We start from the raw sequence: 144,179 nt of genomic DNA, 5'->3' as shown, positions 1-144,179 counted from the left end.
CAGACACTGATACAGACACTGATACAGACACAGACACACTGATGCAGACACTGATACAGACACTGATACAGACACTGATACACACACTGATACACACACTGATACAGACACTGATACAGACACTGATACAGACACTGATACACACACTGATACAGACACTGATACAGACACAGACACACTGATACAGACACTGATACAGACACTGATACAGACACTGATACACACACTGATACAGACACTGTACAGACACTGATACAGACACTGATACAGACAAGGACACACTGATACAGACACTGATACACACACTGATACAGACACTGATACACTGATACAGACACTGATACAGACACTGATACAGACACTGATACAGACACTGATACAGACACAGACACACTGATACAGACACTGATACAGACACAGACACACTGATACAGACACACTGATACAGACACACTGATACAGACACTGATACAGACACTGATACAGACACAGACACACTGATACAGACACACTGATACAGACACTGATACAGACACTGATACAGACACACACACTGATACAGGCACACACACTGATACAGGCACACACACTGATACAGACACACACACTGATACAGACACTGATACAGACACACTGATACAGACACACTGATACAGACACTGATACAGACACTGATACAGACACTGATACAGACACAGACACACTGATACAGACACACTGATACAGACACACACACTGATACTGATACAGACACTGATACAGACACACTGATACAGACACACTGATACAGACACACACACTGATACTGATACAGACACTGATACAGACACACTGATACAGACACACTGATACAGACACACTGATACAGACACACTGATACAGACACACTGATACAGACACACTGATACAGACACACACACTGATACTGATACAGACACTGATACAGACACACTGATACAGACACACACACTGATACTGATACAGACACTGATACAGACACACTGATACAGACACACACACTGATACTGATACAGACACTGATACAGACACACTGATACAGACACACTGATACAGACACACTGATACAGACACACTGATACAGACACACTGATACAGACACACTGATACAGACACACTGATTTTTTTTTTTTTTTTTTTTTTTTTTTTTTTTCACCTTTATTTAACCAGGCAAGTCAGTTAAGAACAAATTCTTATTTTCAATGACGGCCTGGGAACAGTGGGTTAACTGCCTGTTCAGGGGCAGAACGACAGATTTGTACCTTGTCAGCTCGGGGGTTTGAACTCGCAACCTTCCGGTTACTAGTCCAACGCTCTAACCACTAGGCTACCCTGCCGCCCCAAATACAATGCTGATACAGACATACTGATACAGACACACTGATACAGACACACTGATACAGACACACTGATACAGACACACTGATACAGACACACTGATACAGACACACTGATACAGACTGAGTATTCTATAAGAGAAAGAAGCTGTCTCATAATACAAAAATATGACATATTCGCATACATAAGCCTATAAACACACACATGCTCATTCACCCATGTAAGAATATTTTGAAGATAAATACACAACGCAGAGGACGAGAGGTCAATAGAGGAGTAACGATCAATGGAAATAGTGTTTTTTCTGTCATATCAATGGGTCAGAGACATGGGAGGAATTTCAGTCCGGGACTCAAAGCCACATGGCAAGTTCTCATTGGTCCAAATGTATTATACATTGAATCTGAAATAGGATACTTGTTATTTGGCCATTGGCCCAGTTTTATTACAAGGAATTCTAATAGGTCAACCACAGACTAGGGCTGGGTTATAAAACTACATCCTGTCTCTTTGTTCTGTGGAGAGAATCACAGGAGAGAATCACTGGAGAGAATCACAGGAGAGAATCACAGGAGAGAATCACAGGAGAGAATCACTGGAGAGAATCACAGGAGAGAATCACAGGAGAGAATCACAGGAGAGAATCACTGGAGAGAATCACAGGAGAGAATCACAGGAGAGAATCACAGGAGAGAATCACAGGAGAGAATCACAGGAGAGAATCACAGGAGAGAATCACAGGAGAGAATCACAGGACAGAATCACAGGAGAGAATCACTGGAGAAAATCACAGGAGAGAATCACAGGAGAGAATCACTGAGGACAGAGCAGAAGTGACCACCTACCATCTACTTCTCAGCATGATTTGTCCTCTTTGAATAAACCTATTTTCCTCCCCCTGATTTTCTTTGGGGTCTCTGTGTTATTATACATGTAGGCCAGTGGGGGCTGCTGAGGGGAGGACGGCTCAATGTCTGGAAAGGAGTGAATGGAATGGCATCAAATACATGGTTTCCATGTATTTGATACAAATTCCAATAATTCTGCTCCAGCCATTACCATTAGCCCATCCTCCTCAATTAAGGCACCACCAACCTCCTGTGATGTAGGCATACACATGCATAAATAAATCAAAAATCAATAAAAACTCTTGCACACAGAAGCCGACATATACGGTATACATACTACTGTTTGGTGTTCCTTGGTTTTCTAATGGTCGTGGACCGGTAGCCCATCTCAACATTTTAGCACACCTAATCCTAATCTAACTATAGCCTAGTGACTATTGCCTCCCTACCTCACTCCCTCCCCTTTTCTCCCTCTCTCCTCCATTCCAAAACCAGGACTGTAGGCAATGTCCATGGTCTCCAATAGGATCTCAGACCAGTGACTTGTTTCAGGGTCTATTTTTAACTAGAATGCCATCATACACCAACATAAGGGTTCTGCTTGAATAAACTCTATTGTTCTGATGGGATTTGCATGAGGACAAAACAAGCCTGAAACATTTGATCTGGGTGGATGGTAAAATAAATGCTCAATCATAAAAAGATATGCAAGAACATGAATGCACACGAACACACACACACACACAATCACTTCGTAAATGCTGAAAGTTCATTTATTTCCTATGTAAGTGAATATGGGACATTGGGTTTATGCACAGTGCATTGTGTGGGTGCATCTGAACTGGACTGAAGTGAGTGTCTCTGTGTATTTGTCACCATTCTGTTACCAGGGCTAGTTGAAACAGGCTGAGGTGTTAACCTCTGGGGTATTTCCAAGACTGTGTCCCAAACAAAAGTAGCGCACTATGTAGGGAACACACACACAGACACACAAAGACACATGGACACACTCACACACACACGGACACAAGCATACACACCAACAGACACACACACAGACACACACACAGACATACACACACACAGACACACAAAGACACATGGACATGCTCACACACACATGGACACACACACACACACACACACACACACGGACACACACAGACACACAAAGACACATGGACACACTCACACACACACGAACACACACACACACACACACACACACAGAGATACACACACACACACGAATACCGACCTATAACAGTGGGTGGCAAAGGTCATTGCTACCACTGCTAGCCAATGACTGTAGGGTACGGTGACTGTGGGAAGAGAGAATGTAGCAAGACAGTGACAGGCCCCTGAATACACTGTCCTTAATACACAGGGGATCAGTTAGAAGAAGCAGGATGAAATACTACCTAACATACATGCCAGGGATGGAGACAGGGACAGGAAACAGAGGGAGAGAAAGACAAAAAGAGGGTTGGTGAAGGATGGAAGAGAGAGTGAGAGGGAGAGAGGAAGGGGGAGAACGAGAGAGTGAGAGGGAGAGAGAGGGAGAGAGCGAGAGAGAGAGAGATGGGGGGACAGGGACGTTCTAGGTTGGCATTTTACTAGGGCGGGCTGTTGCGGTGACCGTATTACCGCCACACCGGCGGTCACGAGTCACGAAGCCAGTCAAATTCCACATGACTGTTCAGTCACGATAATTAGGCTTCTCCAAGCTATGCTGCTGCTGGTCATTAGTAACCTACCAAACTTGCTAACTGCCTGGCACTCACCACTCTATTCTCCTTCTAATCACTCTGACATCAATGCAAATGTATTCGAAAATCTAATCAAACACTTCATGAGAGGCCATGAGCTCATGTTATGCTACATTTCTATAGGCTATGCAATTGCGGGAGAGAACAGAGTGATGGCCTCTATTAAAAAGAGGAGGATCCCATCAGCTTTAGGACTACTATATTTATTTCTCAACTTTCCTAATATTAGGCACATTGCTTATATTTACAACAGGAGTAGAGCCTACCTGGCTGGAATGAAAACAAACCATGAGGAAAAGTGTCCTCCATTTGCTATTTAAGCACATAGATTACTTTTATTTCACCGCTAACAATTTCGATACAGGTGCAGTGGTATAAAGTACTTAAGTAAAAATACTTTCAAGTACTACTTAAGTATTTGTTTTGGTATCTGTACTTTACAATTTACATTTTCTTTTACTTTTACTTCACTACATTCCTGTAGACAATAATGTACTTTTTACTCCGTACATTTCCCCTGACACCCAAAAGTACTTGTTACATTTTGAATGCTTAGCAGGACAGGAAAATGGTCCAATTCACGCACTTATCAAGAGAACATCCCTGGTCCCTATTACCTGATCTGTCAGATTCACTAAACCCAAACACTTTGTTTGTAAATTATGTCTGAGTGTTGAAGTGTGCCCCTGGCTATCCGTAAATCATTTTAAAAAACAAGAAAATGGTGCCGTCTGGTTTGCTTAATATAAGGAATTTGAAATTATTTATACTTGTATTTTTGACACTTAAGTACCTTTTATCAATTACATTTAATTTTGTGCGCATTGCTGCGCTTATAATGTGAATAAATAGCCTAATAGTTTATCAACATTTTAAGTTAAATGTTCTGATCTGTTGTGTCAGCCACATTGGGAAAAAACGTTTTTTTGATGCTAGTGGTTGTATTAATTTGAGTTCTATCGCATCCCACAACTGTCTCAGACTATGTTTGGAATAAAATTTCTCGAACAGAATAGGTGGACTTTTGTACTATGGGGGACAGTAGATTGACATAGGCTAGTGCTTTTGCTGTTCATTAGGCCTACTCATCTTGTAGGCTGACGAAAAGTAAATGTGGACAGTTCTTCCAATATCTTCAAGATGCGCCTCGGAATTGGATAAGGACGAGCGCAGTTGCGTCCCTGATGTGTCTGTCTTCACTTGTAGCCTGTGAGAAAGACCTGATCAGGTGATGGAGAGCTGTGTCAGTGAGAGACTCCTCGGATTTAGCAGCACGCTCAGGGAGAAGGGCACAATGCAGCGCTCCAGACCGCAAAAGACATGTATTTTTAAGGTGCATTGCGGCCATAAAGGGGATGCCGCCGTGAAATTCGAGGCATTATAGGCTTGTCAAATTGTGAATGAGATACTATTTATAGTGTGTACAGCCTGCGCAAAAAACAAAGCAGAGCTCATGTCTTTCAAGTGACAATCAACATTAGTCTCATCATGCAGCCTTACAATGTATTAAACATCTAAACATATAGCCCAACGTTTGTAGAACAACTATAGTTACATTAATAACTTTAAATTCAGAATATAGTACTACCTATTTCTTTGTTAACCGATCAAACAAATCGTTTTGAGAAAATATAGATATTTTATTCAGCTTTGTTCAATTGTATTCTTCATACTGTAATAATGCCATGGAATTCTAACCAAATCTTGTCTGCAACCGCACACGGTTCATTTCACGATGAAACTCACGGTCGCTAACTAACAACTACTAACTCACTGTATGTGACAGACGAGTAGAAGTTTAAGGGGAACCTGTGTGTGTGTGTGTGTGTGTGTGTGTGTGTGTGTGTGTGTGTGTGTGTGTGTGTGTGTGTGTGTGTGTGTGTGTGTGTGTGTGCGGCCTGACTTGCCTGTGGTCTCGTAGTGAGGAGTGAGGAGTGAAGACCAACCATAGCATTTAACCCCAAAACCGCAGGGCCTATGTTCGACCCGTCACCACACATCCACCCCAAATACAGACTGACAGGTCTGGGTTTCATTTAACAAACACAGACCCAGACACACAGACTCACACAGCAGACCACCCCGGGTGCCTAACCCACCTACCCACTTTAGAGACCCCCTTCCAAAAACCTTCAATACACACACACACACCCACACCCCACCCGCCGACACAGACACACACACACACACACCCCTCGCCCTCTCCCTAAACCATGCAGCTTTCTCCTCTAGCCTCGCTCCCCACAGAAACTCTTACCACAGGTTCCAATAAAATGAGGCCACACTGTAACAACCCCAAAGAGCTCGTCATCCTTTAAACAACAAGCTCCATTCAGATTGAATTAAAGTCCCCTGCCTGCCTGGGAATATTGCCACCAATTGAAACCCATCAAATGAGGAGGGATTGAGGAAGGCAGTAAAGGCACCAGGTGGCCATAAAGTGGATCAGTTGGATGGTTAAGTAATGTTGGGATTTATTTTCCAATAGGAAGTGGTATGGAACAGATGAGGCCCTGCAAAGGGAAGGAAAGTCCATGTTACATTAAAGTAACTTTAAAGATGCACTATGCATACATTGATCTGCCATTTCCTAGTTGCTAAAATATGAATAGTTCGCATAATTTCAGTTTATGTGACAAAAGAAGCAATGTATAGTGTAGAGAATCATTGTACCATCTAAACCGCTGTGACATATCTTTCCTGTCTGTCTGTCTGTCTGTCTGTCTGTCTGTCTGTCTGTCTGTCTGTCTCTGTCTGTCTGTCTGTCTGTCTGTCTGTCTGTCTGTCTGTCTGTCTCTGTCTGTCTGTCTGTCTGTCTGTCTGTCTGTCTCGTTCACTGTCTCTCTCTCTCTCTCTCTCTCTCTCTCTCTCTCTCTCTCTCACTGTCACTCCCTCTCGCTCTCACTGTCTCTCTGTCTGTCTCTCTCACTGCCTCTCTCTCTCCCTCTCACTGTCTCTCTCTCACTGTCTCACTCTCACTGTCTCTCTCTCTCTGTCTCTCTCTTACTGTCTATCTTTCCCTCTCTCTCTGGTCATCAGGCCTCTTATCCATGACAACAGTGAAAGCTTGGTGACGTAACATCAACAGCTCTCAGCTGCTCCTCTCATTCTGTCATGAGCAACAAACTCCACCGCAAAACACCCACAGTGAATTAACAGTCTGCTAGTATGCGGTCAATTTCCTGCTACCGCTAACAAGCGTCCGTTCCGCTGTGCACACATACTATAGAGCTCAGCTCAACATACCATACTGTTCATGCATGCTTGGGCATTACAGGCAATAGCTCTGTGCATATCTATGACAGTTTGCGTGACGTAATATAGTGACGTTATAAAGTGATTGTCACACCCTGACCTTAGTATTCTTTGTTTTCTTTGTTATTTTGGTTAGGTCAGGGTGTGACATGGGTGATGTATGTGTTTTTGTCTTGTCTACAGGTTTTGTATGTTTATGGGGGTGTTTCCTGTCTAGGTGTTTATGTAAGTCTATGGGTGCCTAGATTGGTACTCAATTAGAGGCAGCTGTCTATCGTTGTCTCTGATTGGGAACCATATTTAGGCAGCCATGTTCTTTGGGTATTTTGTGGGTGATTGTTCCTGTTACCAGTGTTCCTATGTGTTAGTGTTCACGTTACGGGACTGTTTCGTCTTCGTTCCTTTCTGTCGGTTTATTGTTTTGTTCATTGTTTAAGTATCCCATTAAAATATGGATTATCATCACGCTGCATTTTGGTCCTCCTCTCTTTCACCCGAAGACAGTTGTGACAGTGATGTTATAAAGTGATGTTATAGAGTGATGTTATAGAGAGATGTTATAGAGTGATGTTATAGAGAGATGTTATAGAGAGATGTTATAGAGTGATGTTATAGAGAGATGTTATAGAGAGATGTTATAGAGTGATGTTATAGAGAGATGTTATAGAGAGATGTTATAGAGTGATGTTATAGAGAGATGTTATAGAGAGATGTTATAGAGAGATGTTATAGAGATGTTATAGAGAGATGTTATAGAGAGATGATATAGAGAGATGTTATAGAGAGATGTTATAGAGTGATGTTATAGAGTGACGTTATAGAGAGATGTTATAGAGTGATGTTATAGAGAGATGTTATAGAGTGATGTTATAGAGAGATGTTATAGAGTGATAGATGGATAGAAAGTGGAAGGGAGTGTCACACCCTGACCATAGTTTACTTTGTATATTTCTATGTTTTGGTTGGTCAGGGTGTGAGCTGAGTGGGCATTCTATGTTTCATTGTCTAGTTTGTCTATTTCTATGTCTGGCCTGATATGGTTCTCAATCAGAGGCAGGTGTTAGTCATTGTCTCTGATTGGGAACCATATTTAGGTAGCCTGGGTTTCACTGTGTGTTTGTGGGTGATTGTTCCTGTCTCTGTGTTCTCACCAGATAGGGCTGTTTCGGTTTTCGTTACGTTCTTTGTTTTGTAGTGTTTGTATCGATTCGTGTTTTACGTTTGTTTATTAAACATGGATCGCAATCTACACGCCGCATTTTGGTCCGACTCTCCTTCACATACAGAAAACCCTGACAGGGAGAGGGGAGGGAGATGGATAGAAAGTGGAAGGGAGAGGGGAGGGAGATGGATTATCATCACGCTGCATTTTGGTCCTCCTCTCTTTCACCCGAAGACAGTTGTGACAGTGATGTTATAAAGTGATGTTATAGAGAGAGATGTTATAGAGAGATGTTATAGAGAGATGTTATAGAGTGATGTTGTAGAGAGATGTTATAGAGAGATGTTATAGAGTGATGTTATAGAGTGATGTTATAGAGTGATGTTATAGAGAGATGTTATAGAGTGATGTTATAGAGAGATGTTATAGAGTGATAGATGGATAGAAAGTGGAAGGGAGAGGGGAGGGAGATGGATAGAAAGTGGAAGGGAGAGGGGAGGGAGATGGATAGAAAGTGGAAGAGAGAGGGGAGGGAGATGGATAGAAAGTGGAAGGGAGAGGGGAGGGAGATGGATAGAAAGTGGAAGGGAGAGGGGAGGGAGATGGATAGAAAGTGGAAGAGAGAGGGGAGGGAGATGGATAGAAAATGGAAGGGAGAGGGGAGGGAGATGGATAGAAAGTGGAAGAGAGAGGGGAGGGAGATGGATAGAAAGTGGAAGGGAGAGGGGAGGGAGATGGATAGAAAGTGGAAGGGAGAGGGGAGGGAGATGGATAGAAAGTGGAAGGGAGAGGGGATGGAGATGGATAGAAAGTGGAAGGGAGAGGGAAGGGAGAGGGGAGGGAGATGGATAGAAACTGGAAGGGAGAGGGGAGGGAGATGGATAGAAAGTGGAAGGGAGAGGGGAGGGAGATGGATAGAAAGTGGAAGGGAGAGGGGAGGGAGATGGATAGAAAGTGGAAGGGAGAGGGGATGGAGATGGATAGAAAGTGGAAGGGAGAGGGGAGGGAGATGGATAGAAACTGGAAGGGAGAGGGGAGGGAGATGGATAGAAAGTGGAAGGGAGAGGGGAGGGAGATGGATAGAAAGTGGAAGAGAGAGGGGAGGGAGATGGATAGAAAGTGGAAGGGAGAGGGGAGGGAGATGGATAGAAAGTGGAAGGGAGAGGGGAGGGAGATGGATAGAAAGTGGAAGGGAGAGGGGAGGGAGATGGATAGAAAGTGGAAGGGAGAGGGGAGGGAGATGGACACGATCAACGACACAGACAGACAGATGAGTGACCGCCTGGCCACGCCCGCCTGCCTCTCTTGGACATGCTCTCTCAACTCCATGGTCTCCAGACTAACCTGTCTCTCAGCCTGACAGGGCTTCAAATCCTCCCCTCTATCACAGTCAGAATAAATAAGCCCCCCAGGGACGTGGCGTAACAGGTGATCCCACTTCCTCTGATGTGGGGGGAGCTGGTACAATGAGTAGTTGGCTATTCAAAAGCTTTTACGATCAGAAGAGGCGATGTCAGTCAGCACTCAGCAGGGGTGTAACACAATCCAAAAAGCTTCACGAGGGCTCTGTTGCTAGGCAGTAGGGGGTCTGGTTGCTATGCAGACAGCGGAGTCGTGTGGTTGGATGGTTGGGTGGTTCGATGCTAATTTGCTAATGTGTGGCGGAGAGAGGAGGGTTAAAATAACTTAAGACCCGTGTAGACCTGCCTCTGTAGACACCCAGTCTGTCCATAAAGAGCGAGAGAGAGGAATTGTAGGAAAAATTCCCAGCAACAGGCCATGCCTTAAATAGCATAGATCATTAGATATAATGTGACACAAGAAACCATAGTTGCTTGGGGCATCCTGTTATTCCATGCATAAAAGCTGACTACACAATGGCTTAAGGATAAGGGTACCAAAGCATCTCACTAATACAGGAGATCTCTGTTGTTGAGAGCAGGGTTACGTCATGACCATGAACCAACCAAGTCAGCAGTGGGCGGAATGAATATAGACCTAGGCTGTTGTACCCGTGTCCTGTTGGAATACTTAGCCTGTAAAATGCTTCCTTCCTCACTGCTGTGAGATAATCACTGATCTAAGCGGATTGCATGGGTCTAATCAAGTACTCAACCATTCAGTTTTCACCCATCCAGTCGTTACCGATCAGTAAAGTAAGTAACACAGGGAGGACTCTAAAATGATTCTAAGGCAATGTGTTGGATTAACGTAGTTTTTGGTCACTGGCTGACATGCCGTGCCTACGGAAGATGTCCAAATGTGTGTGGGTTTCTTCTCTTTACTCATCTTATTCAACTGTTACTGTGCACCTGCAACAAAGGCAGTTCAGATGTGTGACGGCCTTTTAAACATCTTAACAAAATGTATACAGTCTTCGATCAAGTGGTTGAACAGTTCCTACTCTACTTTTGGACAAAACTCTGGTTGTTGACAGCTGATCGCAGACAGACTGAGCCTCAGCCACCATAAGAATGGGAGGGCTGTGCTGCTGCTGTACTTATCATGTGACTGGTCTCGTTTGGATAATCTGTTTACGGCCCCTTCTATTCTCCGGGGTGAAACCTGATAGCCCGGCTCAGCCAGCTTTAGCCACACGCTAATTAATCGACACCACCAAAGCCTATTAATAACGCCCAAGTGCCACAAACAAACTCAGATACCACCGTAATCTGTCTGGACAACATTTCAGAGGGGACATTAGAGAGAGTGGGTGTAGGTTTGGGTCGTCTGGTGTTTTGTAGCGTAGTGGCTTTGAAGGAGAACAGGAGTATTATTTATGTGTATGATATTGACGGTGCTATTGCCCGCAGCCAGCTGGTGTTCCTTCTGCCGATTTGAGGGGTTTTGTTATCCTAATCCTGTCTGGCACACCATGCATCCTGCTTGAACAGAGCATGTGGCCCTCTCTCTCTCTCACCCATATCCCCTCTCTTTTAGCATCTCTCTCTCTCTCTCTCTCTCTCTCTCTCTCTCTCTCTCAATTCAATTTAAGGGCTTTATTGGCATGGGAAACATATGCTAAAATTGCCTAAGTCGATAATAAACAAAAGTGAAATAAACAATACAAATATACAGTAAACATGACACTCACAAAAGTTTCAAAAGAGTAAAGACATTTAAAATGTCATATTATGTGCAAATAGTTAAAGTACAAAATAAATAAAAAATAAACATAAATATGGGTTGTATTTACAATGGTGTATGTTCTTCACTGGTTGCCCTTTTCTTGTGGCAACAGGTCACAAATCTTACTGCTGTGATCAGGGAAAGGGGATACCTAGTCAGTTGTATAGGGAAAGGGGATACCTAGTCAGTTGTATAGGGAAAGGGGGATACCTAGTCATTTGTATAGGGAAAGGGGGATACCTAGTCAGTTGTATAGGGAAAGGGGGATACCTAGTCATTTGTATAGGGAAAGGGGGGATACCTAGTCAGTTGTATAGGGAAAGGGGGATACCTAGTCAGTTGTATAGGGAAAGGGGATACCTAGTCAGTTATATAAGGAAGGGGGGAGGGGATACCTAGTCAGTTGTATAGGGAAAGGGGGATACCTAGTCAGTTGTATAGGGAAAGGGGGATACCTAGTCAGTTGTATAGGGAAAGGGGGATACCTAGTCATTTGTATAGGGAAAGGGGGATACCTAGTCAGTTGTATAGGGAAAGGGGGATACCTAGTCAGTTGTATAGGGAAAGGGGATACCTAGTCAGTTATATAAGGAAGGGGGGAGGGGATACCTAGTCAGTTGTATAGGGAAAGGGGGATACCTAGTCAGTTGTATAGGGAAAGGGGGAGGGGATACCTAGTCAGTTGTATAGGGAAAGGGGGGATACCTAGTCAGTTGTATAGGGAAAGGGGGATACCTAGTCAGTTGTATAGGGAAAGGGGGATACCTAGTCAGTTGTATAGAGAAAGGGGGATACCTAGTTAGTTGTATAGGGAAAGGGGGAGGGGATACCTAGTCAGTTGTATAGGGAAAGGGGGATACCTAGTCAGTTGTATAGGGAAAGGGGATACCTAGTCAGTTGTATAGGGAAAGGGGGATACCTAGTCAGTTGTATAGGGAAAGGGGGATACCTAGTCAGTTGTATAGGGAAAGGGGATACCTAGTCAGTTGTATAGGGAAAGGGGATACCTAGTCAGTTGTACAGGGAAAGGGGGATACCTAGTCAGTTGTACAGGGAAAGGGGGATACCTAGTCAGTTGTATAGGGAAAGGGGGATACCTAGTCAGTTGTATAGGGAAAGGGGATACCTAGTCAGTTGTATAGGGAAAGGGGGATACCTAGTCAGTTGTATAGGGAAAGGGGGAGGGGATACCTAGTCAGTTTTATAGGAAAGGGGGAGGGGATACCTAGTCAGTTGTATAAGGAAAGGGGAGGCGATACCTAGTCAGTTGAATATGGAAAGGGGGATACCTAGTCATTTGTATAGGGAAAGGGGGATACCTAGTCAGTTGTATAGGGAAAGGGGGATACCTAGTAATTTGTATAGGGAAAGGGGGATACCTAGTCAGTTGTATAGGGAAAGGGGGATACCTAGTCAGTTGAATATGGAAAGGGGGATACCTAGTCAGTTGCACAACTGAATGCATTCAACAAAAATGTGTCTTCCGCATTTAACCCAACCCCTCTGAATCAGAGAAATGCGTTGCCTTAATCAACGTCATCGGCACAGTTGTTGTTAGGGGTTAACCTCCTTGCTCAAGAGAAGAACAGACGATTTTTCCACCTTGCCGGCTCAGCGATTCAAACCAGCGACCTTTCGGTTACTGGCCCAACGCTGTTAACCGCTAAGCTACCTTATCTCAGGGAGAACAGCAGAGTCTTTGTGTTACAGTCAAAACGGCAGTAAAGAGGGCTTTATTTTTTAGCAAGATGCCAGGGAGAAAGAGAGGAGTAAGAGCAGAGAGAGAGAGAGTGTATGAATGAAAGGGTTAGGGAGAGAGAGAGAGAGAGAGAGAGAGAGAGAGAGAGAGAGAGAGTGTGTATGAATGAAAGGGTTAGGGAGAGAGAGAGAGAGAGAGAGAGAGGGAGAGAGAGTATGAATGAAAGGGATATGGAGAGAGATAGTGAGAGAGAGAGAGAGAGAGAGAGAGAGAGAGAGAGAGAGAGAGAGAGAGAGAGAGAGAGAGAATGAAAGGGATAGGGAGTGAGAGAGAGAGATTGTATGAATGAAAGGGATAGGGAGAGATAGTGAGAGAGAGAGAGAGAGAGAGAGAGAGAGAGAGAGAGAGAGAGAGAGAACAGCACGTTAGAAATCAGCTCAATGTAATTGAAGAATACATAGACTCTAACCACTTCTGTGAAAATTGGAAAACACTAAACAAACAACAACACGAAGAATTATCTATCCAAAATGGAGAGGTATGGGTAGACCACTTCTCCAATCTTTTTGGCTCTATAACAAAGAATAAAGAGCAAAAACATATACATGATCAAATACAAATCTTAGAATCAACTATTAAAGACTACCAGAACCCACTGGATTCTCCAATTACCTTGAATGAGTTACAGGACAAAATAAAAACCCTCCAACCCAAAAAGGCCTGTGGTGTTGATGGTATCCTTAATGAAATGATCAAATATACAGACAACAAATTCCAATTGGCTATACTAAAACTCTTTAACATCATCCTTAGCTCTGGCATCTTCCCCAATATTTGGAACCAAGGACTGATCACCCCAATCCACAAAAGTGGAGACAAATTTGCCGTGGAATATGCATCAACAGTAAACATGGGAAAATCCTCTGCATTATCAGTAACAGCAGACTCGTACATTTCCTCAATGAAAACAATGTACTGAGCAAATGTCAAATTGGCTTTTTACCAAATTACCGTACAACAGACCATGTATTGACCCTGCACACCCTAATTGACAACCAAACAAAACAAAACAAAGGCAAAGTCTTCTCATGCTTTGTTGATTTCAAAAAAAGCCTTCGACTCAATTTGGCAAGAGGGTCTGCTATACAAATTGATGGGAAGTGGTGTTGGGGGTAAAACATACAACATTATAAAATCCATGTACACAAACAACAAGTGTGTGGTTAAAATTGGCAAAAAAACACACACAATTCTTCACACAGGGTCGTGGGGTGAGACAGGGATGCAGCTTAAGCCCCACCCTCTTCAACATATATATCAACGAATTGGCACGGGCACTAGAAAAGTCTGCAGCACCCGGCCTCACCCTACTAGAATCCGAAGTCAAATGTCTACTGTTTGCTGATGATCTGGTGCTTCGCCTTTACTTTCAGTGCAGCAAACTCTCTCCAGAAGTTCAGTGAGGATCTCTGAATGATCCAATGTTGACCTAAATGACTAATGATGATAAATACAATCCACCTGTGTGTAATCAAGTCTCCGTATAAATGCACCTGCACTGTGATAGTCTCAGAGGTCCGTTAAAAGCGCAGAGAGCATCATGAAGAACAAGGAAAACACCAGGCAGGTCCGAGATACTGTTGTGAAGAAGTTTAATGCCGGATTTGGATACAAAAAGATTTCCCAAGCTTTAAACATCCCAAGGAGCACTGTGCAAGCGATAATATTGAAATGGAAGGAGTATCAGACCACTGCAAATCTACCAAGACCTGGCCGTCCCTCTAAACTTTCAGCTCATACAAGGAGAAGAGTGATCAGAGATGCAGCCAAGAGGCCCATGATCACTCTGGATGAACTGCAGAGATCTACAGCTGAGGTGGGAGACTCTGTCCATAGGACAACAATCAGTCGTATATTGCACAAATCTGGCCTTTATGGAAGAGTGGCAAGAAGAAAGCCATTTCTTAAAGATATCCATAAAAAGTGTTGTTTAAAGTTTGCCACAAGCCACCTGGGAGACACACCAAACATGTGGAAGAAGGTGCTCTGGTCAGATGAAACCAAAATTGAACTTTTTGGCAACAATGCAAAACGCTATGTTTGGCGTAAAAGCAACACAGCTCATCACCCTGAACACACCATCCTCACTGTCAAACATGGTGGTGGCAGTATCATGGTTTGGGCCTGCTTTTCTTCAGCAGGGACAGGGAAGATGGTTAAAATTGATGGGAAGATGGATGGAGCCAAATACAGGACCATTCTTGAAGAAAACCTGATGGAGTCTGCAAAAGACCTGAGACTGGGACGGAGATTTGTCTTCCAACAAGACAATGATCCAAAACATAAAGCAAAATCTACAATGGAATGGTTCAAAAATAAACATATCCAGGTGTTAGAATGGCCAAGTCAAAGTCCAGACCTGAATCCAATCGAGAATCTGTGGAAAGAACTGAAAACTGCTGTTCACAAATGCTCTCCATCCAACCTCACTGAGCTCGAGCTGTTTTGCAAGGAGGAATGGGAAAAAAATTCAGTCTCTCGATGTGCAAAACTGATAGAGACATACCCCAAGCGACTTACAGCTGTAATCGCAGCAAAAGGTGGCGCTACAAAGTAATAACTTAAGGGGGCTGAATAATTTTGCACGCCCAATCTTTCAGTTTTTGATTTGTTAAAAAGGTTTGAAATATCCAATAAATGTTGTTCCACTTCATGATTGTGTCCCACTTGTTGTTGATTCTTCACAAAAAAATACAGTTTTATATCTTTATGTTTGAAGCCTGAAATGTGGCAAAAGGTCGCAAAGTTCAAGGGGGCCGAATACTTTCGCAAGGCACTGTATATATATAATATGACATTTGTAATGTCTTTATTGTTTTAAAACTTCTGTATGTGTAATGTTTACTGTGAAATTTGATTGTTTATTTCACTTTTTGTATATTATCTACCTCACTTGCTTTGGCAATGTTAACTCGTTTCCCATGCCAATAAAGCCCCTTGAATTTAATTGAGAGGGAGAGGGAGAGGGAGAGAGAGAGAGAGAGAGAGAGAGAGAGAGAGAGAGAGAGAGAATGAAAGGGATAGAGAGAGAGAGACAGAGACAGAGAGAGAGAGAGAGAGAGAGAGAGAGAGAAAATGAAAGGGATAGAGAGAGAGAGAGAGACAGAGAGAGAGGGAGAGAGAGAGAGAGAGAGAGAATGAATGAAAGGGATAGGGAGAGAAACAGAGGGAATGAGAGATGGGTGTAGTATAATGTAGATCCAAACTAAGCACAGCTACACAACCTCTATGGCAGGGCTTCCCAACTGGCGGCTCGCGGGCAGAAACTTGGCCCCCCAAGTTTTCTGAGCAAAACAAAATGTAATTATTGGTTATAAAAACTGTCAAAACACCAGGAAATCTGTTCCCAAGTATTCACCAGCATTATAGAGAGATGTTTGATTGTACACAAATAATACAAATGTATAATAATTGATTAGCTTCAATGCCATACAACTCTCCTTCCGTGGCCTCCAATTGCTCTTAAATACAAGTAAAACTAAATGCATGCTCTTCAACCGATCGCTACCTGCACCTACCCGCCTGTCCAACATCACTACTCTGGACGGCTCTGACTTAGAATACGTGGACAACTACAAATACTTAGGTGTCTGGTTAGACTGTAAACTCTCCTTCCAGACCCATATCAAACATCTCCAATCCAAAGTTAAATCTAGAATTGGCTTCCTATTTCGCAACTGTCACGTTCTGACCTCTATTTCCTTTGTTTTGTATGTAGTTAGTATGGTCAGGGCGTGAGTTGGGTGGGCAGTCTATGTTTGTTTTTCTATGATTTGGGTATTTCTATGTTTCGGCCTAGTATGGTTCTCAATCAGAGGCAGGTGTCATTAGTTGTCTCTGATTGAGAATCATACTTAGGTAGCCTGGGTGTCACTGTGTGTTTGTGGGTGATTGTTCCTGTCACTGTGTTTGTTGTCACAGGATAGGACTGTTTTGCGTTTTCACAGTTCTTGTTTTTGTTAGTTTGTTCATGTGAAGTTATTTATTAAAACATGAATCAAAACAACCACGCTGCGCTTTGGTCCGCCTCTCGTACAGACGAACGTCATTACAGAATCACCCACCCCAACAGGACCAAGCGGCGTGGTAACGGGCAACGGCAAGAGGAGCAGCAGGAGAAGCAACAGAGGCAGCAGCAACAGGAGCAGCAGCAGCAGCAGTGGGAGAGGCTGCACTATTTGGAGAAATGGACATGGGAGGAAGATTTGGATGGTAAAGGACCCTGGGCTCAGCCAGGAGAATATCGCCGCCCCAAGGAAGAACGGGAGGCGGCGAAAGCGGAGAGGCGCCGGTATGAGGAGGCAGCGCGGCGTCGTGGATGGAAGCCTGAGAGTCAGCCCCAAAAAATTCTTGGGGGGGGGCTAACAGGGAGTATGGCTACGCCAGGTAGGAGACCTGAGCCAACTTCCTGTGGTTACCGGGGGGCTAGAGAGACCGGGCAGGCACCGTGTTATGCTGTGGAGCGCACGGTGTCCCCAGTGCGGGTGCACAGCCCGGTGCGGTACATTCCAGCTCCGCGTATCGGCCGGGCTAGAGTGGGCATCGAGCCAAGTGCCATGGAGCCGGCTCTACGCATCTGGTCTCCAGTGCGTCTCCTTGGGCCGGCTTACATGGCACCAGCCTTGCGCACGGTGTCCCCGGTTCGCCTGCATAGCCCAGTGCGGGCTATTCCACCTCGCCGCACTGGCAGGGCTACCGGGACCATTCAACCGGGTAAGGTTGGGCAGGCTCGGTGCTCAAGAGCTCCAGTGCGCCTGCACGGCCCGGTCTATCCGTCACCACCTCCACGCACCACAGCCCCCCGTACCAGGCTGTCTCTCCGGCCCATCCTTACAGGGGCTCCCTCCTCTCCAGCGCTGCCGGAGTCTCCCGCCTCTCCGGCGCTACCAGAGCCTTCCTCCTGTCCAGCGCTGCCGGAGTCTCCCGCCTGTTCGGCGCTACGAGAGCTACTCAGTCCGGCGCTTCCAGAGCCTTCCTCCTCTCCAGCGCCGCCAGTGCCGCCCGTCTGCCCAGCGCCGCCAGTGCCGCCCGTCTGCCCAGCGCCGCCAGTGCCGCCCGTCTGCCCAGCGCCGCCAGTGCCGCCCGTCTGCCCAGCGCCGCCAGTGCCGCCCGTCTGCCCAGCGCCGCCAGTGCCGCCCGTCTGCCCAGCGCTGCCCGTCTGCCCAGCGCCGCCAGTGCCGCCCGTCTGCCCAGCGCCGCCAGCGCCGCCCGTCTGCCCAGCGCCGCCCGTCTGCCCAGCGCCGCCAGCGCCGCCCGTATGCCCGGACCCGCCAGCGCCGCCCGTCAGCCAGGGGCCGCCAGCGCCGCCCGTCAGCCAGGGGCCACCAGCGCCGCCCGTCAGCCAGGTGCCGCCCGTCAGCCAGGGGCCGCCAGTGCCGCCAGTCAGCCAGGGGCCGCCAGTGCCGCCAGTCAGCCAGGGGCCGCCAGTGCCGCCAGTCAGCAAGGTGCCGCCAGTAAGCCAGGGGCCGCCAGTCAGCCAGGGGCCGCCAGTGCCGCCAGTCAGCCAGGGGCCGCCAGTAATCCAGGGGCCGCCAGTGCCGCCAGTCAGCCAGGGGCCGCCAGTAAGCCAGGGGCCGCCAGTGCCGCCAGTCAGCCAGGGGCCGCCCGAGCAGCTGCCCCTCTGTCCCGAGCAGCTGCCGCCCCTCTGTCCCGAGCAGCTGCCGCCCCTCTGTCCCGAGCAGCTGCCGCCCCTCTGTCCCGAGCAGCTGCCGCCCCTCTGTCCCGAGCAGCTGCCGCCCCTCTGTCCCGAGCAGCTATCGCCCCTCTGTCCCAAGCTGCTGCCGCCCCTCTGTCCCGAGCAGCTGCTCCTCTGTCCCGAGCAGTTGTCCCTCTGTCCCGAGCAGCTGCTTCACCTCTATCCCGAGCTGCCCCTCTGTCCCAAGCAGCCCCTCTGTCCAGTGGGGTCATTGAGAAGGGTGGCCATGGTGAGAAAGCCACGGAGGCGGACAATAAGGCGGACTAAGACAATGGTGAAGTGGGGTCCGCGTCCCGCGCCAGAGCCGCCACCGCGGACAGACGCCCACCCAGACCCTCCCCTATAGGTCAAGGTTTTGCGGCCGGAGTCCGCACCTTTGGGGGGGGGTACTGTCACGTTCTGACCTCTATTTCCTTTGTTTTGTATGTAGTTAGTATGGTCAGGGCGTGAGTTGGGTGGGCAGTCTATGTTTGTTTTTCTATGATTTGGGTATTTCTATGTTTCGGCCTAGTATGGTTCTCAATCAGAGGCAGGTGTCATTAGTTGTCTCTGATTGAGAATCATACTTAGGTAGCCTGGGTGTCACTGTGTGTTTGTGGGTGATTGTTCCTGTCTCTGTGTTTGTTGTCACAGGATAGGACTGTTTTGCGTTTTCACATTTCTTGTTTTTGTTAGTTTGTTCATGTGAAGTTATTTATTAAAACATGAATCAAAACAACCACGCTGCGCTTTGGTCCGCCTCTCGTACAGACGAACGTCATTACAGCAACAAAGCATCCTTCACTCATGCTGCCAAACATACCCTTGTAAAACTGACCATCCTACCAATCCTCGACTTTGGCGATGTAATTTACAAAATAGCCTCCAATACCCTACTCAACAAATTGGATGCAGTCTATCACAGTGCAATCCGTTTTGTCACCAAAGCCCCATATACTACCCACCATTGCGACCTGTACGCTCTCGTTGGCTGGCCCTCGCTTCATACTCGTCGCCAAACCCACTGGCTCCATGTCATCTACAAGACCCTGCTAGGTAAAGTCCCCCCTTATCTCAGCTCGCTGGTCACCATAGCATCTCCCACCTGTAGCACACGCTCCAGCAGGTATATCTCTCTAGTCACCCCCAAAACCAATTATTTCTTTGGCCGCCTCTCTTTCCAGTTCTCTGCTGCCAATGACTGGAACGAACTACAAAAATCTCTGAAACTGGAAACACTTATCTCCCTCACTAGCTTTAAGCACCAACTGTCAGAGCAGCTCACAGATTACTGCACCTGTACATAGCCCACCTATAATTTAGCCCTATCAACTACCTCTTTCCCAACTGTATTTAATTTATTTATTTATTTTGCTCCTTTGCACCCCATTATTTTTATTTCTACTTTGCACATTCTTCCATTGCAAATCTACCATTCCAGTGTTTTACTTGCTATATTGTATTTACCTTGCCACCAAGGCCTTTTTTGCCTTTACCTCCCTTCTCACCTCATTTGCTCACATTGTATATAGACTTGTTTATACTTTATTATTGACTGTATGTTTGTTTTACTCCATGTGTAACTCTGTGTTGTTGTATCTGTCGAACTGCTTTGCTTTATCTTGGCCAGGTCGCAATTGTAAATGAGAACTTGTTCTCAACTTGCCTACCTGGTTAAATAAATGTAAAATAAATAAAAATTAGATTTATTTAGCACTTTTCTACCAACTGACTCACTCAAAGCTCTTTAGGGGGAAACTCAGCTGATCCACCACCAATGAGCTGCACCCATCTCAGTGATGCACAGAGACCATTTCTGTGCCAGAACACTCACCACACATCAGCTATCAGGTGGAGAGGTGCAGAGTGATATATGCCCATTAGGAATGAGGGGGGATGATTAGATGGCCATGATGGAATGTGGCCAGATTGGGAATTTAGCCAGCACCCCCGGGGTGAACACCCCGACTCCTACAATAAGCGCCATGGCATTTTGAATGACCACAGAGACAGGACACACCGAAAGACGGCACCCTACGCAGGACAATATTCCCAAATGTAATCAAGGTTTGAAATTATTATGTTTTAGTCAAATATTATATCTGTTTAGGCTTCTTGTGGTCAATTGGCAGTCAAAAAAAATATTTTTTCATTATGTTCTGGCCCCCCGACCATCTGCTCAATAAAACATTTACCCACGGCTGAATCTAGTTGATGATCCCTGCTCTAAGGCCAAGCAAGGAGAAGCAAGGAGCAAGGAGAAGAAGAACAGAAAACACTGTTCAATGTCAGATCGATTAGGACAAAAACGGACTACATCAAAGAAAAACGTCAATATCTACAAGCTCATTTTTTGGAGAATAGAGAACAATGAGCAGATTTCAATGTAATGTTCCAGAGGCTAAGAGAAAACAGAGAGATTGGTCTCTATCCTGTCTACAGCCCTGGTCTCAGAATTACTCAACTATCCCACATTAAGAAACCTATTAAAAAGTTTAAGAGGACAAGACAGCTGAAAGTGGAGCACTAGGCAAAACACGCCGATGCTGATTCTGACCTAAATAAGGCAGAGAGAGAGAGAGAGCGAGACAGAGAGAGAGAGAGAGAGAGAGAGAGGGTGAGAGAGAGGGAAAGAGAGGGAAAGAGAGGGGATAGAGAGTGAGAGAGATGGGGAGAAAAAGAGAGAGAGAGGGGGAGAGAGAGGGGGGGGTGGAGGAAAGAGAGAGTGAGAGAGAGCGGGAGGGGGGAGAGAGAGAGAGAGAGAGAGAGAGAGAGAGAGAGAGCAAGAGCCAGAGCGAGAGAGAGAGACAGTCTTGAAAGGTTGTTTCAGAAATAACTTGCTACTTAGCCTTGAGGAGGACAGCTAGTAACCTCAATGCAAACTGGCTTCACTTTAACCACATCGTCGATCGCATCTGTACTACAACCTCATCCCTCATCCATCCACATACAGTAACCTTGTCAACCATAATGTAAAACCTCATCTGTTCACATAACCTCATTCCTCATCCATCCACATAGTAACCTTGTCATCCATAATGTAAAACCTCATCTGTTCACATAACCTCGTCCACATTATCTACATGCCATGATCTGAAATCTCATCCACGTTGAGAAAGTAGTGAGTAGCACACCTGCAGGTCTGCTTACTTCAACACTCATTACATGTTTACTACAGTGGGATGAAACAGCTCACTGAGCTACAAGCCCTGTCTGAGTAATGCCACACGGCCACAATACCATTTCTAGTATAAACATGACAGAACTATGTTAGAGCCACGTAGTTCAAAACACAGAGAACAGAGGCCAAGACAACAATATGTGTACACAACTATCATCCATATCTCACACAAGTAAACACTGTAGTAGATGCTGAATACAAGTGTGTGTGTGTGTGTGTGTGTGTGTGTGTGTGTGTGTGTGTGTGTGTGTGTGTGTGTGTGTGTGTGTGTGTGTGTGTGTGTGTGTGTGTGTGTGTGTGTGTGTGTGTGTGTGTGTGTGTGTGTGTGTGTGAGATCCAGACTCACCCTCAGGGCTTCTATGACCAGGTCCCGGGCCTCCAGCTCCCCCTCCATGATGCTGAGCAGGGTCAGGAGCTCCGGCTTGCTCAGATTATCCATGTTAAACTCACATTTCTACAACACACACACACACACACACAAATAAATACATCTTACTTATCACATATTAACAGTGAGAGATGTATTAAAAAGTTTATTATTATACTCTCTTCTTAGAAAACAGTCATAAATATGCATGTTTGTAATCAAATCCAAGGGAAATGACAAATGTTTTGGCAAAGAGGGACATGAAATTTCAGAGCACCAACTTAGTGAAAACTGTATCAACAGCAACAAAACAGTAGAGTTAGAAATGTGCATGATGACTAACAACACTCCTCAGATGGGTCTCATTAAGGTTTGTTATAATGAAGCTGAATGTCTGGCTGTACATTGAGGCCATTAAGGTCGAACTACATTTAGCCACATCATTAAAAGCTGATTTGGCCATTTGGACCCACAGGGACAACGGACAGATGGATTGGGATGGAGGATAGCGGTAATTGTGAGTGACCAGACCACTTTCTGCTTTTTAATTAAAAGCTTTTCCAACCTCTCTGAGAAATGGCTGGCTATACATTCCTGGGTTTACCGGTAGAGTTTTTGGCGAGGAGAGAGAACATTGGAACGGTGGCTGCTTCTGGTTCGTCTACATTCCATGATAGAGACGACACTATCAAACTGACTGACAGATGACAGACTGACAACTCGTTGTTCTGATTGAATAAGACTAACTTGTCTGTCATCCTCCTTCCACAACTTAAGATGATATTGGGAACTTAACTAAATTCATATAGGTGTACAATGAAAATGATGCAACCTCACAGGCTGAGAGGTGCACTGAGATAAGATTGGAGGTGATAAAGTTACTTGGCAAGAACATCTGCAGAGAAACCCTCTCTTATAGCACTAGATACATGGGTGGGCAACTCCAGTCCTCTGATTGGTGTCACAGTTTTGCCCCAGCTAACACACCTGACTCCAATAATCACCTAATCATGGGCATCAGTTTAGAATGCAATTTGATTAATCAGCTGTGTTTGTTAGGGGATGGAGATAGAAGAAAATCCAATTCCATTTTTCATTCTAATTTCTTTCAGCTGAGCTTTTGTTTTTGCACAGCTGTTTGTTCAACAAACCAATAAACAAAAATAAAATCTAGAGAGGGAGGGAGAGACGAGCTCCTAGCCTCTAGTCACAAGCGCTCTATTTTATCTCCTGCTAAGGCAGATGCGTTTGTACCTGTTCAATTTGGTGACATTCATTCACCCTGCCACAGATACGTGATTGTCTATCATAATTCTGAATCCCTGCCAATGTTTCTCCATGTTCATCATCGATCCAGCAGCCTCCTTCATAAAGATCCATTAAATCACAGACAGAATATATAACCTATGAAACAAGCCTGGTCTTTCAGCAGGCTGCTGGAGTTCAAAGTGTTCCTAAATAGTAGGCGTTCCAATAATGTCTCTGGATGACAAGACATCGTAAGACTCTAATGGCTTGAGATTAGAGGTCGACCGATTAATCGGAATGGCCGATTAATTAGGGCCGATTTCAAGTTTTCATAACAATCGGTAATCTGTATTTTTGGACACCGATTTGCCCCTTTTTTTTAAATTATTTTTTAAATGTTATATTGTTTTTTGTTTTTTTACACCTTTATTTAACTAGGCAAGTCAGTTAAGAACACATTCTTATTTTCAATGACGGCCTAGGAACAGTGGGTTAACTGCCTTGTTCAGGGGCAGAACGACAGATTTTTACCTTGTCAGCTTGGGGATTCATTTTTGCAACCTGGTTACTAGTCCAACGCTCTAACCACTTGCCTTACATTGCACTCCACGAGGAGACTGCCTGGCAGGCTGACTACCTGTTACGCGAGGGCAGCAACAAGCCAAGGTAAGTTGCTAGCTAGCATTAAACTTATCTTATAAAAAACAATCAATCTTAACATAATCACTAGTTAACTACACATGGTTGATGATATTACTAGTTTATCTAGCGTGTCCTGCGTTGCATATAATCGATGCGGTGCCTGTTAATTTCTCATTGAATCACAGCTAATTTGACAAACAGTTGATGATTTAACAAGCGCATTTGCGAAAAAAGCACTGTCGTTGCACCAATGTACCTAACCATAAACATCAATGCCTTTCTTTAAAATCAATACACAAGTATATATTTTTAAACCTGCATATTTAGTTAATATTGCCTGCTAACATGAATTTCTTATAACTAGGGCAATTGTGTCACTTCTCTTGCGTTCCGTGCAAGCAGTCAGGGTATATGCAGCAGCTCATTGCGAACTGTGTGAAGTCCATTTATTCCTAACAAAGGCCGTAATGAATATGCCAGAATTGTACATAGTTATGACATAACATTGAAGGTTGTACAATGTAACAGCAATATTTAGTCTTAGGGATGCCATCCGTTAGATAAAATACGTAACGGTTCAGTATTTCACTGAAAGAATAAACGTTTTGTTTTCGAGATGATGGTTTCCGGAATCGACCATTTTAATGATCAAAGGCTCATATTTCTGTGTGTTATTATGTTATAATTAAGTCTATGATTTGACAAAGCAGTCTGACTGAGCGGTGGTATGCACCAGCAGGCTCGTAAGCATTCATTCAAACAGCACTTTCGTGCGTTTTGCCAGCAGCTCTTCGCTCTGCTTCAACCATTGCGCTGTTTATGACTTCAAGCCTATCAACTCCCGAGATTAGGCTGGTGTAACCGATGTGAAATGGCTAGCTAGTTAGCGGGGTGCACGCTAATAGCGTTTCAATCGTCACTCGCTCTGAGACTTGGAGTAGTTGTTCCCATTGCTCTGCATGGGTAACGCTGCTTCGAGGGTGGCTGTTGTCGATGTGTTCCTGGTTCGAGCCCAGGTAGGAGCGAGGGGAGGAAGCTATACTGTTACAATGGCAATACTAAAGTGCCTATAAGAAAATCCAATAGTCAAAGGTATATGAAATACAAATCGTATAGAGATAAATAGTCCTATAATTCCTATAATAACTACAACCTAAAACTTCTTACCTGGGAATATTGAAGACTCATGTTAAAAGGAACCACCAGCTTTCATATGTTCTCATGTTCTGAGCAAGGAACTTAAATGTTATCTTTCTTACATGGCACATATTGCACTTTTACTTTCTTCTCCAACACTTTGTTTTTGCATTATTTAAACCAAATTGAACATGTTTCATTATTTATTTGAGGCTAAATTGATTTTATTGATGCATTATATTAAGTTAAAATTAGTGTTCATTCAGTATTGTTGTAATTGTCATTATTACAAATACATTTAAAAAACCGGCCGATTAATCGGTGTCGGACTTTTTTGGTCCTCCAATAATCGGTATCTACTTGAGATACCGTAAAATCATTTTAGTCATGCAAGCAAGTAAACCAAGTTGCAGTAAGATTGAAGCCCTTAGAAAGTATGGCAATCTATTTCCTTCAGAACAGCCCCAACCAAGCTAGGATGGGGTTAAAAGTGAAGAATCCAGTGATTGATTCACTCTGTTTCAAGCTTTCAAATGAATTCCCAACCCCTACGCAGCATTCTCCCCATGCTGTGCTGCTGCCAGTGAGCCATTTGGAGAATTGGAAGTCTTCGAAGGCTTGCATGACACTATCCCAACCAAAGCCTGTACGTGATGCTGTCATGTGGGCCCCCGGTCTTCGTCAATGTACTCGGTTGGCATTTCTCCCTCCTGCATTTCTGCACAGTGAGCAGGTGAGGGAAGCTAAGGCTAATTTGTTCCAAGAGCCGTGAGTTAAGTTCCTAATGGTAGCCTATTCCCTATATAGTGCACTACTTTTGTCCAGAGCCCTAGTAGTTCACTACATAAGGAATAGGGGGTCATTTGGGAAGCAGACGTGGTGTGCTGTGCTGCCTGCAAAGGGCAGGAGCCTGGCTAGTATTCAGCTAACTCCTCACTGTACTGGAGTTAATCAGGACTATGTCACTTCCCATTGGGACACACAGAAGAGGACAAGACTGAAGACCAGCTTCAAGCTTTAAGGCCTCGTGTTTTTGTTACATTGGAAAATGTTACTGCATATGCTTAGAAACTAGGGTTGTGATGATACCAGTATCACTGACCAGTGTGGCCCTACCACCATCATTCATCAACCTCTGACCCCTCTCTAAACCAAGTGAACCGGTCCTCAAGGGCCCTTCAGAAAAGAAACTCCCTGACTGAGGGCCAACAAAAGAGGGTGTTGCAGGCAGGACTCTATAATGCGACTAAATATTTTGCTGTGCAACCAGGAGTTGTACTTTGGGAGTACAATGAGCCTAGAAAAAATTATTCCAGATAATAATTGTTGTAATCATAAGGCTTCGGTGTACCATTGTTTCCGAGTCCCTAGAGAAAAACAAGAGTGCATATTCGTTAGCATCATGGTTGCACCATTACTACAGAGAAAACGGCTTGCTTCTAGCCCAAACAGGTCAAATGATCTGACCCATATTACTGGAGAGGACGGATGGTTGGTTGATGTGCTGTCCTCGAGGCACCTGTTCAGCTGAACGCTAAGTGTAAACTAGCCTCTGGGCCATAAAAGCAAGGGAAGGAGTGCAATGTGCACTGAACACGCTCAGTAGAGCTGGGCTGGCGGGCTGGCTTGGCTGACACTGACACGGTACTCTGAGCTATGCCAGCTGAATCACTGAAATTAAGACCAATTTAGAAACGTCTCCGGTGTACATACCCCCTCCCCCTCTCCTTCTCTCACTCTGCTCTATCTCTGGCCTCCTTCCTTCCATCTCTCTCTTGCTTTCTTTCTGCCCCCTTCCATTACTTTCTTACTTTCTCTTGCTTGTCTTGCCTTCTGAGTCATTTCATGTCATTTCAGCAAGCCATGACACCCACGATCTCAGATGGTTCTGAAATCGTTTCTGTAGTTGGAAACAGGTAAGATTGGCATTCCTGAAACATCATTTTGTTTAAATTTAAGCTAATTAATTACACACAAATTGACCATTTTAATTTATAGGATTCAGATCCTATTCAATAAATATATTACCCAACATCAGATGTGTACCAAACATCTTTCTACCAAAGAGGAAGACATTTTTTGCCAAAAACCACCAACGGACCCTCCACACCGCACGCCAATCCCACCCCAACAACCAGTATACAGTATCAGCTCTCTATGTTTGACAAGTATAAAATAAAGCTGTGACTTGGAGTATTGCTTCTTCATACTATGTAATATATTCCCTGTGAATCTGGTGATGTTTTTTTTGTCCTGTTCAGAGGAATTTGTCATTGAAGTTACCATAAAGAAGTGTGGAAGTACCCGATTTTGACCACTGGATGCCTCTGTTCCTGCTATACCACCACATTCTATTATCAATTTTAGTGTGCTACTTTTTTTTTTTTTTTTTTGATTTTTACCCCCTTTTTCTCCCCAATTTCGTAGTATCCAATTGTTGTAGTAGCTACTATCTTGTCTCATCGCTACAACTCCCGTACGGGCTCGGGAGAGACGAAGGTTGAAAGTCATGCGTCCTCCGATACACAACCAACCAAGCCGCTGCTTCTTTAACACAGCGCACATCCAACCCGGAAGCCAGCCGCACCAATGCGCCGGAGGAAACACCGTGCACCTGGCCACCTTGGCTAGCGTACACTGCGCCCAGCCCGCCACAGGAGTCGCTGGTGCGCGATGAGACAAGGACACCCCTACCGACCAAGCCCTCCCTAACCCGGGCCACGCTAGGCCAATTGTGCGTCGCCCCACGGACCTCCCGGTCGCGGCCGTTAGTGTGCTACTTTGGGTAGAAAACCAATAGATTTTGCTCATGATGAAAATAAACTATGTGGTCATCCTCACAAGTCAAGTCAGTCCTCCATGAAAGCAATTCAGTTTGTCCGTCTCTTAGCAACCTAATACTTCAACCCAACTCCTGTTGAATGGTCCAACAGTGGCAGCTCACTGAGAGGGCTATCACTTTGACTTTTCCTACAAGCCCAAAACTTTGATGGAGAAATGGGCTAGGGACTACCCTAACAAAACAATACATTGCATGGCAGTATTGTGTTTTTCAACAAAAATAAATATCATGAATCAGCTATATCAGCTATACAGTATATGTTATGATATTTACCATTAAACCCAACCCACTACCATTACCATTGTAAAACAATATACAGTGTGTGTTGGGACTTTTACCATTGAAGACCATCACATGGAAACCATTAACTCTTGTAGCCCAATGGTTTGCTTGTCCACCAGGAATAGTCTAACAGTAACTAATCCAGACCTTTTTTGATGGGAAAAAAACATACATAAAGGGGACGTTTCTTGGACACAGATTAAAGGAAACTGTCAAATATTTTTCAACTTCATATTCATTATCTCCAACGCAACGCCAACGTCAACATCAACATAAACAACATAAACATTTTTAAAAAGTTCTCTGAAGTAATTTGGATTTTTATGAATTATCTTCGAAAGACAGGGTCCTGAAAAAGGGAGTTTATGTGAAAATTGCACTTTTCTGTGTTAGATAGAGTACGTATTTCTAATGAAATCATCGGTGTACATCATGTGATTTAAACTAATTATGAGTAGGCAATGCCTACTAATTGCATACTAATTGTCTATTAATTTGAATTGTGAAGACTTGAATTGTGAGGGCGATCACACAATTTACTTTCAATCATGTGCCAAATGTATTGGTTTTCGACCCAAAGCTGCAAAATAAATGTTGCACTCTTGAGTGCTAATGTTTGGAGGATATATTGGCATGCGTGTTGTTAAGCCCAAGATGAATTTGAGGGCTGGCAAACTGTGCCAATATATCCTCTAAACACCGGCTTTGAGGGCATTATCACGTTTATACAATGGGTTACCAACATATTCAAATAATGATTGACATATTTTCATTAAATGGACGTATCAATGGACGCGACCAAGTCGTTCAGTCTTTTTGTTCTGTATCTATGGACGCGACCAAGTCGTTCAGTCTTTTTGTTCTGTATCTATGGACGCGACCAAGTCGTTCAGTCTTTTTGTTCTGTATCTATGGACGCGACCAAGTCGTTCAGTCTTTTTGTTCTGTATCTATGGACGCGACCAAGTCGTTCAGTCTTTTTGTTCTGTATCTATGGACGCGACCAAGTCGTTCAGTCTTTTTGTTCTGTATCTATGGAAGCGACCAAGTCGTTCAGTCTTTTTGTTCTGTATCTATGGACGCGACCAAGTCGTTCAGTATTTTTGTTCTGTATCTATGGACGCGACCAAGTCGTTCAGTCTTTTTGTTCTGTATCTATGGAAGCGACCAAGTCGTTCAGTCTTTTTGTTCTGTATCTATGGACGCGACCAAGTCGTTCAGTCTTTTTGTTCTGTATCTATGGAAGCGACCAAGTCGTTCAGTCTTTTTGTTCTGTATCTATGGACGCGACCAAGTCGTTCAGTCTTTTTGTTCTGTATCTATGGAAGCGACCAAGTCGTTCAGTCTTTTTGTTCTGTATCTATGGAAGCGACCAAGTCGTTCAGTCTTTTTGTTCTGTATCTATGGACGCGACCAAGTCGTTCAGTCTTTTTGTTCTGTATCTATGGAAGCGACCAAGTCGTTCAGTCTTTTTGTTCTGTATCTATGGACGCGACCAAGTCGTTCAGTCTTTTTGTTCTGTATCTATGGACGCGACCAAGTCGTTCAGCCTTTTTGTTCTGTATCTATGGACGCGACCAAGTCGTTCAGTCTTTTTGTTCTGTATCTATGGAAGCGACCAAGTCGTTCAGTCTTTTTGTTCTGTATCTATGGACGCGACCAAGTCGTTCAGTCTTTTTGTTCTGTATCTATGGACGCGACCAAGTCGTTCAGTCTTTTTGTTCTGTATCTATGGACGCGACCAAGTCGTTCAGCCTTTTTGTTCTGTATCTATGGACGTGACCAAGTCGTTCAGTCTTTTTGTTCTGTATCTATGGACGCGACCAAGTCGTTCAGTCTTTTTGTTCTGTATCTATGGAAGCGACCAAGTCGTTCAGTCTTTTTGTTCTGTATCTATGGACGTGACCAAGTCGTTCAGTCTTTTTGTTCTGTATCTATGGAAGCGACCAAGTCGTTCAGTCTTTTTGTTCTGTATCTATGGACGCGACCAAGTCGTTCAGTCTTTTTGTTCTGTATCTATGGAAGCGACCAAGTTGTTCAGCCTTTTTTTTCTGTATCTATGGACGCGACCAAGTCGTTCAGTCTTTTTGTTCTGTATCTATGGACGCGACCAAGTCGTTCAGTCTTTTTGTTCTGTATCTATGGACGTGATCCAGTCGTTAGCTCTAAATGTTCCATTGCCATGCTGCCTGGCAACGTTCTTATCCCTTGCTTGCTAGCCAACTATGCCTAACTTACAGTCACGTCAAAAAGTGCAGCCAGAATAACAGCAAAGTAGCTGCATTTGCATTTGTTAAAGCTTTTTTCTAGAGACATTTATTTGGATACATCCATAACAATGAGCTAATGAGGTGCAATTTTGCCTGGCATAGAAAATGTGCTCACTTGTCAGGACACTGTTGTTCAGAGGAGCTAGCCAACAACACAGCTACAGTAACAAAATCACTTCAAACTCAAATCAAATCTTATTAGTCACATGCGCCTATTACAACAGTGAAATGCTTACTTACGAGCCCCCAACCAACAATGAAGTTTTAAAAAATACGGACAAGAATAAGAGATAAAAGTAACAAGTAATTAAAGCGCAGCAGTAAAACAACAATAGCGAGACTATAGACAGGGGGAGGGTTACCGGTACAGAGTCAATGTGCAGGGGTACCGGTACAGAGTCAATGTGCAGGGGTACCGGTACAGAGTCAATGTGCAGGGGCACCGGTACAAAGTCAATGTGCAGGGGTACCGGTACAGAGTCAATGTGCAGGGGCACCGGTACAGAGTCAATGTGCAGGGGTACCGGTACAGAGTCAATGTGCGTGGGCACCGGTGAGTTGAGGTAATATGTACATGTACAGTGCCTTGCGAAAGTATTCGGCCCCCTTGAACTTTGCGACCTTTTGCCACATTTCAGGCTTCAAACATAAAGATATAAAACTGTATTTTTTTGTGAAGAATCAACAACAAGTGGGACACAATCATGAAGTGGAACGACATTTATTGGATATTTCAAACTTTTTTAACAAATCAAAAACTGAAAAATTGGGCGTGCAAAATTATTCAGCCCCCTTAAGTTAATACTTTGTAGCGCCACCTTTTGCTGCGATTACAGCTGTAAGTCGCTTGGGGTATGTCTCTATCAGTTTTGCACATCGAGAGACTGAATTTTTTTCCCATTCCTCCTTGCAAAACAGCTCGAGCTCAGTGAGGTTGGATGGAGAGCATTTGTGAACAGCAGTTTTCAGTTCTTTCCACAGATTCTCGATTGGATTCAGGTCTGGACTTTGACTTGGCCATTCTAACACCTGGATATGTTTATTTTTGAACCATTCCATTGTAGATTTTGCTTTATGTTTTGGATCATTGTCTTGTTGGAAGACAAATCTCCGTCCCAGTCTCAGGTCTTTTGCAGACTCCATCAGGTTTTCTTCCAGAATGGTCCTGTATTTGGCTCCATCCATCTTCCCATCAATTTTAACCATCTTCCCTGTCCCTGCTGAAGAAAAGCAGGCCCAAACCATGATGCTGCCACCACCATGTTTGACAGTGGGGATGGTGTGTTCAGGGTGATGAGCTGTGTTGCTTTTACGCCAAACATAACGTTTTGCATTGTTGCCAAAAAGTTCAATTTTGGTTTCATCTGACCAGAGCACCTTCTTCCATATGTTTGGTGTGTCTCCCAGGTGGCCTGTGGCAAACTTTAAACAACACTTTTTATGGATATCTTTAAGAAATGCCTTTCTTCTTGCCACTCTTCCATAAAGGCCAGATTTGTGCAATATACGACTGATTGTTGTCCTATGGACAGAGTCTCCCACCTCAGCTGTAGATCTCTGCAGTTCATCCAGAGTGATCATGGGCATCTTGGCTGCATCTCTGATCAGTCTTCTCCTTGTATGAGCTGAAAGTTTAGAGGGACGGCCAGGTCTTGGTAGATTTGCAGTGGTCTGATACTCCTTCCATTTCAATATTATCGCTTGCACAGTGCTCCTTGGGATGTTTAAAGCTTGGGAAATATTTTTGTATCCAAATCCGGCTTTAAACTTCTTCACAACAGTATCTCGGACCTGCCTGGTGTGTTCCTTGTTCTTCATGATGCTCTCTGCGCTTTTAACGGACCTCTGAGACTATCACAGTGCAGGTGCATTTATACGGAGACTTGATTACTATGGAGACTTGATTACTATGTCTTTATCATCATTAGTCATTTAGGTCAACATTGGATCATTCAGAGATCCTCACTGAACTTCTGGAGAGAGTTTGCTGCACTGAAAGTAAAGGGGCTGAATAATTTTGCACGCCCAATTTTTCAGTTTTTGATTTGTTAAAAAAGTTTGAAATATCCAATAAATGTCCTTCCACTTCATTATTGTGTCCCACTTGTTGTTGATTCTTCACAAAAAAATACAGTTTTATATCTTTATGTTTGAAGCCTGAAATGTGGCAAAAGGTCGCAAAGTTCAAGGGGGCCGAATACTTTCGCAAGGCACTGTAGGTAGAGTTATTAAAGTGACTATGCATAGATGACAACAACAGAGAGTAGCAGCGGTGTAAAGAGGGGGGCGGGGGGGGGGGCAATGCAAATAGGCTGGGAAGCCATTTGATTAGATGTTCTGGATTCTTATAGCTTGAGGGTAGAATCTGTTTAAAAGCGTCTCGGACCAAGACTTGGCGCTCCGGTCCCGCTTCCCGTGTGGTAGCAGAACTGAAAAGCTGGACATTTCCTGGAAAAACTGCAAATTAGCTGCATTTCGTTTTACCTTCTTTCAATAAATATTTTTTTGTATATATCCATTCAAATTATGACAGCTGATTCATGATTTCGACTGGCTGAGAAACGCTGCCTGTCTGTCTCATCCTGACTCCCGACACGTTCATTACTATGGGACAGCAGGAGATTGAATTTGAATATTGAAACAATGTTGTAAATGTCGGAGAGACAGACAGCAAGGTTTATACAAATCTCCACTGTTGAAAACTAGATGTTAGTCTAAAAGAAATGTGAGATAATGTCAAGATGCTTTTTATAGTGGAGATCGAGTTTATAAAGTACCTGGCTGGGTTGATGAGACAGAGGATTGCGCAGTCAGATAGAACAGAGTAAATAGGCATTTTAACATCATAGATTTAGCCGGTGGCAATTTGTGGAATAGACACCGTCTGGAATAACCAATCAGTATTCAGGATTAGACCCATCCGTTGTATAATATGTAATAAACACAAGAGACCAGCAAAATGGATAAAATGGTGAGGCGGTATAGCAGGAACAACAAATCAAATCTAATTTATTTGTGACATGCTTTGTAAACAACAGGTGTAGACTAACAGTGAAATGCTTACTTGCGGGCCCTTCCCAACAATGCAGAAAAAAAGAGAAATAATATAAAAATAATAACACAAGGAATACACAATGAGAAACGATAACTTGGCTATATACACGGGGTACCAGTACAGAGTTGATTTGTGCAGGAGTACAATTACATTACATAGTACAGAGAAGCAATACTCCAAACCACATCTTCATACTACTTGTGAAACATACAGAACTGATACTGAATACTGGTTGTTAGGGTGGGAATGGCTACCCAGACTAACCCCCCCCCCCCCCCCCCACGCTGCTGCTACTCTCTGTTATAATCTTTGCATAGCCACTTTAATAACTCTTACCCACATGTAAATAATTACCTAAATTACCTCGACTCCGGTGCCCCCACACATTGACACATTGACTCTGTACCAGTGCCACCTGAATATAGCCCAGCTATTGTTATTTACTCCTGCTCTTTAATTATTTGTTATTCTTATCTCTTACTTTTTAAGGTATTTTCTTAAAACGGCATTGTTGGTTAAGGGCTTGTAAGCATTTCACTGTAAGGTCTACACCAGTTGTATTCGGCGCATGTGACAAATAACATTTGATGTGAGTTTGATTGGTGTGGGGTGGCCGTAGCTGGGTTTAATGTTTTTGTCTTACTGATTGGTAGGAAGAAGTTTGGTCCAAATCGGATGTTGGGTACTATATTTATTGAATATTATCTAAATCCTATACATTAAAATGTACAATTTGGGTGCAATCAACACAAAAAAAAGACTAACAACACAACCGATTTCAGAACATTCTGAGATGGTAGGTGTGGAAACTCCTCTTTCTTGTGCTCTTTGAGGTGGAACGACCCTTGTTCTTCTACCACCACCCACATCTCTTCTCTTCTTCCCATTTCAACAGCTACCTGCCTGTCTCGTTCCCCCCACCCCAAGGGGATCTTCCAGTCAATCATTTCAATAGCCTTTGAACCTCAAACCCAGAACAGTTATTGTATTTCCTGTGCCCTATAAGAATATGCAAATGCTTAAGAAATGCTCAATTACATATAAACATATATAGAATAGGCGTAGTTCATGGTAAAGTCAAGTGGCTAATGGGAGACTGGCCAGCCAAGTGCCTATTCTGCATGAATTGACTGACTGGTCGATAGACAGCAATGGTCTGACTGAACAGAGCACATGGAACCATCCAAGCATACCACAACCAGGGAAAGGTACCACGGACCCCTCCCGCGGGGCAAAATATTGATTAATTTGCACAGAGGGGTAGCAAGCTGCTGCCCTGGCACATATGTATGTTGTAACCTGCCTGTCTGCAAGACGAGGGGCCAGTGTGAGAAGTCCCAGATAGATGAGCGTAAACAAGTGCAACTCAGCCTGATTAGTCAGGAGACTGCAGACAAACAAACACTTTCACTAAGATTCAACATGTCTAATACTGTTCTATTGGTCACAGGTCAAATCTAAAGTATTAGTAGGCCTACAGAATACGAGTGCAAATAGCCAAAAATGCTTTATGTTCAGACAAGTGCTGCTGAATTTTGGATTGTAGTGGTTTGGTTTGGGGGTCCTCATAGGATAGCCTATATAGGCCTTTCTTTTCTAACCATAAAGGCAATATTTTTCAAACGCAAATTTGCATGTAGGCTACATCAGATAACAATATATTCACATTAAAGCCACAATGACACAAAGCACATTAACATATCAACTTAGAGCTTTTGATATAGAGAAGAATTACAGCATTGTGCATTGAACAGCCATCTCAAAAGCAGCGCCCTATCTCGTAGCCTATTCAGAAGACGAGCCAGCGCAAACCTATAGCCTATATTGTGTTTCAAATGTAAGTTGCCTACACATTGAAACCACCGTTTTAACCACACTGTAACAACTGTATTACAACACCGCAAATCAGTGCTTTATAGCCAACTACGCTTCCCCATATCGGCCGTGCCAACAGACTGAGCCTTTTGAGGTGTGGGAATATATTAACCCAATTCCTTTGATTTTAATTCTCATAACAGACTTGGATCATATGTATATAGTCTATTTGGAAAAAAATCTGAGAACCTTTGTTTTGCTGTTCGCTACATTGTCACAAGAATAACATCTTGCTGTTGCTTCAAGATGAACACTCAGGTTCATAGAGAAATGCACCGTCTTTCTGTATTCATTATTCCTGTGCCCGGTGCCTTTATTCCAAAACGAATCATGCAAATATAGAATATAGACCTGGCTATAATATGAAAAGGTCTTACCGCTTCGACACTTCCAAGCACTGTTGTTGCCAGTGTTTGTATCGGAGGACGCTGTTCCCCGCTCGCTCCCTCCGACGCCATCTTCCTACTGTAGCGGTCTGCTGGAGTGCGGGCAACACACAGAACATAAAACAACGCATTCAGTACCACTTTAACTGCTACGCTGCTGAATGCAAATTTCACATACGACTGTAGCCTCAAATTGTAAAAACACTCGAGAGAAAAATGTGTCTCCGCGGATGAGACAGTCTAGACTAGACCAGACCATGGCATTTCGGGGAGCGCAGGTTGGTTAAGGGCAGTAGGCGTGGACCCTAGGCGTATTCCAGATGAGAATGCGTTCTCAATTTGAAAGGAGGTGCGTTGCGCGGTGGCTAAAGAGTGACAAAAAAAATGTGGTGGGGACAAGTGTAGCCAAGGCTGTGTCCTATTTCTGCCTAAACCCACCATGCCAAGGCTTACAACCTGGGCTACCTCTTATCCTTCCTATGACTGTGTGGAATCGGTGGATGTGTGAATAACATAGCCTGATGAAGGATGGTCTTCATGTTGTGTTGTCATGAGTTATATTAACATGCCGACAGTCAGAGTAAAGGTTTCGGCCTATTGGGATAACGTATGCCTAAGAATGCACCATAGATATAGTAGCCTATATCATTCACTGTTTTGTATAATTATATCAAATATTCAAAGTGCATAATGTCAGCTAAAATATCCAGGAGATACACCTTTTTTACAGGTTATATTTTCCTGCAATTATTACCTCATAGCCTAAACGTTTTTATTAAATGTAGGCCCAAAGACCTATAGGCTTGTAATCTAGATCTGCGGCCTGAGATATGCCTTTGGATCGATAGATCATGTATAATTTCTGGCACCATTTATTTCAATGCTGTCAATAATGGCTCTGCAGTCTCGACAGACGATAGACCATTGATATGAATGAGTTATACTGGGGTTTCCAGATGTACCATTTAGGATTACACAGTTGATTCCTGCTGCCTGATTATTTATTGCCTTGATACACTATTTGGGTCAAATAGCATTGTGATGATGTACAGTAGGCCTGCGATAATTACTGACGGGCGCTTGTGTTTGGACTGTTTTATAGCTGGTGCCATTGCTGCTTTGAAATTACACGCACAGTGGAATACCTTGGTGATGTCACTTCCACAGTGTGTCCCATTTCTCTGTTCCACAGACTCTCTTAGCTTCATACTGTATGTCATAGTTAGAATTAAGTGTGTATAGTACAGTACTGGGTTGTCTCAATTACCACACCTGCAGGTGCAATCAAAGTGGACAGCTGCCAGTCAGTCTGTGCGCTGTTCATTTAAGATGTGGTCCAGGCCCTTGGCTCGCAGACATAGCCTATTATTGTCCTGGCTCCTGTCATGCGTCAAATCCAAAACTCATGTCTAAATCAGATGCAGATCGCTGGACATTGCTGGAGATGTCATGCAGAGATAATATTTTCCATCCATCCCCTTTCTCAATCATCATGCTGAAGGGAAACGTGTCATTAGTTGGAGATTATGGGGACTGTTTGGATGAAAGGGGCTCACTGCCTTCAGAAAGTATTTACACCCCTGGACTTTTCCACATTTTTGTGTTAAAGCCTGAATTCAAAATGTATTATGTTTAACAATACCCCACAATACCTTATAATGTCAAAGTGGAATGATGTTTTTCAAAACGTTTACAAATTAATTATAAATGAAAGCTGAAATGTATTGAAAAAATAAATATTCAACCCCTTTTGTTATGGCAAGTCTAAATACATTCAAGAGTAAATCTGTGCTTAATAAGTCACATAATAAGTTGCATGGACTCACTCCGTGTGCAATAATAGTGTTTAGCATGATTTTTCATGCACATTGAACACATTGAATATCCCTTTGAGCATGGTGAAGTTATTTACACTTTGGAGGGTGTATCAGTACACCCCAGTCATTACAAAGATACAGGCATTTGCCGGAGAAGGGTGACTTTAAAACAGTTACAGAGTTTAATGGCTGTGGTAGGAGAAAACTGAGGATAGAGCAACAATATTGTAGTTACTCCACAACACTAACCTACAGTAAATGACAAAGAGAAAAGAACCAAGCATTTACAGAATACAAATATTCCATAACATGCATCCTGTTTCCAACAAGGTACTAAAGTAATACTGTAAAAAAATGCAGCAAAGAAATTCCATTTTTGCCCTGAATACAAAATGTTATGTTTCTGGCAAATCCAATACAACACATTACTGAGTACCACGCTCCATATTTTCAAGCACAGTGGTGGCTGCATCATATTATGGGTGTGCTTGTAATCGTTAAGGAATGGGGAGTTTTTCAGGACAAAAAAATAATAAAATGGAGCTAAGCACAGGCAAAATCCTAGAGGAAAACCTGATTAAGTCTTCTTTCCACCAGACACTGGGATATTAATTCCCCTTTCAGCAGGACAATAACCTTAAACACAAGGCCAAATGTACACTGGAGCTGCTTGACAGTGAATATCCTTGAGTGGCCGATTTACAGTTATCGTGTCTGGACTATCATTAAATGTCAAGACTTATTTATATCAAATCAGTTCGCCAGGTTTAATTATTACGTGATTAAACTAATCATGTAAACATGAATTAACTAGGAAGTCAGGGCACCACGGAAAATGTTGAGATTTACAGAGTTATAATTTTCTGAATATAACTCTTCAGATATTCAACATCTGATCAATTAGTCATTCTCATTAATGTATTATTATTACCTCATCAGTTCTCATTACTGAACGTCACAAACCCTTGGATATCTGCATGAACCCTAGCCTAAATCATGAATCAGCGACATACAAATTGGCTTAATTATTTATTTACTAACTAAATAAATAAGCACTCAAAATTACATAACAAACAGACAGTAGACGATGATATAAAGAAAAAGTCCCTAGTGGACAAAGCCGGTAGGACGGCTTGGTAGACCAAGGAAAGGGGTGGGGACTGAGAAAGAGCGTGAAATATAATCATTGAAATGTCAGTTGTTGGTATTCTCGTACTAGACTTACGTCATTTCTAGCTGCAGACTAGTAATTATACGTCTAAGATTTGCTCTTATTCTGTAGTGATCGATAGTCTCAGATTTGAACTATTTCCAGCAGTGTATCCAAAACTACAGCTGTATGGTCTCCGTGGTCTATAGAATTGTAGCCATTCCAACATGGGGACTCGCTCGCTGACTTAATGTATATTTTGTAGGAAGTGGGTTTTATACTCTGTGGAAAAATGGGCGGTTCTATGACGCCTAATGTGATGTCTGGGCTCACGGGGGTGTGGCCACTGACTAGTTAATCTTTGTATGAAAATGCATACTCTCATTTAGAAGGTTAACCTCACATTACATCTTTTCACAAGTAGTTTCATGTTTGATCACATACGTTTCACAATATTTAGATGTAAACCTGACAGCTGGGAAATGTACACTTTAAGAGTTATAGTTATGTGTGTTTCCTGTCCTTCATGAGATCACCAAATGAAGCACACAAATCACGACTGTCCCTTAAGTGTCCACGGACCATTCCCACATTCTCAAAAGTAGAAACATTGCTTAGTTCTCTCATTTTGGAGATTAGGAGTTTTGAACAAAGAGAAACTCTTTGTTCTGGTAGACTCTCTCCCTCAGTTCTGCATGGCAGTTTCTACCAGGTATTTATGACCATTGTAAAACCTGACGTGTGAGAGAGAAGGAGAGACAAGGAGGGGGGGAGCCACGATATACACCCAAAAGGCCATGTTGTGACAGTCCCCCTCTGGTGGGTTCAATCTTGTGATTATCCTGCAAGTTGCAAACCAACATAAAAATAATGACCACGTGATGTCCTGGTTGTGGATCATTGTTGCAGTCCCCCTCTGGTGGCCGACCCGGGTAGGATTTCTACAAGCGGAACAGGCCGCCACAAGGATGGGCAGCAGATGTCCGGATTTGGATTGCCGTTCCGGACCCGTCGTCTGGTTGTCCAGACTGGAAGATCTGGGCAATAACTTAGGCAGATGTTAACAACGCACGCACACTCACAAAATATATAATTGCATTTCTTTCCAAATGAGCGGTGTGGTGATGGTGTGGTGTGGTGATGGTGTGGTGTGGTGATGGTTGAATGGTTGCATGATGGTGATGGTTGTATGGGGACTTTGTTTATGGCTCTATTGCTTCCTAAGTGTCAAAGGAACTGAAACATAAAGGAATGAAAGCATAAACAAAAGATATACAAAATATAGTTATCACAACAATCATCTAATTGGACTGTATTCTACATACTTTCAAGATCTTGGCAAAATTACCCTATCATGGCATTGTCTAATGATCAAAGTTGGGGCTGAACATTTGTTCTCATTTGTTACTGACAGTTACCCTCTGTGTGTAACTTACTGTGTGTAAACTGTGGACTCCGGCGCTGCTGTAAGATATACAAAACAGCTATTTTTAAACCGCTGAAGGGGGCTACTATTCCTGTTCACTCGGCCTAATTGAAAACTGACTCGGGGCCAAATCTGGCTAATCATGTTTAGGCTAATTGGCTGTCCAGTGTTCCCAGGGCCAGGCGGCGGCTAGGCTTAGGCGGGGGCAAGGAGGGGGCCAGGGGCATCACAGCATAAAATATTGATATGGGACTGGCCAGGTCTGGATAGTGGGGGTTAGGGAACAGTAGACCTGAGCTGCATCCCAAATGGCTCATTATTCACTTTAGAGTGCACTACCTTTGAAATAGGATGCCATTTGGGAGAAGTAGACCTGCCCTACCTCCCATGGAGGACCCCATGTGAATGGTAATCTAACGAAGCCTTATTTTACATGACGCTCATACAATATGCTCATGCAATGTACTGCAGAACTATTAGTCTTAAGCTGAGGTCAACCACAGCACTTATCTCAAGCTTATAACAATATACAAAGTTGTTATGGGATGCTCATCATTTTTTTGTAGAGCAATATTATGATGGAGATAAATGCATCATAGGAAATGTGTTGTCGTACACCAAAACTGGTCCTTAGGCCCCACAGGCTTTAAGCCTTGTGTAATTGATATCCTACCTAAAAGAGGTGATTAAAAGAAGTCCTCATGCATGCCCCTACATATTGACCCAAGATCATTCGAGGAGGGTAAATCTGATCCTAGATATGTTTCTAACACACAGTATAAGGAGTGTCTTCCCTGGGGGATGTGAGGACACTCAGGACAGCCCACAGAGGAAGTAGCAATCAGAAAGAGAGAGAGAGATAGGGCGAGAGAGAGATAGAGAGGCCTCTGTAACTGGAGATGTGTGGACTGGACTGATAGTGATAGATGAGGCCAGCTATGGGGAACTGACCTGAGGCTAGGCTACATGCCCCTCTTCCTCTCTCCCCCCATCCCTCTTTTGGGACTTGGCTCACAGTGACTCGCTCATTGTCGGGACACACAGTAGGCACAATAGTTTCCTGTTGGCGACGAGGTGGGAAGGAGTGGGAGGAGGGGTACCAGTGTGCTCGTGCGTTTGGGTCATTCGGCAGACAGACCCGACGGCCCAGATGAAATGACTCTGTCCCAGATGAATCTCATGTCCTGGCGAGAGCTTCAAATGGGGAGACACAGAGGGTCCGGATAGTGACTAGTGACCAACAGAAAGAGAGAGAGAGAGAGAGAGAGAGAGAGAGAGAGAGAGAGAGAGAAGGAAGAGGGGAGGGGAGGGAGAAGAGGAGGAGGGGATGGAGAACGGAACTGGGCCACATCTCTTCCTGATTGTCCTGAGTGGATGCCAATGGCTGAAGCAGACCTCTCTGTTGCGTCACCACCGCGGCCCGCGGCTGAACAACAGTCACCACTGTCCTCTCTGCCCAAGCTTTTTCCTCTCTCTCTAAAACTTTGGGCCAACATCTTCTGTTTGAGGAGCAGGAGGAGCAGGCGAAGCAGGAGGAGCAGGTGGATTAGGTCGAACAAGTGGAGCAGGAGTGTGTTTACCCATAATAGGGAATTTTGTAAATAAGAAATTGTATTTGTCATAGCAATTACCCATTGCAAGATCTACATATACTTCTACAGATCAAAACACAAACTGGTTTGAAATGATATGACAAACCACAAAGGAATAGACAATGAAGACAGGTTTCTAGGGAGATAAACGTGTGAGGCATGCAGCAAGACTGTCAGGGAGAGATCCCAGCATTCTGTTTGGAAGGAGGTGTGGAAAACGTTAGGTCTGCACTATGGCAAGCATGGGCTAAAAAAAATAGGCATACTGTCACGTTCACCAGATTCACAGATAGAACAATGAGCCAGATGTTTAATCGGATGTATAAATTTGAAGGATCCGGTTGGCATTTCCACGCACCATCAAATATGGTGATGAGAGGAAGCACAGGGGCCGGCAGTGGGAGAAGATGGAGCGAGATGGATTTTTTCTGACATTCTGCAAATTTTCTCCTTGATGAAACATTTTATCTCAATACAGTTTTCTGTTACCAAAACTAGAATCTGTTATGAACCGACTTGAATATGTTTTGGACACTTTACCCTTTGCAAAAGTTTCAATTTTTATATATATTTTTTTTAGAAGTGCAAGGTTGAATTTCATTATTGTACAAGAGCACTTCACAGAGTAGGCGTTGCCTAACAGAAATATGCAAATACATGCTAGAATGCGCCAATAGGATCTCGCTTGCTTGTGCTTGGCTCTGCCCACCTCCTTGCTTGGTCTGCCCACTATGATTCATTTTCTCTTATTGGAAAAGACAGGCTGTGGTCTATCTTGGGTTAGTTTAAAAAACCTTTGCCGAATAGGTGCAGTGAATTGTGATGTTTTACAGGGTCAACCATAGTAGTAGGCACCCCTGAAGCAAATTAGGTTTAAGTGCCTCACTCAAGGGCACATCAACAGATTTTTCAGTTACTGGGCCACAGCTCTAACTGCTAGGCTACCTGCCGTACATACATGAACTTGAGAGGGTTTCCCGCCCCCTCCCTCGCCCCCCCCCCCCCCCCCAACCACCCACTCAGGCTTTCATATTGACTCCTAGCCTAGGGGTTGTGAATGTGATACTGGCACCAAGCGTCATAGAGAAAGACACCCTTGTTCAAAAACGGTCCCCGACATCAGTTCAAATGGATGTAGAAACTTGATGACTTTAACACCAACATGGCAGTCAACCCTACCAGGAAGTTACATGTTACAGACAAACTCATTCAGGAGTTGGCCCACAAATACTATTGTGTAGATCAATGATCCTGAATAAAGTTATGTGTAACACTAAGCTTATCAGATTTCAACTTTGACTCTATTTAGCATTTCAGAACCAACCTCTTTAATTACAGTCGGTGTCTCTTTCTCAAGTAGATGGAAGAATGGAAGAATTGTGTTTATGAAACATGTCCGTTGGGATCCAAGTCAAAATGCAGACAGCCGTCAAACTCTCATTTGGAATTACAGTAGCCCTATAACCTATACTTTCACAGAAAGTGATAACCTATATTTGGCTTAGGCAGGTAATGAAGATATACTGATCCATCTAGTCAGCTCTTCATCACAACCACACACTTACTGGTTAGTCTCTCTAGACATCCGCCTTCCACAATTTAAAAACGCTCCGACCTAGGGTCTGGTTATCCAGACTACTTACTGGTTAGTCTCTCTAGACATCCGCCTTCCACAATTTAAAAACGCTCCGACCTAGGGTCTGGTTATCCAGACTACTTACTGGTTAGTCTCTCTAGACATCCGCCTTCCACAATTTAAAAACGCTCCGACCTAGAGTCTGGTTATCCAGACTACTTACTGGTGGTGGTGGTATGTGCTTGAAGTGCAAACAACTCTGTGCTTACATTAAGTAATACAGATAGTAGGTTCTCTGCCTTACAAACATTTAAACAGTTTGAGCATTTAAAATCAGGGATGGTGATGTGTTCTGTTGAATATATGTTATTTATTTAACCTTTATTTAACTAGGCAAGTCAGTTATGAACAAATTCTTATTTTACAATGACGGCCTACCCCAGCAAAACCCTCCCCTAACCCGGTCTACGCTGGACCAATTGTGTGCCACCCTATGGAACTCCCGATCAAGGCTGGTTGTGATACAGCCCGGGATCAAACCAGGGTCTGTAGTGACACCTCTAGCACTGAGATGCAGTGCCTTAGACACCTGTCACTCTGGAGCCTGGGAAAATAGTGTCTAAAATGTTCATGCATTAAAACATCATCTGGATTCAAATTAATTATAATGTGGGAGATGGGGAGTCTGATGACACAGTAGTATACTCATCCATGGGATCAATAGTGGACGGCCGGGGTAGGGAATGGGAATGGGGGCGTGCTCGGTCCGCTTTTTCCTGTAGTCCACAATCAAGACAAAGGAGATGATTGTGGACTACAGGAAAAAGAGGACCGAGCACATCCCCATTCTCATCGATGGGGCTGAGGTGGAGCCTACATGTACATATTACCTCAACTAACCGGTACCCCCGCACATTGACTCTGTACCGGTACCCCCTCTGTATATAGTCTCGCTATTGTTATTGTTTACTTGTTACTTTTATTTCTTACTCTTATACGTATTTTTTTTTTAACTATGGGGCTTGTAAACATTTTACTGTAACCTGTTGTATTTGATGCATTTGACGAATACAATTTGATTTGATTTGAATAGACAGTTACTGCCAAAGCTCTGTGGTAATGTGTTGCCCCCTTTTGGTCAGCATTGGGTGTGACTGCAGTTGGGACCTCAGCAGGGCTAGTGATAGAGCAGGGCTAGTGATATAGCAGGGCTAGTGATAGAGCAGGGCTAGTGATAGAGCAGGGCTAGTGATAGAGCAGGGCTAGTGGTAGAGCACGGCTAGTGTCCAACAGTTTGATTGGTGCAAACAGCTGTATCTACCAGTCCTCTGGGTTCAAATACTATTTAAATTGTTTCAAATGCTTTGAGTGTTTTCTCTAGCCTCCCAACTATCCCAGGTGGGCGGGGTTTACAGTTTGGAGACTATTTCCTTGGTTCCATTGGGCCACGCATGTTCAATCAAGCCCAGGTAAAGTAGGCAATTTAATATGATTTCAAATCATATTTTAACCCAGGACTTTAATCCATGCTGTAGAAAAATATATTAAGACTTTAAAATTATGAAACAAAAATACAGTATATTTTTGCCGGTTTATTGAGCTTTACTCTGATATCAACACTGAGTCATTGACACAACCTTGTGAGAGGACAGAAACACAAGGTGTCTGTTTAACAGTTGTACAGCCTGTTGAGACGGGTGATGTCGCTCTGGCTCATCTGGGAGGCGTTGCCAATCTCCACGTTCTGGTTGGGGATGGGAACCATGGTGGGCTGGTTGTTCTTGGAGAAGGCGTACCTACAATCACATCACACCATCATGAACACTTGGGATGAGTGGGGGTAGGCTTACCATATTATTATATTTTTGGGCATGGTTTTACGCTTATCTAGACAGGTTAGAAGTAGAATCGGTCAGATAGATGAAAGGGACACAGTAGGAAGGGTGGATCCAAGAATCGGATTGAACATAAAGTTAAATTCCACATAAATAACATGTGCTAGGAGCCAGGTGTCTTCCTGTTAAACCACAGGCTCTGTACAGAATTAGAATTCTATGAGGCTGGTTAGGCAATTATTCAACTGACTAAGCATCTACTGGTGTGAAAGTGGTAAAAGAATGGTGACTAACCTGTGGTACTGCATGACGGAGTTGTAGTCATAGGCCGTTCCCTGGTTCAGGGTGGCGATCTTGTTGAAGTTGTGCTCCATGCCTGGAATAGAGAGAATTTGTTAGATTTACCATGCCCTAATAAATAAATGCAACGGTTGGTGACCGATGCAACAGTGTGTGTGTTTGCCCGCATATGTACTGTACATGTTTGTGTGTGCGTGTGGACATTCAAAGAATATAATAGACTGTCTGTGTATGTACATGGTTATATGGGGACATGGGAATGTGAAAGGGATCCTACCGGACTGGACATTCTGGAGGAGAACGCGGATGTGATTGTCACGGTCGCTGCGGGTCTGTTCGTGGTTGAAGCCCAGGGCATGGAGGAGCTCGTGCTGGGTGGTGCCGTGGTACACACAGCCGGATCGGCTCAGAGACACAACCTGGGCATTGCCAGAACGACCAACATAGGACCAGCACCTGCCATGAATGGGTTGGACAGAGTTGTAACAGTGCAATTCGTTTTAATTGTCTCTGTCAGACCCACACAAATGCACTTATACACACACACTCTTACCAGAAGTGTGTCATGCCTTATAATGCAGTTTCGTGTCTCACACTGAACTGTCCTAACCAATGATGTATATAAACCCTGGATGACTGACACTGGGTGCTGTATTGAAGGCACCACAGCAATCTTGATACTCCTCCTCTATTGTAATTTCTTGGGGGGGATGCAAAATCAATGCATTTATTAAAGATGAAATATGCAGAAATGGCTCCTCCATTTCCTGGTTGCTAAAATTCTAATAGTTCGACTTATTTCAGTTTGTGACAGAACAAGCACCCAGAGTGTAGAGAATCATTGTACCATCTAAACTGCTGTGACATATATTTTGTTTGAAGCTGGTGTACAAAACTGAAAGGGGAAGTATAGAAATAGCGCACGTAGAATAGGTCTACTGCTTCTTAGGTTTGCTTTCAACGAAAATGACAGATCTATAACTCAAATCTCTATGTGAATTTGGTCAGATTTCCCCAAAAGTTGACACATTTATTATTTTACAGACGGCTTGATGCATCATTTTAAATTATATTGTGTGAGCTAAACATACAAATATATAAAAACATTTTCCTGGAAGTAGAGAGTACTAATGTTACTGTCCCCACTACAAAATATATATATATATATATATATATATATATATATATATATATATATATATATAATTGGTCCTAACTCAGCCTGGTTCTGCACGTCATAAAGATCCTCATGTAGAATAGTAGGACCTATGAATTATATGTAATTCCATAGTGCATGTACCCGTTCTGGGACTGGATGTGCAAGTAGTCTCTTTGGTTGGTGCGCTTGATGAAGTTGATGCAGGAGAAGCCTGCAAAGGACTGCAGACCACGCTCAATGACTTCCAGCTCCCTGGTGGCTGGCAGGACACAGATGGAACAAGAAAAACTACTGTTAAAAAACGACTACTGTATCATGAAACTTGCTACACAATACAGTTAATGGCCAGTAACACGGTTGGGGAATAATAGATTACATGTAATCTGTTACATATAAGGGATTACAAAAAACGGTATCTGTAATCCGTTACATTGCCAGCAAAAATAGTATGATTACTTCGCAAAAATGATTACTTCGAGGATTACCCTTAAATTCAGAAAGGATGTTTGCGAAAAAAAATCATTGACACTTCTCTGTTTTCTCAATGACATTCAAATCAGAGTTGAAAAAAGGCACAAGTTTAAATTTGTTCCATCTGAGCAAGTCTGACCACAAATCAGAGACCACTATGATGACACAAAATCTGTTCGATGGATCGCGGGAAAAGAGCAGGAATTGGCTTTGTAGGATAAAGCCCAAGCTATCTTCCAACGACTGCTGTCGGCATCCAAAGATTATTCAATTTGAATAAACGTTTAGAGGTAAGGATGACAGCAGTGGTGCAGTCTACGGCGATACGGATATCCCTTATTATTGATGTCTACATAGGGCATTGATGTGAATCACACTGCTGCTTTCTCATTTAGCTATTTGTGTATGGCTGTTCACAATTCTAAATATGTATTTGAACCCAATAATGGTTGAATTCAATACATTTACGGTGCCTATCAATCATTGTTTTTGAAACCAGTGAAAAATGGGCTTGCAACAGCTGCATAGTGCAGATCGCAGCCTATGGAATAAAGTGGGGCTTTAAGTGCTCAATATAATTCATGTTGATCAAAAAAATCCATAGGCCTAATGGACACAAACTCGCACACTTTTGATAGACTTAAAGGGGTAATCTGTAGTTGCTACATCAATTATTTGAACAAATAAATGATATAAATCCATTAATTATTGAAAGATATAACTTATAAATGCTGTATGAATTTAGTTCAACTCCATGAGATCCCAAAATATAATCTTGTTTTTCTCCGATGTTTGTAAATATTCTAAATGTAAAGAAACACTGTATAGTCTTTTAACATGATTAAAACAATAATGTTTATATCATGGATGGTCAGTTCTTGCATCCATAGCTCTGTCTACTATCTGAGAAGTTACATTTCTCCAGGCCCATCCCTCAGCTTTTTACCAAAACAGAGGCAGGGCAAGTATTTCCAAGTCATTTTCTTGAAGATCAAGGGGTATAACATGTATTATAATGACTGGAATACTGATAGACTTAGTTTTTAATGTAAAGATATCATTTATTCATATTTATTATATGTAGTAGAAAGCGATGGGTTAGAAGAAGCCTACATAACCAACCTATAAAGTAGAATGTAACATCCACACATGGCCAGGTATGTAAACTTTAACATTGATTTATCCTGCAATAGATGTAGTTCAATTGGTAACATACTTTTTTGTCTTCTTCTAATGCCTCTTAAGGGGAAAGTAATCTAAAAGTAACTGAATGTAATCAGATTACGTTACTGAGTTTGGGTAATCCAAAAGTTACATTACTGATTAGAATTTTGGACAGGTAATTAGTAACTAACGGATTACATTTAGAAAGTAACCTACCCAACCCTGGCCAGTAATGATTAGTTGTTACTTATATGGCCTATTTATATAGCTTTATACAGTAGTTTGGGACTCATGTACAGATGTAGGACATTAATATGTAGTGTAAAAGGGCTTCTGAAGTTTATAATTTACACTTTAAAATGTAAGACTTGATTTGAGTCTTTTTTGTTTGATGAAACCCTACATAAAAATTCCATGAATTACAATCCACATTTGCTGTTGCTGCAGGATTATTTTCCTGCTCTAGCAAACTAGCTCAAGTTAATATCCAACATCGTTAAATAAGATATGATCATGACATGGTACTTACAGTACTGATTGGCGATGACGTAGGGCACATAGACTCTGCCGTCGCTGGACTTGGGCCACATGCAGCCGCGAGATGTGCAGGGGTCAGCGTTCCTCTCAGCCTCATTGACGTAGGCGATGTCATCCACAATCAAGGGCTCGTTGCGGGTATGCACTGGAGGAACGGGGACAGGACAGGACGTCAAAGTGTGACACCTTGGATCAGTTTCCCTGATACTGATTAAGCCTAGTCCTGGACTGAAAAGCAATGCGATAATGTATAGTTTTTTTCTAATACATCTTTATTTCATATTTTATATCACTCATAATGTAATCTGAAAGTGTTGGCGGGTATTGTATATCACAATTTAAAAACTGTCTTACCAACATTCCTGTTGGCCTTCTCCAGCAGCTCAGAGACAGAGAGCTCCTATGGCACCATGCAGCAAAGACAGAGAGAAATAATGTATTTGACAAATCAGCAAACATCTTACTATGAATAGTTAGGTTGTTTCACAAAATATGCATACGTCCACACTTACATGGACGACACACACACATGCATGGATGCAGACACAAAACACATACAGTAGAGAGTTTAGTAGAGTTTTTACTCACCTCCTCGGCCCAGGCGGCCACTACAAGCAGGGCCAGAAGGCCCAGAGTGTACTTCAATGCAGACATGTCAACAAACAACCTGCCAGGGTTAGACACTGTCAATAACTCTGAATACCACCACAGAAAGTAATTGACTTACTGTAACTTTCCTGTAGTACAGGTGTAGGATCTTAATTTGATCACATTGTTGTTGCAGGAAATGCAAATATGTAGTACATTCAAGGCTTGTAATGCTTCTAAAGTTTGTAATTTCCACTTAAAATGTCAGACTTGATTTGCTCTAACATAAAATGCATCAACGCCTACATAAATGTCCATTAATTATAACCACCTTTCCTTTTGCCTCAGGATTATTTTCCTGCTGAGAAACTGGTCATATTAAGATCCTACACATGTAGCTTGCATGATATAGCTAGAGAATGCAAAGCACATGAACAACACTCTTACCTTTCGGGAAATGAAGTGAGGTTGGTTTACTGGTCCAGACACTGCACCTTATATAGTGGAATCTACCGGAACATTATCAATTTTTGGACGAGTTTGGCAATGACATTGAAAACACCCCTTTCTGCTGATAAGATGCAGATATGTTGTCTCGATGACATATGGCTAATTCTCAGACTTATCAGAAAAAGTTAGAGAGCCTTTCCTAACTTCTCTATTCCTTGAAAATGCCATTTAATATTTTGCAAATAACCATGGCCTGAGTTCTGTCAGTAAGATAATCACAAAACCAATAATAATCATGAAACCCCTGTGGATTACTTGTTGGCTATTGCTAGCAAAGTATTGAGGACATCTATTTCTGTAAATAGCCTAAAAGAAAGGCTTTGGCTATAATTTATCTGGTTATTCAGCAAGTTTCCTCTATCAGCATCCAGCCCAATATCATTGTGAATAGGCTTAGAAGTTCTGATATAGGTGGCAGTACTCATTTTGGGTGCCGGTACTGTTTATATTTAGGTGCAGGAGCTCCACAATATTTTTTAGCTAATATTCTATAAGAGGCACAGGAGCTAAATCAGTAGAAATTTGAGGTGCCGGTACTCAGCTCCGGTGAGCTCCTGCCCAAGTCAAACACTGCTCCTGAACTTATTTAGGCTTGCCATAACAAAGGGATGGAATACTTATTGACTCCCAATACATTTCAGCTTTTCATTTTTTATTAATTTATAAAAATGTCTAAAATCATAACTCCACTTTGGTTATTGTATGTCGGCTAGTGACAAAAAAAATAGAAATGTAATACATGTTAATTTCAGGCTGTAACACAACAAAATGTGCAAAAAGTCAAGGGGTGTGAACACTTTCTGAAGGCACTCTAAGTAAGTAAGCCTTGTCCGAGCCAGAACTGCACACAGTTTTACTGTACTGCTCAATAAAATGATTGATATGAGGTAAAATGAATGTACATTTAGGTTCATCGACCAATGTCAGCAAAGAGTTGAGCCTAATCTTTTTAATTTAAAACTTTGACATTGTATAGACTTAGTATACTGTATGTATATTCATATGATATGCGTCATTAGCCAAACTATGCATTTTTGTGATAAGCAGTCACAACTGTTCGCCCTTTACTGTGACAGCAACACTATGGAAGTCGGTTAATCTGCGTCTTCAAGTTGTCTTGAATGTTGGCTCATGCTGTATATTTCATATACATAATATTACTTAATTTAAAAAAAAATCTCTGATCAAAAGAATAATATGGCTCAAGGGTGGGTGGGAGGTGTGACCCTTTCTGTCCAATGAGGACATTTCTGTACAATATTAACTATTAAGGGAACCAATTAGACCCTTCTGACACATCCAGAAAATAATTGGATGTTGGTGTAAATGTCAGTGTGAAGCCAAAGGCTCAGAATTACACAACAATAACTTTTCTATTCTATAGAATTGGGACATTTGAGTGTCCTAAATCACTATTATTTGTGAAATGTTTTTATAAATCATAATACTAGCTACACCTAGTATTATTTTTCTTATTTTACTGTAGCTAAATTAATTGGTCTTATGTTTTATAAGAGCCAGAGAGGTTCTCTCTGGACAAGCTAGCTAATACAGTTTTAAAATGAAGAAGAGAAGGCGGTATATTTCCTTGTCAATCCCACAACTCAATGCGGGGAAGATGGCGGCGGTTTTAGAAAGGAGTTTCATAGAAATAAATCGGTTTGAGAAGGAAACCCTACCAACATTCCGGGAAATAACTGTAAACCTAGGTACATCTTCATGGATATTAAAAGAGTGACCCGCTCTTTATTTGCTCATATGAACGGTTTATATGATAAACTGTGTATAGAATATGGTCGTGAGTGACCCACCATGCATGCTAACTATTGACATCATGTAGCTGGCGTGTGGCCAACAATGCTAACTTGACATCATGTAGCTGGCGTGTGGCCAACAAGCTATATTGCTAGTTAGTATGATAACGGTATCCTCTGCAGGTGCATTTGTTACCTCCGAGCGCCAACCTAAACCAAAGTTAGCCAACCGTACTGTACGCCGCTTTAGCTACACCTTATGCCGAAATCATTCTTAAGTATCGGTATCCTGGTGCATGAGTTGTTTGTTAGCAGCTTTCCACAGTCTGCGCGTTTTACAGCGTAGCATGAGTAGCGTTAGCTTCCAGTTCATGAAAGTCAATGCTTGGTTTTTATAGTGACATGCATTCTAACACATCTGTTTTTCCTCGTTTATTGACAGCTGTCTTTTAGTTATCGGGCAAAGAGAGCGTTGTGATGGTGTAAACCTAACAAGTGGTCAACCACCTGTCAGACCTAAACAGTTTGAGACTGTCGTGTGGTTTCTCGACAGGTCTGAATACTCTTCCTGGCAGTGTGATATACCCAGACAGCGCAGGAGGCTTTCACTATGAGGGAAGTGGAAAACTCCTGTCCATCACTAGCAACAGATTCCTACACTGGTGAGTTTTTTTTTCACCTTTATTTAACTAGGCAAGTCAGTTAAGAACAAATTCTTATTTTCACTGACAGCCTAGGAACAGTCTTAACTGCCTAGTTCAGGGGCAGAACGACAGATTTTTACTTTGTCAGCTTGGGGATTCGATCATGCAACCTTTCAGTTACTAGCCCAATACTCTAATCACTAGGCTACCTGCAAGTTGTGCTTGCTATGTATGTTCTTATATACCATTGGTCATGTAGTGTATGTGGACACCTGCACGTTGAACATCTGATTCCAGATTCATGGGCATTAATATGAGGTTGGTCCCCCCCCCCCCCCCCCCTTTGCTGCTATAACAGCCTCCACTCTTCCGGGAAGGCTTTCAACTATATGTGGAACATTGCGGTGGGGACTTGCTTCCATTCAGCTGCGAGGATTAGTGAGGTCGGGCACTGATGTTGGGCGATTCGGCCTGGCTCGCAGTCGGTGTAACCAATTCATCCCAAAGGTGTTCGATGGGGTTGAGGTCAGGGCTCTGCAGGCCAGGCAAATTCTTCCACACCGATCTAGACTATCCATTTCTGTATGGACCTCACTTTGTGCACAGGGAAGGGCATTCCCCAAACCAACAAAGTTGGAAGCACAGAATCGTCTAGAACATTGTTTCCCAAACATTTTATAGTCCCGTACCCCTTCAAACAATCAACCTTCAGCTGCGTACCCCCTCTTGCACCAGGGTCAGCGCGCTCTCAAATTAGTTTTTTTTGTCATTGTAAGCCTGCCACACACTATACGATACATTTATTAAACATAAGAATGAGTGAGTTTTTGTCACAACCTGGCTCATGGGAAGTGACAGAACTCATATAGGACCAGGGCACAAAATATAATCAATCATTTTGCTCTTTATTTAACCATCTTACATATAAAATCTTATTTGTTAATTGAAAATTGTGAATAACTCACCACTGGTTAATGAGAAGGGTGTGCTTGAAAGGATGCACATAACTCTGCAATGTTGGGTTGTATTGGAGAGAGTCTGTCTTAAATCATTTTTCACAGTCTGTGCTTTAGTTTTCATGCTAGTGAGGGCCGAGAATCCACTCTCACATAGGTACATGGTTGCAAGGGCATCAGTGTCTTAACAGCGCGATTTGCCAAGGCAAGATACTCTGAGCATAGCCCAATCCAGAAATCTGGCAGTGGCTTCTGATTTAAATTCAATTTTCACAGACCCACTTGTTGCAATTTTGATGAGGCTCACTTGTTCAGATATCGGTAAGTGGACTGGAGGCAGGGCATGAAAGGGATGACAAATCCAGTTGTTTGTGTCATCTGTTTCGGGAAAGTACCTGTGTAATTGTGCACCCAACTCACGCAGGTGCTTCGCTATATCACGTATGACATTGTCAACTGGCATTCAAGTTAATTTGCACACAAAAAAATCATACAATGGAGACTAGAGGTCGACCGATTATGATTTTAACACCGATAACGATTATTGGAGGACCAAAAAAGGCTGATACTGATTAATCTGACTATTTGTATATATACACACACACACACACACACACACACACACACACACACACACACACACACAGTGGGGAGAACAAGTATTTCATACACTGCCGATTTTGCAGGTTTTCCTACTTACAAAGCATGTAGAGGTCTGTAATGTTTATCATAGGTACACTTCAAATGTGAGAGACGGAATCTAAAACAAAAATCCAGAAAATCACATTGTATGATTTTTAAGTAATTAATTTGCATTTTATTGCATGACATAAGTATTTGATCACCTAACAGCCAGTAAGAATTCCGTCTCTAGTTTGTCTTTAAGAAGCCCTCCTGTTCCCTACTCATTACCTGTATTAACTGCACCTGTTTGAACTCGTTACCTGTATAAAAGACACCTGTCCACACACTCAATCAAACAGACTCCAACCTCTCCACAATGGCCAAGACCAGAGAGCTGTGTAAGGACATCAGGGTTAAATTGTAGACCTGCACAAGGCTGGGATGGGCTACAGGACAATAGGCAAGCAGCTTGGTGGGAAGGCAACAACTGTTGGCGTAATTATTAGTTTGGGAATAATAATCATTGAGTGTAGGAAGCATTCCAAGTAAATTCCATTCAAAAATCAGGTTGTAGGTTTCAATTTGGAGTGAATGTTATGTTTGGGGTAGCATCCTTGTTATGTCCCTCCAGATTTTTTGAAAAATTTGAACAATTTGCTCATGACCTCTGTCTGTCTAAAGTAAACTTTAAGCTCGTCTCTCAATTTAAAAAAGTGTCAATACTTTGCCCCTTGATAACCAGCGCACTTCTGTATGTTGTGAAAGCGTTACATGGTCGCTGCCCATATCATTGCATAGTGCAGAAAACACTTGAGAGTTCAGGGGCCTTGCTTTAACAAAGTTATCAAATCAAATTTTATTTGCCATTAGCCATTTTCACAAAGTGTCTAAAACGTATTTCATGCTGTCAGGCATTCCCTTGGCAGCAAGAGCCTCTCGGTGGATGCTGCAGTGTACCCAAGTGATGTCGGGATCAACTGCTTGCACGCGCGTTTCCACTCCACCTGGACTAGTCTTGAGGGACCACTGCTTCGAAGTAAACTGCTTAGCCATTTCGACGGTATCAAACGTAACATCACTGGGTACTGTTAGGTTCTAATGCTGAGTAAAACACTCAACGGACATTATGAAAGCTTAACCAAGTTTATTTTTCCCAGAGGATCAATACAGCTGCATTAGACAAAACATGTTTCCACCAACACAAGTGTACATACTCCAATATAGGCCCTCCTCTCCAATCTTTACATCAAATATGGTTTGACAGGAAGAGGGTAATAAACCATCATTTCTCCCTTAAGGGGATCTGACCTGACCTCAACCCCTCATTTGCTTAATCCACAGATGTACACCCGTATCCCCTATAGCAATCCTGTGACTTTCTCCCATCCACCCAGCACATCCCAAAGCCATCTGGCTTTGACTTGCTGTCTCATCTACGCCTTCTCTCCAGGTCCACCTCCGGGGACACAGTGCAGCTGGTGGAGCAGTCTCTGGACACCAACCTACTGAACAGTGCTGTTAAACTCAAGATCACACACTGCCCTCTGCTGCCCGGAGGCGTACACATCCAGGAGACCCTCAACAATGTCACCATCCTCATCGTCACCAACCAGGCTGTGCACCGGTTGGTGCTGCCACACCCCACACGCATGTACAGCGGTGTAAGTCCCTCTTCAGGGTGCTTCTAAACCAAAATGCATGAATCGTATGTCCAACGCAGTAGAGTGGGGAGAAATTATTTGTGTGAAACATTGTTTTTAATTGGTTGACGTAATCAATGTTCTTACTTTTCTGACAGACAGCGCAACACAACCTTTTCCCAGCACACTGTGCTGTATACAAATATAATTTTCTCGCTCTCCCACAGGAGCTGGTGACAGAGCTCCAGATGCAGTCCATATTTGCAGACGTGGGGAAAATTAGTCTGCAGGACCCGGCCCACAGCGGAGTCATCCCCAGCCCTGTGGGCCAGACAGTAGGCCCCACCGCCTCAGCAGCCTGGCTCAGCCACCAGGGAGAGGCCCATTACGCCCTTGCATCACCTGCAGGGGGTATCCTGGTCGTCACACTGCCCCCACACAACACACAGGCCAGCTTGACCATTCTGGAGCTGAAGACAAGCTCTGTGATGCAGAGGCTGGCTGCCAACTGCCATCAGGTTAAAGACATGTTTTTTACTTCATTAATAGATTGAGTCTGGGTCCGTGTAATCGCCCCATTGTGTAAACCAACCCTGGTTCTTTTGTTTGTGTGTATGTGTGTTCTGTCCAAAGGTGAGCAGGGCCCTGGGGACCTGGCCCTGAGTCTGGCAGTAAGGGAACTGGAGGACGACACCTTCATCTTGGCTCTGTGTCAGGACCATAAACTATGCATGTGGTCCTATAGGGTCAGTCCCATAGAGAGATTGTTCTATTGAATTCTGTGGTCAGAAGCATGACATTTTGGGGTCTCGAGTGGCACAGCGGTCTAAGGCAATTCATCTTAGTGCTAGAGGCGTCACTGAAGACCCTGGTTCGATTCCAAGCTGTATTACAACCGGCCGTGATAGGGAGTCCCATAGGGTTGTCCGGGTTAAGCTTTGGCCGGGGTAGGCCGTCATTGTAAATAAGGATTTGCCTTAATTGACTTGCCTAGTTAAATGAAGGTTAAATAAAATAAACATCCTGTCAAAGCTGAGATCTGTGAATCAGTGCCACTGGTCTCCCCAAGAAACGTGGAACAAAATAAATGGTAGTACATACATACTCTGCCGTTCTATCCCATGTGCAATGATTGCTGAGGGAATAAGTGTTATTTTTTGTTAAAGTGACGTCTCTGTTGTAATATCGCAAATGGACAGAGCAGTTTCACCCCAACGGATTGCAACTTTGTCCTTTTTCATTTGGATCTAAAAGTAGGCCTATTTGATTAAAATATGAGTAATATTAGCCTGGATATCAACAAAATAAATAATTGGAAAAAAAAATCTAACAAGCTGTTTTTTGCTAACATGGGAAGTCCCTTCTTCCCCCTCCCTCACCCTACAGGACCAGGCATGTCTGATGGAGGCTGACATGTTGGAATACATGCCAGCGTGCCGGGGGTGAAGCGTTCCCCAGGACAGGGCCATCGGCTGCGGCTAACCTTCTCCACGGGGCTGTGTCTGGCCATCTACCTGGCTGTACCTTCCAGGGGACAGTTCACTGTGCTGCAGCTGGTGGCCACAGACAACAACCGCTACAGCCTGGACCACATCTCCTCACTGTTCGCCACACAGGTAACTGAAGGAGAGGTGTGGTGTGTGTGTGTGTGTGTGTGAGAGAGTGAGTAGGGGTTGTCTTTGTGGAAGAGTGTTTGTCGGTTTGGAATGGGTCTGGAATTTTTATATTGTGTGGAAAGTATCATCAGTAATATAATGTTTTGTCAGCCTGACTCCTCTCCTGTGTGTCCAGGTGTGATTAGGAGACACTGGTGGACTTTGCTCTCACTTCTACGGACATCTGGGGCCTGTGGCTGGACGATACCAACCAAACCGTGGTGAAATACATCAACTTTGAACAGTGAGTATGACATGTTTTGATTATCCTTTGGATAGTGTAATGGACTTGTATGCCTATATATCAAGAGATGATCTCTGTAACATTGTGAATTTCGTTTTCTGGGGGGAAATTACTATAATTTGGAGTGCTGTCCATTTCCTACTCTGACGTCACAGTTCCACAGCAGGTCAGTGGAACCAGGTGTTTGTGCAGCCTGGCCCTGAGGAAGAGGTCCCCATCGGAGCAGACCAGGACCCCAGGGTAAGACGACACCACATCATTCATCACTGATATCAAATGGGATTTGAATTAATTAATCTGAATTGTATTTATTAAATTAACTGATTAATCATAACCTGATTTGATGACATCACCCTCTATCCAAACATCATTGCAATTTATCAGTATCCTCTTATTCCATATTGTCACTTTTGTGCCTACCCACATCAGAAAAAAAGATAATTTGTCCTATCTATTGTGTTATGACAGGAGACTTCCTGGACATGCTCTTCTCCCCCCTGAGATTCACTGCCTCTGCTATAGGCAAAGCCCTTCAGATTTACAGGAGAGGCACAGAGTGAATCACTGATCTCCCATGGGAGACCCTCAAGAAAGAGGTGACGGTCGCTGTGGAGAAGGAGGTAAGCTAGACAAGGCTCCCTGCTTTCTGCGTATTCTCTCTCCATCTGACTCACACACCGTCTCCTTCTGACTTTTTTTCTCAGCTTGTTTCTGCTGCGTTTCCTACATGTATGACTCTCTCCCCCTCTAGCTGCAAAGCAGTGTGACAGAGTTTGAGTTCAGCCAGGAGGAGTACAGGCAGCTACAGGTGGAGTTCTGGTCCAAGTTCTGTGCCTGCTGTCTACAGTACCAGGAGGGTCTGGCCACACCACTGGGCCTGCTGCTCAACCCACATACACACATGGTTTGTGTGCTGAAGAAGGTACAGATTGGAAGAGAGACTACATTACACTACATTCTTGCATATGTTTAGTTGATTTGGGACCATGTGACCCAAAAGGGGACAAAGGAAACCTGGTCATTTAAAACATACTTTTTTATGTTTCATATTAAAATAATTTTGCTGGATTGCAGTGAATAAGTGACTGTTTGATCTAGGGCTTTGTGTCATTCCTGGTGCCCTGCTTTGCTGTGGAGCACCTGTATTTTGATGAGTACCTGTTCTCAGAGGAAGAGACACCCGTGGCTGAGGGTAAAGACCTGTCATTCATCTGTGTCTGAGAATGTATAGTAGCCATTTTAGATCCAGAGAGCTCTTTACCTACTGGGTTTTTGTCAAGTGTAGCCATTCACACTTTAAGTGGTTCAATGTGAATTTGTTTCTCCTTGTTGAAAAGGTAGACATTGTTTGCCATTTTGGCTCTGCAGGACTCCCTAACTCATCCCAGTTTCTCCTCGTACCATGTTTCCCCATGTCCAGACCCGGAGGTTGGTCGTGACGTGCTGCAGCTGGTGCAGTGTCACAGCTGGTGCAGTGAGGCTGGTGAGTGACGCGGTGCCGGGGGAAATGGCCTACAAGATGGAGAAAGCCCTGGAACATCTCCAGTCACCTGAGAGGGCTGGAGAACTTACTGGCCAACAACAAGTCAGTACGCACACACCTCAACAGGTTTTGAAAATTACTATGTACTGTCTATGGAGGCCAGTTGAAAGTCAATTAATGATTTGGGGAAAAATTGTCATAGGAAAAATAATTTCAACCAACAAATATTCTTGACCTCCAATGGGTCATTCACATGCAGGCATTGCCGTGCTATGTGGAGTTTCGTGACTGACTGTTGTGCATCTTTCATTCCCATCGTAGTGAGAATGTGATCGAGGACATCCATAACAAACTACAGGACGTCCGTAACCCTTTGGCAGCCATGGCCATGCTGATCAGAGAGATGGACCTGGAGACTGACTCGGAGCCAGGAGGAGAAGGGTCTCTCACCATAGGTAAGACCTATATAATATTATACCATGCTATACCTACCACACTATACCATGGCTAATATACAGTACCAGTCAAAAGTTAACACACCTACTCATTCCATGGTTTTTATTTTGTAAAATGTTCTACATTGTAGAATAATAGTGAAAACATAAACTATGAAATAACACATGGAATCATGTATTAAGTAAAAAAAGTGTTAAACAAATCAAAATATTTTATATTTGAGATTTTTCAAATTATCCACCCTTTACTTTGATGACAGCTTTGCACAGTCTTGGCCCTGGAATGCATTTCAATTAACAGGTGTGCCTTGTTAAAAGTTCATTTGTGGAAATTCTTTCTTTAATGCATTTGGGCCAATCAGTTTTGAACTTAGCCCTATTTGGTAAAAGACCAAGTCCATATGATGGCAAGAACAGCTCAAATAAGCAAAGAGAAATGACAGTCCATCATTACTTTAAGACATGAAGGTCAGTCAATCCGGAACATTTCAAGAGTTTCTTCAAGTACATTTAAAAAAAAACATCAAGCGCTATGATGAAGCTGGCTCTCACGAGGACCGCCACAGGAAAGGAAGACCCAGAGTTACCTCTGCTGCAGAGGATTAGTTCATTGGCGTTACAAGCTTCAGAAATTGCAGCCCAAATAAATGCTTCAGAGTTCAAGTAACAGACACAGCTCAGAGGCATGGTTGAATTTCTGCAAAGAAACCACTACTAAAGGACACCAATAAGAAGAGACTTGCTTGGGCCAAGAAACACAAGCAATGGACATTAGACCGGTGGAAATTTGTCCTTTGGTCTGGAGTCCAAATGTGACATTTTTGGTTCCAACCGCCGTGTCTTTGTGAGACGCAGTGTGGGTGAATGGATGATCTTTGCATGTGTTTTTCCCACCGTAAAGCATGGAGGAGGAGGTGTTATGGTGTGGGGGTGCTTTGCTGGTGACACTGTCAGTGATTTTATTTAGAATTCAAGGCACACTTAACCAGCATGACTACCACCGCATTATGCAACGATACGCCATCCCATCTGGTTTTCACTTTGTCCTGTTGAATGATAGTGGGACTATGAGCCAAAACACACATCCAGGCTGTGTAAGGGCTGTTTGACCAAGATGGAGTGCTGCATCAGATGACCTGACCTCTATAATCCCCCAGCTTCAACCCATTCATGTACATACTACCTCAATTGGGCAGACCAACCAGTGCTTCTGCACATTGGCACATTGTGTCCCGCCATCCACCACCCGCCAACCCCTCTTTTACGCTACTGCTACTCTCTGTTTATCATATATGCATAGTCACTTTAACCATATCTACATGTACATACTACCTCAATCAGCCTGACTAACCGGTGTCTGTATTGTTTTTCACTGTCTTTTTACTATTGTTTTTATTTCTTTACGCCACCTATTCACCAAATACCTTTTTTGCACTATTTCGCTACTTTTATAGCCTCGCTACTGTATATAGCCTGTCTTCTTACTGTTTTATTTCTTCTCTAACCTATTGGTTAGAGTCTAAGTAAGCATTTCACCTGTTGTATTCGGCGCACGTGACATACATTTTTGATTTGTTTGAATTGGGATGACTTGGACCGCACAGTGAAGAGAGAACAGCCAACAAGTGCACAGCATATGTGGGAACTCCTTCAAGACTGTTGGAAAAGCATTACAGGTGAAGCTGGTTGAGAGAATGCCAAGTGTGCAAAACTGTCAAGGGTGTCTTTGAAGATTCTAAAATTCTATTTTGATTGAACTTTGCTTACCTCATGATTCCATATGTTATTCCATAGTTTGTCTTCACTATTATTCTACAATGTAGAAAATGGTCAAAATAAATAAAACCCTTGAATGAGTAGGTGTGTCCAAACTTATGACTCGTACTGTATATCAACACAGATTTGCCCTAGATAATTCTATATGATGTCATTTATTGACCGGTAAGTTGAGTTTTTATTATTTTTTGAGTAGCAAGTTAAACTGAATGTTTGAGCTCAGTCTGTGTGAAAATGGACCTGTTTAAACTGATGTGCCCCCCCAGCAGGCCAGTCCCTGTCGTGGCGGAGCAGTCTGTCCCAGCTGTATGGTAGCAGTGTGGCGGTAGCTGTGGTGTGTCAGGCTGTCTGTCAGATGGCCATGACCAGAGCCCTGTTCTGTAGGGACCTGCTCATACTGCAGCAGCTCTACCTACGTCTAGGAGACAATGTAAGTAGTAGTAGTACACACACTGAGACAGAAATGCAAACGCATCACACTAGGGCTGACCCCAACAAAAACAAATCTTGGTTGACTGAGAGAAGACTGTTCTTTCGACCAAAGTTGTACAACTTTTTGTAGACACAGCCTGTGTGTTTTAATCAAACCAACTATATGCACTGAGCTTGTCTAATTCTAAGCGCACTGTTTGAAATAATTAAGACACATTAATGACCAGAGACTGTCAATTGCAGACAGACCGCAATTGCAGACTTGCTATGCTGTGTTAAGAATCAGTGAGTGACCGTGTGACTAGCACCCATTGTCTCTCTCCTCCATTGTGCAGCGAACACTACAAAACTTCAAGTGTTTTTCACGCTGTCCATGTTGCTGAAGCTGCAACATAATTACAGCCATTTCTGACAGATTTTTTTGTTACCGAAATCCCTCATTTGTTTAGGAAAAGCATTCCCTATTCCCTCAACCTTTGCTCTCTTTACTTGACACGTATGCATTGCATGCACAGGACCAATGGGACCTGACCTATAGCATATCATAATCCCATTAATAAATTGGTTATAACAAACTCGGAACACATGTGACAGCTAAATGAATACAAAGGACGTGACGAACCAACGAAAATACTGGGTAAAGAAAAAGGTAAGGAGCAAGCACTGCATGCCAAACAGGTGCTGTTGGATTACAATATCATTTTTACAATGTAAACCTTTATTTAACTAGGCAAGTCTGTTAAGAACAAATTCTTATTTACAATGACGGCCAAACCCGGATGACGCCGGGCCAATTGTGCGCCGCCCTATGGGACTCCCAATCACGGCCGGATGTGATAGACTGGATTTGAACCAGGGACTGTAGTGACGCCTCTTGCACTGAGATGCAGTGCCTTAAACTGCTGCGTCCGTGTACTAGAATACTTAAAAGGCCGCTAAAATATTAAGTATTGGTATCGTTTTTTTTTGGCAAGGAAAATATCGGATATCGGTATTGGCCGAAAATGTCATATCGGTGCATCACTAATTGAAATACATGCCTAAGTTACAGTATTAAGACGAAACAGGATGCGCTCTTTGGCCTACAGCTCGATGGTTGTCATACAAGGCTGCTATACTAAGCCTATTGATGACATTACTTATTATAATGATGACCATGACAATAATATCAAGAAAAAGGAGGGTTATTATAAATATTTGGAAGTGTAAACAACACTAAATAAATTAAGTAATACCAGAGGCTGTTCTAATGGGGAAAAAAGTGTAAAGCCTTTATTACAGCATGGCAAAGATTTTAAAAGATTTGATTTATAAAGCCAGGTGTGTTTAAGTTAAGCTATTCATTATAGACCTAATTAAGTTGTATTTTTCTCTTCTGCTAACTCCAACTGCTGCCTCCGCCGCTTTGTTCTCAACATCAACATGCTGGTTAACTTTGATATTATGCACACAGCAACATGGTCTTGGAAAATGCGCCAATTCAACAGCGCATTGATGTTTCAGAACCGTGGAGAGCGACCACTATCCAACGCGGGAGAAAGTGCATTTGTTATAAAATATTTATATTAGTGTTGCACCATTGTTCTGAGGTAATATAACCATATACAATTTCAATAGCGCATGTCTTAGTGATTGACTGCCATCCTCACGGCCTCCATAATGGATTAGTCCACATAGACAGGCGCACTATCAGACGGGTGTCTTGTACACCGTGAAATATTTTTTGTTACTGCTCGACTGAAGGAATCTTGGTCGACCAACCAACAATTGACCAGTCGACTAAATATGGCCCGCCCTACATCACACACACACACACACACGTCAGTCTGCTCTTTTGAATTAACTGTGTGTGTGTTCTCCAGGTGTTCCCGGGTGGAGGGCCTCAGCTGCTACAACAGGACCTGACCCCCCGCTCCTCTCAGCTTCTCTCCTCCTACTATCTCCTCAAACACATCACCCAGAGCCTGACCACCACCGTGCCTCTTGACATCATGTACGTACGCACGCACACAAACACACACATTCCATCGCAACACAACACAGTATTGAATTCAGTGAATTCTGCCTGGTTGACATTGTGTTCTCCCTCCAGAGATGCCAACCTACAGCACCTGTCAGTCCTGGAGCTGTCTGATTCTCCAGCTATGGCTAGCAACAGATCAGGTCAGGTCCTATGTGTAGCCTCCGTCTCTCTAAGCGATGACTTTTTTTCCTGTTTTAATCAGGAATTCCTGCTTTTCTGACATTGCCCTCTATTCATCCATCATTGCAATATGCCTAGATAACCCAAACCAATATCATACTTTTGTCTGAATTTTCCTGATCACATCCCTGTATCCCACTCCGTTTTCTTTTCCCCTTAGTCCGGAGCCCCCAGACGGTGGTGGAGCTGTTCTACCAGAGCGTAGCATGGAAGGCCATCATTACCCAAATCTACTCCAAGCAGAACAGCCCCTCCCCGGGCACAGCCCTGCTCCACTGGCCCCACATGGTCTCCAGCATGGTCACCCTCTTGGCTCGGCAACTGTATCCTACCACACACACGACTGTGCTTGGCTAAGCAAAAGTTGATGTTTCCCTAGGAAAGGTTATCTACACAGCTGGCATATTTTTAAGCTGGGCGAGCCCCAAAATGGATATTTAGGCAATGTTATTTCTGTCCTCATACACGGCTAGGCTAGTCGAGGCTAGAGTTAATATGCTTTACGCAAGGTTATTTATTACACACCACATGGCTAGCACATGCTATGCTATTAAAGTGAGGCGAAGCTACATTTGATGTGCTTTAGGCAAAGATTTGACTTTAGCCTTAGAGGGTTGCAATGAGGTGCACTGTAAATAATGTCAAGGTTGGCCCTTAACACTATCTTTTTATAGCTGGCCCAACAACCTTAGCTTCCAGTTCCCTGAGTGTCTGATGGGCAACTGCCAGTACGCACAACTACAGGTGAGACGCTTCCCACGGACTCAACAACTCTCACTCACTATTTGTGTTGCATCATGTTTTTTTATTTTTTTACCTTGACTGCATAACCAATGTCCTAATTGGGACAATAAATATGTATTTATTGATTGAAGCAGATTTAATTAAAAAGCCAACTGATGCATTTTTAAATATAATATTTTCTTAAGCTTTCCTTTTCTCTCCCTTCAGGAGGATGTGCGTCTCATTGGGCCGTGGTGTCAGGTTAACGTGGGCTCCTGCCGCTTCATGCTGGGCCAATGTTACCTGGCCAACTGAGAGGGACAGAAGGTGTGTGTTTTAAAGTGGAACTGACAGCGTTTTTAACTTCTTTTCACATATGGAACAAACAGACAATCATATCAGTCAAACTTTAAGATATAACCTTTTTTTATTTGCCTCAACATTCCATAGGAGGGCATAGACCCATCCACTTGGGAGCCAGGCCCTGCCAATCAGGAGTTTTTCCCCACGAAAGGGCTTTATTACGGACATAAATACTACTGTTTTATCAGCTGTCTGGGTGGCTGGTCTCAGACGATCCCGCAGGTAAAGAATCCAGATGTGGAGGTTCTGGGCTGGCTTGATTACACGTGGTCTGCAGTTGTGAGGCTGGTTCAACGTACTGCCAAATTCTCTAAAACTACATTGGATGCGGCTTATGGTAGAGAAATTAATTTTAAATTGTCAGGCAAAATTTCTGGTGGAGAACTTGAGATCTGTGGCATTGTTGTGACACAACTGTACATTTTAGTGGCCTTTTATTGCCCCCAGCACAAGGTGCACCTGTGTAATGAAGATTCTGTTTAATCAGCTTCTTGATATGCCACACCTGTCAGGTGGATGGATTTTCTTGGCAAAGGAAAAATGCTCACTAACAGTGATGTAAACACATTTGAAAAAAAATTTTTGGGGTGTGTATGGAACATTTCTGAGATCTTTTATTTCAGGTCATGAAACATGGGACCAACACTACATGTTGTGTGTTATTTTTGTTAAGTGTATATAATTCACCAGTACATTTCTTGGTAGTCAAATTATTGCTATCAGGTAAATCACAGCTGGCCTGGTACAATGTTTGCTGCCTTCATTCAGGGATGCAGTGTTTCAATGTCTCATAATTTTGTACAAAAACAGATGAATGTAACAAAGGCTGGGAATGACAATACAATCAAACTAACAAGGGCGATGATCACAAGTCGGTCATAATGTGGCTAATAGGCAACAAGCTAAAAACACGGAGCCTAATGTTAGCTAGCTGCTAGGAAGATGTCATGTCATTGGAGGAGTGGGTCGATTACTTTTTCCCCTCATATCGTTTTCCGGTGGCTATACACAGCTAGAGATGCAGGTGTCATTTGGTTAGCTAGCAAGAACTTGAACGACTGTTATCCAGTTAGCATATCTATCTGCGTTCGCAAATTCACTCTGGCTATCTACTCCAATTTCAGAGCACTCTCATCTGAGTATGCCAGAGCTCAGAATAACTGATGAATTTACGAACATCAACACCTGCTGAATGTGGCCGGTGTCAGTAACGTAGGCAAAGTAAGTTAGTCATGAACGCTCTGGATAACCTGTAAACAGCCTAACCAGCTCTGAGTAAAATGGTCAGAGTAAGGCGTTCTCTCATTTGTGTCTGGAGCTAGCTAGCTAGCAAGCCAAACGATTGCTATCAGGTTGTAAATCACAGCTGTCCTGGTACAATGTTTGCTGCCTACATTCGGGATGCACCGTTTCAGTTTCAAAGGCTCAATATTTTGGATTAAAAAAATGACGAATGTAACAGGCTGGGAATGACAATACAATCAGTTAGCTTTGGGTGCTTGGTTGGGACAAGCATGCGTTGTTAGCAGGTAAGCTGCAGAAGAACGAAAAGGCTACAATTCCCTATCATTTATCAGTGCAATTTTGACGGCCAACTAGTTGAAGTTTTGGTTTATCTAATGTTCCTTCGTTAGATGTTAGCTCATCTTTCTCTGGCTAGCATTAGTTGTTGATCTTTATGTTGATGTCCATAACTGAGGGAGAAAGAGCCTACCTTTTCATGGTTGTGAAGGCCATAAAGATCATCAAGGACATCAACCACCCGAGCCACTGCCTGTTCACCCCGCTATCATCCAGAAGGCGAGGTCAGTACAGGTGCATCAAAGCTGGGACCGAGAGACTGAAAAACAGCTTCTATCTCAAGGCCATCAGACTGTTAAACAGCCACCACTAACACTGACACTGACTCAACTCCAGCCACTTTAATAATGGGAATTGATGGGAAATGACGTAAATATATCACTAGCCACTTTAAACAATGCTACCTTATATAAATGTTACTTACCCTACATTATTCATCTCATATGCATACGTATATACTGTACTCTATATCATCGACGGTATCCTTATGTAATACATGTATCACTAGCCACTTTATACTATACTATGCCACTTTGTTTACATACTCATCTCATTTGTACATACTGTACTCGATACCATCTACTGTATCTTGCCTATGCTGCTCTGTACCATCACTCATTCATATATCCTTATGTACATATTCTTTATCCCCTTACACTGTGTACAAGACAGTAGTTTTGGAATTGTTAGTTAGATTACTTGTTATTACTGCATTGTCGGAACTAGAAGCACAAGCATTTCGCTACACTCGCACTAACATCTGCTAACCATGTGTATGTGACAAATAAAATTTGATTTGATTTGTTTGATCAATAGGACTGTAAAGTTCCCAAATGTAAGAGGACTCCCAAGTGGTATTGACATATTTGCAGAAATCCATGCAGGTGTATTTTGAGGCTTTTGGCGACTGCGTTCTAATGATCAAAAGTCGTACTGTTGTAATTGCCTGTAAACACACAGTCCAGTTCACTGTGAATGATGGCAGGCCTGTGGCAAATAAATAATAGCTCCGATTGGCTATGGCGCACCGGTCTGCGTAGACGCTGGTCCTGGATGAGGGATGTTATATTTACTGCAGTTAATTGCTTTCCCACTCTATATTGCTATAGAACTTTCACAAATGCCTTAGATATGGTCATTTTCAAGTTTACGTATACTAAAGTGCTCACTTGTCAGAAAATGTTTTAAAAAGTGTCATGCTTCCTGGGGGTTCACATTAACATATTTTAATAAGATATCATGTTGCTCAAATGCAGTCAGTTCCACTTTAAGGGTTGCGGTTGCATTTCAACGTGTCATTATGACCATGAAGAGTTGTGGCGATAGTACAGAAGGTTTAGTGGCTGAAAGTTGTTGCTTCACAGGTGTGACAGAGCAGCACCAGTAGCTGTTTTCTGACCCCCATTTGTGTCCAGGCACTGCAGTGTTTCCAGGAGGCGGAGGAGTTTCTTCTGAGATTGACAGGAGCCGAGGAGGAAGCTGCACCGGGACTACAGTACTACACAAGGTTACTATGGGAACCCGTTCTTTAAATAATATATTATTGGAATATTTATTAAATGTAGTCGGGTGCTCGTGCCCTACGAACCCTTTCAATCTGGATGTGTGTGGATTTATTATTTTTTTGTAGTGTTTTTACTTATTCTCAAGTGTGTGTTAGGTGCTGCGGTTGCTGGAGTACGTTGGTCTGCCAGAGCTGGTCATCCATCTAGCCACTCTGGCCATCACGGAGGCCGTCAATGACCCCAGGAGTCAGGCTGCCCTGTGGACCCGCATCTTCAAGCATCACCTGGACCTAGGACACAACAGCCAAGCCTACGAAGCCCTCACACAGAACCCTGACTCCAGCAGCCAGTTAGACTGTTTGCGTCAGCTTGTTGTGGTTCTGTGTGAGCGCTCTCAACTTCAGGACCTGGTCCAGTTCTCCTACGTCAACCTGCACAATGAGGTAGACACACATACAGTAGTGGCCAAAAGTTTTGAGAATGACACAAATATTAATTTTCAAAGTCTGCTTCCTCAGTTTGTATGATGGTAATTTGCATATACTCTAGAATGTTATGAAGAGTGATCAGATGAATTGCAATTAATTAAAGTCCCTATTTGCCATGCAAATGAACTGAATCCCCAAAAACCACTTTCACTGCATTTCAGCCCTGCCACAAAAGGACCAGCTGACATTGTCAGTGATTCTCTCGTAAACACAGGTGTGAGTGTTGACGAGGAGGCTGGAGATCACTCTGTCATGCTGATTGAGTTCGAATAACAGACACGTGCCGTCATCATTGCTTCGCACAAAAAGGGCTTCACAGGCAAGGATATTGCTGCAAGTAAGATTGCACCTAAATCAACCATTTATCGGATCATCAAGAACTTCAAGGAGAGCGGTTCAATTGTTGTGAAGGCTTCAGGGTGCCCAAGAAAGTCCAGCAAGCTCCAGGACCATCTCCTAAAGTTGATTCAGCTGCGGGATCAGGGTACCACCAGTACAGAGCTTGCACAGGAATCGCGAGGCGAAGACTTTTGGAGGATGGCCTGGTGTCAAAAAGGGCAGCAAAGAAGCCACTTCTCTCCAGGAAAAACATCAGGGACAGACTGATATTCTGCAAAAGGTACAGGGATTGGACTGCTGAGGACTGGGGTAAAGTCATTTTCTCTGATGAATCCCCTTTCTGATTGTTTGAGGCATCTGGAAAAAAAGCTTGTCCGGAGAAGACAGGGTGACCGCTACCATCAGTCCTGTGTCATGCCAACAGTAAAGCATCCTGAGACCATTCATGTGTGGGGTTGCTTCTCAGCCAAGGGAGTGGGCTCACTCACAATTTTGCCTAAGAACACAGCCATGAATAAAGCATGGTATCAACACATCCTCCGAGAGCAACTTCTCCCAACCATCCAGGAACAGTTTGGTGACGAACAATGCCTTTTTCCAGCATGATGGAGCACCTTGCCATAAGGCAAATGTGATAACTAAGTGTCTCGGGGAACAACACATCAATATTTTGGGTCCATGGCCAGGAAACCCCCCAGACCTTAATCCCATTGAAAACTTGTGGTCAATCCTCAAGAGGCGGGTGGACAAACAAAACCCCACAAATTCTGACAAGCTACAAGCATTGATTATGCAAGAATGGGCTGCCATCAGTCAGGATAATTGACAGCATGCCAGGGTGGATTGCAGAGGTCTTGAAAAAGAAGAGTCAACACTGCAAATATTGACTCTGCATCAACTTCATGTAATTGTCAATAAAAGCCTTTGACACTTATGAAATGCTTGTAATTATACTTGTTTTCCATAGTAACTTCTGACAAAAATATCTAAAGACACCGAAGCAGCAAACTTTGTAGAAATTAATATTTGTCATTCTTAAAACGTTTGGCCATGGCTGTACATTCTCTTTACATTTGGTTAGAGCGCATTATGGACTATATAAATGTATTAGATTAATCAGATCAAGTTTTGGACCTTGTTTCTTTTCTGGCTGCAGGTGGTCAGCATCAGAGGCCAGAGCAGTGGACCTGATGTCCCACAACTACTACGAGCTGCTCTACGCCTTCCACATCAACAGACACAACTACAGGGAAGGTGAGAGGAGCCTGGGACACTGTCAGATATTAGCACTTTGTTTAGAAATGAGGCTGGTGGTATTCCTTTTTACTCACTCTCCATTGTGTGTTTTATTTTGATGTGTTTGGCCCTATCTGTCCTCCAGCGGGTAGGGTGATGTTTGAGTACGGCATGCGTCTGGGCCGGGAGGTGAGGACTCAACTGGGTCTACAGAAACAGGTCAACTGTTGCCTGGCCTCCCTCAACTGTCTACGGCTTATCAGATCTGACTACGCCTGGATTGTCCAACCCACCTCTGGAGCGGTGTATGAGAGGCCCGCTGCATCACCAAAGAGGAACTACGATGGAGAGTTTACTACTGGTCCAGGTGAGATACGATAGGCATAGATAACTATTTGTGATTATAATTTACTGCTATAAATGTTCCTTTTTGGTCATTACCATCTTTACACCACATGGGACATGGTGGGAAATGTGTATGATAACATGCTCTTTAAATTCTACAGTATTGTAATTGTTTGTCCGTTAAGTTCATGTTTTAAGTATCTCTATATTTCTGTTATTACGGGGCTATCACTCTGTTATTAGTGCGCCTGTGCCAGTGTCTCGTAGTTGATGATCCTGGCCTGAGTGCAATGGCAACCGTGTATTGTGCTAATACGGTTGCGTAAACCTTGTTAAACTGGAACCTTGTCGTTGTGTCATTTTGAGTTAACATCCGTGTCCCTGCAGTGGGTGGTCAGATAGACATCCTGGAGCTGAAGGACCTTCAGAAGGAGTACGCCCTTGCCCGTAGCCACCTCACCTTGGCTCAGCATCACCCACCCTCCGCTGCCATTGCAGGTACAAACAACACTGATAACATATTCCCAAAAGTGAATGGAAAGTGACTTGTCAGTAAGCCATCGCCAATGATGTTTTGCCTTGATACCTCTTAATGTGAAAATTTAAAAGGGGGAACATTGTTCCTGTAAGGAAACGAAACCCCTAATCGAACACCAGAAATGTAACACAGTTCTGTGTGTGGCGTTGCAGGCAGCGCCTCTGCAGTGGAGATGGTGTCCCTACTGGTCCAATCAGGACTATTCGACTGTGCCCTCTCTCTCTGCCAGACCTTCAAAATCTCCCTCACTTCAGTCTTCGAGGGACTTGCCTGTAAGTAACAGGCTCAGTCAACTGCATGGAGTGACGTGAATTTATATGCATATCTCTCATTGACGATTCATGATTTACGTCAATTTCCTAGTTATGCATGCAGTTAGTATTCAACCCGTAGTGATCACACCAAAGTAATCAGTCTTGCCTTATCTGAACTAACATGTAGATACAGGGGTTTCCTTCCTGTGGGTTGATAGTGGTGTGATGCTTGCAGTTTTGTATTTTCAGGTGTATAAAGTTACAGTACGGTGGAGAGGAGAATCAGAATGAAGCCTGGAACTGGCTGGCTGCCAATCAGCTGTGTACCATCACAACCAAAGAGTCAAGGTTGGTTAAATGTATGAACTCGTCATGGTACCAATTGGCTAGGAAATACCACATTGTCCACCTTGTGGTGCAGTTGGGAATATTAAAAATGTCAACTTGAACAATAAAAATAAAGTGAAGTCATGTAAAACATTTCAAATATGACTTTCCGCCAGTGCGACAGATGAGGCGTGGCGACTTCTGACCGCTTACCTGGAGAAGCATCCTACTCAGAATGCTCAGCACCATCGCTGTGTCATCAACAAGCTGCTGTCACACGGTGTACCGCTGCCTGGCTGGTCAACGCCTACAAGGTGAGAGAGCACAGTATTTGTGCATGTATTTATATTGCCCTAAATGCAAGACATATTTTCTGAGAAGGACCCCTAGATATGAATTAAATGGAGTCAATAAATGTACCTTTTTGTGGTTGTATTTGCTCCCTGTATATGATAAAAGAAGCTTGTTTTGTTTAGGGGGTGGATGCTGCAGCGTTGTTACGGCTCTACCTGAACTACGACCTGCTGACGGGAGCAGTTGAGCTGGTGTTGGAGTATGTAGATGCCCTCCTGGGGAAGGGACACCAGTACTTTGGCATCAAGGTACACTATACACTAAGTGTACAAAATATTAGGAACACCTGCTCTTTACATGAGACTGACCAGGTGTTAGCTATGATGTCACTGGTTAAATCCACTTCAATCGGTGTAGATGAAGGAGAGGAGACAGGTTAAAGAAGGATTGTTAAGCCTTGAGTCATGGAATATGTGTCCCATTCATCGGGTGACTGGGCAGGACAAAATAACGGTATGGTAGGTGTCGGGTGCACCTGTTTGTGTCAATAACTAAAACGCTGCTGGGTTTTTAACACTCAGTTTCCTGTGTATCAAGAATGGTCCACCATCCAAATGACATCTACACAACTGTGGGAAGCATTGGAGTCAACATGGACCAGCATCCCTGTGGAACGCTTTCGACACCTTAGAGTCCATGCCCCAACGAATTGAGGCTGTTGTGAGGGCAAAAGGGGATGCGACTCAATAATTAGGAAGGTGTTCCGAATGTTTTGTACACTCTGTGTACGTCACTTCCCATGTTTATGATGCATGGTTGTTTTACCCATCTTAGTTGAACACACTTGATTCTTATCTCTAGAGAAGGTTCTAAAATGTCAATATAATGGATTGAAAAGTCAAATGTTTGTCCTTTAATTGTTTCTCTCTGGTAATGGTGTGTTGTACAGAGGCCCCTCTCAGCCACAGCGCCGTTGGGTTGGCTCCCATACACATCCATCGACCAGCTCCTCCAGTCGCTCACCGAGACCCAGACCAACGCCAGAGTAAGTTGATTCGAAATACTGTTTTTGAAATCGGTTTGACAACCTGTGCTGACTGACATCAAACCTGACATGACTGTCCTCAGTTTAAAAGTTAACATGCACCACCACGCTCCTCATTACTTGTCCTCTCCATCTCAGATGTATAAGAAACTGCAGGACAAGCTGAATGACTACCACAAACGACGAGGAGAAGGCTCCAGGCCCAGTAGAAGCACCGTCTGTCAGTCAAAACACAGCACTGCTTGCATCTAGATTCTACTCTGCTACCAAAGTGTGCACTTGCACACTCAGTCTTGGATTTCAAAGCATTGGATTGGTGTAAGAATTGGCTGGGGGATGTTTCTGCCATTGCTAATTCCATGATGGGGAAGATGGAGGTGGGTGGAGAATCGGGTACAGCCTGGCCCCACTGCCCCTCCAGGTGCTGTCACTATGGCCATGACTCTGTGGAACACAAAACAGACTCAATGGAAGGGAAATGCATGTATTTTTGTATTAAGGGTAAATTAAACTGACTAATTCGTATGCACTTCGCCAGATTGTTTTGTGGTAGACATTTTGTGTTGTCTAATTTCTGGCTAACGTTGAGAATGAGGGCTCAAGAATATGGAAAAGAGGAATGGGGAAAAAGTGATGAGTCTTACCTGCTTTCTGCATTTACATCTACTGTATACACTCACTTGCCAGTTAACTAGATACACCCATCTAGTACTGGGTCAGACCACTCTTTGCCTCCAGAACAGCCTGAATTCTTTGGGCATGGGTTCTACAAGGTTTCAAATGTTTGTTGCTCAGTTGGTATCAAGGGACCTAACGTGTACCAGGACAACATTCCCCATACTCGTACACCACTGCCAGCGGGATGGGTCCATGGATTAATACTGTTTACTCCAAATCTTGACTGCTGTCAGCATGGTGCAATGGGAACCAGGATTTTTTTTTTTTGTGCCCAGTTGATAGGAGTGGGCGTCTGCTGCAATAGCCCATCCGTGACTAGGATCGACCAGTTGTGCGTTCCGAGATGTGACGTTATGTCTGTGGCCCTCCTGTTAGCTTGCACAATTCTTGCCCTTCTCCATCAACATGTCTCATCAACAACCTGTTTTTCACCCACAGGCAGGACTGCTGCTGACTGGATGCTTTTTTGTTTGTTGCACCATTCTCGGTAAACCCTAGATCCTGTCGTGCGTGAAAAGCCCAGGAGGTTGGCAGATACTGGATCCAGCATGCCTGGCACCAATGGTCATACAGTGCTCAGTCACTTAGTTAAATCGAACAGTAACTGAATGCGATGATGCCTCTGCCTGCTTAATGTGGCTTTAGGAGCCATCCATTTTTGTGAACGGGTGGTGTACCTAATACACTGTCCGTTGAGTGTAGATTGTGAGTTCCAACTAACAATTTTAATGTGGTTTTTTTTTGTGGCGGTTCATTGAAACATTTGTTTTGTACTTTACTGTACTGCCTGAACTTTTACAATGCAAGTAAAGTTTCTTAGTATTAAGAAGTTGTCCTAAAAGCAATTTTATTAGTACTTGAACAAACTAAAAAGGTAGACTTGGCAAATTTACATCATACAACGAGGCAACTTCCTGTTAAAAATCAACAAGAACTCTGCACTCAAATACACAGGGAAGTATATTCAAGACTGACACTTAGCTTTCACCAAATGTAAGCAACCCTCAAGGAAGGGAAAAATTGGAGCCAGCTTTTTTGGCAGAGTTGAAGGGGAACTGCACCCGCTCATTTAACCTCGTTTTTTGGCTTGCTCAAGAAATGCGGGCGGCCACCAAATTTATTCATCATGCATCGTAAACGACAAGTGAAATGCTTACTTATGGACCCTTCCTAACAATGCAGAGCAAAAAATAAAGAACTAAAGCAAGGTAAGATACATTGAGTAATGATAACTTTGCTATATACAAAGGGTAACAGTACCGAGTGTATGTGCAGAGGTGTATGAGGTAATTGAGGTGTACATATAACTAGGAATAAAGTGACAGGTGGTGAACCGTAGCGGCAGCCTGTGTGACGAGTGCATGTCAATTAGTTAACCGAATAGCTACCTGGACAAAGCATTTAGCAGTCTTATGGCAGGGAGTACAGGAGGAGACTAAGCACGAACCCCTGAGGGCCCCCCGTGTTGAGGGTCAGTGTAGCAGATGTGTTGTTGCCTCGCCATCTGTAGGTGTCCTGTCCCGGGGTCCTTAGCGTAGTGATGAGCTTGGAGGGCACTATAGTGTTGAATGCTGAGTTGGTCAATGAACAGCATTCTCACAGGTGTTCCTTTTGTCCAAGTGGGAAAGGGCAGTGTGGAGTGCTATCTGTTGGGTCGGTATGCGAGTGCCGAGTAGTCGAACAAAACGAGTATCGGCAATTTTCCAGTTGTCAAGAGTTTTTTTTTGTAATTATCCTCTATCGTAAAGATATTTTCTGGGGGCCTCCCGAGTGCCGTAGCGGTCCAAGGCGTTACTACAGACCCGGGTTCATTCCCGGGCTGTGCCACAATTGGCCGTGGCCAGGAGTCCCATAGGACGGAGCACAATTGGCCCAGCGTCGTCTGGGTTAGGGGAGGGCTTGACCGAGGGGGGGCTTTACTTGGCCTCGCCCTAGCGACTTCTTGTGGCGGTCCGGGTGCCTCCCAGGCTGACTCCGGTTGTCCGTTGAATGGCGTTTCCTCCGACACATTGTTGCAGCTGGCTTCCGGGTTAAGCTGGCAGGTGTTAAGGAGCGCGGTTAGGTGGGTCCTGTTTCGGAGGACGCATGGCTCCACCTTCACCTCTCCATAGCCCGTTGGAGTTGCAGCGACGAGACAATATCAAAATTGGGGTGGAAAATATTTTCGGGTGCCAGCTCAACTCTTTCAATCAAATGTGAGGTGCTACAACTAACTCAACTGGGTAGTTTGCTTGTCTGTAAAGAGAAGGGTGGGCTGTAAGTTGATCCTGCTGCTCTGATTGGATCGAGCAAAGGTGTATTTCTCTGTCTAGTCGCTCCATAATTACGCCATCACTTCTCGGATATTTCTGTCTGATCCTTTAGATTGCTGCTATCAATGTGCATAATATCTAACAAGTTGGGTGAGGGTGGGGAAAAATATTAACTACCGTTGTGCATTATGACAGAGTGACAGCAAAGTTAAGGACGCTAATCTGCAGCTTTTTTGGTCTATAAACATGCAGGGAGGTATTTTTACCTCTAGGCATATTAAAACATTTAGTATCATCCAATCTGACTATCAACTGTCGGATAAGATCAAGACTATGGCCAGGTTGGCACACCCGGGTCCAGGGTGTCTGGGATGATGGTGTTTATCGTTCACTGTTGCTTGCTTAGAAGTGAGCATAGAAGGCATTTAGCTCATGTCGCTGTGCAGCTCATTGAATGCTGGTAGTTTTTGCTTGTAAACAGGAATTAGAAGGATGGAATTATGGTCAGATTTGCATGCGTTTGTGGAGTAAAGGTGTAGTTTTTTTTTTTTCGCCTCTAGTTGCACAAGTGACATGCTGGTAGAAATGAGGGGTGACTGATATCAGTATATCTGCATTAAAATCACCGGCCGCTAGTAGTGCCACCCCTGGATGAGCATGTTCTTGTTTGCTTATGGCTCCTATACAGCTCGTTGAGTGTGGTCTTAGTGCCAGCATCAGTTTGGTGGTAAATAGACAGTTACGAAAAATAGATGAAAACCGTTGGTAAATAGTATGGTCATAGCTTATGAGGTATTGCCGTCCCTGGAAGGGGTGCGTCACCTGAGTGGGTTGATTCACTGATGTGGTCGTCCTGTCTGGGTTGGCGCCCCCCCTTGGGTTGTGCCATGGAAGAGATCTTTGTGGGCTATACTCAGCCTTGTCTCAGGATGGTAAGTTGGTGGTTGAAGATATCCCTCTAGTGGTGTGGGGGCTGTGCTTTGGCAAAGTGGGTGGGGTTATATCCTTCCTGTTTGGCCCTGTCCGGGGGTGTCTCCTGACCCCTCCTGTCTCAGCCTCCAGTATTTATGCTGCAGTAGTTTGTCGGGGGGGCTAGGGTCAGTTTGTTATATCTGGAGTACTTCTCCTGTCCTATTCGGTGTCCTGTGTGAATCTAAGTGTGCGTTCTCTAATTCTCTCCTTCTTTCTCTCTCTCTCAGAGGACCTGAGCCCTAGGACCATGCCCCAGGACTACCTGACATGATGACTCCTTGCTGTCCCCAGTCCACCTGACCGTGCTGCTGCTCCAGTTTCAACTGTTCTGCCTTATTATTATTCGACCATGCTGGTCATTTATGAACATTTGAACATCTTGGCCATGTTCTGTTATAATCACCACCCGGCAGCCAGAAGAGGACTGGTTTCTTCCTAGGTTTTGGCCTTTCTAGGGAGTTTTTCCTAGCCACCGTGCTTCTACACCTGCATTGCTTGCTGTTTGGGGTTTTAGGCTGGGTTTCTGTACAGCACTTTGAGATCTCAGCTGATGTACGAAGGGCTGTATAAATTTGATTTGATTTTGATTTGATATTCCAGCTCAGGCGGCAACACCTAGACTTCCTTAATGGAGAGTACGCACCAGCCTCCTTGAGCTTACCCGACGCTGCCGTTGTATCAAAAAAACAGCTAGAATATTATCCATGTCCTTGTTCAACCAATTTTCTGAGAAATAAAGGATATTAGTTCTTCAGGTCCCGTTGCTAGGAGTCGAACAGAGGGTAGAGGAGTTTCCTGATCCTGGTTGCAGAATACAGAGTTTTTAACTCAGTAAATTTTGTCTTGTAAAATGTTCATGCAGAATACCAGGACTCTTTCCATTCAGAGAAATCTGTATCCAGACTGGACTTCATCTTGCAAGTGTCCATGTACTGGTGCCATACATGTTTCTGTGAACACACACAGTCACTATTCTATTACCAATGGCAGGTTGGATAGCTAATATGACAAACTGGTACTATGGGCTCCCGAGTGGCGCAGCAATCTAAGACACTGCACCTCAGTGCTAGAGGACTCACTACAGACCCTAGTTCGATTCCAGGCTGTATCATAACCGGAAGTCCCATAGGGTCGCGCACAATTGGCCCAGCGTCGTTAGAGTTTGCCCATCATTGTAAATAAGAATTTGTTCTCAACTGACTTGCCTAGTTAAGGTTAAATGAATAAAAAATGTTGAGCTTTGAACAAGACTGCACTTCACAATTACTACTAGTATCTGCTTGGCTGGGTATTTACTAATGCAACTTTTCACGTAACATTTACCTGTTGTTGACGAAGCCGTCTGTCAGAAGCCTTATGATGGCGTGTCCTTTTCATTGGAGTCGAGGGATACAACGGAGGTGTCACAAGGGTACTTGTGAGGTATTCTGAGGTCGTAACTGACAACCTTTGTGAACAGTGAAGGAAATCGTTTTTGGCGGTCACTAAACCATTGCAATCACATTCCTGGACATTTTATGATACCTACCTTTTCTCCTTCTGGTAGGTCCTGGCATCTGTTCATAACCAGAGGATCAGTTTGGCACTCAACTGTGCACTTTGTCTTAAATAAAAACTGGGTCAATAATTGTCATTTAGTTTAAGGTTGAATTGATTTGCATCAAAGAAAACTGATAAAAAATAAACACCTCACCCCCAAAAAACTAGATACAAAAATAAAAGGTTAGTTAACACACTAATCAAATGTACAAATGACCTGAAACAATCACAAAATAAACATATGTTTTGTTTAAATGTGTGTGTGAGTTGGGCTATATGAAGTAGATCACTGAGTAGTTTGGTTCAGCAGGCTGACCCAGTCTTCGCTTGAAGTTGTTGAGGGATGATGAGGTTTTGGCAATGTGAAAATAAGAATTCCAGAGTATGGTTGGTACCCCCAGTGTCTGATTAGAGAATTGACTACATGAGGTGCGGCAGTGGGGGGTGAATGTTATCGCAGTGTCTTGTGTTATATAGGGAATGGAAATGTCCCTTAACGTAATCCACCAACCCTCAATTATAAACATAGCTCGAGAAATAACGTAATCTCCTTTGGATGCTAGACTGATTGGCTCCAGATTGGATTGGATTCAGGCCGGTGGCGCAGTTATACTATGCAACCAACTGTGACATGTTGGAGTTTGTTGTTAGTTAGTAAACTGTTGTGGTCATACATTAGTTAGCTAGTACCACCAGCTGCATTCAATATTTATTTGTGCCCAAGACATGGATTGCAGCTCGGAGGATAATGTAATAGTGGCATGGAAATACGATGAAACTGCTAAATAATTAGTATGAAACAACTTTGCCATATGTCAAATTTACTTTAGAGAAGTTGCCATTGACGTTACTGTTGCTAGCAAAATAAATAAATAGCTCATATGGTGGTCCCTCAATTTTAGTAAACTGGGTAAAGTTATAATGCATCTAAAGTCAATCTGGCAACATCACAATCACGACAAAAAGGGTATCCTACTAATGATTTGCCTTCTTTTGAAACGTTTGTGTTTCCAAGCCAAATCGGAGTGGTATTGAGGCAGAATAACGTTCGTCAGCTAGTTAGCAATAATGACCATCAGTCTATGGTCTAGCTACATGTATATAGTACTCACCACCACTGGGGACCAACGAACTCCAACCACATATTCCGCATGATATAGCTTCCTTCTCAGGGCACTCACACTAGTGGTGCGGGTCAGCTGCTTGTTCACCTACACCCGCGCAAATGCTAATAATGAGCGGTCCGGCGGTGTCCCAAACTCCGTTTTAAAGGGGACTGACTTTGTCAAAAATGATCCCAGTTACTATTTTGACACTAATACATGTTTCTGGTCGTTTTCAAATCGATTAGTTGGTTTTTAGGGGCAGTAGCTCTTAAAAGCTTGCTTAAGTGTTACAAATAGCGTAATAGCAATGTAAAGGTAATTTCCAATTGAGCAGACATATGCAGCGTTGACGTTAAATGCAGAAACATTGCTTTGAAGTTTCCATCACACTAACGTCGAACTTCCGCGATACATATCGAACAGAGCCCTAAACGTCATATTGTAAAAAAACATTTTTCTTAAAGGCACCCTGTTGTGCCTAGCTCCTTCACTATTGGTAACATCTTGAACAATCAGTTGGCTAGTGAGTTGACTGGCTCAATTTTCTTTTGTGATGTGACAGCTCCACTATAAATACCCACAAAAATAACCTTGTCGCTAAAGAATATCATAAATTGAAGGGCTGACAGCCAAATTAGAACTGCACAGATATCAGATGACATAATCTGATTTATTCAAATATAATTAACAAGAGGGATATCGAACCACATCCTGTCATTTACACAACGACTCATACCCAATACCAAGTCTCAAAACTGCATCAAAACTTGGGTTGCGTTCCCCGCTCCGACGCTGCGTGCGTCAACCAATGGTGGCGTGCCGTCGTGCACCAGATTGTTAGAACCTATGTGTTTTACCAATACGTAAAATACCTATCCGGGCGTTATAAGATCTGGCATACGTCAGCAATGCCTAGACAGAGAAACATGCCGTATATTCATATCGAGTTTAGTACTAGAATCAGTGCTAGGTCATCTAGGACTAGGGGGGGGGGGGGGGGGGGGGGGGCAATTGATGGGTTGAATACATAAAAACAGAACAGACATTTATTGTGCCAGGATCTAATGTACATAGTCAGAAACATGTAGTGTACCATGTAATCCTCAGATACTGAAATTACAGCAGCAATGCATGTAGTGAATCATATCATTCAAAATGGCTAAATGGAATGCTTTGTTCAAAAATTCTGATTTGTACCAATAGAAAGGGGGGGGGGGGGGGTGAGGAGGAATGCAGTCCAGTCTTATTAACATAATAAACAACCCAAATGCACTGAAGAATGAGTGAAGGAGGAGAGGTATTATATTACCATAGGAATAAATTGGTATATCGCAAGTAAGTACCTACTTTGGTAACCAACCACACACAACAGAAAGTCTGTTTAAATCTCATTTAAGACCGATTTCTGGAGTCTCTTTGAATACATTTCCAATGTCTCCATGGCCTGTGTTTATTAAGAAAGTCCCCTGTGTAGACTGCCTTCACATTTTTTTCATATTTTTTTTCTAAAGGGGTTCATAGTAGAAAAAGGTGCAAGGAGGATCCGTTCAGTCAGACAGTGCTTTTGGTGGGCAGCTCCGTGCTATTGTGCCGCGTTTTCCTCGACGTTCCGTCGTCGCGCGGCCGAGCCTTCTGCAGGCTTGACATGGCAGCGGTGCGCTCGATGTCAATGAAGGCGTAGAGCTCGGTGCGGCGCGTGGGGGTGGTAGGTGGCAGCGGCGAGGTGGGGGTGCGGGGTGTGTGGGGATTGCTGGTGTCTGAGGAGGCACCCTTGGCAGCTGCGGATGAAGAGGTGGTGGTAGATTCCATCTCCACCTCGATGTAGTTGAGCGTCTTGGGAGGCTCCTGACACAGCAGCCCCAACGGCCGGCGGAAGTCAAAGTTGAAGATGGTGGGTCCGTCGGTGCGGCGGCGTACCATGTCGGGGGCACAGCGGGCGCTGAGAGGAGCCGTCACATTCTCTGTGTTGACGTAGTTGTGGGAGGGTTCCATGGCCGAAAGAGAGGGGTAGGCTGACAGGGGGTGGGAGTAGGAGTGGTGGTGGTGGTTGTAGCCGTTGAGGGATGGCGTCTTCAGCCCCCCCTGGCCGCCTCCATTGTTCTCCACCTCCTCGTTGCTGGGCTTGCGGGTCTCCCAAACGGGCGGCAGAGCCGGGAGGTTCTCATAGTCCAAGAGGGCCGTGCGTCGCTGGGCTGAGTTGTTGACATTCTGCAGGGTGTCGGGGGGCGTGCGTTGGAGGCGGGGGGCTGTTATTGGGGCAGTAACCCCGACAGAGGTGCCGTTGGAGTGTGTGTGGGGCGGCTGAGACTGGCCCTCCAGTAGGGCTGGGGCCTCTGTGGCACAGTGTGTGTCGGTGTGGCTGTTTGTCTCCCCCTCTCCGAGATCTGGGGACTCTGGGTCCTCCTCTGCCTCTCCATCTCCACCCCCAGTAGACTGCTTCCCCTTGGCCATCTTCTTCTGCACAGGGGTGGGTCCCAGCACGAAGCGCACCCCCAGGGGCTCGAGCAGTACCTGGGGCTCTTCCTGGAGCTGGGGCATGGGGGGCAGAGGCTCTGGTCTGGCTACCCGTGGAGGGGGGGGTGTAGGGGAACACTGGGACTGGCCTGAGTCGGGGCTGTCCAGGGGGGCTGGAACAGTCAGAGGGCTAGGCTGGTCATCCAGCAGACCTGTGGTGTTCACATAGGTGTGGATCTGTAGGCGGATCAGGAGACGGGGTTAATATAACATTGTCATCACACCAACTCGGCAGCTTTTACATATTACCCATCAATGTCACAGTGGATGTTCTCTTTAGTCTAGGACAGGGTTCTCAATTTAAATGAACATTATTTTGGCCAAGGGATCCATGGAATAAGTTTAGTGGGTGTAATACAACACAATGTAATCAGAGTCCAACATTATGGCCGGGGCCAGTAAAAACAATAACATTTTAACATTCCAGTTCCACATTTACCTGCTCTGTCGCAGTCCACCATTGAAGACTAGACTACACATGGAAAAGTCATGCTATTTGTATTTTAACAATATGATTGGCCATTCATTGACGCACCACCACGCTCCCACGAGTCACAACTTCTCAAGCACTCAAACAGTACATGTGTTGGATTCCTTGACACAGCACACGCGAGCTGTCCAGAACAAAAATTATCACCCATCAATCTACCTACTGATATTATTTTAGGGAAAGTGATTTATAGAAGTAAACCTTCAGTAGTGGCTACTGTTGATAGTCTGCCAAAAGAAAGCTACAAAGACACCTAGCATTTGTCTTGGCTAGCCTACTGTAGCAAGGTCCATATCTTGTTTGGAAAACAGAACAGCTTAATGGGAATTTCATATTCATCATCTCCAGCACCACCCCAACAGCAACATATGTGAAAATAGTGTGTTTTTATGTTAGATAGAGGAAGATAAGTGTTTCCAATGACATCTGTGTGCATCGTGTGATTTGAACCAATTATGAGTAAAAATGGCCTACTAATTGGTTTATGTCATTGGAAACACTTATACTCTTTTTTTTTAACTAGGAAACAGAAACGCGCCATTTTCACATACAGCGCATTTGGAAAGTATTCAGACCCCTTAACTTTTTCCATATTTTGTTACATTACAGACTTATTGTAAAATAGATTTTTTTTAAAAACAAAAACAAAAGGGTTTTCAAAATGTTTGCAAATATATATAAAAAATACAAATAATTATATCACATTGACATAAGTATTCAGACACTTTACTCAGTACTTTGTTGAAGCGCCTTTGTCAGTGATTACAGCCTCGAGTCTTCTTGGGTATGACGCTACAAGCTTGGCACACCTGTATTTGGGGAGTTTCTCCCATTCTTCTCTGCAGATCCTCTCAAGCTGCGTCTGTACTTTGCTCGGTCCCTGCCTCTGAAAAAAATCTCCTTAGCATGATGCTGCCACCACCATGCTTCACCGTAGAGATGGTGCCAGGTTTCCTCTAGACATGACGCTTGGCATTCAGGCCAAAGAGTTCAATCTTCGATTCATCAGACCAGAGAATCTCCAAGTGGGCTGTCACGTGCCTTTTACTGAGGAGTGGCTTCCGTCTGGCCACTTTACCATAAAGGCCTGATTGGTGGAGTGCTGCAGAGATGGTTGTTCTTCTGGAAGGTTCTCCATTTCCACAGAGGAACTCTGAAGCTCTGTCAGTGACCATCGGGTTCTTGGTCACCTCCCTGACAAAGGCCCTTCTCCCAGAATTGCTCAGTTTGGCCAGGCGGCCAGCTCTAGGAAAATTATTTCGGACATTCCAAACAACTTCCATTTAAAAATGATAGGGGCCCCTGTGTTCTTGGGGACCTTCAATGCGGCAGAATTATGATTGGTGATCTGTTTTGTTAACTTGGCTTTCAAAGACTTTAGAAAGGCAGGACAGGATGGATATACAGTTGAAGTCGGAAGTTTACACACACCTTAGCCAAATACATTTAAACTCAGTTTTTCACAATTCCTGACATTTAATTGCAGTAAAAATTCCCTGTCTTAGGCCAGTTAGGATCACCACTTATTTTAAGAATGTGAAAAGAATAATAGTACAGAAAATGTATTTCATCTTTTATTTCTTTCACCACATTCCCAGTGGGTCAGAAGTTTACATACTAAAAACGAATTTAGTGTAGCATTGACTTTAAAATAGTCTAACTTGGATCAAATGTTTCAGGTAGCCTTCCACAAGCTTCCCACAATAATTTGGGTGAATTTTGGCCCTTTCCTCCTGACAGAGCTGGTGTAACAGTCAGGTTTGTAGGCCTCCTTGCTCGCACACACCTTTTCAGTTCTGCCCACACATTTTCTATAGGATTGAGGTCAGGGCTTTGTGATGGCCACTCCAATACCTTGACTTGTTTGTCCTTAAGCCATTTTGCAACAACTTTGGAAGTATGCTTGGGGTCATTGTCCATTTGGAAGACCCATTTGCGACCAAGCTTTAACTTCCTGACTGATGTGTTGCTTCAATATATCCACATAATTTTCCTCCCTCATGATGCCATCTATTTTGTGAAGTGCACCAGTCCCTCCTGCAGCAAAGCACCCTCACAACATGATGCTGCCACCCCCATTCTTCACGGTTGGGATGGTGTTCTTCGGCTTGCAAGCCTCCCCCTTTTCCTCCAAACATAACGATGGTCATTATGGCCAAACAATTCATCAGACCAGAGGTCATTTCTCCAAAAAGTACGATCCTTGTCCCCATGTGCAGTTGCAAACCGTAGTCTTGCTTTTTTTATGGTGGTTTTGGAGCAGTGGCTTCTACCTTGCTGAGCGGTCTTTCAGGTTATGTCGATATAGGACTCGTTTTACTGTGGATATAGATACTTTTGTACCCGTTTCCTCCAGCATATTCACAAGGGCCTTTGCTGTTGTTCTGGGATTAATTTGCACTTTTCACATCAAAGTACGTTCATCTCTAGGAGACAGAACGTGTCTCCTCCCTGAGCGGTATGACGGCTGCGTGGTCCCATGGTGTTTATACTTACTATTGTTTGTACAGATGAACGTGGTACCGTCAGGAATTTAGAAATTGCCCTCAAGGATGAACCAGACTCGTGGAGGTCTACAATTTGTTTTTGGCTGATTTATTTTGATTTTCCCATGATGTCAAGCGAAGAGGCACTGAGTTTGAAGGTAGGCCTTGAAATACATCAACAAGTACACCTCCAATTGACTCAATTTATGTCAATTCGCCTATCAGAAACATCTAAAGCCATGACATCATTTTCTGGAATTTTCCAAGCTGTTTAAAGGCAGTCAACTTAGTGTATGTAAACTTCTGACCCACTGGAATTGTGATACTTTGAATTATAAGTGAAATAATCTCTCTAAACAATTGTTGGAAAAATTACTTGTGTCATGCACAAAGTAGATGTTCTAACCGATTTGCCAAAACTATATTTTGTTCACAAAAAAATTGTGGAGTGGTTGAAAAATGAGTTTTAATGACTCCAACTTAAGTGTATGTAAACTTTCGACTTAAACTGTAGGTCTATAACAGTTTGGATCTAGAGTTTCTCCCCCTTTGAAGAGGGGGATGACCGCGGCAGCTTTCCAATCTCTAGGGATCTCAGACGATACGAAAGTGAGGTTGAACAGGATAGTAATTGCGGCTGCAACAATTGCGGAGGATAATTTTAGAAAGAGAGGTTTCAGATTGTCTAGCCCAGATGATTTGTAGGGGTCCACATTTTGCAGCTCTTTCAGAACATCAGCTATCTGGATTTGGGTGAAGGAAAAGCGGGTGGGGGCTTGTGCAAGTTGCTGTTGGCCGGGTTAGGGGTAGCCAGGTGGAAAGCATGGTCAGCCCTAGAAAAACGCTTATTGAAATTCTCGATTATCGTGGATTTATCGGTGATGATATTGCTTCCTAGCCTCAGTGCAGTGGGAAGCTGGGAGGAGGTGCTCTTATTCTCCATGGAATTTACAGTGTCCCAGAACATTTTGGAGTTTGTGCTGCAGGACGCTAATTTCTGTTTGAAAAAGCTAGCCTTTGCTTTCGGGTTGGCGGAGTGTGCTAAAGCAGTGAGTAAAACAAACTTAGGGAGGAGGCTTCTGATGTTAACATGCATGAAACCAAGGCTTTTACAGTTACAGAAGTCAACAAATGATAGCGCCTGGGGAATAGGTGTGGTACTGGGGTCTACAGGGCCTGGGTTAACCTCTACATCACCAGAGGAACAGAGGAGGAGTAGGATAAGGGTACGGCTAAAGGCTATAAGAACTGGTCATCTAATGCGTTGGGAACAGAGAATAAAAGGAGCAGATTTCTGGGCGTGGTAGAATACATTCAGGGCATAATGTACAGACAAGGGTATGGTAGGATGGAGGTAAAGTACAGTGGAAGTAAACCTAGGCGTTGAGTGACGATGAGAGAGGTTTCGTCTCTGGTGGGACCAGTTAAGCCTGGTGAGGTTTCCGCATGTGTGGGTGGTGGGACAAAAGAGCTATCTAAGGCAAGGTGAGCGGGACTGATGGCCTTACAGTGACTGTGGGACTGATTGCTCTGTTGATCAGGAGAACTAAGACAGCAATGGTTAAATGACGATGAAAGGGCAAAGCGGGTCAGTTAGGTACATACAGGACCTGAGTTCGAGGCTAGGGCCGACAGAAACAAAATGGGGTACCATGAAGATGGGACCACATCGGGCGACCACGTCATCAGACGAGTCGTGATGGAACGGCGGGGCTCCGCGTCACCAACAAAGGGTCCAGCACAATTGGCAAAAGAGGGATTGTTGCCCTAGAATTAGCTGGTATATGGGCCTAGCTCGTGGCTAGCTCAAGGCTAACTGGTGCTTGCTTCGGGACAGAGGCGTTAGCTAACAGTAGCCACTTGGTAGCAGTTAGTTGCAATGATCTGGTGTAATGATCCAGAGTGGCAGGAATCCTGTGATGTGGCAGGAAGAAGCAGTCCGATATGCTCTGGGTTGATATTGCACTGTGCAGACTGGCATGTATTGTCTGAGCTAAAGCTGGTGGTGTCCGAGCTAAAAGGTGTCTCCACCTTTTAGCCGTGGCTAACAAAGACTAGTAGCTAGTTAGCTGACGGAGGTTTCAGTTATAAGGAATAAAAATAGCAGATCCGTACCATATTGGGTGAGGCGGGTTGCAGGAAAGTATATTTTGTTCATAGATAGAAAGTGAGATTTAAACGTATACGAGGGAAAGAAAAAGCCAATAACAACACACGACCGACTGCTACGCCATTTTGGAATGTAGAATTGTAAATAAGAATTTGTTCTTAACGGACTTTCCTAGTTAAATAAAAGGTTAAAAAAAAAAAAGATTAGAAAATTTAAATTTAGCAGTATAGATTTAGTTATGCTTGAGCAAAAGAACACAGCATTAGCCATGGCAAAATGCATAGAATTGCAGGAAATTAGTTTACAAATGCAATAATGTATTTACACCGCCAAGATGGGGGCCTCTAAAATGTTCTTTAAAATTCAGACACACCTGCCAAGCCCACGACCTCCACCTAAGCCCCTTTTATCCAGAAAAAATATATAGTTTGGTGTTGAGTTGCTCTCTTACCGCATCATCAGCCACTAGCAGGGGGTGTGAGGACTCCTCTCCCACCGAGGGCAGGCGGGTGCTGGCCACAGACGGGTGGCGCGTGGAGGGGTGCGAGGGGGTGTCGCCCACCGAAGGGATCCGGGTGACACCATTGGACACGGTGGGGACAGAGTAGCCCAGAGCTAGATAGACATAGAGAAGGGAAGAACTGGGGGGAGTCAGTGGGGACAATGTCCCAGAGACTATTTGGAACAGGCCATTTCTTTCTTGACAAGCTAAACAAAAGAATAGGTAGCCTAAACTTTTCAACTATAGTAGATTGACATATTCTAGTGATTGGCGGCAGTGTAGCCTAGTGGTTAGAGCATTGGACTAGTAACCGGAAGGTTGCAAGTTCGAATCCCCCAGCTGACAAGTTACAAATCTGTCGTTCTGCCCCTGAACAAGGCAGACGAACCCACTGTTCCTAGGCCGTCATTGAAAATAAGAATTTGTTCTTAACTGACTTGCCTAGTTAAATAAAAGGTCAACTGTAAATATATTTTTTAAATTGGCTGAGGAAAAGTAAACGTGGACAGTTATTCTAACATGTTCAAAGAGCACATCAGAATTGGGTAAGAAGGACCGCACAGTGTTGCATCCTAGACTTGCATGTTCTGTTAATATGAATTACCTTATTCTAAATGCGATTTCTGCCATTCTGAGCACTGGGGGGGGGGGGGGGGGGGGATACCCTAATCAGGTTACGCACCCAATGCAGGTCCAGTACATTTCTCAAATGTCCGGCAACATGGAAATCATATATATTTCCGTGTTGTATATATGGCAATGGGCATTTCAGGTCATTGCAAGTATGGGAAGAAGTATTCATAATTGGGCCAGTTCTAGTTGTAGGATGAATAAGGTCTTACCAGACTGGTGGTTGGCCTCCAGCACGGCCTCCTCCACCACAATGATGCTGTGGCTGTGCATTACCTCCTGCAGCATATTGAAGATCTCCTCTGCCCGCACACATTTGAAGGCAAAGATCCCTAAAAACACACAAACAAATGCAAAGACAAGAAACAAATAAAACACAGTCAAAACAGTGAAATTGCAGTCAAAAAACAACCCAGGAATCACATATGGGCGCACGACCGCAATACAGACAAATGAGACGCACAACCACTATCAGCACTGCTTAGACCTTCATGTTTACAAAAGGTTTGTACATATCGGGTCTTCCAACCTATGCCCTTGTCTACCTTGTGATCACTGATCTAAATGGACTAGGTAGGGGAAGGCAACAGAGTGGTAGAGATATAGGACAAGGAAAAGATAGCAAAATATCAATAAGGAACACATTCTTTATCCCTTTACTAGGTAGTAGTTGTGGAATTGTTAGGTTAGATTACTCGTTGGTTATTACTGCATTGTCGGAACTAGAAGCACAAGCATTTCGCTCCACTCGCATTAACATCTGCTAACCATGTGTATGTGTGACAAATAAAATTTTATTTGAACTACCATAAGTACAGCATAACAATAGAGACAAACTAACTAACACTGCATAATGCACAAAGAGAAAACACAGAACACACAGCTATGCTTGTGCAACAAAACAAACAAAAAAACTCCCTCTCACAGCACAACACCACACAGAGTCAGACACAGGCATCAATACTGTAACCACAGAAAAAGAATCACTAAAATGGACATCCAATCCATACTTAAGTCAACGATGCCATAATGATTATATTTCTGGTAATCACAGTATTATGTCATTCATCATCACAGCATGAGGTGCGAACACAAGGAGTGTGACTTACCGGAACCCATAGTAACCACCCCCCCCTGTCACAACCCCCACCCCTCCCTCTCTCTCACCACCAGTCCTCATCCTTTTGAAAGCATGGATGGAGTCCAAAAATAACCACACAGACATATGTGTCATTGGCATTGCAGCATAATCAATGACAGGTCCAAGTCAATATATCAACAACAAAGCTGATGTTGTTGGGGCCTAATGGACCTAGTTGCAGATGTGATTCAATGTATTCTGATGTTTACCATGGTTCATGTTAGATCCACAACACAGTGTATAACATTTTCAACATTATTACACCGTTGTATGTATACTCCTGTCCAGGCAGCTGAGGCACCACATACGTTAGTTAGCTTTGGAGTGACATACGGCGAAAATGGTTGTTGAAAATGACAAAATCAACAAATAAAATAAGTTAAAACAATATTTGTGTGGAATGGAAATCTCTATTGGTTGACCTGGTCCCGTCTTGCAGCGGTGGCCGCTCTCGAATGAGAAGAGGTTGGAGTCGTAGCCATAGCGACGCAGGCACATGTAAGGCCACCTAACATCGTCACGGCGATGGGTGTGGAGGACCAGCTCTGCCTCTGTCAGCTCCATCACACCCGAGCCCAGCTCATTCCCATCATCATCGACATTTATCACCTGGCAACAGAACAATAACTTTAGACAACACTCTGTGTCAGTCAACACAAACATGTCTACACTGAAATGCACTGAAGATGGTATTCATTGTGAAAACAATATTTCCCATGAATTCAGGTGGGAAGTCCACAGATTGTTTTTTACATGTTGCGAAATCTGTCATACTTAGAATTTGGGTTGACTTAGCTCGGCAATGGCCCACCATTGAAGTAGGATTGTTGTAACAGATCAAGAGACCAACCTTAAATTTGGTTTGATGATTATCTGGGATTGACTCCTTCTCTGGACAGCTCAAGCAGCTTCCCATGGCTTCTTCAGAGCACCATCTGATGTCTGGGGGATAAGGAATGTGAAACCATTAGAGCCAATACAGTGTCAGTGAGTGAATGAACATCATGGAGTTGTAGTTAGCTACATGTGATTGGTGTGAAAGAGACAAAGTGACAAACTCTTTATTAACAGAGGGTTTCTTTCTTACCTAGATCCAGCCACCAGTATCCCTGGTTCTTTCCTCCGAGGCTGAGGAGGAGCAGTCATGATGCTTTATCTGCTATGCCAACATAAAATGTGGGCCTGCCCTGCACACATTCAGTTCACTGTCAGCCAAGTTAGGTAGCTAGCTGGACGAATACATTTGACAACTGATGATCTAGCAAGCTAGTGTGTGATACAATTGGCGTTAGCTAGCTAGTTAGTGTGATACAATTGGCGTTAGCTAGCTAGTTAGCCTTTGTGTCTTCCAAGTTCAAAAAAAAATGTAACGTTCGCTAGCTAGGAAAGCTAATTAGCTAGCTACGGTGGCTAACTCCATTGTAGTAGCATGGGCCAAAGCTTTTTTAAATGAGATCAGATTACAAGGTTTTGACTTAGTTACCTTATTGATATGAAACGGTATGACTAATAGAACTGTTCATTTAGCGATAGTATATTCATCTATTGGTTAGACGCGGTGTGGACAAACTAGCGTAGCACCTTCATGTGTAGCTTTCTGGCTAACTACTTAGCTAGCTCTCCGGACTCGTGAGGACGGTGGTTAAGTCCTAACTTTACTAGCCAAGATAACTAACGTTAGCTAGCTAATTAATAATTGGTCAAAAACTAAGATTAATAAAATGCATCTCTTTGCTAATACATTAACGGATACATACGAGTCCCTGGCAAATTGATGGGGTAGTTCTTCCAAACGTTTCAGACACAAACGATCGCAACCAAGCTAGCTAGCTCTGCTATAGCATATTAAGCTAGCGTTAGCCTGTTGTGTTAGCTCAACTCCACCATCCTTCCTCTGGGTTGCTAAAGCGCCAAAAAAAACAATCACAACTTCTTCCAAAGGTGGCTACCATTCTTGTTTTGGAACGCAAATTGATGTAATTCCATGTATAATCCTTTATGTCTCGATATGGAGTGGAACAATAAAATAAGCTATTTTACCTTAGTCGCACCGTCTTTTAGCTAACGTTATGTATGTAGCTAGCTAGCTGGCCAGCTACATCACAGCAACTTGGCTAAACTTCCGAGAGTTTGAAGCAATCATTTTCGATGTGGTGAACTGCGCACGCGCGGGGATGAGGTTTGTTACTCTTGGTGGCATCCCACCAAATCATGACTCCAGCATACATCAATATTGACAATGAATCATAGATACATTAATAATATGAATAAAAAATGATATCAATGATATTTTTTTCAGTTATGTAAGTATTTTATTGAAACACTTGAAGAATATATTAATTCCCTCATCTTGATATTATTACAGGCTTACATTGATTGCAACATGGGAAAACTGCATTCAGTAACTACTATCATTTGTGTAACGATTCACAGAATCCAATCATTCGCTCATATGATTACAGTCATGTTGACAATGTAGGGTTGTGGATTTACAGATGTGTGATTTGTAGTTCCATGACATGATGATAAAATACATCATATCTTATTTTACATAGGCTACACACAAATGTGGATTACACAACATACACGGTGTGCTTTCATAACGCATATGATAATCCTTTTTTATATTCAAGCGATATATCACAGTTATACAATATCTACAAATACATGTATAATGTATTCATCTACATACATATATTATATATTTATGTATGTCCTCAGTGCTTATGAAAATAAGTGTAACTTCAAACAGAAATCATTTTTGTCTAACATTTCAGAAAAGTGACTTGTGAAAGTTACAGTAGCCTATACACTTATTGAATATGTGAATACTGTTATAGGAATTTGATTGATGTATTATTAGATTTTTTTACAGTTTTCAGTGTATAATGTTTTTTGGTCTGTGCCACATAATAATGTGCAAATGATAGCTTAACAAAAAAAATTGAAAAAACTGTGTACAAATGCCAACAATGCAAATGTAAAGCATATACACAAACACACAGATATAAGACATGTATATACAATTCAGTTAAACTTCATATTATCTGATATAATTAAATAGCTATACATTTTACTATATTTAATAATATCTGGAAAGAACAATCAACAAAAATAGTAGAAAAATAAAATTGCCACGTATCCCTGCAGTGCTATACTTGTGAAAGTACAAACTGTTTTCTTTTTTCTCTCCTTCAGTAGTCCTTACAATCTTTAATAACTGGCATATACCATATCTGTTGGCAAAAAAACAAACAAAAAATATAATTTGTGATGACAGCCAACTACCAAACCTCATAGATATGTGCTACCATAGCAGCATTGTGTGTTTGAAATAGTTGCTTATTAAGAAACCTGGTCTTATACACTGTATGTGTTGTAGCCATCTCTACTATCTTTGCCATGTCATACACATTTGCTACACTAGGATAGTGGGTTTGATTCCCGGGACCACCCATACATACAATGTATGCAAGCATAACTGTAAGTCGCTTTGGATAAAATAATTTGCTAAATGGCGTATATTATATTACTAACACAGAAAGGAGTTGGCTAAGCACAAACAGACTGGACCATGCACCAGGCTAATATTTGAAAGAATAGATCATCTGTGATGTCTTCCAATTATGAACGACAATACAGAGAGTTCTAAGGAATGTGAGGGCTTACCTCGTTGGGGGTCAGGGTTCACATTCTCATAGATGGGGTAGAGCGGGTTCTCCTGCTCACTGCGAAGCTTCCTGGCTCGGAGGACGTCCCTCACACACTGGTGCAGGTAAGCATACTGGCACTGGAAAGAAAATGACCACATCCAGAAATCTAACTGTTATTACAGGATATGTTATTACATAACATGGGTTCTGGGGTTCACACACACACAGCCAGTGGACCCCAACAGACAGTCTCACCTCAGTCTGAACCATGTGTGAGCGATGGAGACGCAGGTCGAAGACAGCTCCGTAGATGTCCACTGTGTCCTTGGTGTCCAGCTGCTGCAGCACTCTGTCCAGGGATATGAAGGTGCCTGTGCGGCCCACGCCAGCACTGTCATAGGGAGGAGAGGGAGACAGAGAGAGAAAGAAAGAGAGAGAGGGTCGGAGGCCAGATAAAATTGAGTCACACTACCCAAACGGAGAGGGTAAATATGATTTGACCACATAATTTCAGTCAATTTATTTTGAACTGAAATTGAACTGACCTCAACCCTGGTCATTACTGCATGCTGTAGCTATAACCGTTTCTTCAGGGAAGACAATACACTATATCTCAGTGTGTCCTAGAGTGTTGTTTTGTGTTGAATGGAGGACCTAGGGAGTTGGGGACCCACCTGCAGTGAGCCACGGTAGCCCCAGACCCGGAGGTCCTGTTGATGTAGTCCCTGACAGTCCTGACAAACTGGATGAGTGACTGGGTGGTCTCTGGGACGCCGTGGTCAGGCCACACCGTGTAGTGGAACTGACGCACCACCCTGGAGTAGTTCAACTGGTCCTCCTGCATGGAAGACAGGACACAGCTGGAAAGAGAGACTTACTAGGGGCTGACTACACTTTTAGAAAAAACCTTAAAGGGTTCTTCAGCTGTCCCCATAGGATAACCCTTTGAAGAACCATTTTTGGTTCCATTTAGAACCATTTTTGGTTCCATTTCCCTTTCCACAGAGGGTTCTACATGGAGCCCAAAAGAGTTCTACCTGGAACAAAATAGGGTTCTTCCTGGAACCAAAAAGGGCTCTCCTATGTGGACAGCTGAAGATCCCTTTTGGAACCCTTTTTTCTAGGAGTGTTCACACAGCTAGCTACTTATTTAACACCATAGTGCCCTCAAAGGACCCTGGGACTAAACACCTCCCTCTGCAACTGGATCCTGGACTTCCTGACGGGCCGCCCCCAGGTGGTAAAGGTAGGTAACAACACATCCGCCATGCTGATCCGCAACACAGGGGCCCCTCAGGCGTGAGTGCTCAGCCCCCTCCTGTATTCCCTGTTCACTCATGACTGTATGGCCAGGCACGACTCCAACACCATCATTAAATTTGCCGATGACACAACAGTGGTAGGCCTAATCACCGACAACAACGAGCCCGCCTATAGGAAGGAGGTCAGAGACAGGGAGACAGGGCAGTGTGGTGCCAGGACAACAACCTCTCCCTCAACGTGATCAAGACAAAGGAGATGATTGTGGACTACAGAAAAAGAGGACCAAACACGCCCCCATTCTCATCGACGGGACTGCAGTGGAGCAGGTTGAGAGCTTCAAGTTCCTTTGTGTCCACATCACCAACAAACTAACATGGTCCAAGCACACCAAGACAGTTGTGAAGCGGACACAACAAAACCTATTCCCCCTCAGGAGATTGAAAATATTTGTCATGGGTCCTCAGATGGTTCTGCAGCTGAACCATCGAGAGCATTCTGACTGGTTGCATCACTGCCTGGTATGGCAACCGCAAGGCACAACAGAGGGTAGTGCGAATGGCCCAGTACATCACTGGGGCCAAGCTTCCTGCCATCCAGGACCTCTATACCAGGCGGTGTCAGAGGAAGGCCCTAAAAATTGTCAAAGACTCCAGCCACCCTACACTGTTCTCTCTGCTACCGCACGGCAAGCGGTACCGGAGCGCCAAGTCTAGGTCCAAGAGGCTTCTAAACAACTTCTACTCCCAAGCCATAAGTCTCCTGAACATCTAGTCAAATGGCTACCAGACTATTTGCATTGTCCCACCTCCCCTCTCCACACCACTGCCACTCTCTGTTGTCATCTATGCATAGTCACTTTAATAACTCTACCTACATGTACAAATTACCTCAACTAACAGGTGCCCCTGCACATTGACTCTGTACCGGCACACCCCTGTATATATTGTTATTTTTTACTGCTGCTCTTTAATTACTTGTTCATTTTATCTCTTATTCTTATCAATTTATTGTTAAATTGCACTGTTGGTTAGGGGCTTGTAAGCATTTCACTGTATTCTGCACATGTGACTAATAAAATTTGATTTGATTTTTGATTTGATTTACTATACTGTAGTCTGTCACATGATATATCAAGACAGCATTAGGTGAAGACAATTATGGTCATATTTCAATATGTTAAAATCCTATCACTACTATGTATGAAACTGTATATAAGGCCAACACACAATATATAACTTTCTACATAACAATCTGGTATTTTTAAAATCAGTGAGTGTCATCCACACTCACGCTACAGATCTTGAATTCCCGGATAGTCCATTCTGGCAGCACAGATTCAGACAACATCTGAACGATGAGGTCTCCGTAATACAGAGGGTCCTGGTCGAAGGGCCAGTAGTGATCACACTTTACCTGGAAACACATGGATAATAACATTGTAATTACACTAGTAACAATGTTGTAATACCATGTTGTTTAATAGAACATGATAACAGCTACTCCCAAATGGACAACACTGGCCCGGACGTAGCAAAATGACTGCTCCTTCTACACACCCTGCCTTTCTCCACACACTGGGTCACCATGACAACATTATGGACATTCTGCTCCCACACCATCTTCCAGAAGTCATCTTTGGTTCCAGGAAGTGGGCCCTGAGTGGCGATGTACTCCCTACGGAAGTTGTTCCCCTGAAAGAAGAAGAGATTTAATTTACATTTTGTTTTTCATATGACCTTTATTACACTAGGAAAGTTTGTGGAGAAGATGAAAAAGCTGCTTAGGACTGTAGGCTTGTTGTAGCCTTATGCTCGACAGGGAGCAAAGTAAGTAGCTCATCCCAGGTATACTAACTGAGGAATAAGGCTGATAATTAAACAATCAATCCTGCCATGACTAACTGAGTTCATGCAGTACTGTCTTTGTTCACATTATACCCCACCACCTCCAATGCTCCACCCCGACCCCAACCAACAACCTCCAGCGCCCCATCCGCGACACCACGCAACAGAGGGGATTTGACCAGAGTGGCAGTTGGCTCGGATTTGTCCGTGTGTTTGGATAACTTACAGGAATGTAGCTGGCGTTGATGTAGTCAGAGCACGGATCATCATCCACATAGGACAGCTTCACACGGGTCGAATCGTCTACACAACACAGGCCGTGTACAAAGACATTGAGTTGGCATTTTAGTATGACACAGTGGATGCTGCGGGGAGGACGGCTCATAATAATGGCTGGAATGGAGTAAATGGAATGGAATCAAACACATGTTTAATACCATGTCGTTCACTCCATTCCAGACATAAACTCCATTCCAGACATTATTATGACCCGTCTTCCCTCCAACAGCCTCCACTGTTATGACACATACATGACCATGTACATAATACATTTTAAAATAAGGTAAAGAGCATTACTACTGTACATGAGCCTTGCAGACAAAACTCCTTGCAGACAATAAATAAATCTCTCAATCCCCTTGTCTTTTGTCTATGTATTTGAACCCTATGAAATAGCATGGTTTGTTTGACTCACAGGGCAGGATGTTGTTGTATCGGTTTTTCCCTCTGTTCTCTGGCAGCAGGGCTGTGTCCAGGGGCTGGTTCCTTCCTACGTCTTTCAGGTCCTTACACAGGAAGTGGCATGTTAGGGTTACCATAGATACCTACTGTACGTAAATACTGTATGCATTCCATAACATTTCACAATCAATCTACCATTTCACAACTTTAAATTAAAAGAGAGTTATCAGAAAATAAATATAAATATACACATTTCTATATTGTTTTTCTTTATTAAAGTAAAGGTAATAGGAATATTCAGATTTCATCTAAATGTACTCTAATGCTAATGTGTGTGAACGAGATTGCCCAACTGACAGTGAATGTGATCCAGTCTTACCTCGTACTCATCAGACAGCAGGTAATTGGAGTCAGCCTGGAGTTTAATGTAGTGGGACTCAAAGTGCATGATCTTGATGGGGCTGCAGGATCAATAGATAAAACGTTTTGAGCAAAACAGAGTAGAGCAAAAGACAAACCAAAAAGGACTTACAGTAATTGGGTGAAACTAATAACAAAAGCATTTAAACATACCTTGAAATACGACGATTACTGGGGGGAAAAGGGAGATACATGTAAATGGCTGAAACTCATTAATGGTAATTTCTTTGTGAGTTTTTATCCTGCCAGAAAACACCTATTTTATTCTATATATATACATATATAAAGTGGGGCAAAAAAAGTATTTAGTCAGCCACCAATTGTGCAAGTTCTCCCACTTAAAAAGATGAGAGAGGCCTGTAATTTTCATCATAGGTACACTTCAACTATGACAGACAAAATGAGAAAGAAAAATCCAGAAAATCACATTGTAGGATTTTTAATGAATTTATTTGCAAATTATGGTGGAAAATAAGTATTTGGTCAATAACAAAAGTTTATCTCAATACTTTGTTACATACCCTTTGTTGGCAATGACAGAGGTCAAACGTTTTCTGTAAGTCTTCACAAGGTTTTCACACAATGTTGCTGGTATTTTGGCCAATTCCTCCATGCAGATCTCCTCTAGAGCAGTGATGTTTTGGGGCTGTTGCTGGGCAACACGGACTTTCAACTCCCTCCAAAGATGTTCTATGGGGTTGAGATCTGGAGACTGGCTAGGCCACTCCAGGACCTTGAAATGCTTCTTACGAAGCCACTCCTTCGTTGCACGGGCGGTGTGTTTGGGATCATTGTCATGCTGAAAGACCCAGCCACGTTTCATCTTCAATGCCCTTGCTGATGGAAGGAGGTTTTCACTCAAAATCTCACGATACATGGCCCCATTCATTCTTTCCTTTACACGGATCAGTTGTCCTGGTCGCTTTGCAGAAAAACAGCCCCAAAGCATGATGTTTCAGTAGGTATGGTGTTCTTTGGATGCAACTCAGCATTCTTTGTCCTCCAAACACGACGAGTTGAGTTTTTACCAAAAAGTTCTATTTTGGTTTCATCTGACCATATGACATTCTCCCAATCTTCTTCTGGATCATCCAAATGCTCTCTAGCAAACTTCAGACGGGCCTGGACATGTACTGGTTTAAGCAGGGGGACAAGCAGGGTGGCTGACTAAATACTTTTTTGCCCCACTGTATAAGACATAAAACCCCAATAGAACTGATCACATATGGCCCCTCCTCTTACCCCCTGACGCCCATGTGCACTCCTGAGGTGGGCCTCTCTCTCCTCATGCTCATTCGGACCACTGGCCCCTCCTGCACACTCCTGTAATCACAGTTTGGATGTCAACATACAGGTGTAGTATGTAGAGTGCAAGCTAGAATGTAGTGTACATGACTAGATGGACCTATATTCCACATCAGGTAACTGAAGCAAGCAGTGGAATCAGATTGAATAAATAGATAAAAATACACCTTACGAAACAGCGGGGACTGTGAAGAGAGACACACACACAAGCACAGACACACATGATAAGACACACACTCTACACACACACGTGCACATGGATTTTGTATTGTAGATATGTGGTAGTAGAGTAGCGGCCTGAGGGAACACACTTAATGTGATGTGAAAAGTGTTATGAAATGTAATAAGTTAAATTGTATATAACTGCCTTAATGTTGCTGGACCCCAGGAAGAGTAGCTGCTGCCTTGGCAGGAACTAATGGGATCCATAATAAATACTAAATACAAATCCAGGCCAAGCCAGGGACATGCTAGTATGCAGCGTGTAGGTCAAAGTATATGAGGCAGGGAGGGCCACGAACTGACACTTTGCGAGCCTTCTGTCTGCAGATGAGCAGTGCAGTGACTCCCACCATCATGGCAATGAGGAACATACTGGCACTGATGCCCTCGATCACACCGCTCAGGGGCTCTGTGAGAGGAAGAAGCAACCAATCAATGGTGTTTCTCACAGAGGACCCATCACTCACCAGCATTTCTCATTAACTACCAATCAAACATCAGCATCACACACCATAAACCAATCAGAGTGGTCTGTGAAAAGTGTCCCACCTGCTTCTGTTACCAGGGGAAGGGACAGGTAAGTGTCTGTGTAGAGGGGTGGGTTGTATCTGCTCTGCTCCTCGTCAAAGAGCTGGGTGAACGCACGCACACTGAGCCTAGAGAGAAGAGAGAGACAACCATGACATCTCATTATCGTCCCACTGCATGACAATAACAGAGTTGAATTACAGGTCACATTTTATTTAGATAGTCCCATATAGATGATGATTATCTGTTGATAATCAACTGCTTGCTAAGATTACGGTTAGGATAAGGTTTAGAATGAGAGTTAGGGCTATGGTTAGGGTTAGTTATTGGATAGTTAGTTGAAATGTTGTTGAGTTATTGAACATCTACTGAAAATCTGCATACCAACTACTTGGAACTATCCAATTCGATCAACTACAGATAAAGGAACATTTCACTATTAACCTTTATTTAACTGGGCAAGTCAGTTAACAAGAAATTCTTATTTACAATGACGGCCTACCCCGGCCAACCCCTGGCCAACCCCTGGACGACGCTGGGCCAATTGTGCCCTGCCCTATGGGACTCCCAATCACAGCCGGTTGTGATACAGCCTGGAATCGAACCAGGGTCTGTAGTGACTCCTCTAGCACTGAGATGCAGTGCCTTAGAGCGCTGCGCCACTCGGGAGAAGCGGTCTAACATCTAGCTGTCCAGCAGCGGTATGACATCATCATACACAACAGGGAGAAATCCTGCTGGCAGAAATCAGCAGCAAAGAAACTACAGATCTGCCCAGACTGCGGGAGAATACTTGACTGATTTGGGCGGAACCCTGTACTCTACCTATATGCAGTTTTGGGTTTGAGTGGGCCATCGCAGAATGGGTTGTGGTCTCTGTGTGTGTCTGGGTTCTGCTCCCTGTCCTGGGCCTGTAGGTGGTCACAGCCACCCCCGAGGGTGTCCATGCCTGTACCCAGGCTGATCTCAAAGCTCTGAGTCCCGCTGTCTCCTGGCCCCTCTGTGCAGCGGCTAGGGAAGTAGCTGGTCTGGTAGGCCTTGATGGAACTGTTGGATTTGTAGTCCAGATAAGAAGGCAGAGGGTGGTGCTGCTCTGGTTGAAGGTTTTCATCGTCTGGAGGGAGAAAACACACTTATGAGGAGGTTTAGTAACAGACTCAGACCTATTGCTGTGGAAAGTCCTTTTGAGGGAGAATAAACATCATCCACACATCCATCCACTGACATACTGACACTTGTGCAATATTTGTTCTAACTTCAGTCCCCTTACCTTCAGACTCGGTCACCACCACTGTGAAGAACTTGACGGCTCCATTGACATCACTGAACCAGCTGCAGTTAAACTTGAAGAAGATGGTGTTTTTGGTGACAAGAGCAGCCCTGTCGTTAACCCGAGTGGTCAGGGAAGGAAGGGGTGGACCTAAAAGGATAAGTATCATGATTACAATCAGTCATGATGACTGTAGAATGACCAGAGGGACATACATACACACTGTAACAGCTAATGGCAATGACGTTGACCATATCATGTCTATCCCTGTGCTCATCATCACACGGTCACCCCGACCACAATCACGAGTCCGTCGGTACTCACGGTCGATCATGGTGACCACGCTGTCCTCGGCGGCCTCGCTGGTCATGCTGTCGGAGATGGCCTTGACGGAGACGGTGTAGCGCTTGTGTGGCTCCAGCTGGGTGATGTGGTAGAGGGTTCTGTCGCGGCCTGTCCTCTGGGAGTACACCAGGGCGTGGGAGTCCTGGAGGCACTCAATAGTGTATGAGTCAAAGTCGGCCTCCGGAGGGGCCCAGGAGCAGGAGATGGAGGTGGAGTTCTGGGGGCGGCAGTGCAGGTACTGGACACGCTCTGGCTCTATGGACGGGATAAACGGTAGAGGACGCCAGAGGTAAGAACAGAGATCAAAATGCCACGGTCACACTATATTCTCTCTAGTGCAGAGGTCAGAGCTGTACCGTGCACAGGATTTTGTTCCAGCCAAGCAACAACTTTAGCTACCTCGCCTCAGTCTTGCACTACTTGAACAATGTACAGTACAGCCTACTTGTTCGAATGCTCTTGTAGATGGGTGGGCTGTAGGCAGAGCTCCCACCACCACCAACACCACCACCAGCCCCACTGACGGTACGCAGGATAAAGTTGTACAGGCGTCCTGGGTATAGCCCCTTCAGAATGCGGCTCCCGGAGGTCCGGGTGTGGTAGGGGTTGAATACAGACAGGTGGTCCCTGGGGGCCCACTGCAGGTCAAAGTCATCATAGTCGCTGCCTGCAGGACCACTCCAGGTCAGCTCCAGGGAGGTGTTGGTGACTCCACCAAATGATACAGAGGTAGGGGGTCTGGGGGCTGAGGAAGAGAAGATGGACACACAAAGGAAGGCAGATCAGCAACTTCAAGCAAATACTGTCAAACCCAGGCTCTATTTTACCTTAGAAACAACCCTCAAAACAGATTTTAGAAAAGTGTATGTCGTAATTGTGTTGGAAACCATGTGTTTGATGTATTTGATACCATTCCACTAATTCCACAAGCCCATTCTCCCCAATTAAGTTGCATGTGCAATGTCCTTTAAATAAACATGACTTGTCCTAATGTCTTACCGGTACGTCCATGAGCGGTGGCCCTGTTGGTGAGCTCTCCGCTGCGTGTGAGGATGACAGCATGGTAGAGACGCCCGGGGATCAGCGTGGGGAAGACGTGCTCCATGGCGTCTGGCCCTAACGTCTCCTCTGCCTGTTGGGAGCCATCTGGGTTGTAGAGGGACAGCAGGTAGCCACTTAGCTCCCCCACCGCCCGCTTCCATGACACCCACAACATCTCCGACTGGTTACGACTCTGTGCCTGGAGGGAGGTCACTGCAGCCGGGACTGAAGAGGCGGAACAGACAATTGGACAGTGTCAAATCATGATGTAAAGTCAGTGAGACATACAGTTAGTTCTCTAGTTAGTTCTCCAGTTAGTTCTCTAGTTAGTTCTCCAGTTAGTTCTCTAGTTAGTTCTCCAGTTAGTTCTCCAGTTAGTTATTTGTTACCACGTCATTTCTGTGAGAGAAACACATTATGCATTATGTTTTGAGGACATTCAGTAGTGATCCAAATCAATTTCTCAAGTACTGCCCAACCCTTCTCATACCCCTGCCCACAGCATCTCAGTACCCCCCAACCCTTCTCATACCCCTGCCCACAGCATCTCAGTACCCCCCAACCCTTCTCATACCCCTGCCCACAGCATCTCAGTAACCCCCAACCCTTCTCATACCCCTGCCCACAGCATCTCAGTACCCCCCAACCCTTCTCATACCCCTGCCCACAGCATCTCAGTAACCCCCAACCCTTCTCATACCCCTGCCCACAGCATCTCAGTACCCCCCAACCCTTCTCATACCCCTGCCCACAGCATCTCAGTAACCCCCAACCCTTCTCATACCCCTGCCCACAGCATCTCAGTACCCCCCAACCCTTCTCATACCCCTGCCCACAGCATCTCAGTACCCCCCCAACCCTTCTCATACCCCTGCCCACAGCATCTCAGTACCCCCCAACCCTTCTCATACCCCTGCCCACAGCATCTCAGTACCCCCCAACCCTTCTCATACCCCTGCCCACAGCATCCCAGTACCCCCCAACCCTTCTCATACCCCTGCCCACAGAATCTCAGTACCCCCTAACCCTTCTCATACCCCTGCCCACAGCATCTCAGTACCCCCCAACCCTTCTCATACCCCTGCCCACAGCATCTCAGTAACCCCCAACCCTTCTCATACCCCTGCCCACAGCATCTCAGTACCCCCCAACCCTTCTCATACCCCTGCCCACAGCATCTCAGTACCCCAGGAGCAGTACAGCTCACTCACTAGTCCTGGCCCAGATAGCTGAGTCGTTGGTCTGCTCTCCGCTGCGTGTTAACACCACCATCCTGTAGGGGGCACCAGGCCTCAGGCCCTGGAAGGAGACCTGCAGTGTGCTGGGCTGGCCGCTACGCCGGTCGTACAGCGTGTCATCTCCGTTGTACAGGTAGAGGTCGTAACCTTCGAACTCTCCCTGCGGGGGAGACCAGTGGAAGGACAGGCTGCTGCTGCTGTTGGCCTGGATGGAGAGGTCGCTGACTGCCGCCGGACCTGGGAGCACAACACTACTCAGGTCCACATATATATTCCTTCCATATTGCCTCTATACATCTTCACGGTGACTCTGATTCTCTATTCCCTGTTTCACTAAGACTTCCTGTATTATTTGTGTAATCTTACAATAAAGCCTACATAACCGATTGCTCTCCAGGAGGAGGCTTAGACAACCTGCACTACACATATTAATACCACTTGACGAACTTGTGTGGGACATAGTGAAGATGAATCCAAGCAGTCTTACGTGTACGTGCTTCAGTTTCGACGCCCTCGCTGTGGACCCCTCCGCTGGTGGTGTGAACCAGGACGCGGTACCTCTTCCCTGGGGTGAGGCCGTCAAAGCGATGCTGGAGCGGCATGGAGCCAGAGGATGTCTGGGAGCTGTTGGTTACAAAAATGAGTACTGTGTTGTCTGTGCATTATATTTGTTACACTTTTTTAGGCACCATTCTGTTACTGCAATTGAACCAATGGAATAGTCCCAAAATGGCAAACACTTCCCATCTGGCCCAAGAGGTAGGAGGCTTAATCAAACCTCAAAGTATTGACCATTTGAATCTGGGTGTGTTGGTGAACTCAGGTGTTTTGGTGAACCCAGGTGTGTTGGTGACCACAGGTGTGTTGGTGAACCCAGGTGTGTTGGTGAACACAGGTGTGTTGGTGACCACAGGTGTGTTGGTGAACCCAGGTGTGTTGGTGAACCCAGGTGTGTTGGTGAACCCAGGTGTGTTGGTGAACCCAGGTGTGTTGGTGAACCCAGGTGTGTTGGTGAACACAGGTGTGTTGGTGAACACAGGTGTGTTGGTGAACACAGGTGTGTTGGTGAACCCAGGTGTGTTGGTGAACCCAGGTGTGTTGGTGAACACAGGTGTGTTGGTGAACCCAGGTGTGTTGGTGAACCCAGGTGTGTTGGTGAACTCAGGTGTGTTGGTGAACCCAGGTGTGTTGGTGAACACAGGTGTGTTGGTGAACCCAGGTGTGTTGGTGAACACAGGTGTGTTGGTGAACTCAGGTGTGTTGGTGAACCCAGGTGTGTTGGTGAACTCAGGTGTGTTGGTGAACCCAGGTGTGTTGGTGAACACAGGTGTGTTGGTGAACCCAGGTGTGTTGGTGAACACAGGTGTGTTGGTGAACTCAGGTGTGTTGGTGAACACAGGTGTGTTGGTGAACCCAGGTGTGTTGGTGAACCCAGGTGTTGGTTACCTGTTGGTGACCAGGTGTGTTGGTGAACTCAGGTGTGTTGGTGAACCCAGGTGTTGGTTACCTGTTGGTGACCAGGTGTCCCCTGTCGTCCAGGAGCTGCAGGCTGTATCCGTCTGCCACGCCCCGGGCCTCCTGCCAGCTCACCTGTATAGTGCAGGTGGTGTGTCTGTTGTCAGCCTGCAGCCCAGTCACTGCAGAAGGGACTGAGGGGAGAGGGGACACAGAATTAGATAGTGTGCTCTATCATACAGTATTGTATCTCCATGTAGGGGACAATGTCACACACCAGCCAATCACTATCTGTTAATTACCCTTCAAAAGTTGATTAGGGTAAGAAAACAAAACAAATCAGTTCTGTGAAATATACTGATTTCAAACTGCAGATATATAATAAAATAAAATAAAAACAAATAAAATAAAAGATAGCCAGACGCAGTGAGACTGGCACCCAAATATAGAGTATGAAATGCCAATGCACTGCTTATGAATGCAGTACGTATGGGTTATGAATGTGTTATGAAGTCCTTATCTAGCCTCCTCACCGGTGCGTCCGCTGGCCGTGTTGTTATTCAACAGTATGCCACTGATAGATCTAATGGTCACACTGTACAGCTGCCCAGGCTGCAAGGAGCTGAACCCTAGTTCATTCTGGTGTTTGGGTACGGGCCGCGTCTCCAGCCTACGTGCCTCTGGTCCACCCAGCAATAGGGACACGGAGTAGCTGTCCACGTCACCCTGCCCCGGGGTCCAGCTGATTTTCAGACTGCTGCTCTGGCCATTGTTACTCACGTGGATATTCTTGACTTTGCTGGGGACTGCAGACAGGAGGAGAAACGAAAAGAGGGAGAAATAGCAGGAGAGGGAGAAAGAGGGGTGGAAGTGGGACGGAAATTAATGCTGTTGTTAGTTTATGTTTTGTTTGTGTTAGATTCTGTGGCATTTTGTTCTATTTTGCTACCCCAATTCAATGGAGAAGTTCCAAAAGTGCAAACAAATTCTGCCCATCGGGCACCCCAGGCAGACTTGAATCAAACAGAAGTATCTGAAAGAAAACAAATGTAACCTAGTATTTGAACCCAGCAAGTCTGTTGTTTTGGTTTACCTGTCCTGCCCTCTATGAACTGGGCCCTCTGGTTGGGGCCGCTAAAGGTAGAAACATGGATCTTATAGAGGCGTCCCGGGGTGAGGGAGGAGAGGACACACTCCCCCACGCTGCTGCCCAGGGTGATGGGCGGGAACACCTTCATAATAATAATACATAATACATTGATTATACATGGATTATTAATACATTTTGCAAAATTCAATTAATACATTTTGCTTTTAAAAACACCCAAAGTCACAAATAGAAATAAAGCAACAATGAAATATAAAAAAATCACACAAGAAAATATGACGAATATAAAAGTACTGTAAACATGAAGACAGGCTAACCAGGTACTGGACTGGACCAGGAAGACTAACCTTCATGTCGTTGAAGAGGAGCTGCACCTGGTAGTGGTCAACGTCCCCCGGAGCAGCCAACCAGGTGACACGCAGGTCCTCCGTTCCCCGCTCAGCTAGGGCTAGTGACCTCACCGCCGCAGGGACTGTCACAGACAGATTCCAGATAGAATAGAAAAACTTTAATATTCTCAGAGAGGCTCTTAATTTTGCATACAAAGGAACAGAACGTAGGGAGACAGGTTAAAAAGAAGCATGCACAAAGAACCTGCTTCACCACAACTAGTTATTACCTGAATGTAGCTAGCCAAATTATTATTACAGACAAATACCACTCTTGTATCTACATATTGTACATTGAAACAACAGAAGAGATATAACAGAGTACTATTCCTATCACTCACAGGTCCTTCCATCCGTAGACACGCTGGTCTCATACTTCCCGCTCCAGGTGCTGACGATGACAGTGTACAGCCTCCCGGGCACCAGGCCGTTGAACACACACTCGTTCTGGCTCTTCATAACCGTCTTGTTCTGGTGGAAGATATTGTTGTGCTTGATGACCACCTGGTAGTAGTCAAAGTCCCCTGCCGCATGGCGCCAGTACACCTTCAGGTAGTCATCCCTGGCCGAGTGGATCGCTGTGGGGTTCTGGACACTAGAGGGCTCTGGGGAGAGGAATTCAACTGAATTGAACTTTGAGACATTGACCAGTGTATTATCATGTCTAACTAGAGACTTCATGACTAAAACCACGGAATGGAAAACTGAAGCAGAGGAGCCCCATTTCAGACAGACAGACATGGTAAACCTACGTGTGCGTTCCTGTACGATGGTGTGATTCTCATAGGCACCACTCCTGGAGGTGATGGAGATGTTATAGAGCCGTCCAGACACCAGGGACTTGAACACACACTCTGGGCTGGATTTGGACACGGCCAGGGTGTGGACTGTCTTCTCCTGGTCCCCCAGAGTGACCAGATAACTGTCCACGTCACCTTTGGCCGGACGCCATGACACGCTGAGGAAGTCCATACGACCGTTGTTGCTGACCGTCACCTCGCCTACGGCAGCAGGGACTGGAAGATGGAGAGAGAGAGCGAGAGAGAGAGAGGGGAACTGAGTCAGTCATTCTGTGTATCACTGTTCATATTTGCAGCTGGGAAGCCTGAATAAAACATGTATGTGAATAAAATGAAAGTAAAAACTTGTTAAATAGCTTATTTTTCTTGTAAATACTGGAACATTAACAATTGTTCATGTTTTCTCTTCAGTAATAATGAAAGGAACATACCTTAAAAGCTACAACACAACATTAAGTTGGTAGCGTGTGCTCAATGGATAGGTGACCCCAACAAGCTTGAGGCATGTGCCATTCATAAGAAAGTTCTTGAAAAATTAAACGGCAAAGAAAGGGAGACCTAACAGAAATGGACTGAGTGTCATGAATGGAATGGAAGGTGACTCGGCACTGGTAGGCTATTCAGATTATTGTGAGATGTAGGCAATGTTCCCTCAAAGTTTTTGGGGCACTGAGCACATTTTTGGTCTTGTGAGCGGAAACTTGAACAATACAATACCAATGGAGCAAATCCCATTACATTTTCACGTGGAAATAGTTTTGATTTCTATGATATAGCCTACACAAACCTATATGTGGTGTTCAATGCAGGCCTACATTGCATGAGACTTAAAATAAAATAATTTACATTATGAAGGGCTTGATATGAATTAATGATCTTTTACTTGATCTGTAACACCATGGGCCAAATAGGTGACTGTAAATTGCATTGTGAGATGCAAGAAACCACTTTACAAAATATAATGAATTATTATTACCATACAGATAATTAGATCATGTAGGCTACCCCTCTGCCTACAATCAAGCCTGTCTCAAAATACAACACTGTCACTTGAATTAAGACAGCTTGAAATGTAGCCTATACGTTTTGTGCTCTTGTAGGAAGCAGTAACTCCCCTGCTGACCTATGCTTATCTTTCTATTAGTAGCGTTACATTTCCCAAGGATCTCAAAACAGCCCGGGTGGTTCCACTCCACAACAAGAGCAGTAAAACAAACAGGCTGTGTCAATCCTCAGTACAGTATCTAAAGTTGTTGAGAGATTCGTTTTTAATCAACTTGAGGGGTACCTTCTTGAGTGTAACGGATGTGAAACGGCTAGCTTAGTTAGCGGTGGTGCGCGACCTTGAAGTTGTAGTTCCCCTTGCTCTGCAAGGACCACGGCTTTTGTGGAGCGATGGGTAACGATGCTTCGTGGTTGACTGTTGTTGATGTGTGCAGAGGGTCCCTGGTTCGAGCCCGGGTATGGGCAAGGGGACGGTCTCAAGTTATACTGTTACATGAGCACAAACTTTTTTATGAACTACAATCTGGCTTTAGAACAGCTCATTCCACTGATACTTGCCTTATCACCTTTTTGACCACATTAAGCAGGAAAGTGAGAAGGGGAACTATACAGGTTAGACTTGCACAAAGCTTTTGACACTGTGGACCATGATATTCTCCTGATGAAACTGAAATGCATGGGTCTAAATTACGTAGCAGTGAATTGGTTTAGGTCTTTTCTGACCAACAGAACACAAGTATGTAATTGTTACGAGAATTATGTTCTCAATGTTCATAAGCCAATTAAATTACTACTCAGTCTGTAACCCAGAATTTGTAAGATACTGGTTGAAATGAAACAGACGGAGGCCCAGCTACGATAGTCAGAAAGTTTATTTACGACAGCGCTGGTTAGTTCTACAAAGCCATTAATTTTATACTGGCTTCTTACGCACATATTTTCACACACAAACATTAGGTATACTACGCATATACTGTCCTACCACCCAGCCGACGAAGATTAGGGGAGGCCGTGAGAATCACTCCCCGTCCTCCCTCAAGATAGGGAGACAGTGGGAAGTACCTCCCGTCCTTTCCTCAATCTTTCAGAGGCCCCTAGCCATGAACAGCCTGTGTTTAAGATACCATAGAGACATATTGTACATTAAGATACCATAGAGTTATATTGTTTTACCCTAATTCTGACTAAAACTACACACATAACTTATTATAATTTTACTGACTAACACTACACACATCATTAATTATAATTGTATGATTCTGATCAATTTCACTGTCCTTTATATGGTTTCAGGGTGGAATATTCTAATCATTCATTTAAACATATACATTCCATCAACAGTAATGTTGGTGATGTTCTGTCAGAAGCCAAATAAATATCCTGTGGAGTACCGCAGGGATCTATTTTAGGGCCTCTCTTATATATGTTAATGATATTCCAGATGCAGTAAAGGGCAAACTCCTGCTTTATGCTGATGATTCAGCCATACTGATATCAGGAAAGGTTACAGTTTACATAGAGGAGACCCTGAATAAGGAATTGCATTTTGTTGCATTTGCATTTTGTTAGAGATTGGTTGTCTGTGTCACGCCCTGACCTTAGAGAGACGTTTTATTTCTCTATTTGGTTAGGTCAGGGTGTGATTTGGGGTGGGCATTCTATGTTGTTTGTTTCTATGTTTTGGCCGGGTATGGTTCTCAATCAGGGACAGCTGTCTATCGTTGTCTCTGAATGGGAATCATACTTAGGCAGCCTGTTTTCCACCTTTTTTCCACCTGCGGACTCCGGCCACAAAACCTGACTCTATTGGGGAGGGTCCGGGTGGAAATCTATCCTCGGTGGCGGCTCTGGTTCGGGACCGTGGAACCGGACCGTGGATCATCACCGGAGGCTCCGGATTGGGAACCCCCGCTGGAGGCTCCGGACCGCGGACCGCCGCTGGAGACTCCGGACCGGAGGCCGTCGCTGCAGGCTCCGGACCGGGGGCCGTCGCTGCAGGCTCCGGACCGGGGGCCGTCGCTGGAGGCTCCGGACCGGGGACCGTCGCTGGAGGCTCCGGACCGGGGGCCGTCGCTGCAGGCTCCGGACCGGGGGCCGTCGCTGCAGGCTCCGGACCGGGGGCCGTCGCTGCAGGCTCCGGACCGGGGGCCGTCGCTGGAGGCTCCGGACCGGGGGCCGTCGCTGGAGGCTCCGGACCGGGGGCCGTCGCTGGAGGCTCCGGACCGGGGGCCGTCGCTGCAGGCTCCGGACCGGGGGCCGTCGCTGCAGGCTCCGGACCGGGGGCCGTCGCTGGAGGCTCCGGACCGGGGGCCGTCGCTGGAGGCTCCGGACCGGGGACCGTCGCTGGAGGCTCCGGACCGGGGACCGTCGCTGGAGGCTCCGGACCGGGGACCGTCGCTGGAGGCTCCGGACCGGGGGCCGTCGCTGCAGGCTCCGGACCGGGGGCCGTCGCTGCAGGCTCCGGACCGGGGGCCGTCGCTGGAGGCTCCGGACCGGGGGCCGTCGCTGGAGGCTCCGGACCGGGGGCCGTCGCTGGAGGCTCCGGACCGGGGACCGTCGCTGGAGGCTCCGGACCGGGGACCGTCGCTGGAGGCTCCGGACCGGGGACCGTCGCTGGAGGCTCCGGACCGGGGACCGTCGCTGGAGGCTCTGGACCGGGGACTGTCGCTGGAGGCTTCGTGCCGGGGACTGTCGCTGGAGGCTTCGTGCCATGGATTATCCCTGGAGGCTTCGCGCCATGGATCATCACTAGAGGCTTCATACGTGGAGCCGGGTCTCACCGGACTGAGGAGACGTACTGGAAGCCTGGTGCGTGGAGCTCCCACAGGGCTTACCAGGCTGGGGAGACATACTGGAGGCCTGGTATGTGGAACCGGAACAGGTCTCACCGGACTGGGGAGATGCACTGGAAGCCTGGTGCATGGAGCAGGCACCGGATACACTGGGCCGTGGATGCGCACTGGAGGTCTCCAGCGTAGCGCTGGCACAACCCGTCCTGGCTGAATGCCCACTTCCACACGGCAAATGCGGGGAGCTGGCACAGAGCGCACCGGCCTGTGAATGCTCACTGGAGACACAGTGCGCATCACCGCATAACACAGTGCCTGACCGGTCACATGCTCCCCACGGTGAGCACAGGGAGCTGGCTCAGGTCTAAACCCTGACTCCGACAATCTCCCCGTGTGCCCCCCAAAAAACATTTTTTGGAGCTTCCGTGACCGGGTCTTGTCCCCTGCCATAATCTCCTCCTGGTCCAGCTCGTCCTCCAAGTTGGCGCACGCTGCTTGGTCTTTTTATGGTGGGTAATTCTGTCACGTTCACTGTCTTCAAACTCCCTGTCATAAATGAGCCAAGGCGCAGTGTGTATGTAATTCCACATATTTAATAAAGTGAAACCTTCACAAAAAAACAGGTTAACAGAAACCGAATGTGACGCAATCGTGGCGCACACAAACACACACAGAAAATAAACAATTACCCACAAGCACAGGTGAGAAGGCTGCCTAAGTATGATTCCCAATCAGAGACAACAATAGACAGCTGCCCCTGATTGGGAACCATACCCGGCCAACAAAGAAACAGACAAACTAGAATGCCCACCCAAATCACACCCTGACCTAACCAAATAGAGAAATAAAAAGTCTCTCTAAGGTCAGGGCGTGACAGTAACACTAGATATTTTAACATTAAAGTTAAGGAACTGCTTGCCTCAACCTTGATTCAGTGTCATTTTGATTATGCCTGCTCTGCTTGGTATAATGGGCTATCAAAAAAGCTGAAAAAGATCATGCAGGTCATGCAAAATAATGTTATCAGGTATATGCTGAATGTCACCCCTAGGACCTACATAGGGGTACAGGAGTTCCGGGAGGTGGGCTTGTTGCCTTTGGAGTCCAGAGTGGACCAACTTAAATTTAATCATATGTTTGAGATCTTAAATGATCGTGCCCCAGGTTACATGAAAAACCACATTGATATTGTTTATAACCAACACAGTCCCAATACCAGAGTTAGTGTTATGTCTTGTAAAATCCCAAGAGTAAACAGTACTGCGAGGAGCACGTTTTTCCATACAGGCATTTGTCTATGGAATAGCCTTCCCTTGGAGATCAAGCAAATAAAAAGTAAAAATAGCTTTAAAAAGCAGGTAAAGTTTTTCATTTAAACAAGGTTGTCTAAGTAAGAGAAACCATTCCACTGCCCCTTGTGTCCCTACTGCTGGTCAGATGTATTATTTGAAGGATCGGTATGATGTGCAATTTATAGATTATTTGAATGTGAAATGAAAATGATTTTTAAGTTTAGGGTGAAGTGCAGAGAATAGTGCCACTTTTTAGGATGCCAATATAAATGAATGTATTTATGGTTGTTTGTAATTTTGTATTTTAATCATTATGTGTGTTTTTGTTTTTACCATCGAGGACCACTTTGGAAACAAGCGTTTTAATTAATACTTTCAGGTGATATACTCTGGGTCCACATGGTGCATTTTGCTGTATACATCTGTTGCCCAAAATAAATTAAATTAAATTAAATAATTGGGCTAATAACTCACTAACTAGCAAAGAATATCAAAAAAAGAAAAGTGCATTCACTCACGGGTGATTGAAACACCACTTGTTTCCAATAAAATTGTACTCCATTGCGCTCTGGCTCTGACTACAATAAAATCACAGACTAAATCTTGCAAAGTTAGATTTGTTTTCATTTGTTGCATTGAAAAGGGGCTGATATAATGTTGATTTGATCACATAAAAAATGTTGATCTGTATAGTGCAAAGTAATGGGGCAAACTCAGTGAAGTTCAATCTCTTGCATCTTTGCACGGCCTGGCATTTCTTCTGCCCGGCAGTGTTTGGAGGAGGAGCGAGGCCACACACATGTGCAGTTTAGAGGGAACATTGGGTGTAGACCTATATCATTGGTTAGGCCTACCCTACAGCTGTGTCGACTAATAATTGTTGCGATGCCATAATAGGTATGCACATAGAATTAGAATTTTCAAGGGATTCTAACTCTAAGGATATACATTTTCATTGACTATCATGTGTTCAAAATAAAATAATGTCATAATTGTAATTCTCATGATAGGTTCTAGGTTCTAAATGTTGTGTTGGAGTGCAGATTAGGCTACTCATAAAATACATGAAGCAAATGGATGATCCAACAAATGGATGATCAAACCGTTTGAATGATTTGCCATTTCATCTCTTGAATAAGTCAGTTCCATCTACAGTGCATTCGGAAAGTATTCAGACCCTTTGACTTTTTCCACATTTTGTTAGGTTACAGCCTTATTTTAAAATGGATGATTAAATTAATGTTATTCCTCATAACTACAAACACAATAACCCATAATGACAAATTCCACAAATCAACTTTTAACAAGGCACACCTGTTAATTGAAATGCATTCCAGTTGACTACCTCATGAAGCTGGTTGAGAGAATGGCAAGGGGTGGCTACTTTGAAGAATCTCAAATATAAAATATATTTTGATTTGTTTAACAGTTTTTGGGTTACTAAATTATTCCATATGTGTTATTTCATAGTTTTGATGTCTTCACTATTATTCTACAATGTAGTAACTAGTAAAATAAAGAAAAACCCTGGAATGAGTCGGTGTGTCCAAACTTTTGATTGGTACTGTATATTGCATTGATTGGTTTGCCTCACCGGGTTGTCCACATACAAGACAGTCATCATGGACTGTTTCTGTTTGCCTGGTCCAAAGAGACTAAAACTCCTTACTGTACTAAGAGCTAAATTTTTTATGCAACTTATTTTAGGTTTAATTCATTATTATGTATCTGTTTTATAAGCTCTGAGCATCATCATTGTTGTGCAATTTTATGCTACAATATTTGGTACTAAAGCATGGTTTCTTTATTTTCCTTTTGAACATGGTCTTCTCCTTCCATACATTAAACATGTTTCCTAGCCACCGTGCTTCTACACCTGCATCGTTGCTGTTTGGGGTTTTAGGCTGGGTTTCTGTATAGCACTTTGTGACATCTGCTGATGTAAAAAGGGCTTTATAAATAAATGTGATTGATTGATTGATAATCTTGTTCAGAGGCAGTCCAACAAGTCTCAGAATGAGGTTCTCCTAAGAGAGAAGGTAACGCTGATGGGGAAGGCCATCAAAGTCCTCAAGAGTGACCAGGACACCATGATGGCCAGAAGAAACAGCAGAATGATGAGGAGCTGCAGAAGAATAGCCAATGGAAGCAGGAGAATGACAACCAGCATCTCTGTGTGGTCATTAGAAGGCTGGAGGACAAGGTGGACTTGGAGACCAAGGCACTCTGGGCAGAGCTGAGGAGACTGGGAGAGTTCATTGAGGCAGTGAGATGACATTTCAAACATAACTGAATGATAAGTCACGTTTATTTGACATTGGAAAAAGTTTATCCAACACTGCTGAACTAAACTTTGGGACAATCGAAAGTGTGCTAGATGAATCAAACAGCTGATTAGCTCTATGCCAGGTAACGGTATTTAACAAAACTGGAAATGGTTTAACCATAATGCTGTCGTATCTCACAAAACAAGAATGGTGTGGAAAGAATTGACTCTTCAGGCTGCTTGAAACCTAATTGGGAATTCCCCATTCCAGTGACTCACACCGGCCAGCCTAGGCCCATGTCAGGACAGCACCAGCACTAAGCCCAACACCCTTGTGTCTACATGTCAGCTCTGCACCCAATCAGAGGGAGTCTCAGACAGGCAGCTCAGGTGTCCTCCAATCTGGCCAGAGACTTCACGGACGCTCTCCTCTCTCTCTTCCTCCAAATGCCCCCTGCTATTCATAGGAGGCTCTACACAGACAGACCCTCAGACCCAGCCTTGAGACAGGAAAAGGACATTGATGAGATGATGAAAACAATAGAAGATGAGAGGGAAAAGGATAGGGTGGAGTTACTTGAGGAGATGGAAAATGAGATGGAGAGGAAATGGAAGATGTTGCAGAGTCTCCAGCACATACAATCCAGAAAACAGAGCAGGAGAAGGTAAATATGATGAAGTCAATAGATGAGGAGAGGGAGAAGGATGGAGATACATTTTTATTTCACTTTTATTTAACCATGTAGGCCAGTTGAAAACAAGTTCCCATTTACAACTGCGACCTGGCCAAGATAAAGCAAAGCAGTGCGACACAAACAACAACACAGAGTTACACATGGAATAAACAAACGTACAGTCAATAACACAATAGGAAAAATCTACATACAGTGTGCAAATGAGGTAAGTTTAGGGAGGTAAGGCAATAAATAGGCGGTAGTGGCGAAATAATTACAATTTAGCAATTAAACACTGGTGTGATAGATGTGCAGAATATGAATGTGCAAGTAGAGATACTGGGGTGCAAAGGAGCAACAAAAAAACAAACAAATATGGGAATGAGGTAGTTGGATGGGTTATTTACAGATGGGCTATGTACAGGTGCAATGATCTGTGAGCTGCTCTGACAGCTGATGCTAAAAGTTAGTTAGGGAGATATGACTCTCCAGCTTCAGTGATTTTTGCAATTCGTTCCAGTCATTGGCAGCAGAGAACTGGAAGGAAAGGTGGCCAAAGAGGAATAGGCTTTGGGGGTGACCAGTGAAATATACCTGCTGAACTGCGTGCTACAAGTGGGTGCTGCTATGGTGACCAGTGAGCTGAGATAAGGCGGTGCTTTACCTAGCAAAGACTTATAGATGACCTGGAGCCAGTGGGTCTGGCAACAGATATGAAGTGAGGACCAGCCAACGAGAGCATAATGTCTCAGTGGTGGGTAGTATATGGGGCTTTGGTGACAAAACGGATTGCACTGTGATAGACTGCATCCAATTTGCTGATTAGTGTTGGAGGCTATTTTGTAAATGACATCGCCGAAGTCAAGGATCGGTAGGATAGTCAGTTTTACGAGGGTATGTTTGGCAGCATGAGTGAAGGATGCATGGTTGTGGGAAATAGGAAGACAATTCTAGATTTAATTGTGGATTTGAGATGATTTATGTGAATCTAACCAGACACCTAGATATTTGTAATTGCCCACAATTCTAAGTTAGAACTGTCCAGAGTAGGGATGCTGGATGGGCGGGCAGGTGTGGGCAGGTTGAAGAGCATGCATTAAGTTTTACTTGCATTTAAGAGCAGTTGGAGGCCACGGAAGGAGTAATGTATGGCATTGAAGCTCGTCTGGAGGTTAGTTAGCACAGTGTCCAAAGAAGGGCCAGAAGTATACAGAATGGTGTCGTCTGCGTAGAGGTGAATCAGAGAATCACCAGCAGCAAGAGCGACATCATTGATGTGTACAGAGAAAAGAGTCGGCCCGAGAATTGAACCCTGTGGCACCCCTATAGAGACTGCCAGAGGTCCGGAAAACTGGCCCTCCAATTTGACACACTGAACTCTGTCTGAGAAGTAGTTGGTAAACCAAGCGAGTAGATCATTTGAGAAACCAAGGCTGTTGAGTCTGCCGATAAGAATGTGGTGATTGACAGAGTCGAAAGCCTTGGCCAGGTCGATGAATACGGCTGCACAGTATTGTCTTTTATCGATGGCGGTTATGATATTGTTTAGGACCTTGAGCGTGGCTGAGGTGCACCCATGACCAGCTCGGAAACCAGATTGCATAGCAGAGAACGTACAGTGGGATTCGAAATGTTCGGTGATCTGTTTGTTAACTTGGTTTTTGAAGACCTAACATGCTGGCCAGAACGTACACGTCGCATGCGCGAGCTTCACAAAATAAATGTAGAAATCCATGTTATTCAATTATTGCACCCACACTGCTCTCGTGCGCTAACAAGCGTCTGCGATGCCAAGGGCTAAAATAGGACTCCTTTCTATTTCTGACGCAGATCGCACTGCAAGTCCTGCCTCTCCCATCTCCTCATTGGTTTATAGAAGCAGGTACCCACGTGCCATCTCCTCATTGGTTATACCCACGAGGGTGTCACGACTTCCGCCGAGGTCGGTCCCTCTCCTTGTTCGGGCGGCGTTCGGTGGTCGACCTCACCGGTCTTCTAGCCACCTTTCATTTTCCATTTGTTTTGTCTTGTCCCTCATTACTCGTCTTGCATATAACGCTCTGTTTTCCCCCCATGTCTGTGTGTGTAATTGTTATATGTAAATGTATGTGTACTCCAGGCTGGTTTGAGCCGGTTTATTGTAAACCGTGTGTGTTTAGTTTTCTGAATACAGTGTCTTGTTTGCCGCAATAAAGGGCTCCGTTTGCTCCCCTGCGGCCAGTTACGCACGCCTTTACAGTGGGTGATTGAAAGACGAACTGTTTTGCCGGTTGTCGTGGTAATATTTTGAAAGTGTAGATGTGATCACCATATAAGTTCAAAGATGAAAAAGCCTGGAAGGAGGAGAGATGACTAGAAACAATTATGTTGGCCGTTTTATCTGTGGATTAATTGTCGGAGTAGAGGACCTTGTGCATTTCAGGTAAAATAACAACTCAATGTTTATATCCCAGGACAAATTAGCTAGCAACAACAATCTATCTAAATAGGACAAGCTAACTAGCTAAATTGCCATACATGTATAATGCTTTCAGACTTGTCCCCAAATTAATGTCCTTGGTTCAGAGTTTGTTTTGTTTCCTAGCCTCAGTGCAGTGGGCAGCTGGGAGGAGGTGCTCTTATTCTCCATTGACTTTACAGTGTCCCAGAACTTTATGGGGTTTTGCTACAAGATGCAAATTTCTGTTTGAAAAAGCTAGCGTTTGCTTTCCTGTGTATATTGGTTCCTAACTTCCCTGAAAAGTTATTCGATGCTAATACAGTATGCCACAGGATGTTTTTGTGCTGGTCAAGGCAGTCAGGTCTGGAGTGAACCAAGGGCTATATCTGTTCCTGGTTCTACATTTTTTGAATGGGGCATGCTTATTTAAGATGGTGAGGAAAGCACTTTTAAAGAATAACCAGGCATCATCTACTGACGGAATGAGGTCAATATCCTTCCAGAATACCCCGGCCAGGTCGATTAGAAAGGTGTGTTTTAGGGAGCGTTTGACAGTGATGAGGGGTGGTCGTTTGACCGCAGTCCATTACGGACGCAGGCAATGAGGCAGTGATCGCTGAGATCCTGGTTGAAGACAGCAGAGGTGTATTTAGAGGGCAGGTTGGTCAGGATGATATCTATGAGGGTGCTCGTGTTTACCGATTTGGGGTTGTACCTGGTAGGTTCATTGATCATTTGTGTGAGATTGAGGGCATCTAGCTTAGATTGTAGGATGGCAGGGGTGTTAAGCATGTCCCAGTTTAGGTCACCTAACAGTATGAGCTCTGAAGATAGATGGGGGAAATCAATTCACATATGGTGTCCAGGGCACAGCTGGGGGCAGAATGAGGTCTATAACAAGCGGCAACGGTGAGAGACTTGTTTCTGGAAAGGAGGATTTTTGAAGTAGAAGCTCGAATTGTTTGGGCACAGACCTGGATAGTATGACAGAACTCTGCAGGCTATCTCTTCAGTAGATTGCAACTCCGCCCCCTTTGGCAGTTCTATCTTGTCAGAAAATGTTATAGTTAGGGATGGATATTTCTGGATTTTTGATGGCCTTCCTAAGCCAGGATTCAGACACGGCTAGGACATCCGGGTTAGCAGAGTGTGCTAAAGCAGTGAATAAAACAAACTTAGGGAGGAGGCTCCTAATGTTAACATGCATGAAACCAAGGCTTTTACGTTTACAGAAGTCAATAAATGAGAGCGCCTGGGGAATGGGAGTGGAGCTGCAGGGCCTGGATTAACCTCTACATCACCAGAGGAACAGAGGAGGTGTAGGATAAGGGTATGGCTAAAGGCTATAAGAACTTGTCGCCTAGTGTGTTCGGAACAGAGAGTAAAAGGAGCAGGTTTCTGAGCGCAGAAGAATAGATTCAAGGCATAATGTACAGACAATGGTATGGTAGGATGTGAATACAGTGGAGGTGAACCTAGGCATTGAGTGACGATTAGAGAGGTTTTGTCTCTAGAGACATCATTTAAACCAGGTGAGGTCACCGCATCTGTGGGAGGTGAAACAAAAGGGCTAGCTAAGGCATATTGAACAGGGCTGGAGGCTCTACAGTGAAATAAGACAATAATCACTAACCAAAACTGCAATGGACAATTGCAGTAGGCAATTAGGGAGAGGCATCCGTAGCCGAGTGATCATAGGGACCAGTGTGTAGCTAGGTGAGCTTGAGACACGACGATTCGGACAGCTAACGGGCTAGCAGAAGGGCCTTAGGGTGACGTCGCGATGGAAAAAGTCTGTTGAAATCCCTCGGGCGGATTACATCGGTAGACCAGTCGTGATGGAATCGGCCGGGCTCTGTGTCTGCAGTAAAAGGGATCCAGGCTATTTGGCAAAATATGTATTGTAGCACAAGGAGTGGCGGGTGGACCTCTTCAGCTAGCCGGGAGATGGGCCTAGCACGAGGCTAGTTTCAGGCTCACTGGTGCTTGCTTCGAGACAGAGATGTTAGCCAGGGGGTAGACACTCAGATAGCAGCTAGCTAGCTGCGATGATCCAGGTGAAAAGGTTCAGAGCTTGCTGTAGGAAACCGGAGATGTGGAGAACAAGTAGTCCGTTATGCGCTGGGTTGAATCGTGCTGTGCGGACTGGCAGGAGTTGACCGGGCTAAGGTTAACTGACTACTAGCTAGTAGCTAGTTAGCTAGCTAGCTTCTGTTGGGGGTTCCGGTTCTAAAGTATAGAAAATTGCAGTTCCATACCACATTGGGTGAGGCAGGTAGCAGGAGAGTATTTTAAAACTGAGGTTAAAAATATAAAAAATATATACGAAATATATACAAAGGGAAAAAAAGATATATACACGGGACACGACAAGACAAAGACAAAGACGTCTGAACTGCTACACCATTTTGGAAACATCAACATCATACTTGAAGGATGAAGGGGATTTAAGATTGCCGGAGACATTTGACAAAGAGATAAAGAAAGGAAAAGAGAGGATGAAGATCCTGGAGAAGTTGGGGAAGGAAAAGAAAAGAAGGAAAAACTCAGGTTGGTGGAAGAAAATAACTAAGAGAAAGAAAGAATTAAATACCTGGAAAAGGAGAGGAAATAAACAGAAAAGGAGGAGAAATGTCAATTGGAAGAAGAGAAAAAAAAGAGAAAAAGGAGATATTGAAGATCCCTGAGAATGAGATTAAGGAACAACAACTGGAAGAGAAATGTAGGTGTGAAGCAGAAAATGAGAGAATAAAGAACCTGGAGAAGGAGGAGAAATAAAAAGAAAAGGGGTAGAAACTTCAACCAGAGGAAGAGAAAAGGAAAGAACAGGAGAGGATAAAGAACCTGGAGAAGGAGAAGAGAAAGGGAACAAAAGGTTGGCTGAAGCTGAGAAAAAGGTACAAAAGCAGGAATAGAAAATAGCGGACTTGTGAGGCATCTGTTTCTCAAACTAGACACTCTAATGTACGACAAGTGCTTAGTTGTGCACTGGGGCCTCCCACTCCTCTTTCTATTCTGGTTAGAGACAGTTTGCGCTGTTCTGTGAAGGGAGTAGTACACAGCGTTGTACGAGATCTTCAGATACTTGGAAATTTCTCGTATGGAATAGCATTCATTTCTCAGAACAATAATAAACTGACGAGTTTCAGAATAAAGGTATTTGTTTCTAGCCATTTTGAGCCTGTAATCAAACCCACAAATGCTGATGCTCCAGAAACTCAACTAGTCTAAAGAAGGCCAGTTTTATTGCTTCTTAAATCAGGATAACAGTTTTCAGTTGTGTTAACATAATTGCAAAAGTGTTTTCTAATGATCAATTAGCCTTTAAAAATGATCAACTTGGATTAGCTAACACAATGTGCCATTGGAACACAGGAGTGATGGTTGCTGATAATGGGCCTCTGTACGCCTGTAGATATTCCATAAAAAATCTGACGTTTCCAGCTACAATAGTAATTTACAGTATTAACAATGTCTACACTGCATTTCTGATCAATTTGATGTTATTTTAATGGACAAAAGATGTGCTTCTCTTTCAAAAACAAGGACATTTCTAAATGAGCCCAAACGTTTGAATGGTAGTGTATGTATAAAGGATTAGATGCATCAGCAAAACACACCATTGTGCCCAGTTTGGAAGTATCTTTAAGAACTTTATATTCTGTTGTATATTCTTTGTTCATTTAAATGAAAACATTCTCAGATTAAGGTAGCTGGAATTCAACAATACAAAAAAGACCCCCCATCCTTTTCCGTTCATGATGGGAAGTCTTTGAAAGGAAGACCTTGACATGTTTGCTGTGTAGTCGGTGTAAGGTTCTGTATTTATTTTCTTAGTCAATCTTGTGTTCTTTTCGTTGTGTTCTTGTGACCGTAGCCCTGTCTCTTTGTGTTCTTGAACGTAGCCCTGTCTCTTTGTGTTCTTGAACGTAGCCCTGTCTCTTTGTATTCTGGAACGTAGCCCTGTTTCTTTGTGTTCTGGAACGTAGCCCTGTTTCTTTGTGTTCTGGAACGTAGCCCTGTTTCTTTGTGTTCTGGAACGTAGCCCTGTCTCTTTGTATTCTGGAACGTAGCCCTGTCTCTTTGTATTCTGGAACGTAGCCCTGTCTCTTTGTGTTCTGGAACGTAGCCCTGTTTCTTTGTGTTCTGGAACGTAGCCCTGTCTCTTTGTATTCTGGAACGTAGCCCTGTCTCTTTGTATTCTTGACCGTAGCCCTGTTTCTTTGTGTTCTGGAACGTAGCCCTGTCTTTAATTTTTGTTCATTGATTTCACCTGTGTTAGTTACTCACCTGGTCTCATCAGCTCCTTATTTAGTTCATTCTGTTTGTGCCTTTGTGAGGTATTGGTTGTTTTGACTCTACTAAGCCTTATCCTAGCTTGTTTGTGAGAACCAGCTCAGTCTTCGTTTGGATTTACCTGCCTGTTTGCCTACCTATGTTTGACCATTGCCTGCCGGTGACCACGATTCCTGCCTTCAGCGACGGCTTAATAAACACCTGCCGCTCTGCGCATGAATCTACACCTTTTTCTTTCCTGAGTTTTCATGAGGCAGTGGTTCCCATAAATTCCTGTCGTATCAGATGAAAGCTAAGAGTTCTGAATATTATCCTGTCAACCCTAAATATAATAAAATACATGATTTTGCATACTGGAGTTTGTCACACAAACAGTTAAAACTGTCAGTGCCCTTTAACTGAATTCATGTGTGATAGCTAAACATTATTTTAAAATGTATCTATTTTAACATTATACATTTAAAGTAGGCTACATATATCAGTAATCACAAAGTTGTCTACCTGTGCGTCCCTCTGCCACGCTCTGCCTGGAGGCTTGTCCTGCTCTGATGGTGGTTACTACCACCCTGTAGAGGGCTCCAGGCTTCAGGGCCAGGAAGCTGTAGGCCATGGTGTGGGCTGGGGCGCTCTCGTTCTTGATCACGCTGCTGTCATGGATGAGCAGCACGTGGTATGAGTCCAGCTCTCCGGTTGCCTGCTCCCACTGGGTCTGGAGGCTGTCCGTGCTGCCACCGTTGGTCACACGCAGACTGGTCACCTGCGCTGGGGCTGGGAGTAGACAGAGAGAGATAGAGAGGCCATCAGAGATGTGAGACATTATGGAGAAATTGAGATCATAAAGAGTCATTGAGTCAGAGACACAGCATCAGTTCTGTCAATGGGGGAAAACTCATTATTATATGACTACAACAACTCTGTTACAGTATATGACTACAAAACTTGTATGGAGCAATGTTGTAGTGCAAGAATTTTCAACTCTTACCCTACGAGGTCTGGAGCCTGCTGGTTTTCTGTTCTACCTGATAATTAATTGCATTCACCTGGTTCCAGGTCTAAATCAGTCCCTGATTAGAGGGTAACAATTTGGGCTCCCGAGTGGCACAACGGTCTAAGGCACTGCATCTCCGTGCTAGAGGCGTCACTAGGGGAAAGGGGGATACCTAGACAGCGGTCCAACTGAAAGTATTCAACTGAAATGTGTCTTCCGCATTTAACCCAATCCCTCTGAATCAGAGAGGTACAGGAGGCTGCCTTAATGGTCATCCACATCTTCGGCGCCAGGGGAACAGTGGGTTAACTGCCTTGCTTAGGGTCATCAGCACGGGGATTCGATCCAGCAACCTAACCTTCCATTTACTGGCCCAACGCTCTAACCACTAGGCTACCTGCCACCCATACAGACCCTGGTTCGATTCCAGGCTGTATCACAACTGGCCGTGATTGGGAGTCCCATAGGGCGGCGCACAATTGGCCCAGCGTCATCCGGTCTAGGGTTTGGCCGCGGTAGGCCGTCATTGTAAACAAGATTTTGTTCTTAACTGGCTTGCCTAGTTAATTAAAGAAAATAACAATACTAAATAAAGAAAAAACGCTGTGGAATTGACTTCGAGGTCCAGAGTTGAGTTTGAGAGTTCTAGTGTCTAGTCTAGAACATAACCATACTGGGGCAAAAACATCATTATTCATATCCCTTGGGAAACGTGACTCACTCGTTCGTCCAATCACTGAAGTTGAGCTGTTTAGGCCCCCACTGTTGGTCGTGACAGTGATGGCGTACTGGCGTCCAGGTGTGAGGACGTTGAAGGTGCACTCCCTGGCGTCACGGGACAGTGTCCTCTGGGACACAACGGTGTTCCCCTGTCTCAGGACCACAGTGTACCCATCCCACTCCCCTACGGGGAGAGACCACAGCACGCTCAGAGACGTCTCATCACTGTGACAGACGACCAGCTGCTGGACAGGCCGAGGTGCTGAGAGAGGGGGAGAGAATTAGTAAATAAGTAAAGGGGGGAGAAAGGGGAGGGAAAGGGGGGGTGAGGGAGAAGGGGGAAGAAGATGTGAACAAGTAAAGAGAGAGAGAGGGCAAAAAATGATAAACTTCAGGAGCCATGACAATTTCATTTTAAGAGCCATCCTACATGGATATAATTTGACCCATAAAAACATTCCACATATACACCAAGCTTAGCATCAAAATATTTGTAATGTAACTTACCTAGCATTCCCTGGCAGTGAGCAATGTTGCCAAATGGGCCAGCCTCCACCATGATCTGAGCTGTGTAAAGCCTGCCAGGCACCAGCCCCAGGGAAGCCCCAGAGAAGGAGTACTGTCTCACTGGCCTGCTTAGTGTCTTATTGACCAGAGCCACTGTGGTATTCATTAGCAGGATGCGGTAGTTCTCCCATTCCCCTCTAGGCGGTGACCATGTCATCTTCAGAGTGCTGCCGTCACTGAGGCCCACCATGGTCAATTGAGACACCTTGTCTGGCACTAAGGAAGGGAGAAAGGAGGCAGTGTAAAGGGAGGGGGGAGAGAGGAGGCAGCGTAAAGGGAGGAGGGAGAGAGGAGGCAGTGTAAAGGGAGGAGGGAGAGAGGAGGCAGTGTAAAGGGAGGACGGAGAGAGGAGGCAGTGTAAAGGGAGGAGGGAGAGAGGAGGCAGTGTAAAGGGAGAAATGAGAGAGGAGGCAGTGTAAAGGGAGAAATGAGAGAGGAGGCAGTGTGAAGGGAGGAGGGAGAGAGGAGGCAGTGTAAAGGGAGGAGGGAGAGAGGAGGCAGCGTAAAAGGGAGGAGGGAGAGAGGAGGCAGTGTAAAGGGAGGAGGGAGAGAGAAGGCAGTGTAAAGGGAGGAGGGAGAGAGGAGGCAGTGTAAAGGGAGGAAGGAAAGAGGAGGCAGTGTAAAGGGTGGAGGGAGAGAGGAGGCAGTGTAAAGGGAGAAATGAGAGAGGAGGCAGCGTAAAGGGAGGAGGGAGAGAGGAGGCAGTGTAAAGGGAGGAGGGAGAGAGGAGGCAGTGTAAAGAGATAAATGAGAGAGGAGGCAGTGTAAAGGGAGGAGGGAGAGAGGAGGCAGTGTAAAGTGAGTAGGGAGAGAGGAGGCAGTGTAAAGGGAGAAGGGAGAGAGGAGGCAGTGTAAAGGGAGGAGGGAGAGAGGAGGCAGTGTAAAGGGAGGAGGGAGAGAGGAGGCAGTGTAAAAGGGAGGCGGGAGAGAGGAGGCAGTGTAAAGGGAGGAGGGAGAGAGGAGGCAGTGTAAAGTGAGTAGGGAGAGAGGAGGCAGTGTAAAGGGAGGAAGGAGAGAGGAGGCGGTGTAAAGGGAGGAGGGAGAGAGGAGGCAGTGTAAAGGGAGGAGGGAGAGAGGAGGCAGAGTTAAAGGGAGGAGGGAGAGAGGAGGCAGTGTAAAGGGAGGAGGGAGAGAGAAGGCAGTGTAAAGGGAGGAGGGAGAGAGGAGGCAGTGTAAAGGGAGAAATGAGAGAGGAGGCAGCGTAAAGGGAGGAGGGAGAGAGGAGGCAGTGTAAAGGGAGGAGGGAGAGAGGAGGCAGTGTAAAGGGATAAATGAGAGAGGAGGCAGTGTAAAGGGAGGAGGGAGAGAGGAGGCAGTGTAAAGTGAGTAGGGAGAGAGGAGGCAGTGTAAAGGGAGAAGGGAGAGAGGAGGCAGTGTAAAGGGAGGAGGGAGAGAGGAGGCAGTGTAAAGGGAGGAGGGAGAGAGGAGGCAGTGTAAAAGGGAGGCGGGAGAGAGGAGGCAGTGTAAAGGGAGGAGGGAGAGAGGAGGCAGTGTAAAGTGAGTAGGGAGAGAGGAGGCAGTGTAAAGGGAGGAAGGAGAGAGGAGGCGGTGTAAAGGGAGGAGGGAGAGAGGAGGCAGTGTAAAGGGAGGAGGGAGAGAGGAGGCAGAGTTAAAGGGAGGAGGGAGAGAGGAGGCAGTGTAAAGGGAGGAGGGAGAGAGAAGGCAGTGTAAAGGGAGGAGGGAGAGAGGAGGCAGTGTAAAGGGAGAAATGAGAGAGGAGGCAGCGTAAAGGGAGGAGGGAGAGAGGAGGCAGTGTAAAGGGAGGAGGGAGAGAGGAGGCAGTGTAAAGGGATAAATGAGAGAGGAGGCAGTGTAAAGGGAGGAGGGAGAGAGGAGGCAGTGTAAAGTGAGTAGGGAGAGAGGAGGCAGTGTAAAGGGAGAAGGGAGAGAGGAGGCAGTGTAAAGGGAGGAGGGAGAGAGGAGGCAGTGTAAAGGGAGGAGGGAGAGAGGAGGCAGTGTAAAAGGGAGGCGGGAGAGAGGAGGCAGTGTAAAGGGAGGAGGGAGAGAGGAGGCAGTGTAAAGTGAGTAGGGAGAGAGGAGGCAGTGTAAAGGGAGGAAGGAGAGAGGAGGCGGTGTAAAGGGAGGAGGGAGAGAGGAGGCAGTGTAAAGGGAGGAGGGAGAGAGGAGGCAGAGTTAAAGGGAGGAGGGAGAGAGGAGGCAGTGTAAAGGGAGGAGGGAGAGAGAAGGCAGTGTAAAGGGAGGAGGGAGAGAGGGGGCAGTGTAAAGGGAGGAAGGAGAGAGGAGGCAGTGTAAAGGGAGAAATGAGAGAGGAGGCAGTGTAAAGGGAGGAGGGAGAGAGGAGGCAGTGTAAAGGGAGGAGGGAGAGAGGAGGCAGTGTAAAGGGAGGAAGGAAAGAGGAGGCAGTGTAAAGGGTGGAGGGAGAGAGGAGGCAGTGTAAAGGGAGAAATGAGAGAGGAGGCAGCGTAAAGGGAGGAGGGAGAGAGGAGGCAGTGTAAAGGGAGGAGGGAGAGAGGAGGCAGTGTAAAGGGATAAATGAGAGAGGAGGCAGTGTAAAGGGAGGAGGGAGAGAGGAGGCAGTGTAAAGTGAGTAGGGAGAGAGGAGGCAGTGTAAAGGGAGGAAGGAGAGAGGAGGCGGTGTAAAGGGAGGAGGGAGAGAGGAGGCAGTGTAAAGGGAGGAGGGAGAGAGGAGGTAGTATAAAGGGAGGAGGGAGAGAGGAGGCAGTGTAAAGGGAGGAGGGAGAGAGGGGGCAGTGTAAAGGGAGGAAGGAGAGAGGAGGCGGTGTAAAGGGAGGAGGGAGAGAGGAGGCAGTGTAAAGGGAGGAGGGAGAGAGGAGGCAGTGTAAAGTGAGTAGGGAGAGAGGAGGTAGTATAAAGGGAGGAGGGAGAGAGGAGGCAGTGTAAAGGGAGGAGGGAGAGAGGAGGTAGTATAAAGGGAGGAGGGAGAGAGGAGGCAGTGTAAAGGGAGGAGGGAGAGAGGAGGTAGTATAAAGGGAGGAGGGAGAGAGGAGGCAGTGTAAAGGGAGGAGGGAGAGAGGGGGCAGTGTAAAGGGAGGAGGGAGAGAGGAGGCAGTGTAAAGGGAGGAGGGAGAGAGGAGGCAGTGTAAAGGGAGGAGGGAGAGAGGAGGCAGTGTAAAGGGAGGAGGGAGAGAGGAGGCAGTGTAAAGGGAGGAGGGAGAGAGGAGGTAGTATAAAGGGAGGAGGGAGAGAGGAGGCAGTGTAAAGGGAGGAGGGAGAGAGGAGGCAGTGTAAAGGGAGGAGGGAGAGAGGAGGCAGTGTAAAGGGAGGAGGGAGAGAGGAGGTAGTATAAAGGGAGGAGGGAGAGAGAGGTTAATGGAGGTGTTCATGCAGCCAGATCTTCATAGAAGTTAAGGATTGTGGTGCGCACATTAGTATTTCCTGGCTTTTGTGGCTTTTGACCAGCCCTAATTTTTCACTTAAAACAGTTTTGATATGGAACTAGATAGGCATAAACTTAATCTGAGGTGTGACATTGACATTGACCCTCCAGAACAACTTACCAGTTCTACCCACGGTCACAGCTTCAGTCATCTGGTCTCCAACCTTTGACCTCATAGACAACTGATAGGATCGTCCAGGGGTCAGGCCGCGGAAGACCACCTCTGTGGCATTGGGTGGCAGCGTCCTGTCCTGATCGGCTGAACCCCGGGTTGCAAGGGAGACCAGGTATGTGTCCACGCTGCCCATAGCTGTGACCCAGGAGGCCCTCAATGAGTCCAGACTGCCGTTGTTCTCCAAGAGGAGGTCTGACACCGCCGCGGGGACTAGGGGAAGAAAAACAACACATGTCAGAGTCTGGTCTAGTGGGAGCACTGCTGAATGATGGGCTACACATCCCTCTTAGCCATTTCCATTTGAGGGGGAGTTTCAGAAACCTGAAAAGAGGGACTTTTTTATTCCGTTTGTTGATTGAGAGGGATGTATTTGAGGGAGGTGACAGCAGGTCTTTTTGGACACTGACACCTTTCCAGGACAATTGTTCCTGTCCAACTCGAAGGACCATAAAAAATGACAAAATCTAGCATTGTGTTCAGTGGCTATGCAGTGTGTTACTGGCTAGCCGTATTTGTGTGGTGGGTTGGGAGGGGAAGGAAGGCCTTGATTGGCAAGCCAGCTGCAGACAGAGGAAGGGAAGGGTGGGATAGAGAAGCCTAAAATATCTTGGAAACAACGACCGACAGAGAGCAAGGCCATGGTGGTGGTAGGGACTGTATAAAGAGAAGGGTGCAGTGTTGGAAAGTTAAACAAAGCCCTGCAAACTAAGCCAGATAAATGTGTGAGAAACATTCCACCCTGAACCTGTATTGAACTCACTGACATTGAAGCCCTAGGACTCTACTCCTCTTTGCTGGATAACAAAAGCTAAGCAGGAGTAGACTTGGTTAGTGGTTGGATGGGTAAACACTAAACACAACAAAAGTATCAGTCTTACTATTCCAACAGGTGAATTTCAGAGTCCCTACCATAATACCTGTGAGGACTGTCACCACCGTTACCTTAGCCCCCAAACAGAACTAGCATGACATTTCCTCTGTGACTGTTACCTTACCCCCCAAACAGAACTAGCATGACATTTCCTCTGTGACTATTACCTTACCCCCCAAACAGAACTAGCATGACATTTCCTCTGTGACTATTACCTTACCCCCCAAACAGAACTAGCATGACATTTCCTCTGTGACTATTACCTTACCCCCCAAACAGAACTAGCATGACATTTCCTCTGTGACTGTTACCTTACCCCCCAAACAGAACTAGCATGACATTTCCTCTGTGACTGTTACCTTACCCCCCAAACAGAACTAGCATGACATTTCCTCTGTGACTGCTACCTTACCCCCCAAACAGAACTAGCATGACATTTCCTCTGTGACTGTTACCTTACCCCCCAAACAGAACTAGCATGACATTTCCTCTGTGACTGCTACCTTACCCCCCAAACAGAACTAGCATGACATTTCCTCTGTGACTGTTACCTTACCCCCCAAACAGAACTAGCATGACATTTCCTCTGTGACTGCTACCTTACCCCCCAAACAGAACTAGCATGACATTTCCTCTGTGACTGTTACCTTACCACCAAAACAGAACAGGCATGACACATTTCCTTTGTGACTGCTACCTTACCTCCCAAACATAACTAGCATGATACATTTCCTCTGTGACTGTTACCATACCTGTGACTGCTTGTTTGAAGACAGCATTCTGAAGGCCTCCAGCCTCAGTCACCACAGTGACAGTGTACAGTGTCCCAGGCAACAGGTCATTAAGGATGTGGGAGGTGACGCTACTCTTCAGGGTGACGTTCCTGACCAGGCTGCCCTGCCGCTCCCTCAGCAGCACTCTGAAACGCTCTCTCCTGCCTGGGCCGGGCTGCCAAGAAACCCCCAGGCTGTTGGAGGAGGCCAAGAGCTGGAGGCCGCTGATGGCTGAGGGAGCTGGGGGGAAAATACAAAGTGGTCAATGCCAGTGAGCAGCTTGTTGAAGTCTAACAAAGTAACAAAGTAGATCAGTGATTTCTATGTTATCCAAGTCAAACAAACATGGAGGCACTGAAGTGAGTATAGGAATAGGGGTATGGTAGAATGGCAGTAGAGCAAACAGTAGAATATCGTACACAATTTGTATATCATAAATATCAGGTGATCAGCACATTGAGTGTAGAAATCCTGAAAATGACATGCAAATAGAGGACCAGTGAAACCACATAACAACAGCAAGATGGTCCCTCACCTGTGGTTGCAGTGGCCAGCACTGGTGGGGCAGTTTTATTCCCAGCTATTGCCACAAGGCTGAGGCCATAGAGGGTGCCAGGGGTGAGGGCGGTAAAGCCTAACTGAGGGACGGCAGTGCCCATGATGCGAGTATTGCGGCTCTCTCCTGTTTTAGTGTCCTGTAGTGTGAGCTCATACCAGTCGACCAGCCCGCGAGAGCGAGGCCAGGATACATGCAGGCCTGGGGAGCCACCGTGACCCTGACTCTTATACTGAGCTGCCTGGACCTGGTCTGGTAGGACGTCCAACCTGGATGGACTAACCGGATCTAGGGGGAAGGAGGGAGGGAGGGAGGGAGAGAGAGAGAGAGAGAGAGAGAGAGAGAGAGAGAGAGAGAGAGAGAGAGAGAGAAAGAGAGAGAGAGAGAGAATGTGTTAGTATTTTTGCTATAAATAATATGATAGACAACAAAGACATCCTTTAAACAAGTGGCCAAGTGGCCAAGGGGCCAGCATCTTGCCGATATTATATAAACCTCAATTAAACATCTTGATATTATACAACTAGGAGAAAAGGTCATGAAGAATATCTGGATCCTGTCTTTGTGCTTCACTGAAAGCCAGTGGTGGCTGCCTGCGATGGAGCAGAGCGATAAGATTGTTTTGGTTCTTTAAAGAATGTGGCGATTCGCTGGGAGACCTGCGTGCGTCTTGAGCGAGAGAGCGAGCCTTGACAGGAATCGACAAAAACAAAGACCAAATGGAGAGAGAGGAGCAGAACAGGGTAAGTGGTGCCCCCCACAGCTCAGCAATTAACTTTGACCCTTTCTTCATAATGCTTCCCCTCTGAGGGCTCTTCAGAGCAACCCCAGGAATCACATTGGCTAATCAGCAAGGACATTGTCCGTCCAATCCTAGAGCCACATTGGGGCCCTTTACAAGACCACTACTGTATTACACAGTAACTACATTGTATCTGTAAATATAAAAACAGTACTGGATAAAGTCCAAGTGATTTGGAAGTCCAAGTGATTTGAACTGTTAATCTTGAGGATTTCATCCTTCGTAGGCTACTGTCAAAAATTGAAATTTCAAGGTCCACACACAAAGACCCAAGAAAAAAAACCTCAGCCACACTTTGAATGCAAAGTTCTGGAGTGCACTGTAGTCTAATCTATTTGTCCCGTGAAAACAAAACATGGAGGCCTCCTGTATCCGTTAGTACAAAGAAACAATGCTTGGCGGGAAATGGCTCTGGGGAGAAGGAGATCTGTCTGGAAACAAACACTTAAGATTAGATGCTCTGCATTGTTACTGACCTCTACTGTTACAACCTTAGGTGATTGGAGCAGCAGTGTGTTCCAGAACTTCCCTGGTTCTAATCTAGAGCTGTGAGACCAATGACCAGAGGGCTGGCTCCAAGTTCTTGGCAGGATATTCTAAGGTTGTGGCCTTGACAATGTTCAAAGGATTTTACAAAGGATAAAGTGTACTGGACTTCAGCGGTGTTGGCATAATAGTTCTCTATTCTCCATGTTCTTCATTATCAAAGCGATGCACAGAATCTATTCAGTGCAACATGATTCAATACTGGGCAGAACAAAGGCTTGACTACTGTAAGCATAAATCAAATAATACAAAAGGATATGAATGAACATATACAATTTCAAGCCATTTCACAATACATCAAATATTACAGTAAAATTATATGAAAGCTAAATGTTGCTACATACATTTTAAGTATCAACGTTTGTGCAATAAAACACCAACAGAAAGACAACCAAAAGGAGCTGTTGGAATAAATTAGATGTTTACAATACATTAGAACCTAAGATGTCCTAATATGATATCATATGTGTTAGATATATTTAATGATGGCGAGTTGATGATATCAGAGGAGTCATGCCACTACTAACTGTTTGAAATTGCCAAATTCGATATCTTTGAATTAATCAGGTGTAAAACTTAATTTTTAACGAAATATAATCATTCGAATATCATGATCAACAATAAAAATAGACTAAAATCAACAGAAAACATATATAGTGCATGATACTGGGGGAGGGGGGGTTCTGATATTGTAGGACGTTTAAGATGAATTAAAGTCAATTTAACAGTCTAAAAAACATTTAGAATAGAATACCATTAAATAGGTTAAAATATAACAGAAACGAATTTTGGTTTATAACACTTAGCTTACCCGTTCGCACTGATACGTTTCTCCTCTCTCCATCAGTCTTCGATATCACTTCAAAGTGGTGTAACGTCCCAGGTTCTAAATCCCTTATATCGCAGATATACACATTACTATACTGCCCATATAGATCACAATCCGTTATATCGGAACGACTATTCTCATAAAACACGGTAAAATTACAAGCTTCTCCTGTTGTTATTAATTTGAGTGCAATAGAATCCGTCCTGGCGATGGTCTCTGTCAGGTTGACTGAACATTTGACAGCATTAGTGGTATCGGCCTGAAAGGAACACAGAAGTGGCAACATGTAACCAAAAGATAGGCTAAACAACAGTAGGCAACAAGTGGAAAATAATCCAGGTTAAATTGACTTTAACCATGACTCACCTCGACACAACGCCACCATAAACAAACGATCAAAATAATAGTTGCACATCTGAACATTGCGGTCGTTGATTTAAATCCGTTAGGTCAATAAATAAAAATAAATAATAATCAAATATATTCCAACATTGGTTGTCATAATCGGTCCATGAAATAACAATGTATATTTATTTTCTGAATTTCACAATGGCATGTTGGAGGCGGCTACAGGTGGCACGTGCCTAACCAAGCATGGCATCTCGTTGTGATTTTGTGGTTGCCCAAAATCTGTGCAAAGTAGACCACGCACAGTCTCTTCCCACGCTACCATCTCGTCACTTTCAATCTCTAGTCCACATGATTTTCCTACACCCTTCCTCAATGCTCAGGCTGCACCATCACCGGCGTCAGGTAGACAGACTGCTCAGGAAATTGATTCCATATCAGCATCTACTTCCGCCCTCTATATACACTTTTTTCTAACACCTACAGTAGCCTAAGTTCCTATCAAATAGTTTGTCTACTTGCTCACAGCCTTAACCTTCACTTGAGTCTGGACAGCAGCACCTTGAGTAGCCTCCTCCTCTCCCCGTGATACCCCACCCTACTTTCCTTCCTGCCTGTCTGCCTCTCTGCCTCCTCTGTCTGAAGAACTTTAGGTCCACTTAAACTAACACCCATAGTATACAGTAGGTTAAAAGGGCATGACATGGGTGTAATTCATAGCCTACTATTGTGATTGCAGAATTTACTCTGTTGAAAGACTATTTGAATATGACTAATATATTCTATATTACTATTTGCCATTACTATAGCCCTTCTTTCAGAAGGTCTGTTCCAAGCTTCACTGCCTTTAACGTTCCTTGTACAAATATGCATGCAAATATGATTTTGAGCGTTCTTTATGGAATTTCACAAATTCAAAATCGATTGAAATGTTAATTTCAAGTGACTGTCATCATTACCCACCTGTGGGACGGAGGTCAACTCTGTGGTTGTAGTCGGTACTGTAGTAGTTGTTGTTGGAGCTGTAGTTGGTGTGGGTGTGGTTGTGGATGTGGTTGTAGTACTTCTGGGTGGAGCTGTAGTAGTTGTGGATGTGGTTGTAGTAGTTGTAGGTGGGTTTGTTATAGTTATGGGTGGTGTGGTATATGTGGTCGGCGGGGCTGTTGTAGATGTGATTGGAGTGGTATTGGGTGGAGTTGAAGAGGCAGTAGGTGGGGCTGTAGAGGTTGTGGGCAGGGCTATTTTCATTGTGGGTTTTGCTATAGTCTTTACTGTTGAAAAGGTGGGTGAAATTGAGGATGTTGTGATCTGAGTTGAAAATGTTGTGGGTGGGGCTGTGGCAGCATTGGGTGTGGCTACTTTCCTTGTGAATTTTGCTGTAGTCTTTGTTGTTCTGACAACAGTAGGAGATGTAGGGGGAGCGGTTGATGTAGTCGGCACAGTTGTGGTTTTGGTTGTAGATGGAACCACAAACTTTCTGGGGGGTACTTTCCTAGTTTTGGGGAAAGCTGTGGTACTGGTAGGTGTGATGGTAGAATCAGAGTTAGTGGTTGAAACAGAGGATGAGATAGATAAAGTAGCAGAAGTTGTGACTTTAGCATCAGAGGTAACGACCACTACCGTAGAAGTAGCTGCTGAGTCTGTTTTAGAACTTGTGTTGGGCACTGACGAAATTGTAGAGGAAACCACAGTCATAGTGGTAGCTGCAGTTGACACCATCTCATCTACATTAGGTGTGGTGGAACTGGAAGTTGGTTGGTTTACTGATGGAGTCTTGGCTTCGTTCCTCGAGTCGAGGAGGGCATTTTCGGTGGCAGCACTCACCGTTTGGTCCATGGCAGAGTCAGCTGTGGACAAAGCAGGACTGGACGAGAGAACATCATGGCTGTGGTTGAGAACTGCCCGTGATGTTGTGACGGCCGTTGGGATGGAACTTGGAATGAGACCCATCGTGGCCGTCCTTGTCCGAGGCTTGACGATGTCATTAGTGTGAGTCGCCACTACAGACGTATATGTCACCACCCTATTGGTCGATGTAACCGGGACTCTTAATGTAGAGATCTGCCGGGTGGTCCTACTATGGGTCCTCATAGTGTTTGACGAGGAGTGTGTGTTTATTATTGTTATAGGGGCTGTTCTGATGGCGTGGGTGTATGCCAAAGGTTGGTGTGTGGATGAACACATTGTGGGGGTTGAGGTTGAGATGGTTGTGGAACCTAGAAGAAAGAGGGGTTATTGTGACTAGACCTATACACATGGTTGTAATATGATTGGATAACATTGAAATAAATTCAAGATACTGTATGTGTTCCATAAGTAATAACGCTAACCCAGCCCAAGTGTTCTTAAATGGGAAATTAAAGAATTTGACCGTAAGTTCCAGACACCGCTGTGCTTTGATGTGGGTGTTTCCTCCTAAAAGAAACGCACTGCATGCTCACAACGCCTTATCAATATGTTAATAACATGGTAATAGATGGTTTATTGTCATGTTATTCATCTTTTTAACAAAAAAGTTAAATTAGGTGAAATAAATAGCCAGGTATTGGTTTTATTGGTCACATTTTACTTGGATAGTCCATCTGTAGATGCTGTACAGACAAACTATCTGTTGATAAGCAACTGACTATGTTTATAGGCAACTGCTTGCTAAGGTTATGGTTAAGGTAAGGGTTAAGGTTAGAGTTAGGGCTAGGGCTAGCGTTAGTAGGACCACCCGCTAGGAGGAAACACCCACATCAAAAGCACAAGTTTAAGTTATGGCTAGCATTAGGGTAAGGGTTAAAGTTTAAGTTATGGCTAGCGTTAGGGTAATGGTTCAAGTTTAAGTTATGGCTAGCGTTAGGGTAATGGTTCAAGTTTAAGTTATGGCTAGCGTTAGGGTAATGGTTCAAGTTTAAGTTATGGCTAGCGTTAGGGTAATGGTTCAAGTTTAAGTTATGGCTAGCGTTAGGGTAATGGTTCAAGTTTAAGTTATGGCTAGCGTTAGGGTAATGGTTAAAGTTTAAGTTATGGCTAGCGTTAGGGTAAGGGTTCAAGTTTAAGTTACGGCTAGCTTTAGGGTAAGGGTTAAGTTTCGGGTTAGGATAAGGGTTAGGGTTAGTAGATAGTTAGTTGAAATGTTACTGATTGTCTGTAGATCATCTACAGATGGACTATCAAAAAAAGGAAGTGTTACCATTTTATTATATATGATAACAGGTGGCCTGAATAAACATTTAGTGTAAATTAACATTAAACAATACCAGTTAGGCTTACATTGTAGCATGTGTAGTTTTTTTTCAAGTGTGAAATTAATAGCCTCTTCTATGTCCCCTGTATGGCCATTAAGTTCACAGGAAGAACACTGCTGACGTTCTTCCTGACTGAGTGAGTGGGCTGATAAAACACTTGACAACAATGTGCAGGAAAGTCAGTACCAAGAGTGTCATCCTCTGCTTTCCTCAAGCATTCACACCATACCAATGTCAGACAAGTCCAAAGATGACATGGTGCAAGTAATTTAGATACAGATCTTATCTGTGTGATAATTCTGCTTTTTAAAAATGAAAATCAGTTGCATTACTGTAAACTAGGTAAATTATGTCATAACGAGTTTGTTGGGTCCATGTAGAGATACTGTTGGCTACTAATTCTGTAGTTGGGCCTTATCATTTTACAAGACGTTCTCTTCTCAAACTTCAGAGGAGGAATGACAACATATCCATAAAGTTCAAGGCTACTATATCGGCATGCCTACTTATAATTGATGTATGGTAGTTGAATGCACAGATATATATTATTATCTGAATGCAAACGAACAGAAGACTTGCAGCCCAATTCCTCAGTAGAACACTCACCTTTAAGCGGGCATAAATGGGTAATCACCTGTCTCCCTCCAGAGTAGATTTCCTCATACTTAGTCCAGTTGGAATACCTCTGGTCTCCTCGGATCACAACCCGTATACCTTGTTTCTTCAGGTACATGGGCTTCTCCGCTAACCCGAAAGTTCCTCGTTTGTCGTAGCATTTCCAAGCAGGTGCGCTGTCACAGTCGCTGATCGTGGCCAGGCGCGCGTGCCGAGGTATTGCACTGCTCGGGTTGGCCCAGAGACACTTGGCTGATTGTGTGTGATGCAACTTCATATCTTTCGTCCATTCCCATTGTTGGTAGGGACTGGTGACATTGCATCTGCTGAGGATCACAGTCGTTTTGTGGGTTGACAGGCACAGTTTCTTTGGTGTGTGCGCAATAAGGAAACCGTCTAAATGGGAGATGCAAAGAGATGGTCAATAGTGGGGGACTAACAATCATCGAAAAGATAAAGAACTAGTGCCAAATTATTAATATTTTGAAAGCAATTTAGTAATGTAATGTTTGAAATGCACAAGGCCCAACATTTCTCAAATACCTACGGGCTACAAAAAACTACAGGCTTACAGAAATAGTTTATAAACATTTCCCATGATTATGTTAAATCAGTTCTCAAAAGGCAACAGTTTTATTCGATTACAACTAGTACTTTTCTTTGGTTGTAGCTGAATAAAATAGGTCAAATTGACGTTATTGTTATTAACGAATAATTCCTCATCTCAAACCTGAGTTAGGCTAAAGCAGTCCGTTCAATACGATCATGGTCAATATGAGATAAAATACATATTTTATTTGACAAAGAATGAACTCTTTATTGTTACAGTGAGATAACCTACTTGGGTCATAATATTTGGAATAACCTCAATCAAAAAATTCGTTCACTGACTGACCCTTCCCTGTATAGACAAGGATGAACTAAAGTTTCCGTTGTTGACTATCTTCACGCAAAAGAAATGTGGTTATTAGACTACTGTAACAATCAGAAAGTTAATTAACCAACCTCTTCACACTTTAAAAGACAGACTACTTACTTGTCGAAGAGCATCGAAAAAGTATAAAGATAACGAAAAACAAAGTATCCATTTTAGTCTACAAGTTGTAACGGTTTAACGCGTCTGCTGGATTCATATGAGTTGAGGTGTCGAAGGGAAGTTGCCTTCTGGGAAGGACAAAGTCAGTGACCAGCGCTTCCTTCTATTCAATTGTTTTTGTGGTTTCATATTAAAGTACCCTTCAGTACTGGACATCGACAGGGAAATGCTCTTCTATCGGAAATACCAAAGAACATCGCAGATGTTTAAGTGTTCAGATGGCAGGCAAACAGATGCAATGTGGGGGCAGGTTTCTATACCCTGGATAGATGGTAGACGATGCAATGGGCGTGATGCGTAGCTACCCACGTTTGGAATACTGACAACATAAGAAAAAATGACAAGAACATTATTTTATATTTTTCAGTGTTGACATTTTATTATTTAGTGTAGAGCCAACAGCACATCACCAAAGCCAGTTATTATTATATTCCAAATTCCATTTCATTTCATATAGGTCAATTATTTGTTAATGTCACAATTTCCAGAATGCTAAACTTAGACCTAATTCAAAACAAATCTAGAAGACAATTGGAGTTATTTTATTTTTAATGCATTGCAAAATTGTTGCTGTAACAGATGTGTTAGAAGTCAACTTACTTGATAAAGTAATTAACAGAGTAAATCATTACATTTACAACTGTAAATGTACCAGTTATTTGTCTGGTATGAGTGACAATGTCAAATGATTACCATCACTAGCTCAACCCAATGTGCCCACAGTGTTCCTCTGGCCTCCTCCAGCTGACAGACAGTGATGAACCTCATGGCTTCACAAACTTTATTTATCTGTTATTTTACCAGGTAAGTTGACTGAGAACACGTTCTCATTTGCAGCAACGAGCTGGGGAATAGTTACAGGGGAGAGGAGGGGGATTAATGAGCCAATTGTAAACTGGGGATTATTAGGTGACCGTTTGAGGGCCAGATTGGGAATTTAGCCAGGACACCGGGGTTAACACCCCTACTCTTACGATAAGTACCATGGGATCTTTAATGACCTCAGAGAGTCAGGACACCTGTTTAACGTCCCATCCGAAAGACGGCACCCTACACAGGGCAGTGTCCCCAATCACTGCCCTGGGGCATTGGGATATTTTTTTTAGACCAGAGGAAAGAGTGCCTCCTACTGGCGCTCCAACACCACTTCCAGCAGCATCTGGTCTCCCATCCAGGAACTGACCAGGACCAACCCTGCTTAGCTTCAGAAGCAAGCCAGCAGTGGTATGCAGAGTGGTATGCTGCTGGCATGCTGCTGACTTAAATCATGCCAGCCCCACACACAAACACAAACTAATACATATTACCATTGGCCTATTAAAATATAAGGCAGTTGAAACATTGGTAAGGTATCTCTATGGGTGACAACACAAAACTGAGGAAACCAAACTGCATATGCTTCCATATTTTGTTTACATGCACAAAATAATTGATTGTGAAAGGGTAATAGAGAAAGGGATGGACTGGGAAGTGGTAGAGAAAGAGCGAAATAATGAGAAACTCACAATAAGGGCTACAACACATGGAGAGCCCCAGAGAATCTCCTGGGCCAGCAGAGTTTTGGGGCCTTCGCTCAGGCTCTGCTCTTTTTTCCTGGTCTTATCTCCAGTAGGAGTGGGTCCTTTGTGGGACAGGGCCCTCAATCAACCCCCTCTTTCTGACGCCCCCCCCCCCCCCATCTCTTTCCCCTGCGGAACACTCTCCCCCCTCCCTAACATCCTGTGCTAGTCAGAGGAGAGATCTCTCTCTCTCTCTCTCTAAGCAGGACATCTCCTCCACCCTTCCTCTACATCCTCCTGTCAGCCTCCATCGACCATACCTTCAACCTTCAAATGTCACCGACACATGAAGCACTAACTTGTCCTGGACCTTCACTCATTGGCACGTTGTTAGAAAGCTCATGTTTGTTGATTTTTTTTTCATCTAATTTTGTATCAAATTTAAAGGTGAACAGTTAGTCTGTGAGAGTTTTTTTTAAGGGGTCCAACACAGAAAAAGTTAGTAAGCAGTGATTCTTACAGAAAATACTGCTGTTAAATATCTGAACTAAACCGCAACAACCCACAGACACCCAGCACTGCAGAGACGATTTCTGCTTCACAACTTTTTAAAAGAACCTCAGAAACTCAATCAGATCCGCTTTAGCCAACATCTGCATAGCGGTTGTTTTGGTGGTGTCGGAGGTGGAACTGTGTTTAGAGCTGTCAAATCCACAAGCAATCCTGACTATAATCCAACAAATCCCATGCAATCCCATGAAGTTTCAACACTCAAATTAGACTGACAGGCTACAATCCCCTCATCGAAATTAACATCAAAAATTGCATTAGCCTCACATTAATGGTTTGACATTTGAGAGTCATTATTTCTACCATAGATAGAGCCTTCACTGTCTAGTACCATTTTGAACTAACGCAGGAGGGGTAATAAGGAAGGGAGTGGTTTGTGACACAGCCGCTCCCTGATTCGTCAGCTCATACCACAGTTACACCTCAAACACCCTCAAAACATCAGCTATATGGATCCGGCCAACGCTGGTTAGCGCTAGTTAACTCACAATCTGATTGAATCCAGGTCTAAAGGCTGTCACTCCTCTAAAACAACATCCACAAACCAACCAGTATACAAAGACAGCTTCTATTGTTTCAGCGAACTAGTCGGACATAATTTCAAACCGAAAATCTTTACCCTTACCATCTCACTCACACTCACTGTAACACAAGGTCACAAATCTGGACCTACATGGCATCTGTCTGTCTGTGATTTTACCAGTTATTTGTGTGTCCTCTTCTCCCTTTTCCGGTATGTTCTGGTCGGGTCCCTAAAGTCCCACTATGGTTTCCTGCTCATCTCTGTGTCTCATCTCCCTGTCTCATCCCTGTGTCTCATCTCTGTGTCTCATCCCTGTGTCTCATCCCTGTGTCTCATCCTTGTGTCTCATCCCTGTGTCTCATCCCTGTGTCTCATCCCTGTGTCTCATCTCCCTGTCTCATCCCTGTGTCTCATCTCCCTGTCTCATCCCTGTGTCTCATCTCTGTGTCTCATTTTCCTGTCTCATCCCTGTGTCTCATCTCTGTGTCTCATTTTCCTGTCTCATCCCTGTGTCTCATCCCTGTGTCTCACCTCTGTGTCTCATTTTCCTGTCTCATCTCTGTGTCTCATTTTCCTGTCTCATCTCTGTGTCTCATCCCTGTGTCTCATCTCTGTGTCTCATTTTCCTGTCTCATCCCTGTATCTCATCTCCCTGTCTCATCCCTGTGTCTCATCCCTGTGTCTCATTTTCCTGTCTCATCCCTGTGTCTCATGCCTGTATCTCATCTCCCTGTCTCATCCCTGTGTCTCATCTCTGTGTCTCATCTCCCTGTCTCATCCCTGTGTCTCATCTCTGTGTCTCATCCCTGTGTCTCATCTCCCTGTCTCATCCCTGTGTCTCATCTCTGTGTCTCATTTTCCTGTCTCATCCTTGTGTCTCATCTCTGTGTCTCATTTTCCTGTCTCATCCCTGTGTCTCATCCCTGTGTCTCACCTCTGTGTCTAATTTTCCTGTCTCATCCCTGTGTCTCATCTCTGTGTCTCATTTTCCTGTCTCATCTCTGTGTCTCATCCCTGTGTCTCATCTCTGTGTCTCATTTTCCTGTCTCATCCCTGTATCTCATCTCCCTGTCTCATCCCTGTGTCTCATCCCTGTGTCTCATCTCTGTGTCTCATTTTCCTGTCTCATCCCTGTCTCCCCCCAACACACAACAAAAAGCACCATTCTGCACTAAATGTAATTTTTATTCAGACATTCGGAACAACCCAAATAAATAATCATAACATTTAAAACTATATAAATATAAATATATATACAGAAATAAGACTCATTCATATCAAAAAGAAGTAACAAAGACAAATAGAAACAAATTGTATTACATACATACAAATAAAGAGAATCTAATTATTACACTAGGTAATAGTGTAATAATTCAATTATCTTTATTTGTATTTATATACTACAATTTGTTTCCATTTGTCTTTGTTACTTCTTTTTGATACTTATGAGTATTATGTTTGTATATATATTTCTATTCTATTTATTTTTAACAAAAAAACACAAAACTAAATTGCACAAATCCTATATCACACAATACACAAATATAATAACACATTTATAAAGAAGAGAACCTGATTATTACACTATTGCTCTTCAAACAAGAAACACACAAACTAAATTACACAACTAATTGTATTAGTACTGTACAAAGTTAGAGGTGCCCTATTTGATAGATTCTCCCGCTCCCCCTACCTCGGGCTTCCAGTGGGGAGACCTGAGGTCAACTTACCCCCGCCCCCCTTCCCCATCTCGTACTTCTGAGTGGGAGACCTTCCCAGGCAGTAGCCTGCCAAGCTCCCACTCCGACTAGATTAATTGACCCACAGTCCCACACAGTGACATGATATCATTGACGTGACGTGCAAATGAGCAATAGAAAACCGATCGTGCAAATGTCACCATTCAGAATATTTTTTACGTTCAATTTTTGAAAATGATTTTTTTTTTGTGCAGGCGCCCCATGCCGCCTATGCCTAATTCCACCACTGCTTGTGTCTCATCCCTGTGTCCAGACTGACACAAAATCACCCTTCTGGCAGGTATGCAGCTCAGTTTAGTCGATCACAACATGCTGTTAATGACAGTGAGCTAGGCTGTAGTATTAGTTTCAATAGAGGGATGACAGTACAGTAACAGAGAGAATGTTGTATAATAGCAAACCTTGACTCATGATGGTGATGCGTTTGTAAGGTACTCTTATCCGCCTATCCCTTATGCTTCAAAGGGAGAAGCACCTGTAAAAAAGAAAATCATATGGTTATTTTTACAACTAAAGTCCTTTGTAAAACATATTTTCAAATGATTTCCAAAAGTAAGATAAAGCAACATACCTACTTCTTGAAGTGCATCTTGACAGTGGCTGGTGTGGGATATTGGCTGGTCTGGTCTCTCCAGGTCTCATGCTACTTGTCTCCTCCCTGTCGACCCATTGTGTTCTGCCTGGGAGAGCAGAGAGCTAAGAGGTCAAGGAGACTGTGGTGGGTCCCGGTCCCACGGGGTGGAAGGGTGTTGGTGCACTCCTATGCTGAGCCAGGGCGGTCCCTGGGTGCCCCCCTTCTCCCTCCCTCTCGCTTTCTCTTTATTTCGCCCTCTCTTTTGTACCCAGCCTTGCCAGTCTGTTCCTGCCACTCTAGTGCCAAGGTCTAGAGATAGGGCTGGATAATAGCATGCTGTTCCAGAGCCCAGAAGGCTACAAAATATAAGCACAATGGGTTAGATTAAAATGACATGCTTTTATCCTGCTCAGTGTTGAAGCATGAGTAGAATTTCTATTCATCTTACTTCTCTAGCTAGGGCCCTTCACTTCACACTCTCTGCACAAAATGGATGGATGGGAAGATTTAGTACCATTTCGTGTAGAGTGAGCTTGTATACTTAACCCCACAAGAAACGACCCTGCTGCTGATTGATCGGAAGTTCCACCCTCTACAGGAAGACATGCTGTGTAACCCTGGTCTGTCTACATAGACCCCAGAGCTCTGGACTCACAGACCACCAGCTCTAGATAGATAGAAAGATAGAAAGATAGAAAGATAGAAAGAAAGACAGACAGACAGACAGACAGACAGACAGACAGACAGACAGAGAGAAGCAGCTTGGTGCTCAGTGGACTAGATGATACCAGCACTAGGTCAGTGAGAGAAGCAGCTTAATGCTCAGTCGACTAGTTGATACCAGCACTAGGCCAGGGAGAGAAGCAGCTTGATGCTCAGTGGACTAGATGATACCAGCACTAGGCCAGGGAGAGAAGCAGCTTGATGCTCAGTGAACTAGTTGAATCAGGTATTACCAGGTGTGCTAGAATGATTTGTTCTATTCACCCGTTGAAACCTGGTGATTATGTACAACAACTGGAGGTCCCTAAGGACTGGGATGGGAAACACTGTCCACATACAATGCTATGGTGGTCCAATTACAAAACTGTCTGCAGCTGTCTGATTACATAAGTGATCAGGCTAACAGGGCCCTGTGATTGGGCAGACCGTCCCTTCTCACTCCATGTTATTTCAACTTGCTCACACCCACCCACCCACCCACCCACCCGCACGCACGCACGCACGCACGCACACACACACACACACACGCACGCACGCACGCACGCACGCACGCACGCACACACACACACACACACACACACACACACACACACACGTTTGCTTTAATGGGAGTCATAAAGTGCTTCCTCTTTGTCATTCAGTCTGGCCCAGGCAGGGTTTGGCTGCTAATGCTAGCAGCTCAGGAAATCTCCTTTCCTCTGCAATTAGCCATTTCCTGGTTCAATCAGAGCCTGGTGACCTTGTGCACACACCCTGACCTATGACCCCTGAGGGGGGCTGGAGAGAGATGGATGAACCAAACTGTCTGTTTCTGTGATGATGGGGCAGAGATCCCACATAGTACAGCTATACAGGCAGCTTGCTATGTGAGATACAAATGTACCTTAGTTCTAATGATATTGTGTATATTGTGAAGTACTTGACATGTTGTCACTGCTGAGGAGCTGTTGAGGTACATTACCTGCCAAAAGTTTGGACACCGACTCATTCCAGGGGTTTTCTTTATTTTCTACATTGTAGAATAATAGTGAAGACATCAAAAC

General features: G+C 44.3%; 4 protein-coding genes and 1 pseudogene across 10 annotated transcripts in view; 1 reads left to right on the top strand and 4 right to left on the bottom strand.

Moving 5' to 3' along the window:
• LOC110502295 (cortactin-binding protein 2) overlaps positions 1-36,477 on the bottom strand; it is a 103,365-nt gene extending 66,888 nt beyond the window's left edge. The window contains 2 exon segments of the mRNA XM_090215595.1: positions 22,480-22,587; positions 36,229-36,477. Coding sequence (XP_090071721.1) covers positions 22,480-22,587; positions 36,229-36,309 — 189 coding nt within the window. The 5' untranslated portion in view covers positions 36,310-36,477.
• Positions 36,478-45,373: 8,896 nt separating this feature from the next.
• Positions 45,374-51,362, bottom strand: LOC110499430 (high choriolytic enzyme 2). 2 transcript variants are annotated; one of them, XM_021576574.3, is made up of 8 exons: positions 50,300-51,362; positions 49,853-49,931; positions 49,619-49,664; positions 49,257-49,409; positions 47,234-47,351; positions 46,211-46,389; positions 45,928-46,009; positions 45,374-45,594 (listed from the first exon to the last, which is right to left on the bottom strand). In XM_021576574.3, the coding sequence occupies exons 2-8, from the start codon at positions 49,916-49,918 to the stop codon at positions 45,468-45,470; spliced, it is 771 nt and encodes a 256-aa protein (XP_021432249.3). In that variant the 5' UTR covers positions 49,919-49,931; positions 50,300-51,362; the 3' UTR covers positions 45,374-45,467. The 2 variants fall into 2 exon arrangements, with proteins under 2 accessions (XP_021432249.3, XP_090068186.1); XM_090212060.1 differs by lacking the exon at positions 50,300-51,362 and having other exon boundaries at positions 49,853-49,980.
• Positions 51,363-51,936: 574 nt separating this feature from the next.
• LOC110499439 (nuclear pore complex protein Nup160-like) lies at positions 51,937-73,796 on the top strand (annotated as a pseudogene). Its single transcript, XR_016489295.1, has 30 exons — positions 51,937-52,071; positions 52,670-52,778; positions 55,791-56,001; positions 56,208-56,493; positions 56,569-56,726; positions 57,367-57,596; positions 57,782-57,879; positions 58,035-58,124; positions 58,352-58,499; positions 58,631-58,801; positions 58,978-59,071; positions 59,300-59,464; positions 59,684-59,817; positions 61,860-62,023; positions 63,888-64,018; positions 64,118-64,188; positions 64,389-64,551; positions 64,903-64,972; positions 65,180-65,278; positions 68,311-68,418; positions 68,556-68,871; positions 70,398-70,481; positions 70,609-70,830; positions 71,196-71,306; positions 71,499-71,622; positions 71,850-71,948; positions 72,104-72,241; positions 72,404-72,529; positions 73,171-73,266; positions 73,405-73,796. The product of XR_016489295.1 is annotated as a nuclear pore complex protein Nup160-like (transcript).
• Positions 73,797-80,840: 7,044 nt separating this feature from the next.
• LOC110499418 (fibroblast growth factor receptor substrate 2) lies at positions 80,841-91,858 on the bottom strand. Its single transcript, XM_021576555.3, has 7 exons — positions 91,727-91,858; positions 90,774-90,873; positions 90,537-90,628; positions 90,109-90,295; positions 88,758-88,877; positions 87,865-88,028; positions 80,841-82,504 (listed from the first exon to the last, which is right to left on the bottom strand). Exons 3-7 carry the CDS (start codon positions 90,600-90,602, stop codon positions 81,365-81,367), a joined length of 1,677 nt encoding a protein of 558 aa, XP_021432230.2. The 5' UTR covers positions 90,603-90,628; positions 90,774-90,873; positions 91,727-91,858; the 3' UTR covers positions 80,841-81,364.
• A 118-nt stretch (positions 91,859-91,976) lies between these two features.
• LOC110499409 (receptor-type tyrosine-protein phosphatase beta) lies at positions 91,977-142,769 on the bottom strand. Of its 5 annotated transcripts, none has more exons than XM_036958598.2 (37): positions 142,411-142,769; positions 142,241-142,314; positions 136,383-136,787; positions 133,507-134,759; positions 132,178-132,454; positions 129,998-130,306; positions 129,442-129,702; positions 127,765-128,028; positions 124,226-124,501; positions 123,720-123,980; positions 122,512-122,778; positions 107,201-107,464; positions 106,790-107,053; positions 106,407-106,531; positions 106,045-106,183; positions 105,485-105,757; positions 105,004-105,145; positions 103,984-104,120; positions 103,470-103,733; positions 102,217-102,483; positions 101,663-101,962; positions 101,197-101,472; positions 100,873-101,022; positions 100,428-100,716; positions 99,624-99,730; positions 99,378-99,483; positions 98,790-98,870; positions 97,701-97,718; positions 97,507-97,588; positions 97,141-97,231; positions 96,673-96,749; positions 96,159-96,293; positions 95,893-96,015; positions 94,014-94,177; positions 93,595-93,730; positions 93,356-93,476; positions 91,977-92,922 (listed from the first exon to the last, which is right to left on the bottom strand). In XM_036958598.2, the coding sequence occupies exons 2-37, from the start codon at positions 142,248-142,250 to the stop codon at positions 92,900-92,902; spliced, it is 7,737 nt and encodes a 2,578-aa protein (XP_036814493.2). In that variant the 5' UTR covers positions 142,251-142,314; positions 142,411-142,769; the 3' UTR covers positions 91,977-92,899. The 5 variants fall into 5 exon arrangements, with proteins under 5 accessions (XP_036814493.2, XP_036814500.2, XP_036814489.2 ...); XM_036958605.2 differs by having other exon boundaries at positions 142,415-142,769; XM_036958594.2 differs by lacking the exons at positions 142,241-142,314; positions 142,411-142,769 and adding an exon at positions 137,428-137,729.
• Between the last annotated feature and the right edge of the window lie 1,410 nt (positions 142,770-144,179).

The sequence above is a fragment of the Oncorhynchus mykiss genome, chromosome 2 (assembly GCF_057628025.1).
Source record: "Oncorhynchus mykiss isolate SJ-2025 chromosome 2, ASM5762802v1, whole genome shotgun sequence".
In the NCBI taxonomy this organism is placed as follows: Eukaryota; Metazoa; Chordata; class Actinopteri; order Salmoniformes; family Salmonidae; genus Oncorhynchus; species Oncorhynchus mykiss.
This window is presented reverse-complemented; position numbering and strand designations above follow the sequence as displayed.

Bases quoted from the DNA above. Each gene is read 5' to 3' on its own strand.
- LOC110499409 (XM_036958594.2), bottom strand. From the start codon at position 137,479: ATGGATACTTTGTTTTTCGTTATCTTTATACTTTTTCGATGCTCTTCG. The intron at 101,023-101,196 runs GTGAGTACCGAC...TTATCCTTTTAG, and splicing joins CGTGGTCACCATGATCGACC to GTCCACCCCTTCCTTCCCTG. The intron at 93,731-94,013 runs GTGGGTCCCCAA...TCCCTATGACAG, and splicing joins GCTACCGTGGCTCACTGCAG to TGCTGGCGTGGGCCGCACAG.
- LOC110499430 (XM_021576574.3), bottom strand. From the start codon at position 49,918: ATGTCTGCATTGAAGTACACTCTGGGCCTTCTGGCCCTGCTTGTAGTG. The intron at 46,010-46,210 runs GTAGGATCCCTT...TCTCTATTCCAG, and splicing joins CCTCCAGAATGTCCAGTCCG to GCATGGAGCACAACTTCAAC. The intron at 45,595-45,927 runs GTTAGTCACCAT...ATGTGATTGTAG, and splicing joins TCCGTCATGCAGTACCACAG to GTACGCCTTCTCCAAGAACA.
- LOC110499418 (XM_021576555.3), bottom strand. From the start codon at position 90,602: ATGGGAAGCTGCTTGAGCTGTCCAGAGAAGGAGTCAATCCCAGATAAT. The intron at 88,878-90,108 runs GTCAACCAATAG...GTGTGTTTTTAG, and splicing joins CCGCTGCAAGACGGGACCAG to GGATCTTTGCCTTCAAATGT. The intron at 88,029-88,757 runs GTAAGACCTTAT...ATGTCTATCTAG, and splicing joins GGAGGCCAACCACCAGTCTG to CTCTGGGCTACTCTGTCCCC.